Source organism: Notechis scutatus, chromosome 14 (assembly GCF_049901735.1).
Source record: "Notechis scutatus isolate UNSWTSFEM ecotype Mainland chromosome 14, rNotScu1.2, whole genome shotgun sequence".
In the NCBI taxonomy this organism is placed as follows: Eukaryota; Metazoa; Chordata; class Lepidosauria; order Squamata; family Elapidae; genus Notechis; species Notechis scutatus.
In genome coordinates this window covers 9,066,412-9,204,564 of record NC_142022.1, presented here as the reverse complement: position 1 = coordinate 9,204,564, position 138,153 = coordinate 9,066,412, and the positions used below count along the sequence as shown (strand labels likewise).

Here is a 138,153-nt window from a genome sequence, read left to right as displayed (position 1 = left end):
AGAACTGCTTGCTAACATTTTTTTGGAAGCCCAACCCTGCCGCGTCTTCTACCTTGAAGAGTGGCTGGGCCGCTTGTGGAGATGAAAACCCGGAATTCGGAGGCGTTGGCAGCGTTGGTGAGGAAGTTTTTGGGCCCAAGTTGAAGGCGGAGTCTCGGCGGGCCATGAACGACAACCTGGGGAAGGACAGAGGAGAGAAGAAGACGGGGAAGAAATGTTTTTTTTAAAGAAAATAATACAATGAACTGGTCTCCAGAAGCTTGTTTCCGAACTCAGAAATACTATTAAAATGAGAAAAAACAAAATTTAAGGAGGAAATTTTCAGACGGTGAGAGCAATTATCTCAGTTGCCTTCAGAAGTTTTGTGAGCTTCATCCCTGGAAGCTTTCCAGAGGAAGACGGGACTGCCGCCCGTCAGAAATGAGGTAAAGGTCCCCTGCTTGGGCTGGGGTTGGACTAGATGATCTCCAAGGCCCCTTCCAACTCTGTTAAATCGGCATCTATAAAATGAGGTCTTAATTCATATTACGTTGCAAACACACACACGACGCTTCTACCTCTCGGTACGTTTTCACTTCCCTGGGATTTCGTGGAAGACGGTGGCTTTTCCCGGGTGTTTTGCGAAGGTCGCTCCGCTCACGACGTCCATCTCCAGCACGTCGCCAGGGCTGACCTGCCAAGTGCCAGGTTCTCCTAAAAAGAAAAAGTCCTTTTCTTTTTTTATAAATTTTATCAATTTTCTATTCATTTACATTTCTTAGCGCTTAATAAACACGGCCCCATAAATCCCTTGGGTGGTGGAATCAGGGGCTGAGTGTTTTACTGGCCGGAGGCCTTTCCTTGTTGCCAGTGCGGAGTTACATTTCAAGCAGATAATGTTCTCGTTGTGCCCGGAGAGAGAAAGATCTGCCTCTGTCTAGAACCGAACTCACAGCTCCTGATTGTGAGGCGAGAACTCCACCTTTAGGCCCCCGCACCACTCAAGGACTGCCTCTGTAACGCAACTGGGAGTAAGGAGGCAGGGGTTCTTCTTGGAGAGTGAGGATTGTCTCATCCTTGCTGACGTCCTCTTCTTTCTCCTCTAAGAGGGGATTCAGTCAGGATCACGGCAGTTACTCCGATTAAATCATGAGCCTCGAGCCGCGCTCCCAAAACTAAAGAGGATTTATCTGAAGCTACCATTCTACGTCCGGCACTAACCTGGGCATAGCCAACTCTGAGATAAGTAATTCACTGTCACTCTTGATCCTGCTTTTTCCCCACCCCCACCCCTCTGGGTGTATCGTCCAATGAAAAACGTCCATAGCCAAGAGTCATCAATCATGCTCTCCAATTATGGCAGAAGCTTCAGTCATCTAATCGGTCTTTGAAGAAAATATGAATGGAATGTACTTTCGATTCCACACTGCCGCCTGCTCTTTGAAACTTCCCTTCCCCACTTCTTTCTGTTGTCAACTATAAAACGTGTATACAAAATGTTTTATGAGTTGACAGACACACACACACACCCAGGGGAGACCCCACGGCTGTTCCACTGACCTTCCTGGTTAACTAAGGGTGTGCTGAAGCAGACCACGTCTCCCACGGCCAGCGGGGCGGAGAGATCGGGCCCGATGGCGTGTTCCACGGGGACAGAAATGTAGTCGGCCATGCCCGGGTGTCTCTCATCCCAAACACCCACCAGGGTCACGCCTTGGTTCACAGCTTGGGCGGTGTAGGTGTAATTCTGGTTGCTGGGCCGGATCAGCAAGAGGTCGTCCCTACACACGAAGCAGGGGGGAGAGAAATGAACCACGGGTCAGCTTTGGTGAAGAGCCAGTCTTCCACGCTGCCACATAGCCTGGGAGAGCGGAAGGCGGGATGATTTCAACGAAGCAGCTCTAAGTAGACAAAATAAAATTCTTTTTTTAAACATTGTTTTACCCTAACTGGTTTGGGTAAAGATAATAAAATGATGAATCACGGTTTGTCAGATAAAGTGTATGTGACTTTAAGCTAAAGGAATGTAATTAAGGGTGCAGCTGTAAAAGTACTATATAAGCAGCAAGGCACTCTCTGGCTCTTACTGGCTGGCTTATTGAAGACTGCGTTCTTGCTGGATCGGGAGGAGAAGAAGTGTTGGATTACTTTGAAGATATTTCTCAACGGAGAGAAGATAAGTTTTGGACAGATTTATTATATGTGTACTGACACTGGCTATTCGACACGGACTTTGCAAATAGAGTATCCCGACAAGATTGGACTGATATGATATATGACTACTGGACTGTTTATTATGACTATGCTATAATTCTTAAATGGAATAAACTATATTTTTGATAGCACAAGCGTATCTGTATTTTTACTGCGTGTTAACTAGAAAACTTATCTCACACATTTACCTGTCTTCCTATCTGACTTCGCTGCACGTTCTGTTTAGTTTGTTTTCCTTAACACCCGTTGGGGAATCCAGGCTTAACAAGTTCGAGGTCATTGAGCGTGGCGCAGGGATGAAATAAGGATCTTGCTTTTTGGATGGAATGGGATTGGGTCATGTGATGTGATGGCGGCCAAGCGGGGGATGGATTTGTAGTTTGAGAGGTTGTGGAAAGCCGGAAAAAAACTTTTAAATTTGGGTTTTCACAGAGGTGCCGGTTTACTATCCTAATCAAGGTAACTTTCGAGATACATTGGAGTTACTGATGGGAATGGAGGTTTGCTGCAGCCCAACGTTCCCAGGGGGAGTTTTATACCTGTTCAAGGCCAGGTGCAGCTGGTTGTTCTGGGCGTGGAACCGGACCCCGGCGCTGTCGAAGAACCGGACGGTCAGCGTCAAAGCCATGCCCAAGGGAAACGCCGGCAGAGGTGCCCGGGTGGCAGTGTAGAGTTTTGGGGTGCTGCTGAACTCCAGGTAAGAGACTGGGGCCACCTGGGTAGAAAACGGGGGGGCAGGAGGGGGTCCTCTCAGCTCCCTGTGGGACGAGGCAGGGCTCTTCCGTAGACCTCCCACCCCAACCCCCTTACCCGCACGCCCGTGATGACCGTCTGGTTGGCGCCAAAGAGCTCCAGGGAGGTCACCTCCAGGACCGCTGTCCCCGTGACGGCCCCGGCCTTCAAGAGGCCATGCCCGTCCTCTTCGATGACCGAGGAATTCGGGAAGCACTGCAGGATCTGGGTGCTGACAAAGGCGGCCCCGTCCCTAAAGAGAGGAAGGGGGAAGAGGACGAAGCGCCCCTTTGGGTAAGGAAAGGTGTCCGTGTAGAATATTGCTAGGGTCTTTTATAGGGGTTGCCAACAGAAAGGGACGGGGGGGAGGGAAAGGGGTTTGAAAGAGCAGTGATGAAAGAGCTGAAGAAGCTTCTTGGATGAAGAAGCGAAACGTCTTCAGAAGAAAAAAAACAGAAAAGTCCAGTGGCCTCTTTGGGGGAAAAAAACAACCAAAATCACCTTTGGGAGACAACCAGGACCTGAGAATCTCCACAGACATATCTTTTTGAAGGCCAGAGTTTTTGTCCGCAGGGCACCTGGTTTCCCATCACCTCTGCGGAGAAATATGACCCCTCCCTGAGGACCATCGCTGGGCACCTGTTTGTAAGTAACTTGAGCTGCGAATTCATGGACATCAGGATCTGCTCCACGGGGCACTCCGGAGAGAAGAGCTGAAGTTTGTCGAACACCTGTAAGAAAGGAAGCAGTGGTGGGATTCAATTTTTTTTTTTTTTGCTACCGGTTCTGTGGGCTTGGTGGGGCGTGGCGTGGCTTGGTGGGCATGGTGTGACTTGGTGGGCGTGGGCTTGGTGGGCATAGCAGGGGAAGGATACTGAACAATCCCCCTTCCCTCCCCATCCCACTAACCTGCTTTCCAGCTCCGTTCTCCTCGCAGGGCAACCAAAGGAGACCCAGGCGATCTGCTGTGGGCGTGGCTCGGTGGGCGTGGTGTGGTGAGTGAGGCTCGATGGCTTGGTGGGGCGTGGCAGGGCGGGAAGAGTATACTGCTAAATCCCCCTTCCCTCCCCAGCCCACTAAACCTGCTTTCCAGCTCCGTTCTCCTGGGCTGGGCAACCAAAGGAGAGTCCCAGCCAATCAGCTGGGACTCCATGGGAGGCACAGAAGAGATGGGGGTTGGCGGGGCCAGTCAGAGGCGGGATTGGCCGGCTCTCCGAACTAGATGGCATCAGGATTCTTGCCAAGGGAAGAGGGTTGGACTAGATGACTTCCAGGGTCCCTTCTAGGATTCCTTGGGAACAGCCACAGACGGAGGAAGGAAGACCAAGCGGAAGCGCCCGTCGGTTGTTCTCATGATTCCTTACCAGGATCTGCACCTCGTCCGAGAGTTCGGTGACGTTGCCTTCGAACTGTCCGGCTTCGGCGTCCGAAGTCCTCACCGCCACCCTGAGGCTGGTCCTGCCCGCGGCACGGGTCTGGACCGCCATGGCGAAGTTGCTCTCCGGAGGAAGGGCCAGCGAAATCTGGTGGGGGAAAAGTCCCTTGGTGGTGAGGTGAGGTGGGCGGTATATTGAAGGTGGTCCTCGACTTACGAACGCCATTCCGGTCGCTAAGCGAGGCATTTCTCAAGCGCGTACAGGCCCCACTTTAAAAACAGCAGCTAAAGGAATCACCGCAGTGGGTTAGTCACGCGGTCGTTAAGTGAATCTGGCCTCCCCATTTATTTGCAAAGCCAGAAAGTCGCCAAAGGGGACACTATTATTTTCAATTTATATCTTATCTTAATTCCTTTTTCTCTAAATGTTCTCAAATCTTATTCTACAGTCTAACATTCTTATTTTTTTTAATTCTAAATTCATTATACCTTTATACTTTGATCTGTCACATTTGCAATTTTTGCCACATAGCTTTATTTCCTTATTCAACAAATTCCATCTTAAATCTAATAATTCCCCCAAAATTCCCCCTTTAAGTATCAAATTGGAGCGTACCACCCTTTTATCTTATACACCCCTCAATTTATTCCCCTCAATTTAACCATAATCAAAACATCATAATAGAATCACTAGATAAATATCAGATTCTAGTTTAATAATAATAATTTCCTAACCACCATATCATGAGTGATAATGTTAAGTCAGGGACGGAGTAGTGTCCCTGCACGTGGGATAAATCTATTTAAATATAAATAAATATGTTTATATTGATATTCTGAGTCTCAGAATCCCTCAGCTAGTTGAAGTTCACCGCCCAGGTTGAGAAACGCTGCAGGAGAGCCCTTTTTTGGGGGGGGGGCAGGGGGGGCTAAAATGGGGCCAGAGGGTTTGCAAGCAGGGAGGGAGGGTCCTTCACACCTCCGAGTGCCTGGGGAGAAGGTCCAAGATGTCTCGCTTGCTCACTGCCCAGTGGAAGGTGAGGGGTGGGCGAGAGTTCCCAAAGGAGAAGGGAGTCAGGCTGCTGGTCAGGCCCACGACGTAGACGGGCATCTGGAAAGAAGAGAGAACAGGGCAACCGAGTTGGGAGGGACCCTAGGAGGTCTTCTAGTCCAACCCCCATCCCCTACTGAAGCAGGAGACACTATGCCGTTCCAAACAGGTGGCTGGAAGGAAGGAAGGAAGGAAGGAAGGAAGGAAGGAAGGAAGGAAGGAAGGAAGGAAGGAAGGAAGGAAGGAAGGAAAGGAAGGAAGGAAGGAAGGAAGGAAGGAAGGAAGGAAGGAAGGAAAGTGGGAGGAAGGAAGGACATCATGGAACTGGAAAGGATGGAAAAGGAGATAATGGAAGGAAGGAAGGTGATAATGGAAGGAAGGAAGGAAGGAAGGAAGGAAGGAAGGAAGGAAGGAAGGAAGGAAGGAAGGAAGGAAGGAAGGAAGGAAGGAAAAAGAATAGCAGAATAACAAAGTTGGAAGGGACCTTGGAGGTCTTCTAGTCCAACTCTGCTAAGTATATAGTATCAACCTTGTTAATTCTAAAGACTGTTTTTTTCTGTTTTTTATTCTAAATGGTCTCTGATTTATATACGTATATCTATATGTATGTATATGCATGTATATGTATGTATGTATAGGTAGGTAAGTAGGTAGATAGGTAGGTAAGTGGGTGGGTGGGTAGGTAGGTAGGCAGGTAGACAGGTAGATCGATAGATCAAGGGTCCCCAAACTTGGCAAACTTTAAGACTTCTGGGAGTTGAAGTCCACAAGTTGCCACGTTTGGAGACCTCTGGATTAGATAGATATAGAGATAGAGATATCTATGTATAGGGGGCACCCACAGATTTTCAGGGACGGGGCGTGAGACACAACGGGGTGGGCTCGGGGGACCCACCTGGGTGCCGGTGACGAGTCGGGTGGCCGGGGCATGGATTCGAATCATCCGCAGCTGAACCACTTCCAGCTCAACTTGATCCTGGTGGAGGGAGGAAGGGGGGGTATGAACTAAGCATAAACTTGTTTGGGACCCATCAGGGGCCGTGAACGCATATACTTCACGGCCACTGAAATAAAAACAAAAATCACAACAGTGTGTGATTGTTACTGTCTCGGGAGGCCCGGAAGGGGTAAAATAAGAGGGGGTCCCAGGTGAGGGGAGCATCTGCCAGCCCGCCCTGGAAACGTGTACCTGGGAGAAGACAATGACTTTTCCCGTGTCTTCGTTGACGGCCCGGATGGTGCCCAGGATAAAGGCTGTGCCCACGGCCTTGGCGCTGACCTGCCCCAGCCCGTTCACCTCGGCCACGCTTCGGTTGCTGATGGAAAAGTGGATCAGGGACTGAGGCTGGGGTCCCCCTTCCGACATCACCTGCGGTGGGAGGCAAAGCATTCTGGGGGTCAGGAAGACCGTTGCATGGAGGGGGGAGGGGGTTTCTGCTTTAGACGCCCCCAAAAGTCAGCCCCTATTCTCCGCTCGGGTGAGCTGACTTCATCTGGGGCGGGGGGTGACCACGCAATCTTCGAAGAGAAGCCGCGACCCCATAAAGTGGCGTTGTCTGCTTGGGGATCCTGGTCTCACCTGCAACATGTTGCGTGGGATGAGGGTCATTTTTTCAGGGAACAGCCTGAAAGGGGGGAACACCTGGCAAAACACACAACAGTGTCACGTTAGTCCTGTGAGAAAGAAAGAAAGAAATCTATACATACATAAAAGTGAAATTATCCCTCAAGCATCATCGCAAAATCTCCAGAACCGTCAAGTCTACAAACTTGAAATTGGACCTGTAGGTTCCTCTGGGCTTCTAGGGGCTCACTAAGAAAGGATTTTCCAAATGCCCTCATTTAGAGCATTTCCTATATTGTTGTTTGTTGTTCCTATATTAATTATTATTATATTATTATTATTATTATTATTATTATTATTATTATTATTATTATTATTATTATTAAACACGCTCTGATGCTCAGGAGTTCTACTCATACTCCCCACCTGAAAAGAAATCTCTTCCAAATGCAAAACACAAGCAGAGGAGGTTCAGTTTCAGAGCACCAAGCAGCTTCAGTACAGAACAGTTGAGCTAAGCCACGCCCAGGCTCCTTGCTGTCTCCTTCTTGCTCACACAGCAAATACTCTTTCAGTTTCCAAACAGCTCTCAACTCTCTCCTACACTGACAGGACGCTTGCCAGGTGAATACTGATGGATGCTGGTAGGCAGAGGCAGAATCCACCCCACCCCCCCATTTTCCTCCCCCAAAACTAAACCCCACCACACAGTTTCATAGCAAAGCACAGGTATCCACTAGTAAAAAGGTAAGAATGCAGCAACATCTGATTTTACCCAACAGACCGAAGAACAAAGACCTTGCTATGATAATTCATGGATCCTTCTTTAAAAAATAAAAAAATAAAAATCACAAATCTTTTAATTTTGCAAATCTCTTAACTGACAATTTTAAATCTGCGACCCTTTTTCAATTTGCAAATCTTCAGATGTATAAAGGTTCTCATTTGCAAATCTTTTTTTGATTCGCAAATCTTTAAACTGATAAAAGACTGGCAAACTTTTTAAATTTATAAAGATTTTCGTTCGCTTCCATTTGCAAATCTGTAAATTTACAGAGACTTTTCGTTGGCTTTCGTTGGCCAATCTTTCCATTGATAAGGATTTCCATTTGGAAATCTTCTAATTTACAGATCTTTTCGTTGACGAAGCTTTTAATGTATCAATCTCCGGGGAAGACAAACTGTTCAAAACTGTGAAAAAATCGATCGATAGAAAAGTAAAGTTTGACACTGGTTTTGTAGATGCTGGCAAAGCCTCTTCCAAGCAGTTTCTAGCAGGGTTTGACGTTGAGGGCTTGGCTTGCGTGGCCTTACCTCCACTTTCCGTGGCGGGGACGTGAATTTGACTCCCATTTTGTCCCAAGCTGTGGCCACTAACGTCGTCTGGCCAACTGCTACAGCTCGGAGCATGTAGACTTCGGAATAATCGCCGAGTTCCTCCATCGGCCTTCGAGAACCAGAGGGGAAAGACTTATACAACAAAGAGAAATTGGGAGGGACCCTTGGAGATCTTCTAGTCCAACCCCATGCCCGAGCAGAAGGCCCTGTGCCATTTCAGGCAAATGGTGGTCCCGCGTCTTCCTAAATACCTCCAGCGATGGAGCACCCACCACTTCTATCCCACTCTGGAGGGATAGCTGAAAACCTCCAGTAATCGACATCATCATCTTTTAAAGAAACCCCATAATCCCTTTGCGGGGTGAAGACTGGGCAACTGAATGGAGGTGAGTGTTTTTACTGGCCGGATGCCTTTTCCTGTTGCCAGGGCGGAGTTTTGTTCCGCAGATGATATTTCTCATTGTGCCCAGAGAGAAGAGAAATATCAGCGTCTACCGAGGATCGAACTCACAGCCGCCTGATTGTGAGGTGAGAACTCCACCTCTATCATCCCGTTCTCAGCCATAAGGGATACCCCAGACTGGGGGGATTCTCCCCCCTTTGCCCCTCGGGGCCGGCTGGAGCCGAAGGTGACCAGGCCAAAGTTTCCGCAAGAAGACTTACGTCAGGCTCACGATCGGAGAGGCAGCTTTGAGCTGGAGGTGCATGTAGGTGAAATATTTACTGCGGAAAGCCGAGCGGTGAGACCCCAACACTCGCACCGAGACCAGCACGGACTTGCCAATCTCAACCTGGGGGAAGAAACCAAAAAAAAAAAAAGCTGCAGGGGATCATTGGCAAGACAAGCCTGGATTGGCTGTTTCTTTTAAGGGAGGAAAGCGCTTTAGAGAGAATGAATGGTGGTTAAACGATGGTCAGACCCGGTTCTCCAACAGGGTCCTTTCTCACCTTGTCAATCAAATCCACTTCCAGTTCGTACATGTTTGATACTCGCACGTAAGCCGTAGCCGGTCCCAGGAAGGCGAGGCAGAGGTCGTAGATCTCCAGGGCCAAAGAACCAGGCAGAACTGGAACTACCTGGAAAAAGCCACCATGAGCCCAAACTGGGAGGGTAAAGTCGGAGCTGGGTGGTGTGTTCGTAGCTGTGCTTTAACCCAGTTATAGTCCCCTGGCAAATCTAATAGCAATGGTTCATGTTAGGGAACGGTGTGGTTTCTAGGGTCGGCATGAATACGCAGTTAACAACGAAAGATAAATAAATCTTGATTTCATGGATCAGAAGATGTTTTGCAGAACATCTGAACTTCTAACATGTCCTACAAAACATCTGAACTTTCAATGTGTCGTACAGAATATCTGAATTTCCAATGTGTCCTACAGAACATCTGAACTTCTAACATGTCCTACAGAACATCTGAACTTTCAACGTGTCCCACAGAACATTTGAACTTCTAATGTGTCCGAAGAACATCTGAACTTCCAATGTGTCCTACAGAGCACCTTTTGAACTTGTGACAATCAACTCAAAGTGACAACCAACGAAGCTTCCTGAGCTTCAAGATGCTTGTGAGGATCGTATGAAATGAAGGGGACCGGACCGGAAATGCTGCTCTCTCTCCTCTTCCCTGCAGAAGGATCTCCAAGACCAGGTGCCACCAGGGCACTCACCTGGATGGCGCTCTCCGTTTCCAGGTAGGTGATGTTGGCCATGTCCTGGGTGCTGCTGTTGACGAGGAAGTACCCGGAGCCTTCCACCAGAGCAAAGACCTCCTAGGGGGGACGCAAAAGTACCCAGAGATGTCGTAAAGGCTTCCGAAACTCCGATAAAAGCATCCCTTGGACGCCCCAGAGCTGACTGAAGCCAACCCTTGGTCCTACCTTGACATCGGGATGGTTGTACATGGTGACGTTATCGGGGACCACCGTCACATCGTCAACCAACAAGAGCTCCACAGCTGCAGAAGCGGGAGAGTTAGAGACCTCCTAAAATGCACAACAAAATCAACAACAAGTGTCTAGGCAGGAGGTTCTGCCCATATGGAAGCCATTGTTCCTTCTACACCAGAGGGTCTCCAAACTTGGCCACTTTAAGACTTGTGGACTTCAACACCCAGAATTCCTCCTCCTCCAGTCATGTTAGCTCAGGAATTCTGGGAGTTGAAGTCCACACGTCTTAAAGCTGCCAAGTTTGTGGACCCCTGTTCTGTATGTATCAACAAGGTTGGTTCTTTTGATTTTCACTCTCTGGGAGCCCATTAGTTCCCTCAACATCTCCGGTCTGTCAACTCATAAAATCTAAGTATAGTACAGTATATAAAATCATACATTGCAATGTCCTAAATACTTCAGCTTCCACCATAACAACACAAGAGCAAACAATAGATGCAAACTCAAGGTAAACCGCATCAAACTTGATTGCAGGAAGTACGACTTCAGCAATAACAGAGCGGTCAATGTCTGGAATACTCTACCCGACTCTGTAGTTTCTTCCCCAAACCCCAAAAACTTTAACCTCAGACTGTCTACTATTGACCTCACCCCTTTCCTAGGAGGTCTATAGGGGGCCTGCATAAGCGCACCACCGTGCCTACTGTCCCTGTCCTATGGTTTATTTTTCTTATATGTATCCATGTATTCATAACTATGTTTTTACTTATACCTATTATCTTGTAAGCAATTGACAAACCAAATAAAATAAATAAAAATAAATAAATATTTCTCTGGTCTTTTTAGAGTTGCCAACAGAAAGGGAGAGGGGAGCAGCGTGGCAGCTTGGAAATGAAAGTGCATTCCATCAATGTTTTCAAAAATAGTAACTAGGTGACTGAAGTTTCTAACTGGAAAACATGATGGATGACTCTGGGCTATGGATGTGTCCCATTGGAGAATATGAATTATGATACACCCAGGGGGTGGGAAGGGAAACCAGGGTCAAGGACGACAATGAATGCTGTGTCTCAGAGTCGGCTACACCCAGGCAGTGCCAGACATGGTAACTACCAATAAATTCTTTTAAAGTCTTGGAAGTTTGGCTCGAGACTCAGGATTTAATTGGGGGCAACTGCAGGAATCCTGACATTGTCCTTCAAAAGGAATATATGTCCTCAGGAGGTTCTGTTTTGGATGGCGACCATCCACCGAGAAGTTATGGAAGCTAGGGTTGAAATGGACCCTTCGTTTGTGGAAAGGATTCGAACTGAGGAGCTCATTCAGACATGGAGAACCCACCCACCTTCTGGCGTCGCCCAACTGCCCGTTATTTCCCATCTTGCCTTCTGAGATAACACACACAACAGGCTCTTGGTCTCCTGTGTGATGCTCTTCAGGTGTTTCGCACCCCTTGCCTTCTCAAAACTTAAAACCTTCCCCACCCACCACCTTCTACCCAGCCTTCCCCTCGCACTCACTTTTGGGCTACCTCTCTCCAAATATTTCACAAAGTTGACCGCAATCAGAACTGTCCCTTTGATCTGGTGGACCTCCAACAGCTGGTGTCCTGGGGGGAGCCCAATGGACGAGGGAGGAGGAGGAGGAGGAGGAGGAGGAGGAGGAGGAGGAGGAGGAGGAGGAGGAGGAGGAGGAGGAGGAGGAGGAGGAGGAGGAGGAGGAAGAAAAAAAAAGAGACGTTAGAAGGAAACTTCTTGAATGCTATCTGGAGAAGACACAGAAAATGGCTGAGGGACCTCTATTTTACTGGAAGAGGATAATGCTGAGGCACACCGTGGAGCCTCGTCTGTCCGGTCCCATCATCCTTGTCCACCATCTGCATGGATCTCGGGTGAGTGAAGCGAGCCAGGCTTTCGTTGGCCGAGGTCCACTCCAGGATGAGAGAAGAAAAGTTGTCGAACTTTCTCCGGTGCTGGTCAAACAACGCTAGCTCCAGAACGGTGTTCCTCAGGCTGGACACGGGGACCTGAAAGCATTCACATTCCCCTTTCATTGGAGAGGCACATGGAGAATGGTATGAGTTGTGGGGTCCTGGGTGTTCTCTGATTACCAAACCAGGACTGATGATGTTACTTAGTTGGGCCATGAAAGGTCTGCAAGAAAACCACCCAGCTCAGAGAGCACCAAGGACCCCACAGTCATCCTCTTTCTCCTTTTCTTCTTCCTCCTCCTCTTCCTCCTCTTTCTTCCTCCCCCCCACCCCTTCTAGCACTGATGTCATTCCCTAGTTGGGTCATGAGACGTCTGCAAGAAAACCACCCAGCTCAGAGAGCACCAAGGACCCACCCTTTCAACCCTACAAAGCTACAGATATTCTCTTTTAAAGCTATGCATCCCACGTTACTGTGAAACCAAGAGGACTGTTAATTTGGCAAAGGAAAGGTATCTTGAAATGTCTTAACCAGAGGATTACAAGGAAAAGTTTCAGAACTGATTCGTCGGGATGGAGAACCGATATATATATATATATATATATTTTAAAACTCCAGTTCCATCAATCGAAAACTTGCTTATGAATGAACGCAAACTTTCATCGGCGCTATTTAGCCAGGCCAAGGGTCCACATTCCGGAATGATGGATCTTGCCAACCTACAGGGCACATTTGATTTTTTTTTTTTGTTGGGTCTAAAGAATTCAGCCACGCGTTCCACTCGGCCTCTTCAACTGGCCGTTTGCACCAAGACAAATTCCTTGTGTGTCCAATCACATTTGGCCCATAAAAAGAATTCTAATTCTAATTCTTCTAGCCAAATCGCTAATGTTTCACTACGTGAAGTTGATCTCCAGGGTTATAACCTTTCTCGGTCATTAAAACAAACTTGAAAATAAAATGACAAAAAGGTTTAGCGGCTATGCCTTCAAAGGCCCACATTTCCTCCCCGCCCCCTCCCAGACGAGAGGACGCCTCCATTGGCAAAGGCGCCTTGCCACCCGCACGTACCAGCTGCTTGTGGTGTTGAGGCAAGGGACACGCCGGCGCGCCGGCGGCCAACTTGTACACGGGCGTAACGGCCATGCTGGCTGGGTGGGCACAAATGAAGCTGACTTGCACCATCTCCACGGCGGGGCTGGGATTGAGCACTCCGGGGTGGTTGCCCACTTCGAAGGTGAAGACCTTTGGGGGGATGAGCGGGGAAAAAAGGAGGGGGGAATGGATGGATGGCCTGAGCTGTGCCACTAGTTGAGGGGACAGCCAGGCTGAGGATGGCAGCTGGATGGCAGGGCAGAGAGTTACACGTCAAGGGAAAGGAGAAGCAGCTCTCACCGCGTTCTAGCACGAATACACGGTTTCGGTGATCCTCAACCCAGGAAACATGAAGGTGGAATAAGAGAGTTGGAAGGGACCTTGGAGGTCTTCTAGTCCAACCCGCCCCCCCACTCAAGCAGGAGACCCTGGCTGTCCATGCTTTTCCTAAAACCTCCAGTGATGGAGCACCCACAACTTCCGGTGACAAGCAGTTCCACTGGTTAATTGTTCTCACTGTTGTGAAGTTTCTCCTTAATTCCAGGTGTCTGAGAAACTTCCACTATTGCCTTTCCTTCCTTCCTTCCTTCCTTCCTTCCTTCCTTCCTTCCTTCCTTCCTTCCTTCCTTCCTTCCTTCCTTCCTTCCTTCCTCCCTCCCTTCCTTCCTTCCCTTCCTACCTTCCTTCCTTCCCTCCCCCTCTTCGGGTAGAAAGAATTCACACACACACCCTCCTCTTTCACCTGCTCCCCCAATTCCAGGCAGGTGACTCGATAAATGTACTGGTTCTGCTTCCTCCGAGCCGGCAGCCGAATTTCTGCCACGTGGAATTTCTTATCGTCCGTTTTCAGCTCCAGGAAGAAACGGGACGGCTCTAACACCCAGGGGCCGGGACCCCCCTCAAAGACCATCTCCTTCGTGGAATGCCAGGTCACCAGGGCCAACTGCACAGGGTTCACGGCCTGGAGGAAAACGGGGAAAGAGATTGCCGGAAGACGTGTCGGGTTTCCTGCCTAGGCAGGGGGCTGGACTAGAAGACCTCCAAGGTCCCTTCCAACTATTCTATTCTATTCTATTCTATTCTATTCTATTCTATTCTATTCTATTCTATTCTACTACTCTACTCTACTCTACTCTATTCTATTCTATTCCTTGTTCTATTCTATTCTATTCTATTCTATTCTATTCTATTCTATTCTATTCTCTATTCTATTCTATTCTATTCTATTCTATTCCTTGTTCTATTCTATTCTATTCTATTCTATTCTACTCTACTCTACTCTACTCTACTCTACTCTACTCTATTCTATTCTATTCCTTGTTCTATTCTATTCTATTCTATTCTATTCTATTCTCTATTCTATTCTATTCTATTCTATTCTATTCTATTCTATTCTATTCCTTGTTCTATTCTATTCTATTCTATTCCTTGTTCTATTCTATTCTATTCTATTCTATTCTATTCTATTCTATTCTATTCTATTTTCTATTCTATTCTATTCTATTCTATTCTATTCTATTCTATTCTATTCTATTCTATATTCTATTCTGTTCTGTTCTGTTCCTATCCTCTATATTCTCTTCTCTTCTGAATCCTGTCCTGTCCTATCCTATCCTATCCTATCCTATTCTCTTATCCTATCCTGTCCTATCCTATCCTATGTTCGTAGGGGGGTGGGCTTTCCAGTTTAGAGCAGAGAAAAAATGTGGAGGAAACCTGGCAGAACAAAGTTTCCAGAATTACAGACAGATTTTCAAATGCGGGGGGAGAAAGGGGGGCTCGGTTTTCTGCAGACACGACCAACATCCTTGATGGCTCACCACCTTGATTAAGGACTACAAAAATGAGGAAATGTGGGAGGGAAACTCTCTCTCTCTCTCTCTCTCTCACACACACACACACACACACACACACACAGAGCTTCCCCTCTTGAACCGAGGCCAGGCCGAGACCCCCTCCTCACCTTGAGGGGTTCGTAAGCCACGAAAGTGGCGCTGGCTTCGAAATACTCCTCGAAGACGGTGACGCTGGCCGTGACTAGGGTGTGCCCCAGGGACTTGGCGGTCAGCTGGAGGGTGGAGCAGAAGGTGGCGCCGACTTTCGGCTTCCCTGCGGAACCAGATCGTGGCTGGTTTGGGGGAGGCAGAGGATGACGAGGACCATAATCCAAACCCTTCCCAACCTCCTGGACTGGCCCCTTAGCTATCGGTCCCCCAGACTCCAGGGTAGAAAGTGGGGGAGAGCCTGAATCCTAGCCCCGTTTCAGGCAGGAAAGCCGGCCGGGTGACTTTGGGCCAATCACCAGGCGACTGGGAGTTCTAGTCCTGCCTTAAGACACTGGATCTTAAGACCTTAAGACACGAAAGCCAGCTGGATGACTTTGAGCCATTTCCTCCCTCTCAACCCAACCACCCCTCACAGGGTTGTTGTTCTAATGGGAAGAAGAAGAAAAAAACAGGAGGGAGGGAGGAGTTATTAGATAGGTTTGCCAGCTTGTGTTATAATAATAATAAAAGGCAGGAACAAAGTAAACAAATAAACATCTCTGTTGTTATGGTGTTGTTTTTTTTCTCAGCAAATTTTTGCACGAAATCCTGCACAATATTTCACGGAAGAGATGGATTGGGAGGGTGGGGTGGGGGGAGCAATGAAGAGAGAGAGACAGGTGCCTCCTCCAAAGACCCACCTGCAGGCCAAACAGCCTGCCCTCAGAGGCGCTCTCACGAACCAGGAAAGCTGGTCTAATGAGGGTTTTACCTTCTTCGTTCAACACAAAGACCCCTTGCTTGTCCATGCTGACGTCCAAGGCCAGGAGCGAGCAGTCGGTGAAAGCGGTGGCCACCTCCGTCTTCTTCTCAACGTGGTACATCGCCAGTTGCACCTCCAAGTCCTGGCCGATCTCGGCGTCGGCGTGGAAGGGAAGGAGCTCCATCTTGGACAGCTTCAGCACATACACCTGGGGTGGGATTCAAACATTTTTACTACCTGTTCTGTGGGCATGGCTTGGCGGGCGTGGCAGGGGAAGGTTAGGTCAAGTAAAAAATACTCCTTTGGTCCTTTTAGTTGCCAGCAGAATGGGAGTGGGGGAAAGCAGTGCATTCCTTAAATGCTTCAGATAATTGCTAGGCAGCCAAAGCTGTTGGCACGCAAGATTATTACTGGAGAGCATGATTGATGACTCTTGGCTATGGATGTGTCCCAGTGGAGAATATACATCCAGGGGTGGGTCAAGGGGGAATGAAGGATGTGTCAGAGCCAGCTCTTCAGGGCACTTGCCTGGATTTCTCCAAAATGGAAGGGGTTCTGCACGTCCCTGGCCTGCACTGCGCTTTGGCCCTTGGTGAGCCCCGCGGCGACGATGCCTTTGACAGTGACGGTGGCCACCGACTGGTTGGAGGAGGTCCAGGTGAAGTTGCCGCTGCCCCCCTCCACCTGCAGAGAGGCACGGGCAGGGCTTCAGAGGAAATAAGGGACACCCCCACCAGGACCCCCCTCCCCGCAAAACGGAGTCCAATGGCACAGCTGACCTGGACTTTGTAGCGGTACAAGAGATCCAGGGAATGGTAGGGGAAGGCTAAGAAGGAGGGGGTCAGCGTGATGGGAAGGTAGATTTTTATTTCTTGCTCGTGGCTGATGGGGGAGACAAAATAATCTTCCAAGCCGCTCTGCAGGCAGAATTTAAAAAAAAAAATGGGGTGGTTTTTTTTGACAGCTCTCTCTCTCTCTCCCTCCCTCCCTCCTTCCTTCCTTACCTCCCTCCTTCTAATCCTCCCATCTTCCTTCCTTCCCTCCTTCCTTCCTTCCTTCCTTTCCTTATCCCTCCTTCTCATTTGCATCTCCTTCCTTCCTTCCTCCTTCCTCCTTCCTTCATTCCTTCCTTCTTTCTTTTCTTTTCCTTCCTTTCCTTCCTTCCTTCCTTCCTTCCTTCCTTCCTTCCTTCCTTCCTCCCTCCCTCCCCTCCCTCCCTCCCTCCCTTCTCCTTCCTACTTTTTTTTCCTTTTTTCTCCTCCCCTTCTCCTGCACAAACCCCGTTCCCTTCCAGCACTGATGATGTTACCTATTTAGGTCATGAAATATCTGCAAGAAAACCACCAAGTTCACACCGGCACCTCACAGAATAATCTACGAATTGGGCAAAATCATTTAAACGGCTCCAAGTTCTTTTCTTGGTTTTACTTGGTTGAATATTTTAATGAGATGTGCTAAATACATCAGGGTTGACCCCTTCCAAACCCACCACACCCTGTTGTTGTTGTTGTTGTTTTAGAAAAACATCCCAGGCCCAGTTGGGAGATCAAACGTGCAGAGTTGCCCCTCTTTAAAGTTATTTGAATGATGACTTCAAACTAAAGACAGCAGGCCAGGGGAAAAAAATCCCTCGGCTGGGGAAGAGCCTTTGGGTCCCTACCTGGAGAAGCACGGAGAGCAACATGGCTTTCATCACCGTCACTCCTTCCTTCAGCACCCGAACGGTGTGATAGGAGCCATTCGCGGAAGACGTGAACTCCTCGAAATATTCCTGGGGAAACTGGTGTGTTATTCGGAGGTTCTGGAAAGGCAAAATGATAATAATTGAAAAGGATCTGAGCAGGAAAAGGGAAAAACTTAGCAGCGAGGCCAGGTGGAGGAGATGTAAATTATAGGCAGTCCTTGATGTCAACAACAACAACAACAAAAATACTCCTTTGGTCTTTTTAATTGCCAGCAGAAGGAGAGTGGGGGAAAGCAGTGCATTCCTTAAATGCTTCAGATAATCGCCTCGGCAGCCGAAGCTGTTGGCACGCAAGATTATTACTGGAGAGCATGATTGGTGACTCTTGGCTATGGATGTGTCCCATTGGAGAATATACATCCAGTGGGTGGGGGGAAGACCAGGGTCAAGGGGGAAATGAATGATGTGTCTTAGAGTCGGCTGCACCCAGGTAACGCCGACATGGTCACTCCTAATCAATCAGTTTTTTTAAAACTCTGAGAGATGCGGCTAGAGACTTATGATTTGAATGGGGGTGGATTGTCGGAGCTCTGCCAACCGGCTGACACTAGTTACTTAGCAACCATGAGACCTTCCGGAGGGCCTACCTAGGGAGCTGGATTCGACATTCTGACAGTGGCGACATGACCTTTGGCCTTTGGGTTCAGCCTGGGTTCACTTAAGGACCGCAGCCTTTGTCTAATGACAATGCTGTACAAAGGTCATAAAATCGGGTGGGTCACGAGCGACGGCCACGGTGGGCAACTTCCCTTAGGGTTGTCATTTGAGGTCTACCTGTACGCAGGTTTTCTCCCGATGCCTACTCACGTCGGAGGGGTAGACCCTGGTGCTGGATTTGTCGAAAACTTCGACCGTGACGGTGTATGTCCTCCTCGCTTCTAAGACCCACCGGTTCCCCGGCTGGACCGTGAAGCCTATAAAAGGATGGAACGAGGGGAAGCTGGAGACGACGCCGTTCTATCTGCCCGTCTTCATTCGGGGCAGAGAATCGATCAGGGTTCCTCGTTTTAAAATGGGTGGGGGACTTCAGTTCCCAGAACTAGAGCAGGCTGGCTGGGGGGATTCTGGGAGTTGAAGTCCAGCCATCCGAAAATCCCCAAAGCTGAGAAACACTGTTCTAGATTGGAGCCACTGGAGCAGCAGCCTGACCCAGAGGTGGTATTCAGAGCCAGTTCGGATCAGTTCTGGAGAACCGCAGAGGGAATTTTGAGCAGTTCGGAGCACCAGCAAATACTCCCTCTGACTGGAGATTTTGCAGTCTCCTTCCCACCAAGCTACGCCCACAGAATCAGCAGTAAACAAGTTTTTGAACCCCTCTGCTTCTTACCTAGAAATCCCGGTTCTACCACATATATGGTGCAGTTCGGAAGGCCTAGCGATCCCCGCATGTGGATGTCTGAATGCGCCCGTAAGGAATTCAACTTTTTTTTCCTCTTTTTTTAACTGAAAGGGGGGGGGTGAAACAGGAGGGCGGAGGAGTTTCTGCTGGCTAAGCCAAGCAGATCCCACTGGAAGGGTAGGCTCAATGCAAAGGAAAGGGGATTTGGATGAAGGGGCTTACTCGTGAGGAGGGTGGCATTTGCCCTTCAGCACAGCAGGGAAGGAAGGAAGGCAAAGAAGGGAGGGAGGGAGGGAGGGAGGAGGAAGGCAAAGAAGGAAGGAAGAAGGAAAGAAAGAAGGAAGGAAGGCAAGGAAGGAAGAAGGAAGGGAAGGAAGGAAGGAAGGAAGGAAGGAAGGAAGGAAGGAAGGAAGGAAGGAAGGAAAGAAGGAAAGAAAGAAGGAAAGAAAGAAAGAAGGAAGGAAGGAAGGAAGGGAGGAAGGAAGGAAGGAAGGAAGGAAGAAAGAAAGAGAAAAGAAAGAAAGAAAGAGAAAAAGAAGGAAAGAAAGGAAGAAAGAGGGAAGGAAGGAAGGAAGGAAGGAAGGAAGAAGGAAGAAAGAAAGAAAGAAGGAAAGAAAGAAGGAAGAAGGAAAGAAAGAAGGAAGGAAGGAAAGGAAGGAAGGAAGGAAGAAGGAAGAAAGAAGGAAGAAGGAAGGAAGGCAAGGAAGGAAGGAAAGAAAGAAGGAAGGAAGGAAGAAAAAAAGAAGGAAGAAGGAAGGAAGAAGGAAGGAAAGTTGGGTCAGAGGTCATGAGAATTACCTCCAGTGACCACTAACAAATGATACTCTTATGGACAAAGGCCAGATTCACCTGGCCCAGCTGGAGGGCGGTGACGGTGGCTGTACTGGTGTCCAGTTGGGCCACCGGGAGAAAAAGAAACCCGTTGGGTGCCTTCACTTCATCCTGCAGCTCCAGCTCGTAGTGCTCCAGAGGCAGCTCAACCTCTGCAGGAAAAAAAAGGGGGGTTGGAGAACCTTCTAGCAACGTTGACAGGTGAACTGCTCCCTCCCCAACAAGCCACTTCTGTTAGCCATCTTGCCTCTTCCGGCCCAGCCTCAAAACCAGCCTCGCTCAGCTGGGGATCTGCAAGAGACGTGGCTCCAGGGCAATTGTTCCTCGCTCCAGCTGCTTTCGGAGCTGCGGACTTCAAGTCCCAGAATCCCCCTCCAGCTCAGCCACTTCTGGGAGCTGAAGCCCGCAGCAATTTTCCACGGCAAATTTCGATTTGGTTTATGGCAGTCAGAGACCAGGACAAATAAAAACGCAGCTCTTTTAAAGCCTCTGAATTTGGGAAAAGGCCGCTCCGTCAAACGCTCCTGCTCAGTGTTATTTCCCTCAAAACAGCAACCGGGGTTCTCAGGAGGGACGTAACCATGGCTTAACAAACAAACCACACCTGGCTAAGAAGCTGCCGGAAGCTAGCGGGGTGAAGACCACCAGCTTTTGAGCTTGAGATCGCCAGGAAAACGGTCCGCGGATTCCAGGTGTTCCTCACTCGCCCTGAACAAGCCTTCGTGGTTCACCGAACGCACCCGGGGGCTCTTAGCGACAGACAGGGAGGGGGGCTGCCAAAACGCCCTGAGCAACGTTGGCGGGGAACAGGGGCAGTCGCAACGGCCTACCTGTGATCTTTCCCTGAACTATTTGGCCAACTCTGTATTTGATATAAGCTCCCACGAGCAGGAAGACATCGTAGGAAGGCATAAGGAAAATATTCTCCAAAACCAAGAGGCGCACCAAAGCCGCGGCGACTTTCTGGGCGAAGGGAGGGAGGAACAAAGCAGAGGCTTGAGAGGGGCCTTCTCCCCCTTCGGTTTGGGGGGAGCGAGGCGGGGTGGCTGGGGGAAGTGGGCAGAGCTGTGGAGGGCACCCTCGGTTGAACCGAGGGGGCCGATCCCTGGCTGACCCTGCCTTGCCACCGACCCTTCCCACGGGGCCCTTATCCGTCTGACCCACCTTGTAAACAGGGTCCTGGATTCGGACCTTGATGACGGCGGCCCCGGTTTTGATTCCCGAGACCAAAATCCTGTCGCCCTGTTTCTCCTCCTTTTCCATCTGGACGATGTAGTCGGGTGGGGAGTATTCCGCCTCGGAGTACTTCAAAATCCTGGAGAAGCAGCAGCCCAGGTTTCAGAGGAGACAAAAGGAACAGCTCCTGCAATCGTTTGAACATCCATCCCTACCTACCTACCTACCTACCTAATCTATCTATCTATCTATCTATCTATCATCTCATCATCTGTCTATCTATCTATCATCTATCTATCTATCTATCTAGTCTGTCTATCTAATCCATCTATCTATCCATCCATCCTTACATCCACCTCCCCACACCCTATCCATCTACCTACGTATCTATCTACCTATCTATCCATCTACCTACCTACCATCCATCCACCTATCACCCACCTACCTATCCATCTACGTATCCATCTACCTACCTACCATCCACCTACCTATCCATCTACCTACAACCATCCACCCACCCACCTATCCACCCACCCACTTACCTATCCACCCACCTACCTATCCATCTATCTACGTATCCATCTACCTTCCTATCCATCCATCCATCCATCCATTTGCTCATTTACCTCCAACAAGTTTGCTCACAAAGGCGACCGCAACTTAACCTGGTTTAATAGACATTTTGTTTCCAGGATCGTAGGCATCTCGTAAGCGAAAGGTGTGTCGGGTTTTTTTTTTAAATTAATTTTTTACTATCTATTGCAAAAGGCTGTTCCCAAGACTTTTTAAACTCGACTCTGCTTCTGGGGATCACAGAGCCGATTTGCCCTGAAGCTCAGGATCCCGCCTCACCTTATTTTCTTGGAGAGCTCCACGTTTTCCATTTCGTCGTCCTTGGCGACGCTCCACTCAAATTCCAGCCCTTCCAGGCTGCTGAAGGTGTTCCCTGCAGAGAGAAAGCCGAGCGTAAGGGCTTGTGGCCATAATAGATGGGAGGACCATCCAGTATTCCAATTTTTAAGAAACATCTCTACAAACCCTCCCCAAAGGGTAGATTTTTGTTTTTCCCCTGATACCCAAAGCACCACCATGAAGGTAGCAGGCAGGTATAAAACGGCCTTAGCCAATGCTGGGAAAAAGGCACCGCTGGAAAGGCGCATTATTTCTCTTGCTCTGCCCGCTTCAGGCGGCTGGGAAGGTGGATTACGGAAAGGGTTGGGCGGGATCTGGATCGGGCACCTTCGGCGTCGAGAGCTCGGACGCTCAGCTCCAAGGGAGAGTCTTCCACGTAGATCTCCCGCGTCCGCGAGACGATTTCCACCTGCTCGATCAGATCCACGATGATGTCACAACGGAGCAAGTGGCCCGTCACTGGAAAAACCAACCACAGTGTTGCATCCCCTGCTCTCTGGCTGCCAGCCAGCAGAAACAGGGTCCGGTCAACCGGACAAACCAGGTCTTAAACCGTCTCGAATCTCACCTTAGCTTAGAACCTTTAATCCTTGATTTGGAGGATCTAAGAAAGCAGCCTGGTCCCAACGCTCGTGACAAGAGCTGGGCAGCCCCTTGTCTGAAATGGTATAGGATCTCCTGATCGAGCAGGGGTTGGACTAGAAGACCTCCAAGGTCCCTTGCAACTCTGTTATTCTGCTATCCTTCCTTCCCTTCCCTTCCTTCTTCCCTTCCCCTTCCTTCCTTCTTTCCTTCCTTCCTTCCTTCCTTCCTTCCTTCCTTCCTTCCTTCCTTCCTTCCTTCCTTCCTTTCTTTCCTTCCTTCCTTCCTTCATCACAGGAGGTTTTTAAGAAGAGACTGGACAGTCCCTTGTAAGAAATGATACAGGGGCTGGACTAGAAGACCTCCAGGGCCCCCTTCCAGCTCTATTCTGATTCAATGTTTATTTATTTTTTATTTATTGACTTGATTTGTCCATCGCTTACAAAATAATAGGTATAAGTATAAACATGAGTAAGAATACAGGAAAGAGGTACGATTAAATGGGGACAATAGGACAGGGACGGGAGGCACAACGGTGCACTTATGCACCCCCCTTAATGTCCGTTTTTCCTGTCTCTGAATTGCTAAAGATCCCAACCAGCCTGCCGGGAAAGGTATTATTTTGTAAGAAAAGGCCACTTCCCTCCCCTCTCTGTTCTTGCCAAAAAAAAACCAGAGCTGAAACTAAACATCGCGGATGAGTTTCTGTCAATTGCTTTGAATGCTCAGCAGAGGCCGCTGGACACAATGGGAAACCTATCCCATCAACTACGGTCCGGCTGCTGGCCAAAGAGCTGGCCATTGGCTGCCCCTCTGAGATAAGGCGGGTCCAGCAGCAAACCCTGCAGCGATTCCAGGTGGGATACTGTTTAATGTTGAAGAGTCTGCAGGAGAATGTTCCAAAGAATGAAAGAATGAATACTTTATTGGCCAAGTGTGATTGGACGCACAAGGAATTTGTCTTTGGTGCAAATGCTGTCAGTGTCCATCAAAGAAAAGAGTCAAGAATCAAGAATCATCAGGTCCAGCACTTAATGATAGTCATAGGGTACAAGAAGCAATCAAATCATACTAGGAAACAATCAATAAAAATCGTAAGGATACAAGCGACAAAGTTACAGTCATACAGTCACAAGTGGGAGGGGATGGGTGATAGGAACAATGAGAAAATTAATAGTAATAGTAATGCAGACTTTGTAAATAGTTGGACAGTGTTGAGGGAATTATTTGTTTAGCAGAGTGATGGCGTTGGGGGAAAAACCGTCCTTGTGTCTAGTTGTTCTGGTGTGCAGGGCTCTATAGCGCCGTTTTGAGGGTGGGAGTTGAAACAAGTCTACGTCCGGGATGTGAGGGGTCCGTAGACATTTTCACAGCCGGGGAGGGACAGGGGCAATCCCACCAATCGGAATTCTTGAACTGGCAGCGTCCCCCTTCAGCTTCCTGTCTCCACCTACCTATCTCCTCTGCTATGATCACACTGGCTAGCTTGGTGGCCTGCAGAGAACGGGCGGTGAGCAGCGCCTTCTGCGAGCAGACTGTCCCGTTCTCGTATATTGGATCGATGGTGACTGTGTCGTGGCGGGTGGAGTACCTACAGGGCAAAACTTATTCATAATAACTTATTCATAATAATGTTTCTTGAATCCTCCATCCTTCAATCAATGAATTCCCCCCCCCCCCACCTCAATTCTGGATGAATAATTAATAATAATATTTTTTCCAATTCTGGATGAATTAATCCTTTTTCAATGTTGTATTAATAGTTCCCCCCCCAAATTTTGAATGAATTATTTATAGATTATTTTTCAATACTAGATGAATTAGCCCTAGCAATATTTTTCTCTCTCCAAATTCTGGATGAATTATTAATACTTTTTCAATAGTTTCTCCCCCACCCCAATTCTGAATTAATTAACAATAGTGTTGTTTTTTTCCAATTCTGGATTAATTTTTAAAACTTTTTCAATCTTGGATATTTTTCCAATTCTGAATACATTGATAATAGCAGATCTTTTTTTAATTGTTCTTTTTTGTTGCAAATTTTGGATTAATTAGCAATCGATTACCCCCCCTCCAAAAAAATTCTGCCTGTATTAGCATAGCTTTTCCTAATAGGACTTCCGGGTGTTCGCCCCGCCCCACTCCGTGACGTCACTCCCCCGCCCGTTCTCCCCTCCTTCCCGTGAGGCCCCGCCCCCTCACCAGGAATAACAACCGCCCTCAGCGCCCAGCACGAAGGGCACCCGCTTATCCCGGCTGAAGGGCAGCAACACTTTCGGCACGTTCAGCTTGTAGGCTCCCGCGGGCCCCGTCAGAAGCGCCACGGCGAGGAGGAAAAGCGGCGGCGGCGGAGCCCGACCCGGCCGGGAAACCGCCCTCATCTTCGAAAGGAGCCCGGCCGCCGCTCCAAAAATGGCGGCCTAAAACGTTGCTCCTCGCGCGCGCGTGCTGTCCTTGCGCGCATGCGCCGCCCTGGCCGCATGCCAACTTCGCGCTGTGTCCTCGGCCTGCGCGTGCGCCCTCGCCCTCTTCTCGCCTCGTGCTTGTGTGTGGGGGAGAGAGGGAAGCTTCCTCGCGTTTGCGCCTGCGCGGACTCTTGATTCCACGGATTTATTTATTTTTTTACATGGAATTTGAATTATTCCATGTTATTGTATTTATCGGATTTCTCAAGAATCAGCGACGAGAAACACTTTGCAAAAGGAGATTGGCCATCTCTGAGCTGCAATACTGTAGAACGACCAAGAGAGGGCAGCTGGGGACACTCTGGCCTAAACTCTGGCCTTTGCTGCCATCTAGTGGTGGTGCCAAGACTTGCAATGCAAAAAAAGAAAAAGTTCAATGCAACTGGCCGTTCTAGAAATTGGGCTCTTCTTCATGGTGAACCCCAAATGTTGGGGGTTAGTTAATTTCTACCCTTATGGCCTAATGGCAGTCTTGCCATTACGCCAGAAACTGTGAACACATTGGGCTTGAACCATCAACTAACCTGGACTTTCTGTGGTTGTGTAAATTTAACAAGACCGTCTGGTTGTTGACTTACTACTAGATTGTGGTCAATAAAAACAATTTCCTTACCTATTTTGTCCCAATAATTTGGAGACCTTCCCTTCTCCTGATTTCTCACAGATGGGGGCTCTCATAGGCTGCCTTCACCCTAAACATGGATTGGATGAGCAAGCCACAACTAAACCAAGCTTACCCCATACATTTCCGTCATCGGAACCCATAACTCAAATGTATGAATGCTACACAAAAGTCAGGGCAGGTGTGGGACCACCTCAGGCCAACCCCACCACCCAGCCAGTCCATTCTTAATTCAACAACTGCCACGGCTCCCTTGGTTTCCTGTGCTAGAAGAGGCAGCTAAACACAAATCAAAGTTCAGCTTACAACAGCTCATTTAGTGACTTTGATTTTATGATGTCACTTTTTTAAAAAAGGACCATTTTAGGCACAATCGTTGCTGCTCATATGATGGAGTCGTGTGGTGGCCTAGAGGTGGAGCTGTCGCCTCACGATCAGGAGGCTATGAGTTTGGTCCTAGGCAGAGGCAGATATTTCTCTCTCTCGGCACGAGAATATATCTGATTGAAAAAAACCAAAACACTCCGTACTGGTGACAAGGAAGGGCATCCGGCCAGTAAAACACTTTGCTAGCTCCGTTCAGTTGCCCAGACTCCACCCCGCAAGGGATTATGGGGTCGTTAAGAGGATGATTGCAGCTCACGTGATGGGGGAAAAAAAATCCAGACGCTTGGCAACTGACTCGTATTCATGACCTGAGGTCACGTGATCCCCTTTTCCGACCTGATAAGCAAAGCCAATGTGGAAGGCCGCCTTCGCTTCACAGCTGTCTTCCTCTTTCAACAACTGCGGCGATTGACTTAACAACTAGGTCTCAAAACAGGGAAAGACTCACTTAACAAAATATGTCTCTAGACATTTTGGGATCAGCTGTGGTCATAAGTCAAGGACTAACAATTCTGAACACTCCCCACCCCTCCAGTGAAAGTCCTAGAAAAAGAAATCACAAAGGAGCAGAGGGAATATTTCTGTTTATTATTCAAAAAAAAAAAGAGACAATAAAAGACCGAAGCTATTTTTTTTTTAGTATCAAAACACTTGATATAATTTCCTCATTCCTCCCTTTTCCCCCCCACCCCCCCCCCAACCCCAAATACACACAGTGGCTCTTCAAAGCCATGGCAGCGTATACAGTATTCTTCCTATGACACCCCAAAGGCCTATACAGAGATTGAAAAGGAAAGAAAAAATAACACAACCTTTAGGGGATCAAATTTCGAGAGTAGAGAGGTGTCCCCCATAAACTATCAGCTCCTGGCTAGAAACAGGACAGGAGGGGGGGGAGAAACCCGTCATATTCAAAAAGTTACAAGCCCCCCTCCTCACCCAACACCAAGCACCCAGAAACTTAAACCTATGTGGGAAGAAAACGTGGATTATTCGGATATAATGTTTTCCCCAAAGTGTCAGAATTAAGTGCAGAAAAGAGCAAAGGAGCTGAAGAACAATTTACATGGGTTTAAAGAAAAGGAAACTTTTTTAAAAAAGAACCAACCCACACACGGACCCCGATTATGATTTTTTTTTCTTTTTCTTTTAAACACAGTTCTTTTTTCCCCTAGCTGGGAAAAAAAAAAGGTTATAAAAACACGGGATTAAAACAGCAGCAGAGAAAGCACGCCTCAGCCCAACTTTTTCCTTAAAAAAAGAAAAGAAAAAAAAAGCCGAATTTAAATATTCCCCCCAAAAATGGGAAAAGGGGAGAGACAAAGAGGAAAAAAAAAAAGGGCTGTTTTTTCCTGGCGGATGCAAATCTTTCTCCATTAAGCGGATGCCGCAAAAGCTTTGCTGGTGGTTTTGGCAAAACGATGGGATTTCGGATTCTTCGATCGAGCCGTCGCATCGGGCCCCGTCCGATGGAGAGGCGAAACCAAACAGCACATCGATTTAAAAGCTGCATGCTTTCGACGTTTGTGCACTTGGGGGGGGCGGAGAAGCCTTTGCGACACGTGCTCGGCAAGGGAGGGCTGTTAACCCGAAACACACGTCGGCCACATATAATAATTTCATGCCTTAAAAGGGTGCATTTCGTCGGTCGCTCCCTTCAAATTCTTTTTTTTTTTTTTGGGGGGGGCTATCTAATTTTCCTTCCTTCCTTCCTTCCTTCGCTGAAAATTTGGGAATGTCTGGTGGGCAAGGAAGAAAAGAATAAATAAAAACACGGCAGAGGTGTTTTTGTTTTTAAACTAAGTCGGCCCCAAACTTCAGGAATGTAATTTATAATAATTTTTTTTTCTCTTTCCCCCTCAGAGGGTTTAGAGATCAATTTTCTGGTAATTTTCTTCCCCTCTCCTGAAAGAAAAAAAGGGGGGAAAAAAGAACAGAGATAAACTCAGCAGAGAGTTTGCTGCTGCTCAGGAGGGGCCGTGTGGTAGAGAGAAAGGGGTGGGAGGGGCTGCGGTTGGCCGCCGAGGGTCTTTTACATGTCGTTCAGATCCAGCAAGGTCTGGTCCAACATCCGTTGCGTGCAGAGATGCTCCTCTTTGGTGCACTTCAGCTTATCTGGAAGGAAGGGCAGAACATGTTAATGGTGCTCCGAGATTGGTTGTGTGTCCCCCCCCAAAAAAATAGCGGCGTCCCCGGCATTGCCGTGCTGTCACGCAAAGCTTCGATTTGGCATGGGTTGTGCTTCTGCATCCCCTCCCCCTACCCAGCTCTCACCGGGACGGTTCTCTCGTTCATTTATAACCCCGTGAGGTTGTCGGTTGCAGCTGTGCCCGCAGGCCAAAGATAAAGCAGTTTTGTGCGGTATGGCGCCGGACAAAAGAAAAAACAAACACAAAATGCCACTCGTGTAACCTTCCTCCGCCAATTTCTGCAGCGGGCTGAACCAAGGCTTAAGAAAACGGTTCGTCCAAAACTTGGAACACTTCCATCTTTACCCATAAAGGAGAATATTTTATAGCCTGGGGTAGAAGTGAAGAGTCTTGGATGCTCTCTGATCTCGGTTGTTTTCTTGCAGGCGTTTCGTAACCCAAACTAGGTAACATCCACACTACCAGCATTGACGATGTTACCTAATTGGGTTGTGAAACGTCTGCAAGAAAAGCATTGAGCTTGGAGAGTGTCAAGGACCCCCTCGTTTTAATTTTTCTTGCCGATGTTAAAGTTTCCGTTATTGGCTTCAAGATTTACTCCAGAATCCCAAATCTGGAACCACAACTGAACAATTTCTGGGCTGGGAGGCCACACAAGCACACACACGTGGCTTCGGTGACAAAAATCACAACGTTTTAGCTTGTGATGCTTTGGGCTTGCACGTTTTCTTGTCTTGCATGGAAGAGATGCACAGGATTTATTTTGGAAGGCCTGAGCAAAAGGGAGTGGTGAGCCTTGCAAAATAATATTTTTTTTTTAAAAAAAAAAATGCAGTAGAGAATCCGGAGTTCAGGATATCATGCAGGGGCGAAGGATCCATTTGAAAAGCTGCTCCTCCTCGTAAATCATAAACCAAAACCGTCAGTGCAAAACCCATCACTGGGGAAACAAACCGAGGTTCGTACACCCCCACAAGAACGCCCAACATCAGGCAGATCGTGGGCTTGTTCATTTCAAATTCTTATTTTGAGCAGGGACGCCGGATCCTGCAAAGCAGCTCAGCTGAGAAAGCGTGAACAGCCTGGAATATTCTAACCCAAAAAGTTTCGGCCGACGAGGATTAGAACTCAGATCTTCCATTTCTGGGTCAAAGTCTCCCCCCCACACACACACACATCCCGTGACCAAAGCCAAAAGCTTGCCGCCGTGTGCAAAGCAGAAATTGCTAGGATTTTTTTTGTGGGGAGGGGGATAAATATTCCCTGGGATTTCAAACTCCGTAGCAGCAAAGGAAGAGGAAAAACACCATTCAAACTCCGTTCCAGGCCAAACAACGAACAGCCAGAATTGGAAAACAGCCTTTTTATTAAAGCAAATAAAATATAAATATAAATTATATATATATATATATACATATATATATCTTTCCAGTGCCAAAACAAAAATAAATAAAAATAAAGCATGCTTCCTACACAAACGCGATGCTTCTGGCTGTTTCCAACTTCCGCAACACCAGCCGGATGGAACTCTCGTAGCCACGGATCATCCTTGCCCGCCAGCTGAACCGATGCCAGGGGAATTGAGATACCTACCAAAGGGTGTGTTTTGTGTGTGTGTGTTTTTCCTGTCTGTCGGACATCGGGTTTAAAAATGACTTTGCGGTCGAAGAAATAAGGAGACCTCAGGCGTGTGTCACAAGCGGGCCAGTGATTTTTTCTTTTTCTTTATTGAAACACAGGAAGCATTTAGGAAAAGTGCAGACGATTCGATCCATCCACGGACAAAACGAAACACGCCGCAGAGATTATTATTATTTTTTTTATCAAGTGGGGAACAGGAAGGCAGCCATATAAGGGGACGGGGACGAAAAGGCCTGAATTAGCATCGCTCTTTGCGCCCCGGGGGGAAAATAAAATAAAATACAAACATTTCTCAAACACACGAGCTCTTAAGTTTCCTGGCATTCGGTCTACGACAGGCAACGGACTGGGTGATTAGCGTACTTGTGAAGCTTAGAAAACGGGGACGATTAAGAGTGGAAACGTCCGAGGGTTGTCGGCTGAAAAGCATTTTAATGGCCTTCACTTGGGAGAAAACGGGTTGCTTTGCCTTCACAAAACCCTTTTAGCCTGCAGCCACCCCAGGAACTGGGCTCCCCAAAATAAAATTAAAATTAAAAGGGTGGACCAATTGGTTGTGGGGGTTTTTTTGGGGGGGCGGGGGGTGTCAATCGCACAGATCATGCAGAGTTAACTTCAGTTCGTTAGCCAGCAGACGGTTTTTCTCAAGCTGGCTGGAGAGACGCTCTGGGGGAGGCAGGGGGGGTAGGAAGAAGGCGAGATTAGGGGGGGGGGGAGAGGAAGGGAAGAGAATGAGAAGAGAAGAGGAGGGGGGAAAAAACACAAAGAAAAGGGAAAGTTAGTAGCCCCAGAGAGAAGCCCCTCCCGACCAAGGCATGCTAATATTGCAAAGAATTCGTTCAGTGACCATGGGAAGTTATGGCGGTGCTGGAAGAAGGGTGGCATGACCCGGTCCTTGAAGTTTGGTACGAGTTTCTGATAAGAGGCAGTTTTCTCTACTGGTTATATAGCACCAGGATAGAAAGTGGGACATGGTGAGTTCTAGTCCCGCCTTAGCTATGAAAGCCAGCTGGGTGACTTTGGGCCAATCACCAGGAGACGGGGAGTTCTAGTCCGCCTTAGCCATGAAAGCCAACTGTGACTTTAAGCCAATCACCCAGGGGCGAGTTCTTTTAGCCATGAAAGTCCAACTGGAAGCTTTGGGCCAATCACCCCACCCGCCTTGTACCATGAAAGCCAACTGGGTTCTTTGGGCCAATCACCGGGAAGCGGGGAGTTCTGGTCCCACCTTAGACAAGAAGCCAGCTGGATGACTTACGGGCTGGTCCCTCCCTCTCACCCCAACCCACCTCCACAGGGTTGTTGTTGTGGGTAGAAGGAGGTTTGGTTTGTTCGCTGCCTTGAGTTATTTGTAAAAATAGTAAGCGGGTTGCAAATAAATAGAATGAAAAAGAGGTTTTAACCGGGGGAAAGTTTGGGAAGTTGCTGTATATCCTGGGCAGTGGTGGGATAAAAAACAGCTACCAGTTGGGATGAACCAGTATTTCTTTTTTTTTCCTCCCAACGATCAGCTGTTCTGACAATCAGCTGTGCCTGGATCCCTCTCACTGTCTTACTGAAGCCCAAGAGGCCAAAAAACAGAGTGGGGTGTTTGTGTGTGTGTGTGTAGCACACACACACAAAGCCACGCCCACCCAGTCACATGGCCATGCCCCCCGCCACACCCACCTAGCCACGCTCACCGAACCGGTAGTAAAAATATTTGCACCCCACCCCTAATCCTGGGGCTACGCGATCCTCGTTTGCGATCTTCTGACAACGGGGAAGCCAGAGCCACTCAACAACCGTGAACGACGAGAGTGATTTGCTTAGCAACGGTGGCCAGAGAAAGGTCTTAAAACGGAGCAAAATTCATTTAGCAAGCGTCTGGCTTAGCAACGGATATTTTGGGCCTCCCTTGCGGGGTTGTCCCTTGCGAGAACTACCTGTATCACTGAATGGGACCCCAAAATTGGGCCTTTTATGTTGGGGTCCCCATCTTACAGGTCCCCCCAATCCCCCAAAGGTGGATGGCCCTGATGTTGAGATACTTCTCTACGTATTAAAAAAAAATCCAATTTTTCAGACCAAACTTTGCTTTTTTGAGTGTTAGCGGAGCCTCCTCCCCAAACACGGTGAAATGTTTATTAGCGTTAACGCCGGCGTGTGAAGGTTTCCCTTTTGGGGTTTTTAAACACCAATGGTGGTTTTTATTCTTGGGTTAGCATCCGTAGCAAATATACAACCGTCAAGCAAACTGTGGCAGCTTTTGGAGCGGCGAGAGGGAATTGAGACTCTCCGTTGGGTCAAAAACATTTGAATCGATTCCCTCCCCCTCTTTTAAAAATTTGGGCATAAAATGGATTTGTTTTGGGGGGAATTTTGGAGAGGTTGGGGAAGGGGGGGCGGAATGTCACCAAACTCAAACGGTACAGATAGTCCTTCAATGACAATGGGAATTGAGCCCGTAGTTATGGCTGTGAGCAAATGAAGGCATTGTGTCCGTGGATTCAAAGTTACGACTGTCGTTGTTTCAGTCGTGAAGCAAAAGCATTTTTTCCTAAGGGACGTTGGGATACCAAAAGCCAGAAATAAAATGCCGGAAACAAGTAGGGGGGGAAACACTCCCAAATTACGGTCATGGGAGACCGGGTGTGCAGCCATTGTAACTCCAACAACGGGTTGTACATGGCTGTATCGTTAACTTTGAACAGTCGTAAATCGAAGACTCCCTGTCAATCCAGAGCAGCTGTCCCCATCCAACCAGGAAATTAAGGGGTCCCAAGAAACAAACTATACACAAGCCAACTTGAGTGCATTTTGCTTATTTTCCAGTGACAAGTGATACAACGGGGGGAAACCATGTTGTGTCCCAGGCACTACACAGCCACAATGCTTCCGAGCCGTGCCCCAATCCGGTGTCGCTCGCCTCTTCCAGCTAAAAGCTAGTGAGCGGAGGGAGGGGGGAGGGGGCTCCCTGCAGAAGAGAAACAGCCCCCCCCCACCCACCCAAGAAAAGTCCACAGATCACAAAGGTGTGGTTGTGTTTCGGACAGGTGTGCAAGACCGGACAGCCGTCCCCTGCTGGACGGAGGGTGCTTGTGCAATAGATGAGCCTCCTCACCCTCCAGAATGAGGGGGCAGGTGAGATTTGGGGAGGGGGGGGAGAGGCAGGACGAGGGAGGGAGGGGGGAAGACAGGTGGCTAGATAGATAAAATAGGTGGAAAGAAGGGAGGGAGGGAGGAAGATGGCTAAATGGAAGGAAAATGGCTAGATAAATAGGAAGGAAGGAAGGAAGGAAGGAAGGAAGGAAGGAAGGAAGGAAGGAAGGAAGGAAGGGAGGGAGGGAGGGAGGGAGGGAGGGAGGGAGGAGGGAGGAGGGAGGAGGAGGAGGAAGGAAGGAAGGAAGGAAGGAAGGGAGGGAGGGAGGGAGGAGGAAGATGAGAGGGAGGGAGGAATATAGATAGATGGATAGACAGATAAATAGGTAGACAGAAGGGAAGGAAGATAGATGAGTAGACAAATAGGTGGATGGGAAAGAAAGAAAAGGAAAGGAAAGGAAAGGAAAGGAAAGGAAAGGAAAGGAAAGGAAGGAAAGAAAAAGGGAAGGAAAGGAAAGGAAAGAAAAAGGGAAGGGAAAGGAAAGGGATCCGGGTGAACATTTTTTTTATAAAAGGCAGGCTTCGAAAGCTGCAGGCCGAGCGATTAAGTGGAGCTTTGGAATCACCAGTTTTATCTGTTTGCAAGAGAGAGAAAGAGAGAGAGAACGAAGGTTTAGCTTTGGGGGAAAGGTGTGTGTGTGTGTGTATTGGGGCAGCAAGCAAGGGACAAGGCGAGCAGAGAGAAAAGGGACACAACCCTTGTGCTGCAACAACGGACGGGTGCAGTTAAAACAGAAGCAAAGGGTCCAAGGAGCCGAACTCAACACAACCATGCCGACAACATTCAGTGGGAACCACAAAGATTCTCGCACCGTTTCCAGCCTGACGCCATGGGTGGGTTAGACTCGAGCGAGCCACAACCGAACACAGCATCGCAACTTCAACACGGCGACCGCGCCCCACCGGATCAAGGGGACTCCCCTCGACTTACGACCGCCGTTCACCCCCGTAGCTGCTGGGGGTTGCCAAAAGTGTTGCCCCGCACACACAAACGTTGCAGATCACCTTTGACATGCACGTCGTAAGACGGGTCGTAGAACGACGTCCTAATTGGATCGGACGGTGGGTGGGAGTCCCAATTCTCTCGGCACGCCCTCCGTGGTGGCCGGTGGGCAGCAACCCAAGCTTCAAACAGTGTTGGCGAGAGACCCACAGGTGCGTGGGCTTTTATCGTTAAGAGGTTAATCTCTCTCCCCCCAAAAGCTGAGATTTTGGGGGGTTCAAGGACAGCCATGCGCCCCCAAATAGAAGGGGTGACCCTTTCGACGGGCCCGGGAATCATGCACGGGGCAGCAAGTTAGAAAGCAGAGGTCACTCCGAGCATCGCTTGACCCCCAAAACCCTGGGGCCCCTTCTCCACTTCCCACACCCCAACACACACACACACACAGCATGCCCAACACAAGGCCAACGCACAAAGCCCTCCAGCGCAGGGCAAAAGTCGATATTTACATGGAAGTCATATCATTGAGAGCATGGTCCAGCTCCTCGCTTATGGCTTTGTATTTCAATTTCTGAGCATAGAGTTCATCTAAAAACAAATTGGAGGAAGATCATCAGGAGAGAGAACAGCTGGGAAAGGGAAGCACCAGGAGGGTCGGAATCAAACCAGGTTGGTTTTTCTCGAGACGACGCTAGAAAGGTAACCGTGATCCAACGGTTCAAGAAACGGCAAGGAAAACCTACCGCCGCTTTCGAGGATTTGGAGAAGAGAAGAAAAAAACTTTGTGGATTTGTTCAAAAAGCTAAGGCTGTGATGAAAAGTTTGGGTTGTTGTTTTTTTTTTAAAATCTACTTTATCTCCATGAAAATTAAAGAGGAATCCAGGTCTCACTTATGTCCAGAAAGAAAACAAACAAACAAAAAAGAATTTAAAACCAAAGCTGTTGCCCTCGCTCAGTTATTTTGTGCTGGAAAACACACAGCAGATAGGTTGTTTTTTTTTTCCCTTTTGCTTTTCCCCCCCCCAAGGTTTCTCTCTTCCCCACTTCGTTTTGAATTTCGAAGGGGGAAAACAATGCTGATCTCTGTTGTGGGCCCAGAATGGCTGGAGAAAACCATTTTCGGGCTCAAGAGACGAGCTGTTTACAACTTCTAACATATAAAAACGGACGTGTGGAATGAGGAGCCCCGAACCCAACCGTTTCACCCGGAGTCTTGCAATTTGCAAAATATGACCGGGAGCAGTGGGGGTGGGTGGTAGATTTGCATATTCTTCCTTCATGAGAAAAAAAAATGACCGGATTCCCCCCAAAAATAAGACCCAGGTCTTATATTCATTTTTGCTCCAAAAGATGCATTAGCGCTTATTTTCCGGTTAGGTCATATTTTTTAGGGGGCGGGGAATACAAATCAATCCAACGTTTGTTGTCCATGCACAACATGTGTACAATAAAATTGAAAAGTACTAAATGTGCCTGTCTGATCTTAACTGGGTCTTATTTTAGGGGGTAGAGCTTATATTACAAAATTATATTTTCGGGGAAACACATTGTAGTTATCTCCCTAATGCAACGGGGTCGACACGAAATTCCTGAGAGAAAGAAAGAGATCAAATGTGTAATTAAATTAAAAAATATCCAGAGGCTGCAGGAAGCTAAGCCTATGTCCTTTTGCAATAAATCTGGTGAAAGAAGACAATGGGAATCTTGCTTAGCTGTAAACAGCTGGCTGAAGGTTTGAGTGTCCTCCATATTATAACATCTGCATCCAACCAGAGAGCTCTCACATATCCTTTGGCCTGTGGTGTCGTGCATTGTCTGGATCAGACATGGGAAGGCTGCTGTTCTCCAGATGTTGCGATATTAACCGTTTCCGGCAGCTTAAAGGCACCCCGGCGATAGATATTAAGAGTTGAGGCTTGAAAATATCTGGGGAACCATCCGCTCCTCACCTTGGTTCTAAATTCTGGTGGTAACATTTGGTTTTCACGAAATCCCCTTGTCCCAAAGGTGGTTTTTTCCCCCCCCCAAAAAAGGATTGTTTTGTTTTTCTTTGAAGAGGTTTCGCTTCTCATCCAAGAAGCTTCTTCGGTTCTGACTGAACGGTGGAAGGATGGCTATTCCTTGCAGTGATTTGGTCCTTAGCACTCTTGCTGAGAGCAATTGAGGCCACTTGGGAGGTTTGATTGGTGGTCTCCAAATAACCTCAATGGCTCTCAGCGGGAGTCCTAACGACCAGATGACTGCAAAGAAGCACAAATCCTTCCCTCCTCCACCCTTCATCCAGAACAGAAGGAAGCTTCTTGGGACGAGAAGCGAAACCTCTTCAAGGAAAAACGAAGTCCAGTTGCCTCTTGAAAAAGCACCTTGGGGGAAACCATGACCTGGATGAAGGAGAGTCTCCACAGATAGCATGTCAGAATTGCTTCTTGTGTGAAACCTTACCTTCCAAGTCATCGATGGTTTTCTCCAGTTTGGCTACTGATCTCTCGGCAAACTCGGCCCGGGTTTCTGCCTGTGGAAGGCAGGAGAATAGGAATCAGACAATGTCCCTGAAAAGAGGTTTTAAGGGATCCAAACAGTTCAACCTCCCCAAAATACCCAGCTGGGAAATGGGAGGCTGAAGAAAAAAAATGGAATTATGTATAACCAACACGCTAAACTTAACATGGGCTTTTTAGTTCCAAATTTAGCTGATTATAGCAGGCGGGTTGTGTCTGGGCTTCACCTCCAAACTCACCTCTGTGCTTTTCACATTCAATACTAAGATTCTGTCTCCGACACAGAGTTGGAAGGGACCCTGGGGGGTCTTCTAGTCCAACCCCCTGTTCGAGGAGGAGATTTTAATCTGGACATAAATGGCTGTTCAGTCTTTTCTTAAACGTCTCCACTGATGGAGCAGCCACAACTTCTAGTGGCAAGCCGTTCCACTGGTTAATGGTCCGCACTGTCAGAAAGTTTCTCCTTATTTCTAGGTGGGTTCTCAGCCAGCCTCGTTCCTCACTTACCTCTTTGAGTTTGTCAGTCAAAATCTTGATCTCCTCTTCATATTTGTCCTCTTTTTGAGAATACTGGAGGAGAAAAAAAAGACTCGTTCAAGACTGCAACAGGCTGCAATATTATCTCTCAAAATGTGGTCCCTGGTCGTCGTACCGCAGAGAGACTGACCTAGCTAATGTGGGGGTTTTTAAGTCTATGCCTTTCAGATAGAAACATGGAAATTTCAGCTGCTCTCTCAGCCCCCAATGAGGGAAGCCAGTCAGATCCCTTTAATGACCAAGTGTTTCATTTAACAACCGCAGCAAAAGAAAAAAGGCTGTGAAAATTGGGTGCAACTTTAGCCACATCAATTGGGCTCGTAACTACAGGACTCCCTGTGACTCCTATAAACACTGTCCTTAAAGTACTTCAAAAGGAGCAAAAAAAAGACAAGATGCTTATGAATTTTATTTATATAGTTTTATCTTCTTAATACTATAAGCCGTCCAGAGTTACCCCGTGGTAAGAAATAGACAGATAGACAGACGATAAAGATAGATAGATATGAAGGGATACGGATGCAAGGAAGGGAGAAAGGAAGGAAGGAAGGAAGGAAAAGATAGTTAAGAGAGGAGGGAGGGATAGAGATAGGTGGGTGGATGGAAATAGATACGAGGAAGGGAGGGAAGGAGAGAGGAAGGAAGAAAAAGATAGTTAAGAGTGAGATGGATGAATAGATAGATAGATAGATAGATTGATTGATAGATAGATAAATAGATAGATAGATAGATAGATAGATAGATAGATAGATAGATAGATAGATAGATAGATAGATGAATGATAGATAGATAGATAGATAGATGATAGATAGATAGATAGATAGATAGATGATAGATATGGATGGATATAGATACGAGGGAGAGAGGAAAGAAGATAGTTGAGAGGAGTGAGGGATAGAGATGGATGAATAGATACAGATAAGAGGGAGGGAGAGAGAAAGGAAGGAAGAAAAAGATAGTTAAGAGTGAGAGGAGGGAGGGAGGGATAGATGGTTAGATAGATGATAGCTATAGATGAATAGATGACGGATAATAAATAAATAAACTATAAAATAGCTATGGAGAGTTAGTATTATGACAGCCAAAATAGAGGTGACACAATCAACCAACCGACCTCATGGTTGTTTTCTCGGTAGACCCAAAAAAACCAACCCCTCAAAAGGCCACAGAGGGATTTTGTGATTTTATTTCTAATCATCATCATCATCAAGATGTTGTTTTTTTTTTAATTTTGAGTGGGGGAGGACCGCCCTACCTTCTCCGCCTGGGCCTCAAGCGATTTGAGGTTGTTGGTAACGTTCTTCAGCTCTTCTTCCAATTCTGAACATTTACTGCGTGTGTTGGGGAAGGCGAAAAAGACAGAGAGGAGAGAGGTGGAAGGAGAAAAAAAGAAAGAAAGGGACAGGGAGGGAAGGATGGACAGGAGACAGAAAGAGAAGTGAATCTTTTGAGCTGGGGATGTGGCCTAGGGATTTTGAAGGCATCCTCTCTGGGACTTGGGCACCTGGTGGTAATTTCGCCCAGCCTATCAAATGTGAAAACCTTCTGCTATTTTTATTCGAGTCTATTCCCTATTCTATTCTATTCTATATTCTCTTCTCTTCTATTCCATTCCATTCTTCCTACTTCTATTCTATTTTCTGTTCTATTCTATTTTCTATTATCTTCCATTCCATTCCTCATTTTATTCTATTCTATTCCCTATTCTATTTTATTCTCTATTCTCTTCTCTTCTCTTCTCTTCTCTTCCATTCCATTCCATTCTTCCTACTTCTATTCTATTTTCTGTTCTATTCTATTTTCTATTCTCTTCCATTCCATTCCTCATTTTATTCTATTCTATTCCCTATTCTATTTTATTCTCTATTCTATTCTATATTCTCTTCTCTTCTATTCCATTCTTCCTACTTCTATTCTATTCTATTTTCTGTTCTATTCTATTTTCTATTCTCTTCCATTCCATTCCTCATTTTATTCTATTCTATTCCCTATTCTATTTTATTCCCTATTCTCTTCTCTTCTCTCTTCTCTTCCATTCCATTCCTCCTTATTCCACTCTACTCCCTCCCCTATTCCATTCCATTCCCCGTACTCTTCTCTTCCCTATTCTCTTCTCTTCCATTCCATTCTTCCTCATTCCACTCCATTCCATTCCCTATTCTATTTCTATTTCTATTCTAAATGGGGGCCACTGGTACCAGAAAGACCAAGGTGCACAGCTTTACAAGCTGCAAGGGTGGCCACCAAGCTGCCCCAAGTCATGTCAGAATCTGGGTGGGAGCTTTCCTGGTTAAAACCAGCAGCCACAGCGGCTGTCTGTTTGCAAGAAAGCAAAAATGTTTTGTTTCTTTCTTTTTTTTTTAGAAAAAGGAAGGAAGGAGGGGGAAAAAGGGGGGGGATTGGAGACGGCAAGGTCGTCAAGCATCGAAAGGCACTCAGGAGAGAAGGAGAGTCATGCACAGAGGAGAAAAAGGAGAAGAATTTAGGAGCTTCGGCGCACGAGGAAGGCGAGCGAGCGAGCAAGATTAGTACCTTTTCTTCAGCCTGAGAAAGGAATTTGAAGTTTTGGTCCATCAGGCGGTTCTGCTCATTCATTTCTCGCAAACGGCTGGTTTAGGGATGGCCACACGGGTTCGAGGGGGCAAGAAGGGGCCGGAAAGGAACGGCGGCAACGGCAACACAACGGAAAAAAGAGGCAAAGCGGCCATAAAAGGGACCGACGGACGAGGAAGAAACGGGGGAGGGGGGAAAAGGAAAAATAAAAATTGGTCACAACACATGCATGGCGGGAGGGAGAGGGTTTTCACTGGGGTGGGGTGGGGAGTGGAGGGTGGGGGTGCATGCCACGGGGTGGGGGGGGTGTAAGGGGTGGGGAAGGGACGCATTACACGAGGCCAGGAAGCTCAACGGGGTGAATACGAAAGCCGCAACTCCAGGGTTGCTTGTGTGGAAGGTGATTCAACGCAGCCCGTGTTGGTGCACCCATCGTCCCCGCCGATTCAGACATGCAACCGGAGGTCCTGGGCAGGAAGGGGGTCTCCAAACCTCCTTCCTTCTTATCCATCTCTTTCTCCTGCCCCTTCCTTCCTTCCTTCCTTCCCTTCCTCTTGTCCCTTTCCTTCCTTCCTTCCTTCCTTCCATCTCTTCATCCTCCCTTCCTGCCTTCCTTCTATCCATCCATCCATCCATCCATCTCTTCCTCTTGCCCCTTCTTTCTTTCCTTCCTTCTTTCCTTCCATCTCCTTCATCCTCCCTTCCTGCCTTCCTTCTATCCATCCATCCATCCATCTTTTCTTCTGTCCCTTCCTTCCATCTCTCTCCTTCCATCTCTTCCATCCATCCATCCATCTCTTCCTTCCTGCCCCTGCCTTCTTTCCTTCCTTCCTCCCTCCTCCCTCCCTCCTTCTTCCTTCCTTCCTTCCTTCCTTCCTTCCTTCCTTCCTTCTTCCTTCCTTCCTTCCTTCCTTCCTTCCATCCATCTCCTCCTCCTGCCTTCCTTCTATCCATCCATCCATCCATCCATCTCTTTTTCTTCTGTCCATTCCTTCCATCTCTTCCTCCTGCCCCTTCCTTCTTTCCTTTCCTTCCTCGTCCCTTCTTTCCTTCCTTCCTTCCATCTCTTCCTCCTCCCTTCCTGCCTTCCTTCTATCCATCCATCCATCCATCCATCCATCTCTTTCTTCTGTCCCTTCCTTCCTTCCCTCCTTCCCTCCCATCTCTTCCTCTTGCCCCTTCCTATCCACCCACTGCTGGTGGACCCATCATCCCTGCTTTCCTGGCTGAGGAAGTTGAAGTCCACAAGTCTTAAACGTTGCCAAGGTAGGAGACCCCCTGCTTGAAGAGTGCGTGGGGTGTGGGGTGTGGGATGAGAGGCCCGCCCTGTCGGGATGACCAAGGCACCGGGGGTGGTAGGCTTATGAAGAGGCTGCGTCCGGCGGGTCAGTCCCCCTCTCGGCCTTCCGAGAAAAGGCCGAGAGGGGCCAGGAAAGAGCGACGTCCAATTCGCTCCCCTTCCACCACCGGCTCACGGCTTCCAGCCTCGTCTAACCAGGGATTTTGGGGGTGGATGGGGGCAGAGTCAAGCAACTGGTGTTAGCGACATATGCGGGGCAGGGGAAAGGAGCGGCGGCCCAGAGGACGGACACTCACGATTCGGCCAGCTCAGCTCTTTCCTCGGTCCGTTCCAGGTCTCCTTCGATGATGACCAGTTTACGAGCAACCTGGGAGGAGGAAGAGGAAGGCGGGGCAGAGAGGGGGGGGGGGTTAAGGAGGGGAAAGAAGGGGGGGTGGGGTTTGGTTTGGGGGAGGGGGTGTTGAGGAGGCGGGCTAGAAACCGGGAAGACGGCGAGTTCTAGTCCCGCCTTAAGCACGAAAGCCGGCTGGGGGACTTTGGGCCAGCCTCTACCGCCCAACGCCAAAGAGGGCCTTAAAACCTAAAGACTCTAGTCCTCGTGAGGCTGAAAGGAAGGCGGCACGGAAGAAGAAGATCTCCGTATCCACTGAGAAACGGGGGCCAAAATTCTCTCGACCTGAATATTTCAATGTACGCCCAACCCCCCTTCTCAAACATCCCAGGTGATCTGGGGGAGGGCTGGGGGGGCTGCCACCCACCTCCTCATACTTCCGGTCGGCCTCCTCGGCGATGTGCTTGGCCTCCTTCAGCTGGATCTCCTGCAGCTCCATCTTCTCCTCGTCCTTCAGGGCTCGGTTCTCAATGACTTTCATGCCCCTGTCGGGATGGATGGATGGGATGAATGAAGGAGGGCGGGAGGGAGGATGGAACAGACAGGAGAATAAGGAAGGAAGGAAGGAAGGAAGGAAGGAAGGAAGGAAGGAAGGAAGGAAGGAGGGAGGGAGGAGAAAAGAAGGGAGGGAGGGACAGGGAAGGAAGAAAGGAGGGAAGGAGGAATAGACGGGGAGAAAGGAAGGAGGAAGGGACAGAAGGAAGAAAGGAGGAAAGGAAAGAAGAGACGGGTGAAGGGAGAGAAAGGAGGGAAGGAAAAGAGGGAGGGACAGGAGAAGGAAGAAAGGAAGGAATGAATGAAGGAATAGACGGGGGGAGAAAAGAAGGAGGAAGGGACAGAAGGAAGAAAGGAGGAAAGGAAAGAATAGACGGGTGAAGGGAGAGAAAGGAGGGAAGGAAAGAGGGAAGGAAGGAAGGAGTGAAGGAATAGACGGGGGAGAAAGGAAAGAGGATGGGACAGAAGGAAGAAAGGAAGGAAGGAAGGAACAGACGGGTGAAAGGAGAAAGGAGGAAAGGAAGGAAGAAAGGAATAGACAGGCGAAGGGAGAAAGGAAGGGAAGGAAAGAAGGAATAGACAGGGGAAGAAAGGAAGGAGGGAGGGAAAGGAGGAAGGGACAGAAGGAAGAAAAGAAGAAAAGAGGAAAGGAAGGAAGGACAGGTAAAGGGAGAAAGGAAGGAACGAAGGAAAAAGGGAGGGGCAGGAGGAGGAGGAAAGGAAGGAATGAAGGAATAGACAGGCGAAGGGAGGAAGGGAAGGAAAGGGAGGGAGGGATGGGGCAGTCAGGTGATAACTTGACCCTCCCGACTTACGACCCAGCTCTATGACGGTCTTGAAGTCAAGGACGAAGCCGCTCAGAAGCCTCCCCCCCCCTTACCAAGCAAGGCCCACCTGCCCACCTTCACCCACCTCTCGCTCTCATCGGCGGCCTTCTCGGCTTCCTCCAGCTTCTGCAAGGCCGTGGCCAGGCGCTCCTGAGCCCGGTCCAGCTCCTCTTCCACCAGCTGGATGCGGCGGTTCAAGGACGCGACCTCAGCTTCGGCCTGGGGGCGGGAAGAGAGCGGATCATGCGTTAACAGCCCCCCTCCCCATTCCCTCTTCCGGGGGCCCTTAGAGCGGCCCTGGGGCCACCTCTGGGCCTCGGGCTGTTCCTCTCCCTCCGGCCTTATGCGCAGGGCTTCTTCAGGGAGTCCTCCACTTACGTCCACCCCGAGCCCCAAAAAGTTCTGTTGCTAAGTGAGATAGTTGTTCGGTGAGTTTTGCCCCAGTTTTCCTGGCCTCCTTCCTTCCATCTCCTGTTTGTGCTCCCTTCCCTTCCACTCCCCCTTCCTCCTTCCATCCATCCATCTCCTCCTTTCCTTTTCTGGTCCTTCCTTCCCTCTTCCATCCATCCATCTGCTCCCCCTCCCTTCTTCTCTTATCTTCCTTCCTCCTCCAATCTACCTTCCTTCTCTTCTTCCTCCCCTTTCCTTCCTTCCATCTCCTGTTTGTGCTCCCTTCCCTTCCACTCCCCTTCCTTCCTTCCATCCGTTCATCTCCTTCTCCCTTTCTCTTATCCATCCTTCTCTTCTCCCCTTCCTTCCTTCCTTCCTCCCTTCCTTCCTTCCCTTCCTTCCTCCCTCCTCCTTCCTTCCTTCCTTCCTTCCTCCCTTCCTTCCTCCTCCCTCCTTCCTTCCTTCCTTCCTCCCTTTCCTTCCCTCCCCAGAGCTGAGGGCATTGTCGGGGCCACCATCTGCTGCCCAGCTTAATCCCGAGCAATCTTCGCATGGTTTTAGCACATCCGTCCTGGGCTGAGCTTGGAGAGGTCTCAGCCTCTGATCTGCTTCACCCTTGACCCCCCCCCCGGGGGGGGCAGATTGGAAGGAAGCGCCACCTTGGCCAGCTGGAAGGAAGGAAGGAAGGAAGGAAGGAAGGGTCAGAGGTCTGCCCAATCTCTTCTTCAAAACCTCCAGTGATGGAAGGAAAAGGAAGGAAAGGAAGGAAAGGAAAGGAAGGAAAGGAAAGGAAGGAAAGGAAGAAGGAAAGAAAGTCTGCCCAATCTCTTCTTCAAAACCTCCAGGAAAGGAGAAAAAGGAAAGAAAGGAAAGGAAAGGAAAGGAAAGGAAAGGAAAGGAAAGGAAAGGAAAAAGGAAAGGAAAAAGGAAAGGAAAGGAAAGGAAAAAGGAAAAAAGGAAGAGGTTCAAAAAAGGAAAGGAAAGGAAAGGAAAGGAAAGGAATAAGGAAAGGAAAGGAAAGGAAAGAAAAAGAGGAAAGGAAAAAAGGAAAAAGGAAAAAGGAAAAAGGAAAGGAAAGGAAAGGAAGGAAAGGAAAGGAAAAAGGAAAAAAGGAAAGAAAAGGAAAAGGAAAGGAAAAGAGGAAAAAGGAAAAAGGAAAAAGGAAAAGGAAAGGAAGGGAAGGGAAGGGGAAGGGAAGGGAAGGGAAGGGAAGGGAAGGGAAGGGAAGGGAAGGGAAGGGAAGAAAGAAAGAAAGAAGAAAGAAAGAAAGAAAGAAAGAAAGAAAGAAAGAAAGAAAGAAAGAAAGAAAGAAAGAAAGAAAGAAAGAAAGAAAGAAAGAAAGGCAGCTCCTGGCATCCAGAGCTCTGGGAATCCAGCAAGAAGCCTTGGGAAACTCCACTCCCACCCACCCACCCAGTTTGCAAAATTGCTTCGGGCAACAGAGGCTTGGAAGAAGACTGCCCGTCTCTCCCCCTCCATCCCAGTGCCGCCATCCCCGAGGAGACTCCTTGGAAGCAGACAAAGAAAACCAGCCACCAGGACTGCAGGAGGGGGCAGAGGAATGTGAGAGCGTGTGTGTGTGTGTGTGTGTGAGAGAGAGAGAGAGAGAGAGAGAGAGAGAGAGAGAGAGAGAGAGAGACAGCCGGGAAGAAGGCGTGGGAACAGGGCCAGCTCTGCCCCAGAGCCAAGTCCGCAGGAAGGGGCAGCCGGCACGTTTAACAGACTGGAGGGGGATCCAAACATGCCAAGGACGGGTTTTGCAAGAATTGGGGGTGCCTAGTTTAATGGAAAGGTCCGGGGGGAAACGTGACAGCAGGGTTCCAAATATTTGGGGGGCTGGCCCAAAGAAGAAGCGGGAGGGGTCAGCCGTCCTCCAAAACACCAGAAAGGAGGAAGAGAAGCGACGGAGGACAAACTAACCAAGGAGAGAGAGGCAACCTGGGAGTAAGGAGAGGACAATTAACCAGTGGAACGAGAATTGGGGGTCCATCGCCCAGGGGAGGTTATGCAGAAGAGTCCTTGGTCTGAAATGGTCTCCTGCCTGAGCAAGGGGTGGGGGCTGGACTAGAAGACCTCCCGAGGTCCCTCCCAACTCTGTGAGGCATGCCCGAGTCCCGCAAAGAAGCCGAGCCACCGTCCATGTCCCTTAAATTTGAAAAAAAATAATAATAAAAAAAATTATTAATAAATTAATTTATAAAAATTTAATAAAAATGAAACAAAAAAACAACAACCCTGCACAGCCTGACATTGCTGGGGTGGACAAGCAGCTTCGTCGGGAGATCGGGAGATGTCCGAAGCTCTGACCAGGTCCCCGCCAGGCTTCCGTGCCAGGCTGCTAGCGGGCGATGCGCGCAGCTGGGCCAACATCATGCGCCACCCGGCAGCTTTCGGGGGCGAGAGCCTCCACTTGCACTCCGGGGCCAGTTTCGTCGTATTTATGATCCCGATCGAATCGAATCATCCACTTGCCTGAAACCGTCGGGGGAGAACGGGGGGGCTGGACTAGAGGACCTTTGGGGGTCCCTTCCAACTCTGTGACTGTAATCTTAATGTTGACAGTTCTTCGTATGTTTTAGTCTCCAGGCCTTTATAATCCTCCCACTTGCTCTTCTTTGACCTTCCCCCCCAAAAGTCTCAACCTCCTTTTTGGAATGGGGTCACCCCAAAAACGGGACACCGTATTCCAGCTGCGTTCTTAACCTTAGCCCTCCTTTCAAGGAATCTAGACTACAACTCCCAGGATTCCCCCAAGGCAGCCAACTCGAATGCCCCCATGAGGACTAGAAACCTGCTCATGGAGAAGCCCAAACTCAGCAGGACAGAATCCCCCACCCCCAGTTGTTTGTCCTCTAACTACAGACTCTCGCACAGCAAAGTTTCCTCCCAAAAGACACGGCCCCAAATTCCAAAACGGGATCTGTTTTTTTTTTTTTTTTTTGCCTTTCGGCCTCTTTTAAGCAGAGTTTTTATCAGCGAGGAGGTTTTTATCTCGAGATCCCACGGCTGGTTTTGCAGCACTGACGCTACCGCAAGTCCACACAAGCCCAGGAGCTGCAAAAGGGCAGCTGGAGGTCTCTTTCCAACAACCCCCCCAAATGAACGTGCAACCCAGCCGGTGTCCACATCCAAAGCTGCCTCCTGGGGGAGGCAGCCAGATGTTATGCAAAGGTCCAGGCCCAGCTGCAGGCTGTCCGATGGGGGCTACGTGGGGGGGAATATAATCTGCAAGCCGGGAGACAGGCTACGAGGCGGGGGGGTCTCCTCAGTCCGGCCATGTCTCTGCTCTCCCACCCACCCAGGCAGATTGCGGTGGGCAGCCAGCATGGGAAACTAGGTCACTTAAAAAAAAAAAAAACTTTGCCCAAACCCGCAAGCCAGGCGGGATGTCCAAAAATTCACAAGTTTTAAGACTGGTGGACTTCCACTCCCAGAATCCCCCAGGCAGCAAGCTTTAAGAGGGGTGGGGGCGAGACTTCAACTCCCAGAATCCTCTAACCAGCATGCTTTAAGGCATTTGGACTTTTAACTCCCAAATTCCCCAGCCAGCATAGTTTAAAAAGTTTCGACTCCCAGAATTCCCTAGCCAGCATGGTTTAAGAATGTGGACTTCTAACTCCCAGAATCCCCAGCCAGCAAGCTTTAAGGAGGGGGCGGGAGGGGACTTCAACTCCCAGAATCCTTTAACCAGCATGCTTTAAGGCAGGGTGTCAACCTTGGCAACTTTAAGACTTGTGGACTTCAACTCCCAGAATTCCTCAGCCAGCTTTGCTGGCTGAGGAATTCTGGGAGTTGAAGTCCACAAGTCTTAAAGTTGCCAAGGTTGGACACCCCTGCTTTAAGGCATTTGGACTTCAACTCCCAGAATCCTCTAACCAACATGCTTTAAGGCATTTGGACTTTTACCTCCCAAATTCCCCAGCCAGCATAGTTTAAAAAGTTTCGACTCCCAGGATTCCCCCCACCCGCTAGCGTGCTTTAAGACATTTGGTCTTCCGCTTCCCAGAATTTGAACCCAGAGCAAAAGGGACCCCTTGCTCAGCGTTGCCCAGTGGCCTGGCTGGATTTTTTTTTTACCCCAACAAACCAGAACCCCCCACACTCCCCCCCTTTAAGCACCTCCTGGGGACCAGGCTTGGCTTGTTTACCTCTGGCCTGCTCCCATCTAGTCTGAAAGGACAAGTTGAGAAGTGGGGGCGCCAGAACCGGGGGTGGGGGGAGGGAGGAGGAGGAGGGTGGAAAGAGATTGACCGATGGCTTCTAAGGCCAGACTCCCTGTCTCCCCTCTTTTTTTTTTTTTAAAGAGAAAGGCCAGCCTGGTTAATAAATCTTCCTCTTCCCCACTCCCCTCCCCAACCAGAAACTGCTTCCCAACAGCCCCATCACAATGAAAAGGGGAGGGGGAGGGGGATTTAGGAGAGATGGAGGAAGAAGAGGAGGCGAAAGGAAAGAAGAAGGAAGGAAGAAGAGGAAGGAGGAGGGGAGGAGGAAAAGGAGGAGGAGGAGAAGAAGACGAAGAAGAAGAGGAGGAGGAAGTAGAAGAGGAATAAGAAGAGGAGGAGGAAGAGGAAGAAGAGGAAGAAGAGGAAGGAGGAGGGAGGAGGGGAGGAGGAAAAGGAGGAGAAGGAGGAGGAGAAGAGGAAGAAGAGGAAGAAGAAGAAGAGGAGGAAGAAGAGGGAGAAGGAGCAGAAGGAAGAGGAAGAAGAGGAAGAAGAAGAGGAGGAGGAAGAAGAAGAGGAAGAAGAAGAGGAAGAAGAAGGAGGAGGAGGGAGGAGGGGAGGAGGAAAAGGAGGAGAAGGAGGAGGAGAAGAGGAAGAAGAGGAAGAAGAAGAAGAGGAGGAAGAAGAGGGAGAAGGAGCAGAAGGAAGAGGAAGAAGAGGAAGAAGAAGAGGAGGAGGAAGAAGAAGAGGAAGAAGAAGAGGAAGAAGAAGGAGGAGGAGGAGGAGGGAGGAGGAAAAGGAGGAGGAGAAGGAGAAGAGGAAGAAGAGGAAGAGGAGGAGGAAGAAGAGGGAGAAGAGGAAGAGGGAGAAGAAGAGGAAGAAGAGGAGGAGGAAGAAGAAACTGTCTGTCGGTTTGGAAAGCGGCTCCTGCACAGAACCACCGCAAGGCCTTTTTTTTTTGAGGGGGCCTTAAAAGGACCGGCACAAGGGAGAACAGAAGGGCCTCTGTGCCAGCAAGGGGAGGACAAAAGGAGAAGTCACAGAGCCTTTTTTCTGGAGGGGGCGTGTTGGGGATGGAGAGAGAGAGAGAGAAAAGGCAGAGAGGATTTTATTCATCCTGAAGGCAGCTTGTTTAGCTTGCATTTAAAGGCGTGAACTCAGCCCCGTGTGGCTTGCAAGCCAGAGTGGCTTGCAAACCACGGTTTTAAAAACAAGCCATCATTTCTGGCTAGGTCATTTCAGAGGCAAGGTTATGAACGACACAAATTCAGCAGGGAAGGACAACAGCTGTCTTCCACCTCCCAACCGCCCCAAATCCTGCCTTTCCCCCCCAAACTCCCCAAACCCCCCAAGATTATAGATATTGCTCGACATACGACCAGAATTGAGCCCAAACACATTGGCGGCTCAGTGAGACCTTTAAGCCAGAGCTTTGCCTCGTTTTACGACCTTTCTGGCCGTCGTGGACGTGGCTTGTCCAAAAAGGCCGCCAAAGCGCAAGCTTCCGGGACGCAGCAACCGTCATTAAATCCGAGTCACCTGAATTTTGATCACGTGACGACCACGGGATGCCACAGTGGTCGTTAAGTGTGAAAAAGCAATCCCCAAGTCACTTTTTCCAGTGACGTGGTAATTTCAGTCCCTAAATGAGCAGAGGTCAGTATCCGAGGCTTATGCTGGGTCCTCACTTAACCATCATCGAGGAATCTAACCTGGTTCAGTTTTTTATTTTTGGGTTTCATAACAAAGGAGGAAGTCCCCGTTTCCCAACATGACTTTCCCCCAACGGCCATTATCAGCCAAAACCTGAACTCAAGCCAAGTATTTATAATATTTGCCTTTATATATATATATATAAGTGCCGATAAGGAAGCGGGCAAGGGACAAACTCGGGACGGAGGGCATAAATAATGTGATAAAAACTGACAGACAAGGAAGTCGAAGGTCTAGAAAAACAAGAACTCTTCCACACCCCCAAGCAAACAAAACACGCTCGGTTTTTCTCAGAGAACGATCCCAGGTAGTCCTCCACTTATGACCACTGCCAGAATTTCCATGGCTGGCCGAGGTTATTAAGCAAATCAAGGCCCCGATGTCACCACCTTTTTCTTTTTCTTTCTTTCTTCTGCTGGGGCGTTCAGCAAATTGCTGCAGTCCAGCGAATCACATGGCCATTAAGTGAATCACATGGCCATTAAGTGAATCGTGCGGTCGTTAAGCAAAGCTGGCTTCCCCGCCATTGAGTTTACTTTTCAGAAGGTCGTATATTCGGGCTCCCAACTTTTATAAATATGGGGCAGGTGCCAACAAACACTCCGATTTGGATCAGGTTCCCCAGCCGGGATGCTGCAAATGGTCGTAAGCGCGAGGACTGTTCACAAGTCATTTTATTTTTTTCAGGGCCTGTCCTCACTTCGAACAGCCTCTAAATGAAGAGTCGTATATCAAGGACTACCTATAGATTATCAACCGCACCCAAAGCCCCCTTCTGCTCCAGCGAATCCACTTTTTAGGAAAGTTAAAACAAAAAACAAAAAACACAAGTTTTTTAAGTTTACAATTTCTTAATCCTCCCAAACACCCTGGGAAAGGACACATACACACACACAAAAAGACAAAATGGGTTGAATCTGCCATTCTACACACACACAAAAAGGAAAAAAAAGCACACCCTTCACCTAATTAAAAAGAGAGAAAAAATAAAGAATTGAGGTGCATCCTAAGGTTTTATCTGCGGCCCCAGACAGACAGTTTAGTTTTGAGTTGGCAGTTAATAATACAGAAAGCGTGGTTGTTTTTTTTCCCCCCTCCAGGAGGGCACAGTAGCTGCTGCAAGGATGGAAAAAAAAAAGGGCAAATAACACAAAAACACACACACATACACACACACACAGAGAGAGGCCCCTCTTAAAAACCAGGCAGGAAACTGAGCGGCATCTCCAAACCGCTCCCCCCTTTCTCTGGGCAAGGCCTGGACGGCTGCCCCATTTCCTAAATAGGGAAAAAAAGGGCCGTTTGCCCTGACCCACTTCCCATCCGGAAAGCCAACGCCTCTCTAAATTTATTCTGATTTTTTTTTCCTCTTTTTTTTAAAAAAAAGGATGGTGCTTTTTACAGCAGGGAAGCGCGCACACATATCCCGGGCTTTGCACGCCCAAGGGGGGAGGAGGAGGAGGAGGAGGGGGCATCGATTTTGCACAAACAAGTCATCCTCCGTTCCTTCTCATGCCAAGATATCATGAAATATATATTTTTTTAATTTCAGTTTCCTTTCCCGCACGAAGGATAAAAGATTCCCCCTCTTTTTTTTCCCCTCCTTCTTCTTCTTCTTTAATCCGATTCCATTTTACTGCCAGGGTTAAGGATAGCTTAGTGGGACACCTTCCTCTTTTTAATCTCTCCGTCTCGCCCTTCCACAGCCCAGCCTCGCTGTCTACCTGATCCCTTTGCATAAGCCAGATCACCCATCCATCCATCCACCCTTCCTTCCAAGTTTCTCCACCTGATCCTTTGGATCTCTCTCTTCCTTCTCTCTCACTCTCTCTCTTTTTCCTGCAAGGGATCTTATCTTCCCCTGCTATCCAGGGCCCCGGATCCGGTAAAAAAAAACCAAGTTATTTGTACGCACAGCCTGATTTTCAGGTTTAAAAGAAGGGATATACTAAATCCCTGGGGTTTGACAGGCAGGTGAGGGATAGGAAAGTTACTGGGGGGGGAAAAATAATATGATTAAACTCAGGTTAAATATATTTTGGAGGCCTGAGGACAGACTGGGGTGGGGCAATGGAGAAAGACGGCTCCTTCCCACCATAGGAACCAGGTGAAGAAAGATGACTGTCTCATCGGTTTATTAAATTTATATTAATTTTTTTTTATTCCGATCGGGGTGGATCCATCCGCGCACAACTTCAGAAGGGGGGTGCCCCAAATCCTTCCCTCTCCCAGCAATGCAACCCGTTGTACAGCCACACGTAGGGAGGGGTCAATTATTCCAGACAAACCAGCAATTGAGTCATAGGTGGGTTGGGGAGGTAGATCAAGCCTCCAGGGGCAGCAGCAGTATACCAGGTGCCAGGAAGAAGACAAGGTGTAATTGAAGGGGAGCAGCTACCTGGGGCTTCTGGTGAAAATGCAACGCCAGGTTAAATTTTGACCCAGATTAGATCCTGCTAATGGTTAAAGAAGGATGGGAAGAGAACCTCCAGGGACAGGAAGAGTCTACCTCCAACAGAAAAGAGCCCTAGAGGCAGGAAGGGTTCCACCTGGCCAGGTGAACTTTTCCACCTGGCTCCAACTGCACCCATGATCTCACAGGAGCTAGGCACTCTTCCCATGCTCAGAGGCAACCTTGCTCGGGAGAATGACAGCATTTCATCAGCAGAGGCCCGGAGCGCTGAAGGGAAGCCACAAAAGGAGAAGAAGTCACCAAGATTGAAAAGAAAAACCCTTCAGGGATGGTGCCTTTCAGAGGGGGGGGACTTCAACTCCCAGAAGCCCCTGCCCCTCACAGCCAGCCACGCCCCGTTCTAAACAGAAGGCCGGCCGTGGAGGATTCTGGGTAGCAAAACAAAAAACAAAAAAAACAGGTTCCCTTCATTCACAGCTTGCACCATCTGGGCCCCGCATCAATCTGAGATGTCACCAATTGCATCAGCAGGAGAACAGCCACAGGCAGGGGATTATGGGCCCCCTTCTGCAGGGCCAGCCGCAAAGCATTCTGGGAAACACCCCTTCCTTCCAAACCCCATCCGCCGGCAGGGGATTCTGGGCAGCGGCCTCAGCCACCTTTCCACAGCCGCCTTTATCAACTTGGCCAACCCCCCAAAGCATTCTGGGAAACCCTTTTGCCCCCTCCCACCTTTTAAAGGGCACCTTCATCAACCTGGCCAGCCCCAAAGCCTTCTGGATTCTGGAAAGAATCCTTGTGAGACTCCCCTCCGCCAGGGGCTTCTGGGTAAAAGACCCACCCACCCACCCACACACTCTACACACACTCTTCCAGTACCCCACCCCATCAATTTGGCCAGCCCCAAAGCCTTCTGGGAAACCCCCTCCCCCTCCCCTCCACCAGCCCAAGCCTTCTGGAAGATCCTCCAAGCCCCCACCAGCAAAGCCTTCTGGGAAGCCTCCAAAGCCCCCACCAGCCCCAAAGACCCCCCCTCTAAAGCCCCCACCAGCCCCAAAGCCTGGGCCCCCCCCCAAAGCCCCAAAGCCTTCTGGGAAGTCCTCCTCGCCCTTTAAAGCCCCCACCAGCCCCAAAGCCTTCTGGGAAGCCCCCCCCTCTAAAGCCCCCCACCAGCCCCAAAGCATTCTGGGAAATCCCTCTCGCCCTTTTTAAAGCCCCCCACCAGCCCCAAAGCCCCCCACCAGCCCAGCTTCTGGGAGCCCCCTCGCCCCTCTAGCCCCCTTCCCTCTCTAAAGCCCCCTCCCACCCTGAAGGCGCGGGGATTCTGGGAAAAGAAGTCTCCCCAGGGATGCTTGTGCGGGGAGGGGCAGCCGAGCCTCTCCTCGCGCCTCCCCCCCACGGGTCCCGCGCGGGGATTGTGGGTGCTCCCCCACCCACCCACCTGCTCTCGGGCGCGGCGCTCGGCCTCGGCCTCCTCTGCAGCCTCTCGGCGCGCTCGTCGGCCTCGTCGGCGTGCTGCTGCAGCACCTGGATCTTGCGCTTCACCGCCTCGATGGTGGTCGCGCCCGCCATGCCGCCGCCGCCGCTGCTGCTGCTGCTGCCGCCGCCCCCGCCCCGCCCTCAAATACCGGGCCGCGCCCCGCCCCGTGACGTCACGCGCCCCCCTCACGCGGAACCCGGATGACGGCCGCACGACGGCGACGCCCCGGCTTTTGCCCGCCCGCCCCGGCGTTGCCCCGGAGACGGGGCGCCGCCCCGTGACGTCACGCGCCCCCGAGGACGACGCGGCGGCGTTGCCATGGAGACGGGCGCCATTCCTTTTTTTCCCCCTAAGCATCCTGGGAGTTGTGGTCCAGGCACCTTTTCTGGGGTGGTGGGGGCGCCTGTAGGAAAGGCTGTGAAGGATGGGAGGGGGAGTCCTTGGAGCCCCCCCTCTGAAAAAAAAGCCAGCCTGGCTCCCCCCTTTGCCTTTGGAAGGAGTGCCATTCGTGCCCTGCCCAGATGGAACAACAAGAGTTGGAAGGGTCCTTAGAGGTCATCTAGTCCAACACACACACACCCTTCCCCACCCAAGCAGGAGACCCTACGGCACCATTTCTGACAGATGTCAGTCCGGTCTCTTCATTCAAAGCTTTAACCCAGAATTGAAGAGATTTTAACAGAGTTGGAAGGGGCCTTTGAGGTCATCTCGTCCAACCCCCACTGCCCAAGCAGGAGACTACACCATTTCCGACAGATGTCAGTTGGGTCTCCTCATTCAAAGCTTTAGTCCAGATTGAACAGATGAAACAGAGCGCTGCAAGAAAACTGCTGAAGTGGAGAAACGTTGCATTTAAAGACCTGGGACAGGATAAAGATTCATTCTCCTCCTACGATGCCACCCACCCCCCCATCTTCCCCCAACTGCTCTACCCCTTTGCCCACACAGCCCATGAAGCCTGAATTGACCCCCCTCTCCCTGCGGAGAGGGTAGAAAAGGGGGCAGAAAAATCAGAATTTGCTAAGCGAGGTTTGAAGACTGCAAGGCAGGCAGATGATTAGGCATATATGGGCATACATGGAATTAACCTCTCCTGCAGCATCTGAGGTTTGTTTGTTTTCTGTCGGGAAGGGTTGGGACTTGGGAGACATTCCTTCCTGGTGAGATCCTGGCTTCTTTGCCGTAGGGAGACACGCAGACCGAACCACATAAATTCTTTCCCCTTACAAAGACCGGTGGAAGATCAGCCTCAAAATCTTATTTCCTACTGGTTTTATTTTTCGCTGCATTATTTATACGTGGGGTGATGGGAGGTTTAAAAAAAAGCAGCCAGGTTTGAGGTCCATTTAAGCTTAGCTGTAATAATGATTATTTTTTTTAAGTGTCAGGGATGTTTTCGTGTATACGTTGCGCCCTGTGGAAACATTCGCTGATGTGTTGGAAGGGATGACACATCAGGGTTTGTAAAGGAAAGCTGCAAGGTTTTTTGTTTTTTTCCTTTCGGTGAGAAATATGACAAATCCAATTGTTGGATGGACAGCAGTGAAGCTTTTAGTGAATGAGGCTGGGATTAGCGTGAGTTCTGTGGTTGTGCTTGGACGACACCCTAAACGGCAAAAGTAGAATTTGGGAAGGGTGGCCATAATCCATTATAACACCTCACTCTGTAAATGAGAGAGAGAGAGACAGAGACAGAGAGAGACAGAAAGAGACAGACAGACAGACAGACAGACAGACAGACACAGAAAGAGATGAAGAGAGAGACAGAGAGAAGAGAGAGAGAGGAAGGGAGAGAGAGACAGAGATAGAGACAGAGACAGGGAGAGAGAGAAGAGAGAGAGAGAGAAGAGAGAGGGAGAGGGAGAAAGACAGACAGACAGACACAGAGAGAGATGAAGAGAGAGACAGGAGAGACAGACAGGGAGACAGAGAGAAGAGAGAGAGGGGGAGGGAGGGAGAGAGAGGGAGGGAGAGAGAGAAGAGAGAGACAGAGAGAAGAGAGAGAGGGAGAGAGAGAAGAGAGAGACAGAGAGAAGAGAGAGACAGAGAGAAGAGAGAGAGGGAGAGAGAGACAGAGAGGGGGAGAGAGAGAAGAGAGAGACAGAGAGAAGAGAGAGACAGAGACAGAGAGAGCGGGAGAGAGAGACAGAGACAAAGAGAGACAGGGAGAGATGGAGAGATAGACAGAGACAGAGAGAGAGAGAAAGAGAGAGAGTAGTAGAGGAGAGAGCAGAGAAAGAGGGATAAATAGATGATAGACAGACAGACAGATAGAAGGAAGGAACAGAGGAAGGAAAGGAAGGAAAAATAATGAGAGGAAGGGAGGGAGGGACTGAGGAAGGAAGGAAGGATAGATTGGTAAGAGAGAGAAAGGAAGGAGGAAGGAAGAGATAGGAGGAAGGAAGGATAAAGACAGACAGAGATGCTATTCTTTTTTTTTAAAGCTACTGTATTTTCTCCTTCTTATTCAGAGTTTCTAATTCCGCCCTCCGCAAAATGGACCCGATGGGTCAGCTGCGAGGGGTTTCACGGGAAGCGACTTCCCCGTGTCTTCCTTTGCAGGACCTGCCAACCCCGGCCGTCACTCTTCCTGACAGCCCTCCTTAGCCTGGCTTTACACTTCGTGTCCCGAGAAGCGCCAAATATTTCTCGCACTCCCAGGTCGATATCTTGAGACGCTTCACACTCTCTCTTCAGGGTCTCCTCTTCACATGGCTGGGATGCCAAAGGAAACACGCCAAGCCCTCTTTCCTCCCTCTTTCCTTGCCAGGCTGACGTTTCGGTTTCAGTCTTTCTCAACCCCGGGGCAACGTCTAGACGGGGTGGACTTCAACTCCCAGGATTCCCCAGCCCTAGGAATTCTGGGAGTTGGAGTCCCCATAGCCTTGACTTGCATCGCATTGAATCCGAGAGCAGCCAAAAGTTGAGAAACAACAGCATTGGGAAAAGCGAATTGGAGGTTCCGCTATTCACCTTTAACGACCTGCGCAGTCACGGGATCCAAATTCGGCTGCTCGGTGACTGACTCATAGGGGATGACGGTGGAAGCGTCCGGAGGTTGCGACTGTCTGACAAAGTGAAGCCTGGGGTGGGGAGCCAGATCCGCTTAACGATGGCGTGACTCACTTAACAACTAGAGCGATTCACTTAACAACAGGTCGGGGCACAAGTCACTCGTGAGAACAACCAACCCCTGGAGTTGCCCTCGGAAGTTGTGGGAGCGCCATCCTTGGAGGCTTTCAAGAAGAGATTGGACTTCCATCGGTCAGAAATGATGTCCTGCTTGGGCGGAGGGGGTTGGACTAGATGACCTACAAGGTCCCTTCCAATTCTGGTATTCTTATATTCAATGGAACAGAAGTTGCCTTCGGAAGTTGTGGGAGCTTCATCCTTGGAGGCTTTCAAGAAGAGACTGGGCTGCCCTTGGTCAGAAATGGGGTAGGGACTCCGGCTTGGGTGGGGGGTTGGACTAGATGACCTCGAAGGTCCCTTCCAATTCTGATTATCTGTTATCACTCAACCGACGTCCTGCCTAGCCGCACAAACACCCCCAAAATTCAACTTCAGGGTCTTCGCGCACTCCCCCCCTCCCCAAATGGGAGAGGACGATCAACTGGCGCCCCCTCCAGGAGGGGGAACCTGGAAGGGGGAAGGAGTTCCCCCTCGGAGGCGATGACAACCCATGGATCCGTCCAAATACTTTGGGGTGATAAATCTGTACACACAACTGATCCCCTCTGAATGTCACACAACAGCTGCACCAGGGTGCTGACAGGGTGACAGATGGAGGAAACCGAGACTGGCATTTGCCAAAGAAAATGCCCGCTTAACTTTACGACGAGGAGCTCGGCCCCAAAGGGGACACAGCGGCATAGCGTATCTTCCCTTGAGTGACATTCTCTGTCTGGAGTCTATTTATAGTTGACGCAGAATTGAAGAAAGAAGGCACAGTTGAGCTTTTAGAGAAGAGACCGGGCAGCCACTGGTCTGAAATGGTCTGGGATCTCTCGTTTGAGCAGTGGGGTTGGACTAGATGACCCCCCAAGGTCCCTTCCCAGTCTGCTATTGCATTGCACAGCATAGCATAGCATTACATTGCATTGCATAGCATTCTATTCTATTCTTTCTTTATTCTATTCTATTCTATTCTTACTTTCTGTTCTATATTGTAGTCTATTTTTCTATTCTAGTCTATTTTCTATTCTAGTCTGTTTTTCTATTCTCTTAGTTTCGATATTCTATTCTATTTGCTATTATTTTCTATAGTCTTCTATTCTCTATTCTATTATTTTCTATATTCTATTCTGATTTTCTATTCTATTTTCTATTATTCTATTATTTTCTATAGTCTTCTATTCTATTTTATTCTATTCTATTCTATTCTCTATTCTATTATTTTCTATATTCTATTCTGATTTTCTATTCTATTCTGATTTTCTATTCTATTTTCTATTATTCTATTATTTTCTATAGTCTTCTATTCTATTCTATTTTCTATTATTTTCTACATTCTTCCCTTCCCTTCCCTGCTCCTCTTCTCTTCTCTTCTCTTCTCTTCTCTTCTACATTCTACATTCTATTTTCTATATCCTACACCCCACCTCCTACATCCTATTTGTGTTAAGGGCCAGTGGTTTGCCGGTTTTACCACCTAGTGTCCAATGTTAAGGACGCATCTTCCAAGCAGGGGACTGAGAGGGAAGCTGGGGGGTGGGGGGGCTGGCGGTCAGCTGGCTATGGTTCAAGCAAGGAGTTGTAGGTGCCAGTGGGGTCCCCACAGATGGCACCGCGGGCACATGCCAGCATTCCTGGGCAGGCCTTCCTCAACCCCGTGTAGGTTTAACTTTAACCGCAACATGTGTTTGGGCAGATAAGCTTATTTTCAGACATTTCTTGACGGCTAATTTCCTTACCGTTTCTTCTGCTTTTCCGCAGATATATATATATATATTTTGCAAGCCAAATTAGCCATTTGCAAGTTTGCAAAATCCCAAATTAGCCATTTGCAACTTTCTTCCCCATCAAAAACTTATATTTTTGGGGAAAGACCTCTAACTGTAAGAAAGTATAGTAAAGAAACAAGAAACTATTTTTTGGGAAGACCTCCATAAGAAATTAAAATAAAGAAATAAGAAACTATCTTTTGGAAAGACCTCTAACTAAAAGAAATTATAGTAAAGAAATAAGAAACTATTTTTTGGAAAGACCTCTAACTATAAGAAATTAAAATAAAGAAATAAGAAACTATCTTTTGGAAAGACCTCTAACTATAAGAAATTATAGCAAAGAAATAAGAAACTATCTTTTGGAAAGACCTCTAACTAAAAGAAATTATAGTAAAGAAATAAGAAACTATTTTTTGGAAAGACCTCTAACTATAAGAAATTATAGTAAAGAAATAAGAAACTATTTTTTGGAAAGACCTCTAACTATAAGAAATTATAGCAAAGAAATAAAAAAAACTTATCTTTTTGGAAGAATATTTGTTTTCGCTCTGCATGTGTTGGAGAACACCGTTATTTTGCCCTCCTCCTCGCTGGGACCTTCAAGATTCTTGAGGAACACAGCCGCTCCTCGACTTATGACCGCAAGGGCCCCCGGAATTGACGTCGCTAAGTGAGATATTGGTTCAGGGACTCCTTCCCCCATTTTACGACGGGGTAGCCGGCCTGCATTTACGCTGGGCGCAGCGTCACATCCCAGGCTCACATAATCTCCCTTTTGCAACCTTCTCAGCTGGGTTCCCTTAAGGATCGCGTCATTCGCTTAACGACCACGGGATTCGCTTAACAACCGCAGCACACACACACACACACACAAAGAAGGAATGGATTTGGGGTACGGTCATTAGGACGAGGCGCTTCAACAACTGCCTTTTAAGAGAGGGAAAGTTGCACCCCAATTGTTGGGCTACCTGTAAAAAGAGGACCGTGCCCTCTCCAGACCTGGCTGGGGCATTTGGGTGTTGTAGTCCAGCCCCGTCTTGCAGGGATGGTCCTTAGGCTTCTCCCAGCCAGCGCTCACACCCCTCCCGTCCCCCGTTTGGGGTACGTACGTCGGCCGCCTTCTTCTCGGCCACTTCCAGCTTCTCCTGGGCGTCTTTCAAAGCCTCCGAGTATTTATCCAGCTCATCTTCCGTCCCCTTCAGCTTCTTCTGCATGGCCACCAGCTCATCCTCCAGCTGCGAGAGGAGAGAAGGAGTAGGAGAGGGAAAAAAGGGGTTATAGATGAGGGTTCCTTCCTTCCTTCCTTCCTTCCTTCCTTCCTTCCTTCCTTCCTTCCTTCCTTCCTTCCTTCCTTCCTTCCTTCCTTCCTTCCTTTCTCCCTGCCTCCTCCATCTCACCTTCCTTCTTTCTTTCTTTCCTTACTTCCCTCCCTCCTTCCTCCCTCTCATCTTCCTTCTCTCCTTCCTTCCTTCCTTCCTTCCTTCCTTCCTTCCTTCCTTCCTTCCTTCCTTCCTTCCTTTCTCCCTGCCTCCCTCCATCTCATCTTTCTTTTTCTTTCTTTTCTTACTTCCCTCCCTCCTTCCTCCCTCTCATCTTCCTCCCTCCCTCCCTCCCTCCCATTTTCCTTCCTTCCTTCCTTCCTTCCTTCCTTCCTTCCTTTTCCTTCCTTCCTTCTCCTGCCTCCTCCATCTCATCTTTCCTTCCTTTCCTTACTCCTCCTTCCTCCCTCTCATCTTCCTCCCTCCCTCCATCCCATTTTCCTTCTCTCATTCCTTCCTTCTTTCCTTCCTCCCTTCCTCTCATGTTCCTCCCTCCTTCCCTCTTCCTCCCTCCCTCCCATTTTCCTTCCTTCCTTCCTTCCTTCCTTCCTTCCTTCCTTCCTTTCTCCTTGCCTCCCTCCATCTCATCTTCCTTCTTTCTTTCTTTCCTTACTTCCCTCCTGTTTCCTCCCTCTCATCTTCCTTCCTCCCTCCCTCCCATTTTCCTTCTCTCTCCTTCCTTCCTTCTTTCCTCCTCCTTCCTCTCATCTTCCTCCCTCCTTCCCTGTTTCCTCCCTCCCTCCCATTTTCCTTCCTTCCTTCCTTCCTTCCTTCCTTCCTTCCTTCCTTCCTTCCTTCCTTCTCCCTGCCTCCCTCCATCTCATCTTCCTTTCTTTCTTTCTTTCCTTACTTCCCTCCCTCCTTCCTCCTCTCATTTTCCTTCCTCCCTCCCCCTCCCATTTTCCTTCTCTCCCTTCCTTCCTTCTTTCCTTCCTCCCTTCCTCTCATCTTCCTCCCTCCTTCCCTGTTTCCTCCCTCCCTCTCATCTTCCTTCCTTCTTTCCTTCCTTCCTTCCTCCCTCCCTCCCTCCCTCCATCTTCTTCCCAATCCAATCCGTGCCAGCTAATTGCCTTCCTCTGTATTTTCTGTGTGTGTGTGTGTGTTTGTGTCATTGTGTAACCTGAGCTTTGCCTGGAAATAAAAAAAACGGGCAGGGATGGGATAGTCCTCCACAACCCGCCAGCCTATTGTCAGCCGCATGGTCACCCCAAAACCTCGCAGAGTATGAGCCCTCCCCTCCCTCCCCTCCCCTCCCTCTCTTCCCTGCCAAAACTTTGCTCGGCCGGATCGAATGAGCACCGGGATGCCAGCTTTGCATAGTCTTCCTCGCTGCCCACGGGGTGCCGTGCCATGCTTCTCCGGCTGCCCACCACGTTATGCCAACCTGGGCATTTCCCCGCCCCCCCCACACACCCCCATGCACCCATCCACGGCGAGAGGAAGGTGATCGAATCCCAGAGTGTGCTAGGAAAGATCAGAGGGTGGGTTTCTGAGCATACGCTGAGTGCCACACTGGTGCCCGGCACATGAGAGCTGAGGGTTTTAAAATGCTTCTTGATTCTGTGTTTCTAAAAATGCAAAGTAGAGGTGAAAACTGCTTGCGTTTGCCAAGAACCAACAGCAGGGATAGCCTCTGAACATGTGCAGAAGGCGCCAAGGAGGAGAGATAACTCTTAGGTGAAAGGAGTGGATTTGCAAAGCATTCATGCCCTCTGCAGTAGCTCAGAAACTCTTTCTTTCTCTCTCTTTTTCTTTCACTTTTCCTTCCTTCCTTCTTTCCTTCCTTCCTTCCACACTCTCTCCCTACCTTCCTTCTTTCTTTCCCTTTTTTCTTCCTTCCTTTTTTCTTCCTTCCTTCCTTCCTTCTTTCCTTCCTTCCATTCTCTCTCTCTCCCTCCCTCCTTTCTTTCTTTCTTTCTTTCCTTCCTTCCTTCCTTCCTTCCTCCCTTCCTTCTTCTCTTCCTTTCTTTTTCTTTCTTTCTTTCTTTCTTTCTTTCTTTCTTTCTTTCTTTCTTTCTTTCTTTCTTTCTTTCTTTCTTTTCTTTCTTTCTTTCTTTTCTTCTTTCTCTCTCTCTCCCTCCCTCCCTCCCTCTCAGCCTCTTCCTCTCTTCTTCCATCCCTTCAGAAACATCTTCTGGCTAAGTCCAATCAATTGATTTAGCATCCCACAGTTGGCCAGGTGACCTGAGGTCACCTAGACTAACCCACTGCTCGGGGTGGTCTTCAAATTCCAGCATCTATGCCAAGTGACTGTCCAGCTCCACATTCAAAGACATTTCTGCCACTCTCCAGCCACTCTTTAATCTTAGGGAAAAAAAATTCTAACATAAAAATTTCCTTAATTACTTTACTAATTAACTTACTTTTACTTTACTAACTTAACTTAATTCAACTCAACTCAACTTAAATTTTACTTTGCTAACTTAAGTCAACTTTAGTCGATTTAAATTTTAGTTTAGCTTAGTTTACTAATTTAATTTTACTTTGCTAACTTAATTCAGCTCAACTGGATTTTGCTAACTCAAGTCAGCTTAAATTTTATTTTACTTTATTAACTCAACTCAGCTTCAATTTTAGTTTAGTTTAGATTACTAATTTAACTTAATTTTACTTTACTAAATTAATTCAGCTCACCTTAATTTTATTTTACTTTATCTAACTCACCTTAACTTCAGTTTTAGTTCAGTTCAGTTTACTAATTTAGCTTAACTTATTTTGACTTTCCTAACTTAACTCAACTTCAATTTTTAGTTTAGTTTACTAACTTAACTCAACTCCCTCATTTTCTCTCCTGCCCTCTGCAATGAATGAGGAGAAATCTTTGCCCTGATCTTCCTTCTGCTATTTTTTTAATTTATTTATTTTGCAAAGATCTTGGTAGGGTGATAGGCAGCAAGGAAATATTTCTTTAATAAAGATATCAAAATTAAAAACTGGGGGAGAAAATGCCATCGCATCTACCCTCCATTGTCTTTGCTGAAGCTAAAAGATGCCAGCGCTTTCCATCCTTCGGTGCAGGGCTTAATTCTTAATCTCCTCCTTCCTTTTCTCTGACTGCATGCCAATTTTTTTCTGATTTTTTTTTTTTAAACGGCCTGGAAGTCAGGACCGTAAAAAGTAAAAGAAAAGAGATCCGTTCCCTCCCTTGGTTACCCTTTTGTTGATGTGGCTCCAAGAGAAAATAGATTTATTACCGCCTCTATTTATACGTAGCTTAATGCAATTTAAAATTGCCCCCCCCTTTTTTTTGGTCCCTGAAGCCACTTCGACATCTGACCAAAGTTATTCCCAAGCCAAGCCCCTCATCCAAGAATTCAGCTTTTCATTTCTGTTTCCTTAAAAATGAGGTTTTCGGTGAAATTCATTTGCCGGCTTTTGAACTTATTTTGCATGAGTTTTTTAGTTTTTTTTTAAATTCACCTGGCTAAATTGAAGGGAGACTTCAAATCCAGCATTCTCACCTCCCTCTCTTTCTTTCTTTTTCCCTCCAACATAGGAATAAGAAAGTTTTTGGAAAATTAAAAAAATTGATCTTTTCAAGTTTACCCTTCTGCCCAGTTTGACCAGTAACTCAGTAGTGGGTTGTTGTTTTTTTTGCTGGGCAATTCATCTATCCATCTGGTTTATATTTAACCATGTTGTCAATCAGCTTAGCAAGGACAGATGAAAAAAAAACAACACATTTCTTTGCCCCCTTTTCAATATTTTCTCCAGCCCTCTGAAGCCAAAAAGTCCAATGCTGAGAACTTTCCTTTCCGATGAAGCTTAATGCAGCCAGAGGGATTTTAATCAAGGCAGGGATATTCCGGCTAGCATTATTTATTTATTTTTTGACTTATATAAGGCTTCTTTTTAATGATCTGAAAATGGGGCATTCCTGGGATGGGGAACCACGGCAGGGGGTTGGACTAGAAGACCTCAAAGGTCCCTTCCAACTCTGTTCTTCTGTGTCGGAGACAGAATCTTAGTATTGAATGTGAGAATTCATCTTATTCTAAAACTCAGATTCCTTTATAGGACAAAGTTAAGCCAATTTGGGAGCTTTTTTAAAAAGAAATTTGGGGGGAAGTTGGATTTTAGCCAGGCTTGATAGGCTGAAACCCCAAAGCCAGAAAAAAAAACCCTGACTCTCAAAATTGCCGCAGGGCGCCTTCCTCCTTGCCTGTCCACACCTGCACAACAGCCCTGCGAAGTAGGACAGAGCCAAGCCCAACGGGAATGGTTTGAATGCCAGGCGAGCTGAGGGAGGGTGTTTAGATTTGGGGAAGCCAGCATCCGTTAGAAACCTCAACCCGTCTTTTCGCCTTCCACCCCCCCCTCCTCCCAATCCCGGTCTCCCCTAAACCGGGTTTAATCCTGGCCGCACCTGTTTGCTCCTTTCCTCGGTGTGTTTTTGCTCCGTCTCGGCTTGCTCCGCCCGGTCTAAAGCGTTCTCTTTGTCCAGTTTGAGCATCTGCATTTTTTTCTTGATGGCTTCCATGGTGCCGGTGGGCAGAGGGCAATGAAGCCGGGATCGATAGGGGCAAACTGGACAACGGGGTGTGGGGGGGGGGCACGATAGCAATCCGGCTACTGCCCCTCTGCTCTTTTTATAGCGGGCCCCTCCTGCCAGCTGGCTTGCCAGCCTTCCCTTTCTGGGATCTGACCATCCCGGGGGAGGGGCGAGATCTTTCTCCAGTGACATGGGCCCCCTCCCCTCCATCCACCCCCACCCCACCCCCAAATCTCCCTCCTGCCCTCCTCCATTGTCCTCCGAGGCCCAGGGAGATGGTTGGAGGGTGAGGACAATGGCCATATTTGGCCCCGATGGGGGGACAGCTGGCCGCTAATAATAGACGTCCCTAAGTGGGAGAAAAAAAAAATAGGCGAAGGGGAGGGATGTGGGGTGAAAGCTTTGTTCCCACAGAGGAGGAAAGGCAGGGCAGGGACAGATCATCAGAGTTGGAAGGGACCTTGGAGGTCATCTAGTCCAACCCTCCCCCCGGCCCAAGCCGGAGACCCCTACACCATTTCTGACAGATGGCAGTCCAGTCTCCTTCTTGAAAGCCTCCAGGATGGTAAATTAACTAACAGATTGAAAAGTGGAAGGGACCTTGGAGGTCATCTAGTCCAACCCCCTACACCATTTCTGACAGATGGCAGTCCAGTCTCCTTCTTGAAAGCCTCCAGGGATGGTAAATGAACTAACAGATTGAAAGAGTTGGAAAGGACCTTGGAGGTCATCTAGTCCAACCCCCCTACCCATTTCTGACAGATGGCCGTTCCTTCTTGAAAGCCCAGAGATCCCTACACCATTTCTGACCGATGGCGGTCCAGTCTCTTCTTGAAAGCCTCCAGCGATGAAGCTCCCACAACCTCTGAAGGCAGCTTTTGTTCTACTGGTTGATTGTCCTCCCTGTCAGAAAATTCCTCCTTATTTCCAGGTTGAACCTCTCCTGGTTCAGTTTCCATCCATTATTCCTTATCTGGCCTTCGGGTGCATTGGAAAATAGCTTGACCTCCTTCCTCCTCTCTGGGGCAGCCCCTCAAGTATTGGAAGGCTGCTCTCCTGTCTCCCCTGGTCCTTCTCTTCCCTAGACTAGCCAGGCCCAGTTCCTGCAACCGTCCGTCGTATGTTTCAGCCTCCAGTCCCCTCATCATCCTGGTTGCTCTTCTCTGCACTTTTTCTAGAGTCTCAACCTCTTTTTCTATAGTGTGGTGACCAAAACTGGATGCAGGATTCTAGGTGTTGCCTTACAAAGGCTTGAGGTGATCTCCCTCAAGCCAAGGCCCGTGGGTGCTGGAGCTGGTTTTCCCGCAGGGTGGACTAGATGACCTTTGGGGGGTGGCATCATTCCCATCCCTGCCATTCTGCGGCTTCACGGATGCCTCCGGCTACCACAGAGAGGGATCTCGACTTACAACCATTTGTGGGAGGACTATTCGGAGTTACAACGGCAGGTGACATTTAGCCCATGATTCCAACCCAACCCATTGGGGTTTATTTCCTAAACTACGATCAAACAAACCACGGCTTATTTACAGCACCTTAGAGATCGGTCCAGTTCTGTAGGATCTAAGGAAAAAAAAAGGAGGGGCGGACAGTTCTTTTTTCTTTTCTTTTTCTTTTGTAACTTTATTTAAGTTTCCACACACGAAAAAATAAAAGTTAAACCTAAGAATAGAGAGGAAGAAAGAGATGGGAAAAGGAAGAATGGGAAAGACCAAGATTAGGAGGAGAAAAGGAAGGAAAAGAAGGGAGAGAAGAGATTGAAAAGGGATGACTTCTAGTTCTCTCTTTGGAACAGATTCAAAGATAAGGCGCCTCTAAAATTAGCAAATATTAATAGAATAGAATAGAATTCTTTATTGGCCAAGTGTGATTGGACACACAAGGAATTTGACTTGGTAATATTGTAATAAACACAGGATTTCATCATCGCGCATTCCCATCGTCAATTTCCTTCAGGAAAAACTATCCCACGGAGGTTTAAAGAAAGCGAGATATTTCTTCCGTCGAAGAATCAAAAAGCTGTTTTCATTTTCTCCCAAGAAAGCCGGATTAGGTCACCCCTCCCCAACTTCCATCCTCAGCTCTGAAGCTTGCAAGCAAAAATCGAGCTCTTCAAGAAAGGCATCATTGCAACATATATAGAGGATAATAGCCTGCCCTCTGGTGTCCCCTTTGTGGATGGAGTTTAGGAACGAAATAAACAAAATAAAAACGTTTGTAAGCTGCCCAGGCTCGCTTTGAAACAAGAGGGGTGTAAAAAAGAAAACAAAAATATTAAATAAATAATAAAATAAAAATAAAATAAAATAAAATAAATAAAATAATAAAATAAAATAAAATAAAATAATAAAATAAAATAAAATAAAATAAATAAAATAAATAATAAAATAAAATAAAATAAAATAATAAAATAAAATAAAATAAAATAAAAAATAATAAAATAAAATAAAATAAAATAAAATAAAATAAAATAAAATAAAATAAAATAAAATAAAATAATAAAATAAAAAATAAAATAAAATAAAAAAATAAAATAATAAAATAAAATAAAAAATAAAATAAAATAAAATAAAATAAAAAATAATAAAATAAAATAAAATAAAATAAAATAAAATAAAATAAAATAAAATAATAAAATAAAATAAAATAAAATAAAATAAATTAAAATAATAAAATAAAATAAAATAAAATAACAAAACAAAACTGTTAAAATCCCTCCCAAACCATCACGGTCCCTTTAACAGAATAACAGAATCGGGAGGGACCTTGGAGGTCATCTAGTCCAACCCCCTGCTTCTAATTCAACCCTACCCTACTCCAGACCAATGGCTGACCCATCTCGTCTTAAAAACTCCCAGTGTTGGAGCATCCACAATCTCTGGAAGTTTTGACTCTTTTTCTTACGTTTTTCTCCTTTTTTCCCACCCCCCCCACCACTGAGCAAACATTTCCCTCCTCCCCGCCTCCCTCTCCTGGTGGGGGTTCAATTCCCCAAACCCCAGATCTGCAAAATTCAGACTCAGAAAGAGGGTTTGAAAGACTCGGAAGCGACCCAGCTCTCTGCAGCGGATGCTGTCTGGAAAACCGTGGGACGATCCCGGCCGCTATCAGAATATGTTTGATATTTAGTTGGATTTTTGCAGTAGGACAACCTAATATCAAACATATCAGACAGAGGCTGGGGAGCGAGAAGTCGGGCACGCAAAACTGCAGACACCCTTTCCGGGCCAAGATGGACCTGCAAAAAAGAGAGAGAAAGAGAGAAAGATGAGGGCAATTTGGGGTAGATGCACCCACTAACGTTGTTTGTGTGGTTTAAATTCCTCTAATTTATGACTCCTCCCGTCTTTTTTACTTTTCTACTTTTTTAAAAAGTAGAACCCAACATTTCTGTGTCTAAGCAAGAACAGTTGTTAAGGGAAGTTTGCCATATTTTATGATCTTGTTGGTTTAGGGAATTGCTGATCAGTTGCTCAGTTAGTAACACAGGTTGTGAGGTTATCCTGGAAGTGTCACTGCCCAAAAAGTTGCTGCTTTGCTCTTGGAAAGTTGGCGCCTCCCTGCCGAAACCTCACACGGTACTTAACCGGGGATTTAGGTAGCCTGTTGCACCACAACTTTTATGGGAAACCAGATAAGTGGAGTTGGTTTCATGCAAGGAAGGAAAGAAGAGTTAGGAAGAGGAAGGAAGGAAGGAAGGAAGGAAGGAAGGAAGGAAGGAAGGAAGGAAGGAAGGAAGGAAGGAAGGAAGGAAGGAAGGAAGGAAGGAGAGATGGGAAGGAGGGAGATGGATGGATAGATAGGGAAAGAAGGAAGGAAGGGTTAGGAAAGGGAAGGAAGGAAGGAAGGGAAGGAAGGAAGGAAGGAAGGAAGGAAAGGGAAGGAAGGAAGGGTTAGGAAAGGGAAGGAAGGAAGGAAGGAAGGAAGGAAGGAAGGAAGGAAGGAAGGAAGGAAGGAAGGAAGGAAGGAAGGAAGGAGATGGGAAGGAGGGAGATGGATGGATAGATAGGGAAAGAAGGAAGGAAGGGTTAGGAAAGGAAGGAAGGAAGGAAGGTTAGGAAAAGGAAGGAAGGAAGGAAGGAAGAAGATAGGAAAGGGAGATGGTTGGATAGATTGGGAAGAAAGGAAGGGAAGAGGAAGGAGGGGAAGGAAAGAAGGGTTAGGAAAGAGGGAGAGGATTAGATAGATCAGGAAGAAAGAAAGAGGAAAAAAGGAGACAGAAGGTAGGGAGAGAAGGAGATGGATGGATAGATAGGGAAGGAAGATGAAGGAAGGAAGGGAGAAAGGGAAAGAAAGAAGCATCTGGACTGGATTTATATGTTAGTTTAGACGGCCTTAAGAAAGTGACTGCTACACTCAAGGGAGAAAAATTAATAATTGCAGCAGAAAACAGAACTTCTGCATGCCAGCGCAGTCTACCTTTAAAAATGAACCGTGGGAAGGAAGGCACGCTCTCCACCTGCAGATTTACAAGCCTCTCCCAGCCTCTGCTCTCTCCTATATTAATTTTTGGACCAAGCCAAGAAAACAGGGGGGAAAAATCCCCTGACATAGTCCAAGAAAAACTGAAATGCCCTTTTTGATCGCCCCGCAAATTAAGCCAGCCAAAGACGTTGTCATTCAGCCCAAAACTGCTGCTGGGACAGACCAAACTCATCCCCAGTTTAAATTCAGCGCCAGGAGGTGCCCAAAATTTGAAAAAACTGGATTTCCTCCATCCATTTATCCCCCCCATCTCTCTGCCCGCTTTTCCACCTGCATAAGTCGGTCCTTTGTCCCTACCTGTGCTCAATTTTCCGTCTTACCTGCATCGCAGCCCTTCCTGGCACCCCTCTGCCACTTTGCCAGGTTCTCCCTTTATAACCATATCTGGCTGCCCTCAGGCGCCCGAGAGGCGCAAATGGCTGTGCCCCTTTTACGCTGCCCACCCCTTAACGCTCCGGAGATCAATCATCCATATTGATTTTTATTTTATTTTTTTTGGTCCCATCCCCGGGTTTCATCAATAGCCCATCAACCTCTCTCCGTACCCTGGACTGTCTACCATACTTTTTACTCAAAAAACACAAGAGATAAGATGGAGGTTTAAATTGCCCAGCCATCTTATTTTCTCCCTTTTTGGAGTGGGGGGCACCAGTGGCTCCTTCTGGTTGAAGCAAACACGTGGGAAAAGTTTCTCTCATGGAGCCATCATAGATTCATCGAGTTTATTGTCCCCTATGACTCTTATTAAGTGTTGGACCTGATGATTCTTGACTCTGGACGGATGTCTCTTTTCTTTTATGCACACTGAGAGCATTTGCACCAAGACAAATTCCTTCTGTGTCCAATCACCCTTGGCCACTAAAATATTCTGTTCGATTCTATTCTATTCTATTCTATTATTCCCTATTCTATGTATTTCTATTCTATTCTTATTCTTACTCTAATTCTAATTCCTATTCTATTCTATTCCCTATTCTATTCTATTCCATATATTTCTATTCAATTCTTCTTTCTATTCTATTCTTTCTTTATTCTATTCTATTCCATATATTTCTATTCTTATTCTAATTCCTATTCTATTCTATTCTATTCCATATATTTCTATTCTATTCTTATTCTAATTCCTATTCTATTCCATAAATTTCTATTCTATTCTATTCTATTATTTCTATTCTATTCTTATTTCTATTCTATTCTATTCTATTCCATCTCTATTCTATTTTATTCTTATTCCATTCCATTCCATTCTTTCTATTCCATTTCTTATTCTATTCTATTCCATTCCATTCCTCTTCTTCATTCTATTCTATTCTATTCTATTCTATTCTATTCTGTTCTGTTCTGTTCTGTTCTGTTCTAATCCTATTCTCCTCCTATTAGCTTCTCTAGATGCTTCGGCCTTCTTTAGCCCAAACGAAGATTTGTGGCTTGCGGAAAACCACGTTCAACGGGAACGTTGAGAAGTATTTGTGAGGGGGGAAAAAAAAATCAGCTTTGGAGGTGGGAATGTGGAAACAGTGGCAGAGAGGGAGAAATAAATTGGTTTATTTCGACTAAACCAGGATGGAAAAATGGCCACCCAACCCGCTCAAATGAAGCCCTGTGCAATTTGACGGGGGTATTTCCATGCAGCCTTTCGATTCATCCCAGCTAATTATTGTCACATGTCCTCGGACATTACTGCAACCCTAATTCTTCTCAATCCACCCCACCCCACCCCAAGCCCACCAGCCTCGTTCCATCCCTGGTGTAGCTCCAATGCTAGCTTATCGATCTCTCCCTTCATGCAAATGGCCATTGTCGCCCCGGGACTGTTGGAGGCACACGGTTGGGTGGGCATATCTCCATCGACCTTGAGAAAGGGACAGCTGGCCAAGAAGAACCACATCGAGTCGTCCCACCCCCACCAAACCAACCTTGGTTGGGGAGGGTCAACTTTCCAAATTCAGGAAGGAACCGGGAACAACCCGAGTTGAGATGTTGGAAAGAGTGAAGAGAAGAGCAACAAAGATGATTCGAGGACTGGAGGATAATTGGGGGTGTCTAGTTTAATGACAAGGACTAAGGGTGGGGGACGACAGGTTAGCGGTCTTCTAGTATTTAAGGATCTGCCCCCAAGAAGAGGGGGGTCAACTTTTGTCCAAAGCATCGAAAGGCAGGACAAGAAGCAACGGATGGAAACTAACCAAGGAGCGAGAAGCAACTTAGAAGCAAGGAGAAATTTCCGAATTAGGGAGGACAATTAACTAAGTTGTGGGACCTCCATCACTGGAGCCTTTTTAAGAAGCCATTTGTCTGAATATGGAACAGGGTCTCCTGCTTGAGCAGGGGGTTGGACTAGATGACCTCCAAGGTCCCTTCCAACTCTTTTTATGTTATTCTGAGCGATGGAACAAAGTTCTGGCTTTTTTTTTCTTTTCTTCAAGTTCGTCGTTTGGGCGGTGGGGAGTCAACCCATTTCGAGGGGAGACACCGAGAGGACTGACACCCCCTCTTGGTTGGTTGGTTGATCTCAAGAGGCTCCCAACTTTCCAGCGAAGCTATTAGCCGTCCTCCCGGCTTGGCCATTGACCTTCGATGCTTGGATGCCCGTGGACTCATCACACGGAGGGCTGATTCCGCTTACTGACAAGATGGCCTCAAAATGGAACAGCACCACCTGCCTCACGCCCCTTCCCCCGTTCTTGTTTGATGAGCCCTCAAGCTGGGTGTCAGCTGGCTTTCATGCAACCAGCTAAGAGACACGAGGTCCAATTGAAAAACTGATTAGTTTTGAGATAACGATTTGGGTGGTTTTTTTTTTTAACGGGGGAGCCGAGATTTCTATGTAAAAAGAATTTAAAAACGGGCAATTTGAAGGACGGGGAAAAAAAAAATCGGCCCATCCAGCTTCTAAAGCAGGGGTCGCCACAACCTTTTGGACCTCAGGGACCACCAAACTCACCATTTTAAATCCCGCGGACCAGAGACCCTGGGAAAATCCCTCAAAAAGTCTGCAGGAAAATCCCCCCCGCCCCATTTTTCTACCGATTGATCGTTCTTTATTTGGGATCGCGGGATACCGTCTCCAGCTCCGTTCTCAGGGGCAGAGAGAGAGAGACTTTTGGCTGCGTGCAAGGAAAGCAGCAGAAGTCTTCCTTTCTCTCCCCCAAACTCCACCAGAAATGAGTCTTTGTGAGACTTGTAGCGCTGGCGCAGCCTCTCGGAGCAGGAGGCCTTGCAGGGTCTCATTTCTGATGGAGTTTGGGGGAGAGAAAGAAAGACTTTGGCTGCTTTCCTTGCGCGCAGCCAAAACCAGAAGCGGAAAGCAGCAGCCCAGTGGCCAGGCCAGGCACATGGGGCAAGCGACACATGCTTTTGTGTTCCCGTGCGGCCTGGATTAATTGCTTTGGGGCTTGCTTTGAGGGTGACATTTCTCTGCAGACCACCAAAATTTTCTCGTGGACCACCAGTGGTCCCCGGCCCGCTGCTTGGCGACCACTGTTCTAAAGAGTCCAACTTCCCTTCCAAATTCTGCCTTCAACACCCTGGCTTAAACGAAGGCCAGATGGGCGCGCTACTTAAATTTACCGAATTTAAATGAAGGAAATGAACAGAGGAACTGGCGAAGGAAGGAAAGAATAAATAGTAAATTCGGAGTCAAGTCTGGTCTGGTGGTTAGATTTGCTAAAAATTGTGGCTGGGTTTACGTTTTGGTTTTACATTACATACATTACCTTCCAGTCTGAAAATTAACTTTTGGACATAGTGCAACTCAAGGAAACGTGGACCCAGGAAACCACGGTTTGTGATCCGCCAAGTTGGCTTTCGGCAGCCCATCACAACCATTCAACAATCCTAGCGGTTTTGCAGTTTGTAAAGTGAGCCGATATAAAACAAGTGTTTTATGTGGCACGGCTTTAGTTATACCAGTGAGGGGGAAAATAAATAAATAAATAAATAAAGTATTTGTGGTCAAAAGTGTTGAATTTCCCAGGGTGAAAAACTCAACTTTTTTTTAGCAACGAGGGTTAATTTTAAAATGGGGAGGTGGATTGTGACCTTTGGTTTTTAAGCATTTGTAGTCAAATCAAGGGCTGAATTTTGGGATGAAACATTCATTTTGGGATGTTTGGTTGCTCTCGACTTTTTAAGGATTAAAAAGACAAATTCCTTGTGTGCCCAATCACGCTTGGCCAATAAAAGAATTCTATGTTCTATTAATTTTCAAACAGAAGGACTGCAATTTTGCCTCATCTGCAAGAAACCATCTTTTTAAAAACAAAAGCCGCCATCCCTCTGCCTCAAATCATGTTTCATGAAATCCAAGCATTCCCCTCTTAAATCGAGAGCAAAATTCACCATCGCTTCGGCTCCCAACAGGCACCAAAAATAAAGCCACGTTTGTCCATTGTTACAGGATGGAAAACAACAACAACCCTGCGAATTGTTGGCAAACCAGGTTATTTCCACCACCGCCCCTTCCTACCCACCCAAAACCTGGTTTCCTTTATTCTGGAGGGGACTTTCCTAACCATCTTTGGACACAAAAACCCGCAAAGGAAGTGTGTGTGTGTGTGTGTTTGTGAGGCAAACTGCCCGTTTTTATTTCAAACTGCCCAACTCGAGAGAGGAAGCTGAGCAAGGCCGTCCCAAGGAACGAGATCTGGAGAAAGGGCCACGTCCCCGAAGGACATGGGACATGGTGCCACGTGGCCTCGGCGAGTGGCTCTTAAGGGCTTCCTGCCCTGAAGTGTAAAAAGAGGACACAAATATTTTTTTTTTCTTTCTCTTGGGACGATCCTTCCCTGCTCTGGAAACGTGGAAAATGCTCCCACTGGACACGTCCCACGCCACGTGGAACCTTCTCTTGCATCCATGGACGCGGCAATGTCCCACCGCCACGCCACTTTCCGGCCAATGTCGTCCAAAGTGGAAAAGTCCGATATAAAGTTTCTCGCGGCGGGCAAAAAAGTCTTGTAAAACTTGGCCCGATCTTGGGTTTGTTCGGCATGCTGGGAGGACGAGTCTTTTGTCAATAAATAAGAGATGGACGGGGGGAAAAAATAAGAAAAAAAATAAGAATAAGGGGAAAAAAAAACCTATCCAGGGTTCGCTTTGGAGATGGGAAGGAAGGGAGCTATTCTCCAACCTCTCTCCATCTTTTCACAGCAAGGCTTCCAAACGCAGCCACGAGGGGTAGTAGAGGCACGGCCAGCTCTTTTGGTCCACATTTGGGGAGGGAATAGGTGCCCCCTCCTGGGCAGGGGGAGGTCGAGGTGGGGGAGGTGGAGTGAGGGGCGTCACAGGGTGCTTTCCAGCGTGTTGTAGTTGTCTTTGAAACTCTTGAGTTCCAGGAAGTGCTTGGCTCGTTTGCTCTTCTGGCTGGAAGGGAGGTAGGTGACCTGGATGGTGGGGCTGGAAAGGTCGGAGGAGTGGGTCAGGTCCTTGGCGGCCGACTGATGCTGCCGCTGGCTGCTCTCGCCCCGGGCTTTGATGCTGCGGGAAGAAGGGGCTACGTTTAAAGGCAAGGGAAAACCAGCCAACCAACCGACCCACCTGCCCAGGTGTGAAACCCAGATTCGGTTTCCAGGGAGAAACCCCCTGAAAAACCGCCGGGACCTTCTAACACTGCGCTGTAGAGCAGGGGGTCTCTGACCTTGGCTGGCTGGGGAATTCTGGGAGTTGGAAGTCCTTCAGGGCTTCAAGTTGCCAAGGTTGGAGACCCCTGCCCTAGAGGGGATCTTAACTTACCTGCACCTGTGTGTGGTTTGCCAATTGCACCAGGGGCAGATAGGAAAGGACTCCAGAGGGTGAACCTCATTGCCCAGAGGATCCTGGGTTGCCCTCTCCCCTCTTTGGAAGAGCTTTAGAGCTCCCATCCATTTATCTATCTATCTAGCCCTCTTCCTCCCTTCCCTTCCCTTCCTCCCTCATCACTGGAAGTTTTTAAGAAGAGACTGGACAGCCACCTGTCTGAAATGCGATATAGAATTTCCTGCTTAAGCAGGGGGTTGGACTAGAAGACCTCCAAGGTCCTCCCTTCCAGCTCTGTTATTCTATTCTATTCTTTTTTCTTCCTTCCTTCCTTCCTTCCCATCCATCCATCCATCCATCCATCTACCCACCTCCCTATCTTCCTTCCTTCTTTCCTTCCTTCCTTCCCATCCATCCATCCATCCATCTAGCCATCTTCCTATCTTCCTCCCTTCCTTCCCCATCACTGGAAGTTTTTAAGAAGAGACTGGACAATCATTAGTCTGGAATGGTGTAAGGTCTCCTGCTTCAGCAGGGGTTGGGCTAGAAGACCTCCCAGGGCCCTTCCAACTCTGTTATTCTGCTATTCTTTTTCCTTCCTTCCTTCCCATCCATCCATCTAGCCACCTTCCTATCTTCCTTCTTTCCTTCCCATCCATCCATCCATCCATCCATCCATCCATCTATCTAACCACCTTCCTATCTTCATTCCTTCCTTCCTTCCCATCCATCCATCCATCTAGCCACCTTCCTATCTTCCTTCTTCCTTCCTTCCTTCCTTCCATCCATCCCATCCATCATCCATCCATCTAGCCACCTTCCTATCTTCCTTCTTTCCTTCCTTCCCCATCGCTGGAAGCTTTGAAGAGACATCTGCGTGGAGTGGCCCTAGGGCTGGACTAGAAGACCTCTGAGGTCCCCTTCCCACTCTTTGGTTATCCAGCCCCCCTTTCCCTCGCCTGCAGCCCCTCTGCCAAACTCACATGGTTGCCAGCTCGTTCAAGGCCTCCTGGAAGCGGAGGAATTCCACTTTGCCGAATGCCTGTGGCAGAAAGAGAAGGGGGGAAAAACAAACAAACCCACCCGTGTCTTTTAAAGCTGCCTGAACTGGGAGGCTCGATGGACAGGCACCCCCTTCCCGCTAGCCACCATCCAGCCCCGGGAGCCAAAGGGGAGGGGGGGGAAGGACGACACACTCACCCCCGTCCCGTAGCGGGCGTTCTCGTATCCGTCCAGGAGGGCATCGATCAGAGTCTTGCGGAGCCCCTTCAAAGAGCTGCTGGAGTTGCAGAGATCCAATAGGTAGGTCTGGAAGTTTTTCTCCATCAGCAACTTGGGGTAGCGGCCTTCCATGGAGTAGGGGATCTCTGCGGAGGGAAGCGCGGGGGGGACACACGGTTCACGCCCACAAACGTGGCAGGGTTGGATTTATTTTTTTGAGGAGGGGGGGGGGCAACAATTGCTACAAGCCGATTTTTATTTTATTTTTATTTTTGCAACGAGCCCAGATTTGGCCTGGGGCGTTGTGGAATCCTGCGACGGTTCAAAGACGTCCTTCCGGGGAAATAGGTATTTTTATCAATAACTTAGTTTTTTTTTTCCCTTCTGTTCAATGGTGTCTGATTTTTCAGAAGTTGTCTGGATAAAGAACTTATGTATATTATGATAAAGAAGAGGGGTTTTTTTTTTTTTTTTGGCAAGAGGGGCCATTTCTTCCTCCCTAGGACCGAGAGGGACAGGCCCAAAGTCACCCAGCTGGCTTTCATGTCTAAGATGGGACTAGAACTCACAACCTCCTGGTGACTGGCTTAAAGTCACCCAATCAGTTTTCATGCCTTAAGGCGGGACTAGAACTCACTGTCTCCTGGTGATTTTGCCCAAAGTCACCCAATTGGCTCTCATGTCTAAGGCGGGACTAGAACTCCCTGTCTCCTGGTGATTGGCCCAAAGTCACCCAATCGGCTTCCCTGTCTAGGGCAAGACTAGAACTCCCTGTCTCCTGGTTTCCAACTGGATGCTCTTTAACTGCCTAAGACACAACATCTACTCCCAGTCACCTGTGATCAAATCCACACCAAACTGGCTCCCAGCTACCTTCCGTCTAGCAACTTGATCTTTAACTACACCAAACTGGCTCTGACACAACATCTAACAAAGTCACCTTGAAAATCAAGTTTCCCGAAACAGGGCGCGTCAAGGCCCTTTCCAAAGTCAAACCCCCTCCCCACCCCCGCGATTATCTTCTCTGATCCACATTGCCCCCGGGCTGGGGGCTGAAACTGCAACCAAACCAAAGGCAAAATCCGGACCTCTCGTTGCTCTGCTGGACACCTTCTCGTTTTTTTTTACCTGTGTCTCGGACAGCGTCCAAAGCCTTCATCCGATACACGTAGTTGTAAGGGACTGAAACGGGAAACAGGGGAGAAGCTTAGTTGGGGCCAGGTCTCCCCGGGCGTCTGCCCTCGTCCCACCCACCCGCCGATTCTGGAGTCCAGTACATGGGTTCCTAGGCGACTCGAGTTGTAGCATTCGAGGGTCGCTGTACAGCAGCAGCCGGGGCTCATATCGGATGTCCTGAACCCGGGATAGCCGGATGTCGATCTCTTCCTTGAGTCCCTGAATGGAGAGAGGGATTGAAAGGAGAGAAGGATTAGCTCCACACGCCGGACATCTCCTAATCAAACTCTTGCTACTTTGTGCCTATAAACAAATAATTCCCTCCACACTGTCCGACTATTTACAAAGTCTGCACTACTATTACTATTAATCTTCTCATCACTCCTTATCACTCATCCCCTCCCACTTGTGACTGTATGACTGTAACTTTGTCGCTTGTAACCTTACGATGTATATGGACTGTTTCCTAGTATTTGATTGCTTATTGTACCCTAAGACTATCATTAAATGTTGTACCTGATGATTCTTGACATTTGATGAATGTATCTTTTCTTTTATGGACACTGAGAGCATTTGCACCAAGGGAAATTCCTTGTGTGTCCAATCACACTTGGCCAATAAAGAATCCTACCCTATTCCATTAATTTCTGTTCTATTCTATTCTAATTCTATTCTACACTATTATATTCTGTCCTATTCTGTCCTGTCCTGTCTTGTCCTGTCCTGTCCTGTCCTATCCCCATTCTATTCTACTCTATTCTAGATAGATTACTCCTGACTGGAGGAGCGATTTCTCATGGATTTGGCTCTCTTTTTGCAAACCGCGAACATTATCGGCCTCTGTTACGGAGCAGTCAAGATTTGCAAAAATTATGATGATGAAGAGGCTCCTGAGGTTGCAGGCCGATGAGATTATAACATGCACCGACTCTAGAACCGCTGATAAAGGAGAAGATTTGGTGCTCAGGGATGAAACGAAGGGTGCTTGGAGCCCCCTGAGCTCAGTGGGTTTCTGGCAGACGTTTCATGACCCAACTGGGTAACATCATCAGGATTAGAAGGGAGTGAGGTTTGTGGAGAGGAGGAGGACTGGTGTCCTGGGCGGTCTCTGCAGATGGTTCCTGACCCGACTAGGTAACATCGCCAGGGCTAGAAAGGAAGGTTTTTTTGTTTTTTTTTGCTATAACTAAATAGAGAGCAAACTGCCCTCCCTTCCAGTACTGATGATGTTACCTAGCTGGGTCATGAAATGTCTGCAAGAAAACCACCAAGCACAGAGAGCACCAAGGACCACAATCCCCCTCCTTCATTTTTTTTAAGGCTGAAATCAGAGGGGTCTAGGTGAATTCAAGAAGTCCCCCCAGGAAAAGAGGGTAAAAGACCTCGGCTTTTTCACCAACCTTGGGGGCGTGTTGGCCCACCGGCACGTGGGGGCCCCGGCGAGACTTCATGGCGAAGCGCATGATCTGTCTCTTGACGAAGATGAAGAGCAGGACGAAGACCTGGAGAGGAGGCAAAGGAAGGGTCAGTGAGTGGTCAGGGAGGAGGCTGGAGAAGTGGAGGGGACCCACCCCAGCTATGAGGGACAGCTTAGCCTACCTCGCAGAGGTGTAGTGGGGGAGGGGGGATGACCCTGGAAGGTTTGAATCCCAAAGTTTGAACCCCGTCAAAATCCAGCAAACAATAGCAATGAAACAATAAACAACAATGCAATCTGCAAACTGAAATTCAGCACTTGTGGAAAAGGAAGAAACCAAATTGGTTGTACCAATAGTAATAGGAGCTCTCGGAGTTAATACCCAAAGGGTTGCTTAGATACCTGGACATTTTCAACTTATTAGACCTGAATATCCTGACTTTGCAAACAAACAAACAAAAAACCCACCTTAATTGGAACTGCCTATATATACTCAGATGTTACTTTAACAATTCTTAGGTCCTTGGTTAGGACTTGAACTGTTAAGTTATTCCTTGTCCCAGACTGTGAATGGACTTGAAGACTAAATATATAATATAATAATAACATAATAATTTAAAAACTTGGTTGATACCTAGGATGCTGGCAGCAACCCATATCAACCATCAGGGCCAATCAATAGTATTTGTGATACATTTTTAAATCTGCAGTTGACTGTTTCATGTTTAAATAATAAAATAAAATATAAAATAAAATAATGATAATAATGATAATAACGATAATGATAACAATAATACTAATAATAATAATAATAGTGGTAGTAATAATAGTAATATTAACAAGAAGGGCTCCAAAAAGCCAAATTGAATCTAAACAACCCGCTGATTGTTTGACAAACTATAAAAGTAATGTAACAATATTAATGTACATCATTGACACATGCAATTAACCCAATGTAGTCCTACTATAGTAGTAATAAAGAGTAATAACAAAGACTACAAAGAGCAATGAATACTAATAATGCTAATAATAATAGGAAGGACTCCAATTGCCAAATCCAGTCTAAACATCCCAGCATTGCATATACAGACAACAGTAGCAATATTAGCATATATCAACATATATGATTAATCAAGTATTGTATTTGTAATTAATTCATCCGCAATAAACAGCAATAAGAAAGATTAAGAAGAGTAAATGAATAGTAATCATCATAGGAAGGGCTGCAAAAGGCCAGGCCCCGTCTGAACATCTGGCTAGCCAACAAATCATAAAAGCAGCATTCTTTTTTCCGTTTATTTATTTTTTTGTTATTACCTTTTTAAGGCCTCCCATCTCCCCCTGCAAGGCGATTCTTACAAAGTATATTATAATTTATATTTTACATATTAATATTATGTGCAGTAGTATTCGTAATAGCAAATCAAAGGGAGGCTCTCGCGTCTCTCCGCTTTCCAAAGGTGCGGACTCCAACTCCCATCGCCCAAACCAATCCCTCCCTCCCCATGGACTGAAGCCTGAAGACTACAAAGCCCATCGTCCAAGGCAACTCTCCCTTTCCCCGCCTAGTTTCTTCCCCGCCCCTCGCTCTGCTGGGTTTCCAGCCCTGAAGCAGCAGTGGCTGCGGGCGATGGGCTCTGTAGTCCCAGCACTCCTCCCGTCATAAGGGAAAAAGGCGAAAGGCGTCCGAGGGTCGCGGATTGGCCTCACCAGGCTCCCGTAGGCCATCACCAGCACCACGTTCACCCCGGAAAGCCAGTTGCTGGACGGGGCCGGTGAAGCGGTAGAGGGAGAAGAGGAGGAAGGGGAGGAGGAAGAAGAGGAGGAGGAAGAAGAGGAGGACGAGACGGCGGAAGCAGAGGAAGCGGAGCCCGCCATGGCCGGGCGAGGCTCCTGGCCCGGCCGCCCTCAGGGCCGCACAACATGGCCGCCGCCGGAGCCGCCCGCGCGCCGGTCACGTGGCTATGACCACGCCTCCAGGCCCAACCAGACGGGCAAAATGTTAAGAAGAGGAAGTTGGGGGGTGTCAGCTGACCGGAAGCAGTGGAGGAAAACCACGAAGAGAAAGGCGGCTCGCCATATTGGAAAGCCCAAGAGAAAGGCGTTCTCCACGCCCGACACGTCCGGTTCTCAAGGGAAGGGGGGGGGTTAGAATTGCGGCGTTAGCCAACGCTCCAAATTAAATTTAAAAAGTAAGCCCCAAAAGTTCCAAAATTAACCCGGGCGTAGACGAGCGAGCAAATCATCAAAGCCTCGGTTAGAGATTTCCCTCCGTTTGCCCATGCTTGTTTTTGCGTGGCCCAACCCCGCATGGTGGGAGGCCCTGTCGCACAGGAGCCGGAACTATCTATAATCTCTTTCACAAAGGCTTAACATTAAAAGAGAAAGGTTGAGTAGGATGCCGGAGACCAGAGATTTTTTTAAAAAAGAAAATAAAAGAAAAAGAGGAAGCCAAACAGAGTCACGTGCTCAGAGGCGGGGCTAAAGGGGAGAACCGAGGAAAACAAACACAGGGAGGGAGGGGGAGCACATCTCCTCCTCCTCCTCCTCCTCCTCCCCGCACGCAGGCGCACTGGCGCTGTCCCGCGGGCGAAGGGGGCGTGCCGCGGCCACCTGACGCCGGGCGTCCCCCATCCCACCCCGCGCGGCCCCGCCCCCCACTCATCACGTGGCCGAAGGGGCGGCGCCTCGCCCGCGCTGGCTTCAGTTGTCAGTGTGCGTGTGTGGCGGCGGCGGCAGCGGCTGAGGTAAAAAGAGAGAGGAAAAAATGGCGCGCGGCCCCTTTAAGAGCCGGCCCCGCCTCCTCCTCCTCCCTCCCCCGCGCGATAATCCCCGCTTTACTTTTATGAGGCGATTCCCGGGAACCGGCGGCGGCGACGGCGCGGCGGAGGCGGGTATCTGGCGCAGCGGCGGCTCGGCCGGGGGCCTCCGGAGGGTTTTTTCCCTGCCGGCCTGAAGGGGAGGAAGGGGGCGTGAGGAGGCGGGCGAGTTCCGGTCGAGAGCGCCTCCGTCGAGGCCTAGTCGGCCGGGGTGAAGCCGGGGACTCGCGTAGCACGCCAAGCCGGGCCGGGCGCGCCCAAAGTCGGCCTCGACCTCCGGAAAGACCCCGGAAGGGGGGTGGGAAAGGTGTTTTTTTTTTCCCCTTCGACCGTATCGGATTCCATCGTCTCTCTTTGAGCCTTCCGATGACCCAGCCCGAGGCCCGGGAAACTCCCCGCAGGCCCCTCCCTCCCTCCCTCTCCCTCCCCCTCCCGCCGCGATGAGCGGCGGCCCTTCCTGCCCGGGCGAGGCCGCTTCCCCCTCGAGGAAGCGCCGCTTCATTGTTTCCTCCCGGGCCCGCCGGCCTCGCCTCGGCCCTCGGGGGCCAAAGGAACCGCGGGGCGGGAAGCAGGGGAGGGTCCTTCTCTCCCCCCACGTGGAGGGGCGACCCCGGACCCCCCATGTCCCGGGGCGGAGCCTTGCGACCCCCCAGCCGGGCCCAGGGCTCAATCGGGCCTGGACGGAGCTTTCCTCCCCCCCGGCCTGGCGGAGTTTCCTGGCCCCCAAACGGGGCGCCCCCATCTCTTTTGGGGAAGGGGCATCGCCAACAGGGCGGGGGGAGCTTGAATAAATTGGGTTCTTGCCTCGTCAAACCACCTTTCCTGGCTTGGACAGGAGGCGTGTTTTTTTAAACCCCCCTTTCCTGGAAAAGTGGCAGGGATCTCCTAGGATCCACTGGGATCTCTTCTGCCTCCTCCCTCTGGCATGGGGTGGGGGGAAGAGATCCTCGGCATAAGGTCAGCGTCTCTGGCAGGGATCTCCCCAAATCTGATCCCCAGTGATCCCTTCCTCCTCTTCCACGCGTGGGGGGGAATCCTTTGGGTAAAATTTCAGGTCTCTTGTTTGCCCCCTCAAAAGTGGCAGAAACCTCCCCAGATCCGATCTCAAGTGATCTCCTCTTCCACGCAGGGGGATCCTTTGTATAAGGATCCGCTATTTTGGCCCCTCCAAAAGTAGCAGAAACCTCTCCCAAATCTGATCCCCTTCCCTCTTCCATGTGGGGGGATCCTTTGCATACGATTGCAAGTCTTCTTTATTTGCCCCCTCAAAAGTGGCAGAAAACTCCCCAAATTCTAATCTGGAGTGATCCCTTCTTCTCCCTCCTTCCCTACCTGGGATCTGTTGCACAAAACAGGAGTCTCAATTTGCCTCAAAAAGTGGCAAAAAAACCTCCTCCTAAAACCGAAAACGGTCCTTTCTCTCTCCCTCTCTTTCCACCCAGGGGGATCTTTTGCATAAGATGGGTGGTCTCAATTTACTTCCTTTAAAAAGTCAGATTTCCTAAAATCTGCTCTCTTCTGTGATCCCTCTTCTGTGCCAGGGGGTCTTTTGCATAAGATCAGGGTCTCGATTTCCCTCTCACTTCCTCCCCCTTCTATCATATCCATCTCTTTAATTTTGCTTTTTAATCCTCTTTAAAGAAAAGAAAATCGAAGGCTTCTTAAATTTTGAGAGCGAGTGGTTCTTCTTCCTCCTAAGCCTGCCAGCTCCTTTTTCAGCAGGCAGTAGGGTGTTCCTTTGTTATCCTCCCACCGTTTAAAAGGGAAAAAAAAAAAAAAAGAGGTGAGGGCTTGGTGCCCAGCAATCTTGTTTGCAGCTGAGCGGGGGTTCAATCCAGCTTGACTCCAGGCCAACCTGGCTGCTGAGTGAATGGATGTGCTTGCTGGTTATCTCTTGGACCCCATGCTCTGTGGCTCTGCTGGGCCTGAAGTTTTGCTGGAAGACTTTCCCAGGAGCCTTGGAAAGTTTTTTAAATATCCCCCTTTGCAGAGGAAAAAAAGTGATCCACAAGCATTTGAAGGCTGAAGTTTGAGATCATTTTATTTCTTTTCTTACAAAGTTAGCAACGGCAGGTCTCAGGATTCTCTCACTTTCCTAAATGCTTCTCAGCTCACTATAATTCCTGAGGCTCTGGGAATTTACCCCATACGCTTTTCTTCCTTCTTCTTTCCGGGGTCTTCTGGACCTCTTCCCCTTGCAGTTTCCCTTAAATGAACAAAATCATTTTTGTGTTGTGTCACCTTGGGAGTGACTTCACCTGGGACTTTGTAACCATAAGAAACTTACCGGCCTGCTGTTTCCTTCTCTTAAGTCCTACTATTTGTGATATTCTTAAATAGCTTCTTCTCCAAATAAACAGCTTGGGTCGCTTCCCAGCCAGGAAGGCCACAATTGTGGGAGTTCACAACGGCTGTAAGTCAGCACAATTTCTCAGTGGATGGACAAAAAAGCCACAAAAGATGCATCTTTTCATCCTTCTGAAATGTTTACTGCTCCTCCTGTTCCTACTCATCCCACGAGCTCTTATGTTCTCCCTCCCCCGCTTTTTCTTTTTCTTTTTTTTTTTTTTAAGGCCTAAAAGCAATGTTGACATTCTGGCTTCTTAACTTTTCCTGGCATCGTTCTTTTCTCAAGGACATCCTTTCAAGCAAAACCGACCATAATATTTTTCTCAGGAATGATGCTCCAATCTTCTCAGTCAGCCAAGCATTTCATTGTCCTCCAAAACATTAGGTGCTTCCTTATGTCCCAAAAGAAATGAAAAGAATTGGAGGGTTGTTGTTGTTTTTTTTGTGGTAAGCAGTATACTTTCCCTAACAAAATGTAATCGTGAATCCTCCTTGCCTATTTCAGCAATCTGCATTTTGTGTTCTTAGTTCTTCAGTTGGACTGCTCTTCTTTTGTGTTTATTCTGAGGTAAGTCAGTCTTACTTCGGGAGGAACTACAATCTTGTTGAAAACAGTGCTGTCTCTTATTTTTTTCTTTTAAAGAAAAGGCCCTGTTATCCCAGCCTCTCTTTGTAAGCTCAGGATGCCATGTTTTTTTTCCTCCCTTCTGAACTTGTTAACAGAGAAAGTTCCTGCTTTCATGCTGCTGTTTGAAGATAGTAGTTAGCAATTTGGAAAGCAGAAAGGCCTCAGTTCAGAAATCAGCAAGCAACGAATTATCTCTGGACAGAAAAAAAAAATGGCCTATGAATGATTTAGAAGCTTGCTCTCCCTGGATGGAAGCTGTAATCCAAGAATTACCCTCTTTCAGGAATAACATGGGAAAGAATAACATTGCCGTTGCATAGGTTGGAACACGGAGCAAACTCTTCTAGAGATTAGTCTAGCTACCTTGATCTTATACCCTTTTGGCCTTTGTTCACCTGACAGCAAGGTGAGAGAACTGCTGTTCTTTAAAGGAGACACGTTTACTCAACTATCTTTTCTCCAAATTCCTGATTGATTTATTTTTTAAACCACTTCCGTCTTTATTGCCGGTCTTGAAACATTTGCTATCTGGTAGTGAATTTATTGCCATTTGTTTGGGTTTATAAGGGGATGGAGGATAAGCAGTGGCCTATTGGTCTTCAGCAGGATGGCTTCAAGGAGCAGAAGGCCACTTTGGAGAGAGAGGAAGAGAGCCAAAAGTTACTTTAATCCCGCTATCTGGCCCGTTTAGCGAATCGTATTGAAGTCGATCGTGGGATATAGGCAAAACTGGTGTCCCCTTAGACGCCGCCTTCTGCAAACTAACTCATCTTGACAAAAGGGTTTGCTTTCTCGTGCTCTACTTGTGGATTTTCACTCTTGCAAAGAAGCACCATTTGTTAGAATCTCCCCTAATCAAAAGTCTCCAGCCAGGGACCTTGTTTTCTTAGTCCTTGAGAATAAAATTAAAGATTTAACAACCCCCTCTCCAGAACATTGAATCTTCCCTTGTCTTAATTTTTTTTCTCTTTCCTTTCTTTCTCTTTTTCTTTCAAAGAAAACTGAAGTTTTATTTTTTTTAAAAAAGAAAGAAATCTGGAGGTTTAAAAAAAAAAAGCTTGTCTTTTCCCATCTCTTCCCCAAACATTTGCTTCCAGCTGTTCTTGACCAGGCATCTTTGGAGCCAGGTTTCACTTCGCCCGAAGCTGTGGCAAGGCCGTTTGACCCACGGGGAGGTGTCCCCGGCTCCTGAGAAGCGGCCAGTAACTTTTCAGGATGAAGTTGTGAGACGTGGACAAATCCCCACCCGGGCAAATCTTGCTCCTCTGGATGCTAAGTCAGGTGGATTTTCCTTCTCCCCAACTGTACCTGGCTCGGCTGGCAGCCGCTCTCTCTAAAGTCTCTCCCATCACCTGCCATCTCTTCCTTTTTTAGCGGAGGCTGCCGAGTAAGCCAGGGAGGGGTGTACATCCATTGCAGCTGGGAGCACCCCATTTTTCACGTGTTTCTCTTGTGAGGAAGGGGTGGAAAAGAGGGAGAGAGAGAAAAAAAATCAAGCATCCAGGAACACCAACTCCTGTTTGGCTGGCTGGCTGGCTGTAGCCAGAAATGGCTCCTTTTGGGAATATCCAGAGGACATTAATACAATAATGTTCTTCTGTTATCGTGGCCTGAGAAGATTTTGTTTACTTCTTCCCAGTTTTGTGCCTCGGCCTTAACACCTTTCGGGTCTCTTTGGATGCTCCTGTTGCGTACACCCTGCACTGTCACTGGTCTGGAGAGCTCAAAAGCAGCTCTTTTGGAAATCCCTGCTGTATATTACGATGATAAGAATGCCAGGTGTGCCATAAATAGACACCGGAGAGAGATTTTCCTTCCCAAGCATACATTTCACGTCTTGGTTCCCTAAAAAATGTGCCTTTAGCTTAACAAGACCCTGTTCTCTTTTCTTCCCCCTGTCTCCAGAGATGAGGGCTCAATTTCTGAGCCAGGAGACAAAACACAAACCTTGTTGCATCACTTTCTTTCTCCCACCTCTGTCTGTGTGTGTGTGTGTGTTTGCTGCCCGGGCTAAAAATTGGTTTGGCAAACAGGCCTGGTCCTGTGGATTGAAAATGTTTCCTTCCACGAGCCATTTGCTGCCTGGGATTTTTTGATGAGCTGATTCAGCCAGGGGGTTCTTTTAAAAAGAGCAGATTGGATTCCTGGAAAACCAAGGTTGGGTTGAATCACTTTGCCGTAAGTGGCTTACGTGTGGTGTGATTTCTCAGAAGGAAGGAAGGAAAAGGAGATAATTGTCCTGCTCCATATAAAAACCCTGAACACCTCAAATTTTGGTTTCTGATTTCCTTCTTGTGAGTGATCTGTTTTGGGGCGGCCTTTCTGCCTTGGCTAGTCTGGATTTCAGAATTACCTGGTTTTTTTGTTTTTTTTAAGGCAGCTGCTGTATCTTGGCCCACTCTCTCTGCTCTTGGTTAAATACATCTGCAAAGCTAGGAAAATTTGAACAATTCTGTGAACTTCCCCATCCTGACTCGGAATTCATACATCCCGTTGAGTTTCCAGCTACCTTTTGGAGTTTTCAAAGTACTTAGCCCTTTCCTGGTTTGTGATTTGATAAAGCTTTCTTCGGTTCTCTGAAGCCAGGATGGATATTGATGCAGAAAAAGAAAATCCTGATGCTCCAAAGAGATGCTAAAAATGTGAAATTAAGTCCTGCTATGGTGGAGAACAGTTGTTCCTTTTCTAACAGAAAGTGATCCTTCTTCTTTTCGGGTGGTGTGTTGCAACACACCTCTATAACTTTCCACTGGTCATGGAAACTTCTCTTAGGAAAAGGTTTATCGGGTTTTTTTAACAACTGGAGTTGTGACGGCTAGGAATTGAAGTCCATCATGTAGAGCTGGGGTGAAGCCAGAAAAGAGAAAAATTAAAGGAGGGCTCCCCGATCGTCCTCAAATCTTTTCGAAATGGTAGCCAGTAAGCAGGATGTGTGTGTAGGGCAAGGGACTTCAAACTTGGCAAGTTTAAGACTAGTGGACTTCAACTCCCAGAATTCCTGAGCTAACATGACTGGAGGAGGAGGAATTCTGGGAGCTGAAGCGCACAAGCCTTTAAAGCTGTCAAGTTTGAAGACCCCTGGAATAGATAAAGAGAGAGAATAGATAGATAGATTAGATGAAGGATCTTCAAACTTGGCAAGTTTAAGACTAGTGGACTTCAACTCCCAGAATTCCTGAGCTAACATGACTGGAGGAGGAGGAATTCTGGGAGTTGAAGCCCACAAGCCTTAAAGCTGTCAAGTTTGAAGACCCCTGGAATAGATAAAGAGAGAGAATAGATAGATAGATTAGATGAAGGATCTTCAAACTTGGCAAGTTTAAGACTAGTGGACTTCAACTCCCAGAATTCCTGAGCTAACATGACTGGAGGAGGAGGGATTCTGGGAGCTGAAGCCCACAAGCCTTAAAGCTGTCAAGTTTGAAGACCCCTGGCGTAGGTTACTGCAGTGAAAAAAACGTGTGGTTCTTTAACAGACACGCTGGCAGCTCTTCTGAAGCAAGTGCTGGAAATTAGCCCAAAATAAAAATGGAATGAAGATAGTCCTTGACTTACAACCATTTCTTTAGCAACTGTTCGGACTTAACAACGGCACTGAAAAGGTGACTTATGACCACTTTTCATCCCCGGGGTCCCGTGATCCAAATTCAGACCAGATTCACTTAACAACCGGGTTCCTAACTTAACCACTGCAGTGGTTCATTCAACAACTGCAGCTGGAAAGGTCGTAAAATGGGCAGAATCCCCCCCCCCCCCCCCCGAACGGCTGTCTTGCCTCCTGTTGAGCTAAATTGAAGTCGAAGGATTACCTGTACGCACCTGGTGGATAACGTGAAAAAGACATTACGGCTGGCAAAGAGAAAAACTTCTTAAACACTTAACGCCTTTTCTTTCTTCGATTTCATTTACAGGTTTCTGCCTTGTAAATACTGTTATTTGTATATACTGTAAATGATGACATCGGTAGGCACCAACCGAACCCGGGGAAGCTGGGAGCAGACACAAACACAGACCCAGGCACAGCACAAGCAGAGGCCACAGGTGAGGGCGGAGCTAGCGGCATCCTTGGAAACCGGGAGGTGTGCGCCCGGCCTCTCCTTGCTCTTTCGGTTGTGACTTGGTGGCACCTGGCCCTAACGTCTTCCTGGGAGACAAAAGGTGCAGCTTCTCCACCTTTGTTTGTTCTCAGCCAGGAAGTCTGAACTGGGAGGGAAGGCGGAGTTTGGCTTTTCTGGAGGATAGCTGCCAGGGTGTGTGTGTGTGTGTGTGTGTGTGCTGGGAGGAATCACACTTCTCTCCCCCCTCTTTCCTTAGCCAGTTGGACCCAAGCATTTGGTTACCTGGGCAATCAGGTTGCAGCCTGGTGGGCAAAACTCTTGATATTTGACTACTTGCAAGGATTTGCCATGCCCATGAATTGTGAGGTGTTTTGTCTTCCGCCTCCCAACTGTTCTTAAAGGGCTTCTCGGGGTTCACTCGAGGGAATTACTACTATTCTATGTTTTTATTCCGCCTTTGTTATTGTTAGAAATAAGGCGGTGAATCTACCTAATGCTCCTTCCTCTTCTTTTCCCCACAATGCCAACCCTGTAAGATGCGTTGGGCTGAGAGAGAGAGGAGGAATAGGGATTGGCCCAAAGTCACCCAGCTGGCTTTTGTGCCTAAGGTGGGACTAGAACTCCCAGTCTCCTGGTGATTGGGCCAAAGTCACCCAATCAGCTTTCATGCCTTAAGGCAGGACTAGAACTCCCAGTCTCCTGGTGATTGGCCCAAAGTCACCTATCTGGCTTTCATGCCTAAGGTGGGACTTGAACTCAGGGTCCTCCGCTTCCTAGCCCCGGTGCCTTAATCACTACACCAAAATGGGAAGACAAGAACTCGTTCCGCTAAGCTGGGATTTGATTCGGTCTTTTTTTTTTTAAAACACGGCTTCGGAGCCGCCACCGCTTGCTTCGCCCGTTGGATTAAGCGTCACGGATTTGCTTCACAGCCACGTGATTCACTTAACGGCAGCGTGACTCGGTTAAGGAACGTGGCGATCCACTTAACCCCTGTAAAAATTGTTCGTGAAATCCTGTGACAAGCTTGCGGTGGAGATTCCCCTCTCCAACGATGGTCATAAGTCAAGGACTTCCATCCTGGGAGGATGCGACTGGTGAACAATTTTTTCAGATTTTGAGTTTCCCCCTTCAGGCCATTTCCCCGAGTTGGGAACTGGCTTTAATTGGAGCTCAAATCCTCTCTCCTGTCCCAGTCGTTTTAGGGCACCTCACCTGAAGGGTTACAACCCACTTACCTGTCTCTCCATCCTCCCACCCACCCACCCCCTCTCCTTTTGGACGCGGCCCCTCTGAAAATGCAAGCGTCTCATTTTTCTCTTTCTGGGCCTTTTCCTTCCCAGGCCACTGCGGAGCAAATTCGACTGGCGCAGATGATCTCAGACCACAACGATGCTGACTTCGAGGAGAAAGTGAAACAAGTAAGTCCTTTGGCATCGGAAGAATAGAACAAGAGTTGGAAGGGACCTTGGAGGTCTTCTAGTCCTACCCCCCAGCTTAGGCAGGAAACCCTACACCACTTCAGACAGACGCTTATCCAATCTCTTCTTTAAAAACTTCACGTTCTGGAGCATTCACGGCTTCTGGAGGCAGGCAGTTCCACTGGTTAATGATTGTCACTGTCAGGAAGTTTCTCCTTAATTCGAGGTTGCTTCTCTCTCTGATTGGTTTCCATCCTTTGCTTCTTGTCCTGCCTTCAGGTGCTTTGGGGGAAGAGACGGGGAGGCCCAGCCATGGCCTCAACGAATAGTTTTCTTTCTACAAGTGGGTTCCTCAGCTTATAACCATTCGTTTAGCGACCGAAGTTGAAACGACACTTAAAAAACCCCAAATGACCGTTTTCCATACTTTTCCAACCGTTTGCAAAATCCCTGCGGTTGTGCCATCAAGCTGCTTGGCAACTGGCACGTATTTATGACTGTTGCAGTGTCCTCGGGTTGCGTGAACCCCCTTCGGCCACCTTCTGACAAGCCAAATCAACGGGGAAGACAGATTTCACTGAACAGTCGTGGCCCTAACTTGACTGCGTTGCTTCGGTTAACAAACAGAGGCAAGAAAGGGCGTGAAATGAGGCCAAACTCACTTAAAAACCTTTGGGCTCAACTGTGGTCATAAGTCCAGGACTCCCTGTGCATATTCAAGCTAAGCTTCCTGTTTTATTCAGGTCTTAAGTCATGTCTTTTATTATTGTGGAGTCGGAGCAGTGGTGGGATTCAAAATTGGTCACTACCGGTTCTGTGGGCGTGGCTTGGTGGGCGTGGCAGGGGAAAAGAAGGCCGCTGCAAAATCCCCCTTCCCTCCCCAACCCCACTAACCTGCTCTCCAGCTCCGTTCTCCTGTGCAGGGCAACCAACGGAGACCCAGCCGATCAGCTGGGACTCAATGGGAGGCGGAGAAGAGATGGGGTTGGCGGGGCCAGTCAGAGGTGGGATTGGCCGAGCCTCCGGACTACTCAAAATTTCCACCACTGGTTTTCCAGAACTGGTCAGAACCGGCAGAGTTGGAGCATCCAAGTAATATAACCCAAATGGCTCCCTTTTTAGTAATTTTATCACTTCCAAACAAATTGTGTGACTGCCCTGACTTTTAGATCTGCAGAAAATCAATTCCAGAACAGGAACAGCTTTGAAATGGTTCCTTGCCCTCATTCCAGCTAATAGAGTCACACTGGTGAATTTTTGGCTGGGTCACCCTGCCTCACTCTTCTGCCTGCCAGTAAATAGTTTTTTTGTTTTTTGGCCTTGCTTGTTTCCTGGGGAAACGAATGTACAGGTAGCTGGTTTAAATTTAGGCCTTTTTTTTTTTTTTTTGGCTGTTGCAAGTTTTATTACTTAAGGGAAGGAGGAGGTTAGCAAAAGTAAGGACCTTTTCACATTTTGCAAAGCGCAGGGAAAAAGAGAAGGGCTGCCTCGTTAAAATAATGTATGGAGCTTTGGCTCGAAAAGCCAAAGTTGTTTTCTTTGACAGCAGCAAGGCTATTGTACGCACAAAAACGGAAGGACACCTCGATTCCTACCATGGATGAATGGTTGCATAAGTGGATGGGGTTGGCTGAAATGGCAAACTTGACTATTTTGATTAAAGAAAAGACTAGAAGTACTTCGATTTCTACTTCTGAACTTTGTACTTGGAGTGGAAAAAGAATGAAACTTTGATTTTGGGTTGTACCGATTAGATACTGATAAAGTCTTTATAGAAATGGTTTGTTCATTATTATGAAAAAAACCAATTTGTGATTTGATGTTAATGCCTTATTTTACTGCAACGGACACAGTCAGAAGTCAATGTTTCTTTTTCTTTTCCTCATCCTCCCTCACTTCTCTTCCCCCTTCCCCCCCCCCACTGTTTTCCTTTTTACTTTCGTATTTTGTATCTTTTTTATTGTACAACCCAATAAAAACGTTAAACCGGAAAAGCAAGTGTCGTTTTCTGAAAAAGATGAAGGATATTTGAGATAAATATGGACTAACAAGCTTGGAACAGCAGTGCTTCAGAAAAATAACTTTTTGTGCCTTCTAAGGGCGTTCAGAAAAGGAATATATGTGGTTTGTGGATTGAGAGCGAAGCTACTTGGGTTCAAGGTGGATAAAAATGGATGGTTTTTTTTAAATTAAAAAAAAATATGATTTATATCGGATTTTTATTTTTATTTTTATCAAATTTATTTTAATAAAAATGCTTTTGGAATAAAATATATCTAAACATAGTTTTCTATTTAAGATACCTTAAATTTATTTTATTTAGTTTATTATTATTTAATTATTTTTTATTATTTATTATTATTATTTAGTTATTATTTAATTATTTAATATTATTTATTATTATTTAGTTTATTAGTTTATTCAGCATGAAATGGAGCTTAGTTATGTAGCATGAGGCCGTATATGCTGCAATATTTACGTTTTTGGTAAACTCATTCCATGAATCCAAGCTCGGCAATATAACATGCACTGCATTGATGCATTCACACAATTTCACAGCAAGACACGATGGTTGCTCTTTAAAAACGATGATGAAAATCGAGAGGATTTAAATCAAGCCTTCTTTACTAGTGTTTTAAATCGTGGTTTAAATCGACTTGATTTAAATCAAATCCACCCTGCTTTGGTTCAGCCCTGAGCTGCCAATAATTCTCTTTTATCCCATACCTATTTGTGGATTGCCGTAAACCCGTTCTCACCATTTATTCTTTCCCTCTGCAGCTGATCGACATCACAGGCAAGAATCAGGATGAGTGTGTGATCGCCCTGCACGACTGCAACGGAGATGTCAACAGAGCCATCAATGTGCTGCTGGAGGGAAACCCAGACACGGTAGGTGTGGCGCTTAGCTGGGCTGAGGCTGATTGGTTGGGTGGTCCGACGTGGGCGGGCGCTCCAGCTCCGCGCGACTTGCAAACCCCACCGAAGCGGAGCGGTGGGTTTTCAATATACTCTCCACGGACAAAAGTTCATTTAACGACCGTTTGGAGTTACCACAGCACTGCCCAAAAAATGACCTTTGTTAAAATTCGGGGGCCTGGCAGCTTTTGCCCCCCTTTTACGCCCTTCCTTGCCGCGGTCGTTCAGTGAATCCCTGCCATTCTTTGGTTAGCCACATGGGTCATTAAGTGAGTCGGGCTTCCCTGTTGACTTTGCTTGCCTCGTGGCCCTGCGACCGCCATCAATACGAGCTGGTTGCTGAGCGTCCGGATTTTGACCACGCCGTGGCTTTAAGCGTGAAAAAACGCTGCTACGTTCTTTTTTTTTCAAATATATTTTTTATCGTTTACATATAAATATATTGAATGCAGTGTAATTTGGCCATGGCATTCCAATTGCCGTAAAACAGAAGTAAAACCAAAATAACATACATGCAAATGTATATATACAAATTTTTGTACCAAAATTTCCTGACGGTCATATAATACGTCGACTCCTCTTATCCTTCTAATACTTACATCCCTCTATCAATGATACAAACAGTGTCTCTTTCCAAGTCCCCTCAAATGATTCTTTTTCCTTCCAACTTCTACCTCGTGTTTGTATCCCAGGGGGTCCCCAAACTTGGCAACTTTTAAGACTTATAGACTTCAACTTCAGCATAGATGTCTGGAGAATTCTGGGAATTGAAGTCCACAAGTCTTAAAAGTTGCCAGGTTTGGTGGCCTCTGTTCTAGCCATTGATAAAACCTATTCCACTTTAAATGGTATCTCCAGAATAGAATTAGATAGGAGTAGAGTAGAATAGAGTAGAGTAGAATAGAATAGAATAGAATAGAATAGAATAGAATAGAATAGAATAGAATAGAATAATAGAATAGAATAGAATAGAAATAGAAATAATAGAAATAGAATAGAATAGAATAGAAATAGAAATAATAGAAATAGAATAGAATAGAATAGAATAGAATAGAATAGAATAGAATAATAGAATAGAATAATAGAATAGAATAGAATAATAGAATAGAATAGAATAGAAATAGAAATAATAGAAATAGAAATAATAGGAATAGAATAGAATAGAATAGAATAGAATAGAATTCTTTATTGGCCAAGTGTGATTGGACACACAAGGAAATTGTCTTGGTGCAAATGCTCTCAGTGTGCATAAAAGAAAAGAGACATTCATCAAGAACCATCAGGTACAACACTTAAATGATACTCATAGTGTACAATAAGCAATCCAATCATACCAGGAAACAGTCAGTATAAATCCTAAAGATACAAGCGACAAAGTTACAGTCATACAGTCACAAGTGGGAGGGGATGGGTGATATTGATGAGAAAGTTAATAGTAATAGTAGTGCAGACTTTGTAAATAGTGTTGAGGGAATTATTTGTTTAGCAGAGGGATGGTGTTGGGGGGGGAGAGAAACTGTCCTTGTGTCTAGTTCTGGGGTGCAGTGCTCTATCGTGTCGTTTGGAGGCTATAGAGCCCTGCATCTTTTACTTAGTCTTCTACTTTTATCGTTTACTTAGTCCCTTTTTCTTCCGACACCGTTGTAACGTTGAAAAACGGGTCCTTAAACACGAACGGCTGCAAAGCGAGGGGCTGCCCGCCTCGTCCCGTACGCCAGAAATAACATGGATTTTTTTTTTTCCTTTTCTTTTCTCCCCATCTTTTAGCACTCCTGGGAAATGGTGGGGAAGAAGAAAGGCGTCTCAGGTCAGAAAGAGAGCGGACAGACGGAACCCAGCGAAGAAGGCAAAGAGAACCGGGAAAAAGAGCGGGACTTCAGCCGGCGACGGGGGAGCGGCTTGCCCCGAAGAGGCCGCGGAGCCAGCCGTGGGAGAGAATGTAGGCCCCTGATTCTGCATAGAAAGCTATAGGCCCTCCCCAGGAGAGGTGCAAAAGGTTCCTTTGCAGCATTTGTGACTCCCAAACCAGGGCCCGTCCTCCGCCCCCTTTCATCACCCCCACCCACCCACCCACCCCTCCGCGTCCCCAGGAGGTTGCTACGACCTTCAGGCAGGCTGCTTCCGCCCTGGCAGGAAGTCTTGGTCCCATTCCCCACCCCAAAAGGCTCTCCTCCTCTCTCTCTCTCTCTCTCTCTCTCTCTCTCTCTCTCTCTCTCTCTCTCTCTCTCTCTCTCTCTCTTTCTCTCTCTTTCTTTCTTTCTTTCTTTCTTTCTTTCTTTCTCCCGGTTCCTTTTTTCCCTCCCTTCTTCTCTTGTGGAATTATATCCAGGCGCTCCTGGCTGAGAAAGTCATGGGGGGGGGGGAGAAGAAATGCCTTGATGTAATTAACCCTTACAATCACAACCGAGCCCCAACTTCATATCGCTAAGCCACAGTTGTGACGTGAGTTGGGTGCCCCCCATCCCCGTCTTACGACGCTGTCTTGGCCCCGTTGTTTAGCGAAACGCCGCCGTCGGTAAGGGAGGAACACAGTGGTCGGCCTCCCCCGTGGATTTCGCTTGTCACCAAAAAAGGGACCACGTGACCCTGGGACATCTCATCCGTCGTAAATACGAGTCTGTTGCTTAAGTGCCTGGGTTTTTATCTCGTGACCGTGCGGATGCTGCAACAGTCATAAGTTAACCTTCACTTTTAGAATAGAATAGAATAGAATATAGAATATAGAATATAGAATAGAATATAGAATAGAATAGAATAGGAGCTAGAATAGAACAGAATAGAATATAGAATAGAATAGAATAGAATTCTTTATTGGCCAATTCTATCTTATTCTAAAACCTTCACTTTTTTTCATCGCCGTTGTAGCTTTGACTGGTCCCTAAACGAGCTCTTGTCAATCAGGGGCTGCCTATTAAATTTATTCTCTTGGAGGTTGTTTAACTTGGTTGCGGCTGAGGTTCAGCTTTCAGAATGGGATGCAGCGAACGGATACAACCGCACGCAAGACTGTGGCTTCTCTCCAGTTTGGGGGATACCACCAGCCGTGTGTGGCTGTTTTCTTTTCCTGGCCGTTGCCACGTTTCAGGCCACGGCCGAGTCGGTTTTCCAGAGGCACCGCTATCGCTCACACATGCTCGGGCTTGGTTTTTTTCCTTCCATATTTCCCTCTCTCTCTCTCTCTCTGCCCTGGGTTCCTCGCTTGCAAATCTCCCAGCGCCTTGTTGTGTTTTGCAGTTCGGGGTCAGGAGAACGGACTGGATGGCAGCAAGACGAGTGGCTTTTCCGGCAGAGGCACGGAGAGAGGGCGACGGGGACGTGGGCGAGGCAGAGGTGAGCCAGGAAGCCCAGGTGGCCGTTGGTAGCCCTGCAACACCCAATCCTGGTTTGTGGAGAAATCGAAGCATGAGAAGAAGCCCCGTAAATAAGCTCCTTCAGCGTTGCCAGGAAGTTGTTAACAGGAGCTTTTTCTATCTCTTTTCATTCGCACTGACTTTGCTACTGAGACCACCGGGGTGGGGGTGGGGGAATCATCTTTTGTTGCACAACCTGGTTAAAAGCAGACCCTGGGTAATCATGAACCTTGAAGGCAGCTAACAGACCGTTTTCTTTTTTATCTTCAGGCGGTTCTGGACGACGGGGAGGAAGGTTTTCTGCCCAAGGCATGGGGTAAGCTTCCCTCCGGGTTCGTGAGTTGGTTCCGTGTCCGGTTGTGGTCACTGTAAAACACCAGCCGCATTCCAGGTTGCAATAAAGGATATTTTGTAGCTCGGGGTTGAAAGGAGCAGTCCGTGGTGCCCTCTGCGCTGGGCGGTTTTCTTGCAGACGGTTTCATGACCCAAACTAGGTAACAGCATCAGTGCTGGAAGGAAGGAAGGAAGGAAGGAAGGAAGGAAAGGAAGGAGAAGGAAGGAAGGAAGGAAGGAAGGAAGGAAGGAAGGAAGGAAGGAAGGAAGGAAGGAAGGAGAGAAAACTGTGGGGTTCTGGGTGTTCTCTGAGCTGGGTGGTCTTCTTGCAGACGTTTCAGGACCCAACTAGGTCACTTCATCAGTGCTAGAGGGAGGTGGGTTTGCAGAGATGAGGAAGACTGAGCTTGGTTTTCTTGCAGACGTTTCATGACCCAAACTAGGTAACAGAATCAGTGCTAGAAGGAAGGGAGGAGGAGGAAAACTCTGGGGTTCTAGGCTTGGTGGTCTTCTTGCAGACGTTTCAGGACCCAACTAGGTAACAGCATCAGTGCTAGTGGCTAGCAACCAATTTCGGCAAACACCAAGGAACGGTTGGTTGGTTGGTTGGTTGAGAAAGATACGTGTTGGGGCTTCTGAGGACGAGAGAATTAACAAGGAGGCGCAGACTTGATGAAGAGAGTAGCGTAAAGCAGCGACGGACGCCCGTCCAAGCCGTTTGTGCTGGACTCCTAGCTCTGCGGAACGCTGAGTTTATATCGATTTCAGCAAATTTACATGGCCGCCCGACTCAAGTGACTCTGGGCTACAAAAGCAAGACAAAAGTTAACCGTTCTTCGCCCTCCTCCAACAATCAACACCAACCACTTCTATTACCTCTGTATTACCTCAAGGGGTCCCCAGGGCAAAACCAGGTCTTACGGGCTTTGTGAAAGAGCAGGGGGTGATGGGCCTCCTTACGAGAGGATCCCATCATGCACCCCCTGCCCTCTGGGTGGATCGGATACATGTCCTTGGGAGAAAGGCTGTCCTTCCAATAACCAGGAGGGGGAGCCACCATGGAGAAGGCCCTAGCGGGTGGCGAGACCAGCCGCGCACTCAAGCTGGGCTACTGGTCCCTGGTGAGGAGCCTTCGGATGGAGACTCGTGAAGGGTCTGATTCGCAAATCCATCTGAAGCAGCCTCACCAGGGACCAGTAGCCCAGCTTGGCTCAACCGCTTGTATCGGAGAATGGCCTCCCGCTGACGTTTCCTTGCTTCCACAACCCCCTTCCCCCCAGGACTTTCAACCCTGCGGACTACGCAGAACCCACCAGCATGGACGAAAGTTATGGCAATAACAGCAACACGTGGAACAGCACGGGAAGTTTTGAGCCGGACGATGGGACGAGTGAGTAACCGGGGTTCGGTTCCTGCCGTGGTTGGTTTGTGGGGGGCTTGGGGGGGGGGCTACATCTCCTTCCAAACTGAACGGGGGGGTGGGTGTGTGAATCTCTTTGGTGTAAGAATGTATGGGGTCTTCAACAATCTTACCCTGAAATCCCTGGGTTGGGGAGGTCGGGTGTAATCAGAAAATATTGGGGACTTAGAAGCAATTTAACTAATCTCCAAGGTACCCCTGGAAATCAATGTGTGTGTGTGTGTGTGTGTATATATATATATATATGTATGTATGTATGTATGTATGTATGTATGTGTATGTGTATGTGTATGTGTGTATATATATACATATATATATATATATATATATATGGCCTTCAGCTTTGTTCGGGTATTTTCCCACGTCATTATAGTTGTGCTTTTAAAGTTGTAGCAACGTTTCAGCAGAATCTCATCTGCCATCATCAGGCTTCTGTATTGTGTCTGTCTGTGAGTGTATATATACATATATATATATATATATGTACGTATGTATGTATGTGTGTATTTGTTTTCTTTCTCCCGAATAAAGCTGAATACCATACATATGTGTGTGTGTGTGTGTGTGTGTATGTGGGTATAACCATCAGAGTAGAGCAAAATGAAAAAGAAAACTTAAGGGAAAGGGTCATACACCCCTCTGTCTATCCCCCTCCCTTGTCGAGAACCCCCACATCCCTCCTCCACTCTTCCTCCGTAAGATTTACACCCCGTTGTCCCCCCCCTCCTGATTAGTTAGCCCCATTTAAGCTTGTATCCCCCCTTCCCCCTTTAATTTGATCAATATCCACAGGTACGGGCTGGGGGTGGCAGCGGGGGCTGTGGGGGGGGGGGGAAGCGGGGGCGCCTCGTCTCACCTTTCGAAGTATTTTGACCGTACTGTTTTTTTTACTGGTTTTTTTTGTTCTTTTTCTTTCCTTGTTCTGTTTTGTTTCAGGAGTTGATTACATTAGGGGCGAGGGGTCAAATTATCCCCGAAAATTTGACACTGCTCCTGGTACGAGAAATCCAGGGGCACTTAAAATGCCCTCGGATCTTTCTTTTTTTTAATCTTGTTTTATATTTTTTTTATAAAAAAATCTTTTAAAATAAGCTGGAATTTATCTGTGGATATGTTAACTGTCTTGTCTTTTTTCCCTCCCCACTCTCTTCCTCCTCCTCCATCTCTTTCCCTCTCTGTTTTGTTCACTTTAATATTTTTAACAGACTTGCCTGTTGCTTTTTATTTTTACCACTAATGCTTTTACTCCTGGCATCTCCAAGGTTTTTTTTTTGGGGGGGGGGGGGTGGGAGGAATTTACCATTTTTTTTAAAGTGAAAATTGGCTTTGATTTCCCCAGCTTGATGGTTTATGATGGAATAATAATGTGGTTTAAAATATAAACTAATTGTAACTAATTTAAGATAAGTGTTCCTCAACCCCACCAACTTTAAAATGTCATTTGCTTCTCGTTTGGGGCTGGAAAAACAGTCGTAAAAATGGGTTTTGCTTACACAGGGTGCAGTCAGAACTCTTGTTGTATCTACTGGGGGTGATCCAACTGGATTCACGTTGTGCTAAGTCCCTCAGCTGTCTAACAAGCTGTAGGAACTTGGCTGTTGGGGTTTTCCACTGTGATGGTTTGGGGATTCTTTTTACCAGCAATGCAAAAGGAGTACTGTTATTTTCTGGTGTTTCCCCCCCTGGTCTACCTGACTTAAAATACGATGCATCAATAAAATAAATAGGTCGTTCCCATGAAGCCTTCCGAATTACTTAAAGCAAGTCTTTCACGTTGCCTACAATTTATGACCAATCTACAACCAGAAAACTTAGCTGGAGTCTGAGCTTCACAGAGCTCCTGGCCTGCCAGATAGCTTTCCTGCAAGTACATCAGTGCTAAATTTAAAAATTAAAAAATAACTGGAGTTTTTAGTAAAGGGTCAGGATAATAAGGGACCTTCTGGGCAAACAATTGCTCAGTGATCTGCCTCTCTGTAGACATTCTTCACTGCCTTTCTTCTTCTGCCTGATTCTGTTGATTGACCCACGATGGGGCTGGGTGGGGGGTGGGAAGGAAGCTGGCAGAAACTACAACAGATAGATAAATAGGTAGATAGGTAGGTAGGTAGATAGATTAGGTAGGTAGGTAGGTAGATAGATAGGTAGATAAGTAGGTAGGTAGGTAGGTAGGTAGGTAGGTAGGTAGGTAGGTAGGTAGGTAGGTAGATACATAGAAAATAATGGCTCAGAGTCTTGTGTGATTTCCCTTCCTGCTGCCTTTTCCTGGACCTTGAAATGAACTTCTGAAAGTTTATCTACTGGAAAAAGGGGGTTAGTCGGTCAGCCGTATCCAGGGGGATGTTTCAGTGACTTGAATCCGGATGTGGGCAGCCCCCGTGCTGTTTTCAGTCCAAAGTACTTCAAGTTTAATACCCGACCATCACTAACTGGAGGTGTTTGTGTGTTTTGGCCACCTTCCTATTTAGGGGGAGAAGGCCAAACCAGTTTCATTTTGTGCACCAGTCTTAACACGTATTCCTTCGCAGGAAGAGAAGGATGACTATAATTTATCCATATCTATCTATATCTAGATATCTATATCTATCTATCTATCTATCTATCTATCTATCTATCTATCCATTATCTATCTATCTATCTATCTATCTATCTATCTATCTATCTATCTATCTATCCATCATCTATCTATCTATCTATCTATCTATCTATCTATCTATCTATCTATCTATCTATCTATCCATCTATCTATCTATCTATCTATCTATCTATCTATCTATCTATCTATCCATCTATCCATCATCTATCTATCTATCTATCTATCTATCTATCCATCATCTATCTATCTATCTATCTATCTATCTATCCATCATCTATCTATCTATCTATCCATCCCTAACTATCTATCTATCTATCTATCTATCTATCTATCTATCTATCTATCTATCCATATCTATCTATCTATCTATCTATCTATCTATCTATCTATCTATCTATACATACATACATACATACACACACACACACACACACACACACACACACATTGTCCTTGAGAGCTTAGAATCTTTTGTCCAAAGACAGAGGTCCTTGGCCCACTGCCCCTCATTTTCCTATCACGGGTGAAGTTAGAAAGAAAGATAACTCTTTCTTGATGGGAAGCCATCAGAATTGGAAGCTAGCTTAGACTTTGGGGGATGGTTAGATCGTTGATGATTAAGATCTAGGTGGTTAGATCTAGCTTAGAATTGGGGGATGGTTAGATCTTAGATCTAGATGATTAGTTCTAGCATAGACTTTGGGAGTGGTTAGATCTTGACTAGATCTAACGTGGACTTGGGAATGGTTAGATTTTAGTGACTAAACCCTAGCTTAGATTGGGGGATGTTTAGATCTTGATTAGATTCTAGATGATTAGGTCTAGCATAATTTGGAGAGCCTGATGACTAGATGTAACTTAGATTTGGGGATGATTAGATCTTGATTAGATCCAGCTTAGACTTGGCAGGTAATTAGATCTGGCTTAGACCTGGCTTAAACTTGATCCTGGGGGTTAGATCTTGATGATTAGATCTAGCTTAGGTTTGGGGGATGGTTCAGCCTTTCCAGAGGAGCGTGAGTTACAGGTCAGGGCAAAAACCACAGAAGTTCCCCTCTCTCCCGAGGGGGTTCCAGGGTCCAGTGGTGGCCGGGGTGGGGTGAGGGGGGTTGTATGTTGAGCTGCTGTGCCCCTGCCTCTCTCTGCCCCCCCCAGCTTCTGTCTGTCTGGGCAAGGATTGCCAGCCTGCTTAGCTCTTTTGCATTGCTCTTTGAAAACTCCCTCCTCCTCCTGCTCCTCCTTTGTTTTGTAACAAAGTGCTTAAAACTGGCTCTCTCCCCTCACGTTTGATCTCTGGCTCTTCCCCTGCAGGTGCCTGGAGGACAGCAACGGAGGAGTGGGGGACTGAGGACTGGAATGAAGATGTAGGTAAACCCCCCCCCCCCCCAATTCCTTTTCCTAGCTTTCTACTTAAAAGAACTTGGGCGGGTTTCATTGCATTCTTTTCTCTTTCTGCTCCAGCTTTCCGAAACGAAGATCTTCACTGCCTCCAATGTCTCCTCGGTGCCGCTGCCTGTGGAAAATGTGACCATCACAGCTGGACAGAGGTGATCCTTTTCTCCCTCCTTCCCTCCCTCCTTCCCCCCTATCTCTCTGTCTCTCTCTCTGTCTCTCTCTCTCTCTGTCTCTGTCTCTGTCTCTCTCTCTCTCTCTCTCCATATATATATTATACATATCTGCGCTCCTTGGTGCTCTCTGAGCTTGGTTTGCTTCCTTGGAGACCTTTCATGACCCAACTAGGTAATACCATCTGTGCTGGAAGGGTTTGTGCAGAGAAGGAGGATTGCGGGGGTCCTTCGGGCTGTCTGAGCTGAGTAGTTTGCTTACAGACGTTTCATGACCCAACTAGGTGACATCATCAGTGTTAGAGTGAAGTCAGGCTTGTGGAGGAGACTTTGGTATCCTTAGTGCTCTCTGGTTTTCCTGCAGACGTTCCATGACCCAGCTAGGTAACATAATCCATGCTGGAAGGGAGTGGGGTGTTCAAGAGTGGAGAAGGATGCCTGTGGGCTCCTTGGTAACTCTCTGAGCTTGGTGGTTTTCCTGCAGACGTTCCATGACCCAGCTAGGTAACATCACCAGTGCCAGAAGAGGATGCGGTTTAACTCTCCTTTTAAATTTTGCTCTGTTCAGAGAGCAAGCCCCACTCCCTTCTAAGCACTGATGCTGTTCCCTAGTTTGGTCATGAAACGTCTGCAAGAAATTATCCCAGCTCAGAGACCCCACAAGTTCAACCCTGAGCTACAAATAGTCTCTTCTGTCCTTAACATTTATTGATTTGATCGGCCCATTTTGATTCCAAAAGAAAAAGAAAAAAAGGCCATATCAAGGAGTGACTCCTGGTGTTCTCCCTTCCAGAATCGACCTTGCAGTGCTCTTAGGAAAGACACCTTCCTCGCTAGAGAACGAATCGGCCAACTTGGATTCCTCCAAAGCGCCGGCTCTCAACCAGCCCCTGGTCTTCAGCAATTCGAAGCAAGCCACCATCTCTCAGTCGGGTTCGGCGAACACCTTCTCCCACCACGGCATGGTAAGGAAATGGCCTGTGTCCCCCTTTTTTTAGCTCCCTGAACCAGCCTTCCCAACAAAATAAAATCTAAAGAGGACAATCGGAACTCCTCCAGAACTTCAAACTCTTTCTCCATGGTTTAGGGAGCATTCCCGACCCCTGAAGCTGGAGGAGGATCTTGGTGGGGTGTTTTTTGATTTGATTTCTTGGAAAGAACGGTGTCTTTTGAGTTGAGAAATTTTATTCTCCGTGCCCGTTTTTTGCATTAAGTCAGTTAAAAGCTGGCTCCGACGATGCAGTTTTAATTGCATTGGTATAAATGGCTAGTCTGAATGTGTGTTGTCACCGGGGGGGTTATTTATCATTTTTCTTTCTATTATTTTTATTTCTTTTACATGCTTTTTTAAATATCCTTGTGAGCCGCCTTGAGTCACCATGTGCGAGTAGGCAGCAGTGTAATTTTTTGAAATAGATAAATATATATTTAAAGATACAACTAGGCTGGAAAGCCCAGGTTTGAGACCCATATGACAGGGTGAGCTCCCAATCTGTTGTGGTTCGCCGGCGGCAGGTACAGACAGCTGAGGTCTCGGAGAGCGAGGAGTCAGACGAGGGGCCTGCGTGTGATGCAGGGATGGGGTCAGGACCATCAGGGAGTGGAGTGCTGCCTTCGGAGGTTGTGGAGGCTGGCAGCAGCAAGGAAGAGGCCCCCAAGGAGCCTGTGCCCAATGTGTGTGCGTGCAGGTCTGCTCGAAGGAAAGAGCAGCTGCAGCAGCACGGGTGACTTGGGAGTAAGGCCGCAAGGTAATGGCCTCTCCCTTAAGGGATAAAAGCCAGCTGAGAAACTGGAGTTCTTTGCAGGAAGCAAAGAAGTGTTTGCACTCAAGCCTGGTTGGACATTCGGAATATCTTGGTTGGTGTTTGGAGACTCTTTGTGTTTGAACTATTTCTTGGCAACTTCATCTAGTGTTCTTGGCAGCCTTGCACCACCTTGGCAAGGCTCCTTCTTATCAGAGACGATGAGTTTGAAACAGCCTTTTAGCCGTGAATTAACGGGATTTGCAGAGAAGCATGAAACGGTTTTGCTTTTTTTATCTCCGTTTTGCGTTTGTTTCCTTGGAACAAGGTTTGGGTCAGAAACACAATCTCCCCTCAGCTCCTGCCAACCTAGGAGATTGAAAGCATGCAGATAACAAGTAGATAAATAGGTACCATTTCAGCGAGAAGCGAACAGCACTCCCTGGTGTCATGCTGGCCACCTGACTGTGGAAATAAACATCAGACAGTGGTGGCTCGAGGCTGTTTAAATGGAGATGAGCCCCCGCCCCACCTCTAGAATCTGCAAAAACCTTTATTATTATTATTATTATTATTTAAAGTCTCCTCTGATGGGGGCTGTTTTGAGAATCCGCCCTGATTGTGGCTGTGCCGTCCTTTTTCCCCTCCGCTTCAGGTCGGCGTGCTTGGAAAGGGCTTCAGCGAAGTGGGGGAGGGGAAGAGCAGCAGCAGTACCACCACCACCACCACCACGACCGGCTCTCAATTCCTGGAGCAGTTCAAGACCGCCCAGGCCCTGGCCCAGCTGGCGGCCCAACACCCCCAGCCATCCGGAAGCAGCAACGCGGCCTCCTCGTGGGATATCGGCAGCACGAGCCAACCCTCCTCCCTTGTGCAGTATGGTAAGATGTTCCGGCTGCGGGGGGGGGGGCCATAAGAGAAGAGATGTAATGGGGGATGCGGGAAGAGCCTCGGGAGACAAGGAGGGACCGATCAGAGAAGAGACTTGCCGAGCCCTCCGCTAAAACAACGGGGTGGAGAAACTGGATCCGAAGGAACCCTCCCTAGTTTCTCAAGTTGTCAAGGAGGCGGTGGGAATTTTGCGCTTTCAGACTTGCACAGTTCTGTCGGTGTAGCTTTAGGGTTTGGAGAACGATCCGATAAGGGAGGGCGTAGCCCAGAGCTACATATAATGGGAGGAAAAAGAGGATCCGAAGGAACCCTCCCTAGTTTCTCAAGTTGTATAGGAGACGGTGGGGATTTTGTACTTTCAGACTTGTGAGCTTCTGGGAGTGTTAACCTTTCCGCGAAGTAGAATTAACCCCTCGGTGCAGTGAGTGGCCTTGGGAAATGGCATGAAAAAAAATGCCGCCTAGGGAGCCGTTGGATAAAGGGCAGCTGAGCCCCCAAAAAAAAAAAAATCTGTATAACCTGCAGAGCAAAACCAAAACAGAAACCCTCCCCTCCTAGTTTCTCAGGCTGTAAAAGAGACAGTGGGAGAGCTGTCCTTTCCGCCTTGCAGGCTTGTGGCCAAGTTAAACCTTGTACGAAAGTAGAATTAATTCATCTGTGGGGATGAATGGGCTAGTAGGGAGATGGGCTGCCTAGGGAACAGTCAGGTAAGAGACTGCGGAGCCCTCGGCCACCTAACAGGTAGAGAAAGAAGCACGGAAAGAAGGAACCCTCCCTAGTTTTCTCAGACTCTAAAAAAAGACTGCAGGAGATTGACGTTTTCAAGCCTCTGGCCAGGTAGCCTAACAAGCAAGTAGAATTAATTCGTCTGTGTGGGTCTACCTTGCAAGGCTGACAGAAGGCGGCAAAGGGGGGGAAGGGTTTTGTAACAAGTTGCTCGGGGCTGGCTTGGGTCCTACCTATCCAAGGTCGGCACACAAGAACCTGCTCTACAGCACACACACACACACACACACACACACACACACACACACACACACACCATCCAGAGAACCTGTTTTCTTCACCTTCCCTGCAAAGAGGGACACCGTGCCAACTTACTGTCTCTCTCTCTCTCTGTGTGTGTGTGTCTCTTTCTCTCTGTCTTTCTCTCTTTCTCTGTGCCTCTGTCTTTCTCTGCCTCTCTCTCTCTCTCTGTATGTCTCTTGGTGGCCCGCAGATCTAAAGAACCCCTCGGAACCGGCGGTGCACACCCCCTTCACCAAACGGCAGGCCTTCGCCCCCACCTCCACCATGATGGAAGTGTTCCTCCAGGAAAAGCAGCCGGTGGCGACGGCCTCCTCCGTTTCGGCTCCGCCGCCTCCGTCCTCCCCGCTCGCCACCAAAACCAACCCGGTCTCCCAGATGTCCCCGGATTCCTCCAGCCCTCAGCCAGCCCAGCAAAAATTAAAACAACAGAAAAAGAAGGCCTCCTTGACATCAAAGGTGAGAGAGCAAGAAAGAAGGAAAGGGGGGCGGGGGTCTCTTTGAAATTGGACCTGTGGTGTGTCCCCCTTTGGGGGTGTATGGAGATGGCATGAGCCCCGAAATCCTGGTCTCAAGCTGGCTAACTAGGAGACCACGTCGGCTTCCCCTAAAAGACAGCAACGTCTAACGCATCTTCAAAAGTTGTTGAGAGAGGCTGCTCTAGGCTAAGGGGCCCCGACCTGAAATCCAAGGGCCACAGCCATGCTTGCCCCCGCCCCCCTGCAGACCTTTAACAACCGATAACTTTTACGCACCTGAAAGGGGGGAAGGAACAGGGAAAACGGTGCAGTGAATCCAATCCAAGCGGAGTTCTTGTTTTTTTGCCAAAGCGAACAAAGCTTGGTTTTGGAGCGTTTCCCAGCGTGCCTGATTTGGATCGATCCGGCCTGAGCTCGCCCGCATGCCAGTAGACCCTTTGGGGCTCGCCCGTAGCCTTAAAGGGGGGACAGTGCATGCCACAGCAAACGCCAGGATTACGGGTGACTTCGCTGCTGCAGCCGTACAGCTGCCCAGCTTCCCCGGATGCCTGAACAAGCCTGTCCTTGTTGGTGCCAAATTCTGTTGGAGGCCCCTGTCCTAGCCAGTTCTAGAACCACAAACTGAACCTCATCAGCCAAAACGCCCCAAAAAACACCCCAGCCTTCCCGTCTCAACTCCACTCATCTCGTCCTCAGATTCCAGCTCTGGCGGTGGAGATGCCCGGTTCGGCGGACATTTCGGGACTCAACTTGCAATTCGGGGCCTTGCAGTTTGGTTCGGAGCCCGTCCTCTCCGAGTACGAAGCCCCCCCTGCTACGAGCACCGCGGCCAGCCAGCCTCCCAACAGCCTCTACACGAGCACGGCCAGGTGAAACCCCCCAAACCGTTCACAGCGAAAGGGCTCGGCGGCGCTGTAGGTATCGGTTAGGTAGGATCGAGGTCCAGGCGCAGATGAGGCTTCTAATGTTTTTTTCCTCCTTCTTCTTCTTTAAATAGATATTTATTTTATTCGAAATGAGATTAAAGTACAAAGTGCAGAACCCCCCAAAAAAAAAGAGAGAGAAAAATAAAAATAAAACTCAAAACAATAAAAAAAATAAAACCAACGTAGAAACATTTGCTTCGGCAGATGTGAAATTCACCCGCAGCCCAATAGCATTGATTGCTCCTAGGATTCCCAGGTCCTCTTATCTTTCTGGGTTAGTGATCTAGCCAGGTCTGGTTCTCTTCCCTTCTGGGATCCTCCCTCCGATTCTCATCCACTCACGTTGTGTTTCTTCTCTCGTTCTCCCTTCCCAGCGAGTCTCTGTCCACGATTTCCTCCAACAAGAGCCAGGATTCGGCGTTCCCGAGTGGCACCATGCCTACAGCAACGTATACCTCCCAGAACAGTGCTCAGGGACCACTGTACGAGCAGAGATCCACCCAGACCCGGCGGTACCCCAACTCCATTTCATCCTCGCCCCAAAAAGACTTAAGCCAGGCCAAGGTAGGCTGGAGCTGTTCTTGGGCAGCGCCAGGCTCACACTAGCTTGTCCTTAGGAGGGAGAAATCCAGAGCAAGGCGGCTGGTTTGGTCAGTGGTTAATAGGTTGGTCTAGAAACCAGGAGACGGGGAGTTCTAGTCCCGCCTTAGGTATCAAAGCAGGCAAGGTGACTTTAGGCCAATCACCAGGAGACTGGGAGTTCTAGTTCCACTTTAAGCAGGAAAGCCAACTGGGTGACTTTTAGGCCCATCACCAGGAGACGGGGAGTTCTAGTTCCACTTTAAGCAGGAAAGCCAACTGGGTGACTTTTAGGCCCATCACCAGGAGACGGGGAGTTCTAGTCCCGCCTTAGGCATGAAAGCCAGATGTGAGCCTTCCAGCCTGTTCCTTTCTCTCAGCCTAACCCACCTTGCAAGATTTTTGTGGGGGAAAATAGGAGGAAAGAGTATTCGATAACGTTCACCCCCTTAGGTTACCTGTAAAATTTTAAAGGCGGGATAAAAATGTGTCTATATATATATATTTATATATCCTTGTCCTTTTCTCTAGAATGGCTTCAGCTCAGTGCCACCTACGCAGTTGCAAACCACCCAGGCAACTGAAGGTAAACTCCCTTTCTTGGGCATGTGAGGGGTGGGCAGGCATCAGGGTATTCTTTCCCCACTCACCCCCCCCACTTCCCAACCTGCCCTGAATTTGTCACTTCGGCGCACCAGAAGTGCCGTCGCTGAGTCCAGCATCACATGCGGACTGGGAAAGTGTGAGGTGCCAGTTAGCATCTCTGTGGCTCAGGGCAAGATCCCCTCCCTCTTATTTCCTTGCCATCCCCCACCCCCACCCCCGAAATTTTTGGGAGTCCACTCAACTGATGACAGTTGGGCAGCGAATCTGGGAATCCTTGAACTGCCCCTTTTGGATCACTTGTGGGGGGCTGTGTGTTTGCCACCCCGTAACACCCCTAGAAGGGGATTGGCGTGAGGGCAGCACGCGTGGTGTCTGTGAAAAGCATCCCCTTCGGTGGTTTTCTCAACCTCGGCCGTTTTAAGATGCGTGGACTTCAACTCCCAGAATTCCACAGGAGTTCTCACCTCTTTCAAGCAGAGGAACGTGGGTCCCTTTTAAAGAGCCCCCTCGCCAGCAAAACGTCCTCAGCACACGGGGGACCAAAAGAAAAATCCCCCCTCCTGCCGTTAGCAAACCCACCAAATAGTCCTGGTTGCTCTTGACTGCCCTTGTTCCAGTTTGCTGCTCTGCCTCTTCCACCTCCCTCCCCTCCTGATTCTCTCTGACTCTACCTCCCCTTGTCGTCGTCGTCCCCCCACCAGGTTCCACTGGGTCTGCAGTAAAATCCGACTCCCCTTCAGCCCCCAGCATCCCAGCCCCTCTGACCGACGCCGTGCCGGCAGCCTCCCTGCTGACCACGGCTACCCAGCATTCCTCGGTGCTCAGCAGCCTGAACCACGCCGAGGAGCTCTCCAGCACAGCCGCCACGCAACACAGCAGGTACCAGCGAGATTGTGGGGGGGGGCACCCCAGCGAGGGCTCCACCTTCCATTCCTTTTTACCCATTGAGCCCCCCCGCTCTCTTACTTTGGGTCTTCGCTGCTACTGCCCCCACAAATCCTCCAGCTGCTGAAGACCAAAACGGAGGCCCAAAAAACCCACAAACTATCAAGCCTGCTTGGAAAGAGTAAACTTTAGAGCAGACCCCCGTGGTCACATGGGATCAAAATCCAGCCTGACTCGTATTTACAACGGTGGGCGCATCCCGGGGTTCGGCGATTTCTCTTTCCCGACCTTCTGTCCAGCCAAGTCAAATGGGGGAAGCCGCGATTCGCTTCGCGAAGGCGAGGAAAGTCATAAAACGGGCACGGAGCTCCCTTAAATGTCTCCCCTTTTAAGCAACGAAAAAGTTTGGGCTCCTTTGTCGACGTAAGCCGAAGACTTAACCCCCTGTGTTTCCCAAGGATGGACCAGTCCAAATTGTAGCATATCCACAGCACACAGCAACGACAAGAAGAAGAAGAAGACAAAAAGAAGAGAAGGGTCTTAGTTTGATTTCACCAAGGAACCCGTGTCAGAGTAAAACCGAGTTGACTTATGATTTGTGAACCTGGAAGAAGGAAAGAAGAAAGAAAAAAAAGAATTCTTAAATGTTGGTTTACCAGCCTTGCTGTTTTATTTCCACAGTACCTTACCTGCCCAACAGAACAGCCTCTCTTCCTCAACTTCCTCTGGTCGCACGTCAACTTCAACTCTCTTGGTGAGTGGGGATCCAGACGTGGGACGAGGGAGAAATACCTGAGGAATAATAAATACCTGAGAAACGGGGGGGCCTTCTCTCTCAGCTTTGAACCATCTCCACCCTCCCTTCCTGCCTTGCTCAGCCTGTAACTAGTCAGGAGTGGCAAGCCACCACATCCAATCCCAAGAGTCAGAAATGGTGTAGGGCAGGGGGCTGGACTAGATGACCTACAAGGTCCCTTCCAACTCTGGTTATCTTCTCTGAAGCCCCATAGAATCTCCAGAATTGGCCAAGGTGGATTGAATTAATAGAACATTTGTAGCTCGGGATGGAACTGTTTGGGGTTTCTGGGTGTTCTGTGAGCTGGATTGGTTTTCTTGCAGGCATTTTCACGACCCAGCTTGGTAACGTCATCAGTGTACTAGAAGGGAGAGGGGGGTTTTGTGGAATGGAAGGGAATGAGAATAAGGAAGAGAAAGGAGGACGATGGCGCTGGGGTTCTCGATGCTCTCTGAGCTTGGCCGGTTCTCTTGCAGACGTTTCAGGGCCCAACTAGGCAACGCCATCCGTGCTGGACGAGGGTGCAGTTTGGTCTCTCGTTTATATACAATAGCTTGCCCTGCCGGTGTTGAGGCTGGGTGGGTTCCTCCTTGGGGGTCCCTTGACTGGAGTCTGGGGTTCGTCCCTGCTTATCTGGGCGCTGACGAGAGAGGTCTGATGACGTTACCTAGCTGGGTCGTGCAACGTCTGCCAGGGAAAAAACAAGCGCGGACGGCACCCAGGACCTCACAGCGGACTGTCCTCCTTTGGCGTGCGCATTTCTGAAGGTCCTCCTGACCTCCTCATGCCCCCTGTTTGCTTTCTCTCCCACCGCCTCCCCTCTCCCCTCCTCCTGTAGCACACCAGCATAGAGAGCGAAGCCGTGCTCCACTCTTCCACAAGCACTTTCTCCACGGCCTCCAGTACCGTCTCGGCTGCACCGCCGGTGGTCAGCGCCCCCTCAAGCCTGAGCAGCGTCAGCAGCCTGGGCCTGAGCCTCAGTAATAACTCCACCGTGACGGCCACCACGCGCAACTCCATAGCCACGACGTCAGGTGCCTCCTCGAGGGACCCGGGTTGGGTTGGGTGGTTTGGACACGGTCCATCTGTTGGGTTGGGAGAGGACTTCAAGGTGGATAGGAGCCCCTGGAAGGAAGGAAGGAAGGAAGGAAGGAAGGAAGGTCAAAAAGGAAAGAGAGGCCGTACGGGTTCTAGGAGTGGAGCGTATGGTAGCAGAACCAGTAAAGCCTGAGAGAAATTTCTCTCTACTCTGTCTTATAACCGAACTGAATGAAGTCGGGTCCGTCTTCAGTCTCTTTCTCATCCTTTCCACTTCCCCAGGATTGAATTAACTCTCTTTTCTCTTCCTCCTTTTCCTTTTCCTTCTCACCTTCATCATTTCTTTCTCTTCCTCATTTCTCTCCTCCTTTTTCTTCTCCATCTTCATAATTTCCATCTCCTCTTTATCCTCCTCCTCCTCCTTCTTCTTCTTCCTCTTCTTCCTCTTCCTCTTCCTGTTATTCTTCTCCTCCTCCTCCCTTCTTCCTTCTTTCCTTTCTCCTCTTCTTCTTCTTCTTCTTCTTCTTCTTCTTCTTCTTCTTCTTCTTCTTCTTCTTCTTCTTCTTCTTCTTCTTCTTCTTCTTCTTCTTCTTCTTCTTCTTCTTCTTCTTCTTCTTCTTCTTCTTCTTCTTCTTCTTCTTCTTCTTCATCATCATCATCATCTCATCTTCTTCTTCTTCCTCTTCCTCTTCCTCTTCCTGTTATTCTTCTCCTCCTCCCTTCTTCCTTCTTTCCTTTCTCCTCCACTTCTTCTTCTTCTTCTTCATCTCTTCTTCTTTTTCTTCATCATCATCTCTTCTTCTTCTTCTTCTTCTTCTTCTTCTTCTTCTTCCTCTTCCTCTTCCTCTTCCTCTTCCTCTTCCTGTTATTCTCCTCCTCCTCCTCCTTTCTTCTTCCCCCACCTCCTCCTCTTCTCCCTTCTTCTCTGTTATAGGAAAGGCTCCCCCCAACCTGCCTCCCGGCGTGCCCCCGTTGTTGCCGAACCCGTACATCATGGCGCCAGGACTGCTGCACGCCTACCCAGTGAGTTCGGGCCCGCCGGGCCATTCCCCCACCTCACCGAACCCACGCCAGTAGATCCTGCTCCCCTCTTCCCCAGTAGAGGAGCAGGAGGGACAGCGCGTGGGAGAACAACCCCGAGCAGCACCGGATGTGGTTGACGCAGCCCCTCAAACACTGCCTGAACTCACAACAACTGTCTCGGACACCCGTTGGCAAGAAAAAGAATATAGATTTAGATAGAGATAGAGATGGGTGGATGGATGCAAATGACGAGGCCGGGATCCTCTCCCTCACTGGGCAGAGAAAATCGAGATTATTCTTCCACCCACCTGTAAATCAGACAGTCTTGTTGCTGTTAACACACAGGGCACCAGTTAAAATAAAATTGTCCTTCCCTGGGATTTTAGGAAGGAGTGCATGTCCAGGGTAAACATTTAGTTCGCTCCGTTCCTGCTCCGATTACAGAATCCCGCTACTTAACCTGTAAACAACCTGACACCAAGGATGGTATTTTATTTAGAATTAAAAACAACATGAAAACATTTTAAAAGCATTTTAAAAAAACCCATAAAAACAACATAAAGCACCAAGAATGTTATTTTATTTAGAGTTAAGCCGTGTTAAAACTCTGCAGTTAAATAAAAATTTAACATTCCATGTGTGGTCAGAAATAATCTGCCTCCCTAAAATTTGACACGTATCCACATCTTTGAGGCTTCGATAGTCAACAATGTGAGGGGGGGAAAGGATGTAGAGCGAAAGGTGGTTTTTTTTTTTTTGTTTCCCACTTGTGCCTTTGTGGAATTTACAGTTTTTGAAAATGCCTTTTCCTCGATAACGTTTACGCCTTACGATGCCAGTCTAAGCAGAACACATTCGGCTTGTAGTTTTATTTTTAAGGCAGGCATTTCTCACAGCATATGGGCAACTATATAAATATCTCGGTGTAAATTAAAGCCACCCAGATCCCTAAATCTGTCTCTTTGAAATCCTACTTGGGGCATCCCAAAATAATAACAATAATCTCATTTGAAACATTTTGGAGAATTCCTAACTTCTGCCTCTCTCTCTCTCTCTCAACTTCTTTGTAACTCGCTCGGTTTCTATTTGCAGCCACAAGTTTACGGCTACGATGACTTGCAGATGCTCCAGACAAGGTTCCCCTTGGTGAGTTCAAGCCAGCCTTCCCCAACAGGGCAGCCCTTGACCGACGGCCACAGTTGAGCGTTTCCGTTGCTAAGGGAGACGTGATGAACCTTTGCCCCATTTGACGAACTTCTTTTGCCACCGTTGTTAAGTGAATCAAACTGCGCTTGTGAATTAGGCTTTCCAACGGACCGCTGGTCAGAAGGTCGCCAAAGGGGATCACGGGAATACTGCGACCGTCATAAATACGAGTCGCCAAGGGACTGAATCTTGATCGCGTGAACTCGGGGGTTGCCTCACAAGTCACAACTGTGAAAAACGGCCCAAAGTCCCTTTTTTTAAGGGCTGTTGTAAGGTCACTAAATGAAGCATTGTAAATGGAGGACCACCTGCAGCTGCGAGGATTCTCTTTAAAGGGGGAAAATATCTAAATTTGGTGTCTTTTTTTCCTACTTTTATTGTAAAATCTGCAAATGTCATGAGGCGTCCCCTTCCCCTTCCCAGCTCTCAAATCCTCCCCGGGCCCGAGTACGTGGGGCCCCGCCCAGGCGCGGCGGGGGGCCGGTTTCCCCCCCCCCCCCCCCCCCCCCCCCCCGCCCCCCCCCCCCCCCCGTACCACCACCCCAACCGAACCAGGGGCCCGGGGCGCCTGGGGGGGGAGCGACGCCGCCCCAGGGAAAGGGCGGGCGCCCGGGGGGCTTCGCCAATTCGAGGGAACCCTTCCTCACCTCTCCTCCCTCCCTCCCTTCCAGGATTACTACAGTATCCCCTTCCCCACACCAACCACCCAGCTGACCGGAAGAGACGCCAGCTTGAACAGCAATCCTTACTCTGGTAAGAGGAGAGGAGACCACAAGGGAGGGAGATTCCTTCCGGGGCAAACAGACGACCGATCAAATCTTTCGCCTGGTTCAGCTCTTGCCATCCTGCACACACACACACACACACACACACGGCACGGATTTGCGACGCCCGGGACAGGCCCCCCCCTCCCCCCGCCTTAACCCCACGGTCCCCCTCTTTCCTTCCAGGTGATCTCACGAAATTTGGCCGAGGCGATGCCTCTTCCCCCGCGCCGGCGACCACGCTGGCCCAGCCTCAACAGAACCAGACCCAAACGCATCATACCACCCAACAGACGTTCCTCAACCCGGCCTTACCGCCCGGCTACAGTTACACCAGCCTGCCCTACTACACCGGGGTTCCTGGGCTGCCCAGCACCTTTCAGTACGGGCCCGCTGTCTTTCCCGTGAGTGTGCTGTGGGATTAAGGGGGATGTGAGCCCCCTTCCTGCCTCTCCCCTTCCCTTCCTTCCTTCTTCCCCAGCTCATATATTCTCTCTCTCTCTGTCTCTGTCTCTGTCTCTGTCTCTGTCTCTTATCTATCTAATCTATCTCTATCTAATCTATCCATTCCTTTCACACATCTCCTCTTCTCTATCCCTATCCATCTCTTTATCTATCTATCTATCTATCTATCATTCTATCTGTCTGTCTGTCTGTCTGTCTGTCTGCCTGCCATCTTCTATCTATCCCTATCTATCTATCTATCTATCTATCTATCTATCTATCTATCTATCTATCTATCATCTATCTAATCTGTCCATCTATTCCCTTTCATCTCCTCTATCTATCCCTATCCATCTCTTCTCTGTCTGTCTGCCTGCTGCCTATCTATCTATCTATCTATCTATCTATCTATCTATCTATCTATCTATCTATCTATCTATCATCTATCTATCTATCATCTATCTATCTATCATCTATCTATCTATCTATCTATCTATCTATCTATCTATCTATCTATCTATCTATCTATCTATCTAATCTATCTATCCACCCATCCATTCCCTTTCACACATCTCCCTCTCTATTCTTTCTCTCTATCCCTATCCATCTCTTCTTTATCTGTCTGTCTGTCTATCTATCTATCCACCATCTATCTGCTTTCCCCCCCAGGTCGCCCCTACTTCTTCCAAACAGCACAGTGTCAACGTCAGCGTGAATGCCTCGGCCGCCCCATTTCAGCAAGCCAGTGGTTATGGGTCCCACGGATATAGCACGGGTAAGGAGGTTTTAAAGCGGGCAGGGGGCTTCGGTTTTCAAGGAACTGAACCCAGTTCGCGCTTTTTGACGCTTTCGTTCAGGTGGCCACTTCCTAAATTCTGTATCGGTAGTTCTTGGCTCAACGACCGTGATTGAGGCCCAAAATTTATCTTCCAAAAAGCGAGGCTGTCAGGATTCCGGCAGTTGCTCCCAATTAAATCCTGAGTTTCAAGCAAAACTTCAAAAGGATTTATTGGGAGTTACCATGTCCGGCACTGCCTGGGTGTAGCTGACTCTGAGGCACCTAATTCATTGTCACCCTTGACCCTGGTTTCCCCCCTTCCCACCCCCTGGGTGTATCCTAATTCATATTCTCCAATGGGACACGTCCATAGCCCAGAGTCATCCATCATATTCTCCAGGTAGAATTTTTTAAAACTTCAGTCACCTGGTTACTATCTCTGAGAAACCATGTGGAATGCACTTTCGATTTCCAAGCTGCCGCACGGCTCTTTCAAACCCCTTTCTCCCTCTCCCTTTCTGTTGGCAACCCCCAAAAAGACCCTAGAAATATTTTAGGAGTTGACAAGAGGCGGTGGTTCAGTGAATTTTGGCCCCGCTTGACGACCTTTCTGGCTGCCACCGCTAAGTGAATCATTGCAGTTCTCAAGTTACTAACGGGGGTATTAAAGCGAATCCAACTTGGGCTCCTCCGAAGGGGATTGCGTGACCCAGGGACACGTCAACCGTCATAAATATGAGACAGTTGCCCCGCGCCTGTATTTCGATCTCGTGACCCACAGGGAGGCTGCAAAGGTCATAACTCTGAAAAAAACAGTCCCGTTTTCCCATCCTGATGTAACTCCGAACGATTGCAAGTCGAGCTTGTGCTTCAGTTTCCATGGAGGTGTCAGGGTCTCCGACTTGAATCCCAAAAAGAGCTTCCAGATTCAGGGGCAGCCTACCCTTTGAAACCAGGGACGAGCTCGCCCAAGACCCGTAGACCTCTCCGTTGCTGCTTTTCTTGAGAGGTCTCCCAGACTGCCTAAAAAATTAAAGCGATTTACAGACGATTCCTATTGGCTGCACAAGATTCTAACCCCCAAAGTGCGTTTTAGATGCTAATTCTGATTAGTTAATTAATTAAGATGGCTAATTTGGCTCCTTTTTCTCCAGGAGTTTCCGTAACATCCAGTAACACAGGAGTGCCTGATATCTCTGGCTCTGTCTATTCTAAAACGCAGGTTGGTAGCCGTGAAGAATTTTGCATGGCCTGGAAGACAATAAAAAGATTATAGGGATAAGAGCCAAGCTGGCCTAGTGGTTAAGGTTTTGGCCTAGAAACCAGGAGGCACTGAGTTCTAGTTCTGCCTTAAGCATGGCATTCGGCTGCATGACTTTGGGCCAATCACCAGGAGACGGGGAGTTCTAGTCCCGCCTCAGCCATGAAAGCCGGCTGGGCGACTTTGGGCCAATCACCAGGAGGCTGGGAGTTCTAGTCCCGCCTTTGGTCTGAAAGCCAGCTGGGTGACTTTGTGCCAATCACAAGGAGACTGGGAGTTCTAGTTCCACTTTAAGCAGGAAGCGAACTGGGTGACTTTGGACCAATCACCAGAGACGGGGAGTTCTAGTCCGCCTTAGGCATGAAAGCCAGCTGGGTGACTTTGGACCAATCACCAGGAGACGGGGAGTTCTAGTCCCGCCTTAGGCATGAAAGCCAGCTGGGTGACTTTGGACCAATCACCAGGAGACGGGGAGTTCTAGTCCCGCCTTAGGCATGAAAGCGAACTGGGTGACTTTGGGCCAATCACCAGGAGACGGGGAGTTCTAGTCCCGCCTTAGGCATGAAAGACAGCTGGGTGACTTTGGGCCAATCACCGGGAGGCTGGGAGTTCCAGTTCCTCCTTAGGCATAGAAAAGCCATCTCGGTGACTGGGCTGGGGAATTCTGGGAGTTGAAGTCCACGAGTTGTCCAGTTTGGGACCAGAGAGCGTGTGAGCCGACCTGTACCCCAAATCAACCCACCCCCCCAACCCCGTTTTCCTTTCTTCTGCAGCAGTCCTTTGAGAAGCAGGGATTCCACACTGGGACGCCCGCCGCCTCCTTCAACTTGCCGTCGGCGCTGGGCAGCGGGGGCCCCATCAACCCTGCCACAGCTGCGGCCTACCCTCCGGCTCCCTTCATGCACATCCTGACCCCCCACCAACAACCTCATTCCCAAATCTTGCATCACCATTTGCAGCAAGACGGGCAGGTAAGGAGGGAATCTGCACCTGAGATGGACTCGTCACCGGCTCCCACCCGTGAACCCAGAACTGCCCATAGGCTGGCACTGTGGCTGCCTGCCTACGTACCTATCCTCTAGGTATCTGATCTATCATCCATCAATCGGCTTGTCTGTCTGTCTGTGTAATCTGTCTGTCTCTCTCTTTCTGTCCGTGTGGGTGTGCGTATGTATTGTGTACCTACCTACCTATTTATCATCCCTGTCTGTCTATCATCTATCTCTATTATCCTTCTAACCTAACCTATCTATATCGTCTGTCTATCTATCTATCTATCTATCTATCTATCTATCTATCCATCTCTCTATCAATCTATCTATCTATCGATCCATCCATCCATCCATTCATCCATCCATCCATCCATCCATCTATCTATCTAATCTCTCCATCTCTCCATCCATCCATCCATCCATCCATCCATCCATCCATCCATCCATCTATCTCTATACCTCTATCATCTATCTATCTATCTATCTAATCTATCCATCTCTCCATCTCTCCATCCATCCATCCATCCATCCATCCATCCATCTATCTCTATACCTCTATCATCTATCTATCTATCTATCTAATCTATCCATCTCTCCATCCATCCATCCATCCATCCATCCATCCATCTATCTCTATACCTCTATCATCTATCTATCTATCTATCTATCTATCTATCTATCTATCTATCTATCTATCTATCTATCTATCTATCTATCTTATCTATCTTATCTATCTTATCTATCTTATCTATGTATATTTATATCATCTGTATCTCAGATTATCTATCTCAGATATCTATTTCTAACTATATATCATCTTATCTATCTTATCTATATCATCTATCTCAGATATCTCTATTTCTAACTATATCTATAAATCTCTCTATTTATATCTATATAACTATCTCTCTCTCTCTCTCTGTCTCTCTCTCTCTCTCTGTCTTTCCTACCTACCTGCCCACCTATCATTCTAAATCTACCTGTCTTTTATCATCTATCTGTCTGTCAAAACCTATTGGTCCACCCATTTCACCCTAGGTTAACTCTGGGAACCTTACAATATTTTTTTTTTTTAAAAACTATATATAAATACTACAAAAACTAGAAAAAAACGCCTGTCTTAACGTTCCCGTCCTTATAATGTCTTCTTTTCGTATGGGGGTTGTGTAAGACTTCCCAGAGTCGCTGGATGCAAGAAATTAACCAATATGTTTTCCCAAGTTTTTCCTCCCCCTTCGATTCTGGAATTCGCGGCTTGACTCACTCCGGAGTGTGGAGGGTGGAAGGGTCGGAGGCGCTATTGGCCTGACCCTCAACCCCTTTTCCTCCGTTTCCCCTCCCCCCCCTTTTTTTCTTCCTCCCCCCCCCCCTGCAGAGTAGCACCGGCCAGCGCAGCCAAGGCAGTTCCATCCCGCAGAAATCGCAGGCTAACAAGTCGGCCTACAACAGCTACAACTGGGGGGCCAACTGAGGGCGCCCCCCACCCCCTTCCTCATTCTCCCCACGGCAGAAGCAGCAAAGCAGCAAAGCAGCAGCGACACTTCAACCAAGAGACCGGCAGAAGAAGAACGACAGAGACCCATCCAAAAAGAAGAAGAAGAAGAAGAAGAAGAAGAAGAACAGCCCCCTGCCCCTCCCTCCACCACCACCCCGGGAGAGTGCCTCCCTCCCCCGCCCCCTCCCGGGCACGGCCCAACGAAGCCTTGGGAGACGGCCTTGCACCAGGCCGGAACACGTTCCTCCCTCTTTCCTCCCCTCTTCCTTTTCATCATCCCCTTTATCGTATGTAATATAGAATTTGTATCTTTTCTTTTTCTCCTCTCTCTCTCTCTCTTTCTCTCTCCTCTCCCTTCCACGGTTCCGGCCGTTTTAGGGCCTTTTTTTTTTGGTTTGTTTTATTTTTATCCTTTTTTTTTCCCTTTCTGTTTTGTTTTCTACTCCTCGACTCGCCCCTCCCACCGCCTTGCCCACCAACACCCCCAAAATAAATAAATGAATTACTGCCCAGCTAATCCAAAGGAGGCAAACACCTGGAATCCCCTCCCTGCCCTCCCTGCCCTCCCTCCCCTCCTTTATTATTAGGAATAAGAGCAGTAATTGATCTGAACCGCGTTGTAAGATTAATTAGTTGAAGTGGTTTTTTTTGTACTGTGTTCTAAATTTAATGGATAAATGTGTCTTGTATATAAAAATGAAAACCCCATTCTGTTTTTCTGGACGCGCAGTGGATTTTTTTTGGGGGGGGTGGGGGTTGTTTCCCACCCACACACCCCTTTCCTTCTCGACCCATTCCAACTTCTGGGTCTTGAAACCAGAGGACAGTTCATTCCTTGATTGGCCATAGCACGTCTTGCTCGAATTAGCGACCATTTGAATTTACCACATACTTTTGGAGGTTTGGGCGGGGGGATTTAAATCCTGGATTTTTAAAAGTTCTCTAACGGTTGTGTCCCACCCCACCAATTTGCACGCAAGAAACGCGAAAGCGAGTTAACATAAGACATAAGAATTTATTTGTCATTACACTCGCAAGCGGGTGCAACGAAATGAGGTGCTCTTCCACAAGTAAAACTAGACAAACACCACTAAAAAAGAAAAAAAATTAAACTAAACACAACCAACCATACAATAATCTCTATACAATTTAAAAATGTAAATACCCCACTACTCTCAGCCATTAAACTCCACAAAAATCTTATGACCCCGCATTCAAACTCAAAACTGCACTTGGATAAAAACTGTTCTTAAATCTGGTCATCCTTGTTAGTCACATGATTTTACAAACCGTCACGACATAACAAGGGTAAACGGCTGGTGTCCCAATTGTCCAGGATGGACCCGTCCCGGATCGGGCAGGGTTGGTGGGAAATTGTGTTTGTCCACAAAAAAAGAGACCAAGATGAGAATTGGGGCCATAATATTGACCCTAGGAGGGGAGAAAATTGGAAACACCAAACAGACCTTTGACATTAAATTAAATTTTATGCATAATTTGGGCAGAAGTTTATGGCAATTTTGTGATGGGGCCCATACTATAAAGAAAACAATATTTGCTGACCGGCTTTAACAATACAAGACCTTTAAAAGGGGAAAGCAAAAGAAAATTGGCCCTTTATAACGGGGATTTAACTGGACCGAGAACAAATCATCTATCTCTCTTTTAATCGGTTTTTGGAGAAGTTCTTGAAAATATTTTTTTAAAAAAGGGGTTCCAATAGCAAATAATACGATTGCAATCGACACAAATTATCTGTAATTCACCAGATTGGAACTAAAAATACAGAACACATACATTTTTTTAGAGGTCCGAATAAAAATTATTTTTTTAAGAAGTTCCTTTAGCAAATGGGAATGGAGGCTGTGCTGAAGCTTCTTTCCAATATTTTATTTTGGCAATAACTCAAAAAGGACAAAATACTCTGATAGATCTTAAAATAATGGATCTTCAGCCAAATTCAGAATATTATATTGACTGACAACTGAAATCAAGGCTTAACGGAGGCCCTCCCTTGGAGACTCGCCAGGAAATGGGGGGGAAATGGGTTTGTTTTTTAAAAGGTCTATTTTTAAGTTTGCTTTTTTTTTCTGACACAACAGTGTATAAAAGACAAATCTAGAGCAATGGGTTTAGCGGCTTCTATTGGCGCGGACTTCAACTCCCAGAGTTCCTCAGCCCGCTTTGCTTCGCCGGCTTTGCTTGAACTTCGCCGGCTTTGCTTGAACTTCGCCGGCTGAAGGATCCTGGGAGTTGAAGTCGCCCCAGAGGGAGAAACGTCGCTTCGAGAGTGACGTTTGGCTCGAGCGGGACGATGTAAAAAAGGGAGGCCTGCTTTACGGCGGAAGGGGCCTTTCGCGACGGGGTGGCGGAAGTGAAAGCTGTGCTGGGAGAGAGGGCGTCGCTTTACGGCCGCTCGGCGGAATGAGCGTTTTCGACCTTTTCCGAGGCTTTTTCGGCTTCCGGAGGTGAGACACGGGGGTCCCCTGGATGGGTCGGCCGCTCTGGGGGTCTGGGGCGCGGGGTGCTCCCCCTTTCCCGCCCCAGAAGCCTTCCAAGCGCCTGCGATGGGTTGAGCCCATTCCTGGCCTGTCGCTTTCCAGGATGGGTTGGACCACCGACCCCATCATCCCCTGCCCCAGGAGGGGAGGGGGAGCTGTGGCCCAATCCATAGACGAGCCCCCCCCCCCCCTTGTCTGGGAGGGATATATGTGTCGTGTGTGTATATATATTTGTGTATGTATGTATATGTGTTTGTGTGTGTGTGTGTATGTATGTATTTATTTATATATATATAAAGTTGTAGCAACTTTAAAAGCACAACTACAATGACGTGGGAAAATACTCGAACAAAGCTGAATGCCATACATACACACACACACACACACACATATCACAAACATATATATACATACACAAATACATACACTTGTGTGTTTGTGTAATGCGTGTGTAATGTGTATTTATGTGTGTGTGTATATGTGTTTGCATGTGTAATGTGTATGTGTATGTGTGTATATATATATATATGTGTGTGTGTGTGTGTGTGTGTGTGTATGTGTAATGTGTGTGTATTTGTGTAATTGTGTGTATATATATATATATATGTGTGTGTGTGTGTGTTTGTAGTGTGTCTAAACGTGTGTGGTTGTATGTAATGTGTATATGTGTATGTAATTTGTGTGTATATAGGTGTTTGTAATGTGTGTATTTGTGTAATTTGTATGTATATATGTGTTTGTAATGTGTGTATTTGTGTGTGTATATATATTTGTGTAGTGTGTGTATGTGTAATGTGTGTATATGTGTATAACAAAAATTATGTGTGTGTGTGTATGTGTGTGTCATTCCTCCCTTTAACCTTCACAACAACCTTGTGAGGTAGGCCGGGCCCAGACTAATCCCCAACACACACACACACCCCTGAGCTTCAGGATTTGAACCTGGGTCCTTCCTGGGTTGGCACACACACCCAGACCCCCTTCGGAAATCAAATCCTTGTTTGCATTAGTTTTAGTCCATTTGGCCTCTTTTATTGTTTCTTTCTTTAAAAGTTCTGTGTAAATAATGATACAGTGGGGATTTGGGGTACAATTCAAAGAGTTTGATATAGATACATAGATATAGATGATAGATGGATGTTGGATGGATGGGAGAAAGAAGATAGACAGATGGATAGATAGTTAGATTAGATAGATTAGATAGATAAGATAGATAAAGAGATGATAGATAAGTAGGTAGGTAGACAGACACAGAGATACATGATGATGGATGATAAATTATCAGTTTGATGGAGGGTAGAAAGACAGATACAGATGATAGATGAATAGCAATAGACGATAGATAGACAGACAGACAGACAGACAGACAGACAGACAGATAGATAGATAGATAGATGAAAGAGAGATTATGTATAGAAGAGATAGATGATAAAGAAGGGAGGAAGGAAGATAAAGAGAAAGAAGGCATGTAGACAGGAAGGAAGGAAGGAAAGAAAAGTAGATGGATTAGATAGACAGACACAAAAAGATGGATATCAGATATATGTTAGATGTATAGATAAACGATAGACATTATGTAAAAAGGCAGACAACTTGACATATAGATATAGATAGACATGAATGATAGGTAGATATCAATATCTATCTACCTCTACCATCTCTCTCTCTCTCTCTCCCTCTCTCTCTCTCTCAGGACCCCCGACCCCTTTTGGGGGAATTTCACCCGGGATGAGGAGGACGATGAAGACGATGAGGACGATCTGGATTTTGAGGAAAACCAATTTTTCCCCGACGGCTTCAGTTTCGGCTTCACTTTTGAGCCAGGCGGGATTCACTTCCATGACCAATTCGGTTTCCAGGAGCTCTTCCGGGACTTTAACCACTTCTTCAATGACATCGGAACCCGGAGTCTGCCTCCCCCGTCCTTTGGTGAGTGCCCAGTTGGGTCCAGTTTTTTGAAGCATTTCCTTCCTTCCTTCCTTCTTTCTGTCTATTCCTTCCTGCTTCCATTTCCTTCCTGTCTCTATTCTTCCCTTCCTCCCTGCTTCCTTTCTTTCTCTCTATTCCTTCCTCTCTCTATTCCTGACTTCCTCCCTCCCTGCTTCCTTCCTTTCCTTCCTTCCCTCTTTCTTACTTTCTCTCTTTATTCTTCCCTCTCCTTTCCTTCCCTCCCTGCTCCCCTTTCCTTTTTCCTCTTTTCCTTCCTTCCTTTCTCTATTCCTCCCTCCCTCCTTCCTTCTTTTCTTCATTCCCTCTCTTCCATCCATCCATCCATCCATCCATCCATCCATCCATCCTTTCTTCTCCCTCCCTTCCTTCCATTTCTCCTCTATTTCTTCCTTCTTTCCTTCCATTCCAACCCCCCCATTTCTCCCCCCACATTTGCTTTTGAATATGAACTTCCAATTTTCCTTTTTTCCCCAGAATTCCCTCGTTTGGAATCCTGCCCGCCACCCTCCGCCCCCCCTGCTGACAAGGGACAGACCCTCCGCAATTCGATGCTGAAGTTCCCGGACAACCCAAGGCCCAGACCAGACGAGCATCCGAACCCCCCCATTTCAGGGGGGCGGCCTTGGGCCCCTTTCCAAGGGGTGCGTGGGGCTGTCGTGGGCTGGGGAGGGGAGGGAGAAATGGGCTCCTGCAAACCCCCACTTGGACAGTCCCCATTTCCTATAATTGTCCAAACACTCCAGGAGGTTCATTATTTTATTTTATTTTTCTTAGCCATCTGATGATCTTTTTTTTCCCCCCTCTCTCTCTCTTCTTTTTCTGCAGTTTCAAGAGAGCCAGTCGGATGGCCCCGATTTGAAAAATTCTCGCAAAGAGGACGGAGGTTAGAGGCTGAATTTTAAGGGAAGATATAATGCTAACAACAACACCCCGAGGACAAATATTTGGGGCATTTCAGGCTCTTGTAGGATTCAGAATGGAGAGCTTCTTCCGAATATTTGCAGTTCTTTATATTAAAGCTCTTGATAGCCGATCAATCAAGTCCTTTGTTAAGTCCCATAGATCAGCACAAGAAAGTGGAAGACAAAGATGCAAACTTGTAAAAGCGAAAATCTCCAAAGTGAAAACATTAAAAAAAAACCCTATAGATACAGGCAGGCAGGCAGGTAGGTAGATAGATAAGAGATGTATATAAAATACGTAAAGGTGTAGAAACATTTTAAAACTCTAATATATACATTAATTGAAAACAATCTAAAAACAAAACACATGACAAGGGATATATATATAATACCCGAAAATACCCAAACAAAGCTGAATACCATACATGTAAGTACCCACGAAAATTTAAGAAAACATTATATATATGTTATAAATATATATAAAAGAGAGAAAGAGAAAGAAAGAAAGAAAGAAAAAGAGAAAGAAAAAGAAAGAAAACAAGAGAAAGAGAAAGAAAGAAAGAAAAAGAGAAAGAAAAAGAAAGAAAAAGAGAGAAAAAGAAAAAGAAAGAAAAAGAGAGAAAGAGAAAGAAAGAAAGAAAAAGAGAGAAAGAAAGAAAAAAGAGAAAGAAAGAAAGAAAAGAGAGAGAAAGAGAAAGAAAGAAAAGAGAAAGAAAGAAAGAAAAGAGAAAGAGAAAGAAAGAAAAGAAAAAGAGAGAAAGAAAGAAAAGAAAAAGAGAGAAAAAAAAAAAGAAAAAGAGAGAAAGAAAAAGAAAAGAAAAAGAGAGAAAGAAAAAGAAAAGAAAAAGAGAGAAAGAAAAAGAAAGAAAAGAAAAAAAGAAAAAGCTAATATTGGGTTGCTTACACCTATTGTAATACAAACATTCTTAACCAAAATTGGTAAAATTTTGATGTGTGTATCGTCCCTGTCATTATATTTTTTATTCTTTTATTCTTCTCGTTTTCGGTTTGACAAATTCTAATAAAGAAAACGTTGGCCAGGCCTACCAAGCTGCAGTACATCTTATCTGGTATGAAGGGGACTCTGGAACTCCCCGCCACCAGATACATTGCTGGCCACTTGACTGACGCAGGAGCTCAGAGAAATAAATACCTAGGGAAGGAATCTTCTCTTTGCAGCCAAACCTTTTAAAAATAACCCCATTTATGACTTCGGATTAATCATTAACCGTCCTTTTCTCACCTAATCTTACGCGGAGGGATAGATAAACGCTTTAGAACTAAATTGTCAACTCAAAAGTTGGACCCACTTCCAACCCAACACCCTATTTATGCCTTTTTCCAAAGAGTTTTCGGGCAGCTCCACTCCCAAGTTTCTAGTCCTCATTGTTGCAGAACAAATGCAGAAGCTGCCTTTATTTTACTTTTTTTTGGTCTTCTGGCCGAGCGGCGTCATAACTTAAAAGCATTCAGGTGAGTGCTTGCACTGAAGAGGGAGTCCTTGACTTAACGACCGAGTTCTCTCTTAGTGACCAAAGGTACCTTGAAACCCCTCAGATAGTTAACTGCCTGGTTTCCTGAAAGGTCCAGAGCCTTCCCACCGCGGGGTTTTGTTTAATGCTGGCAAATTCACTTAATGACCACGGTGAGTCACTTAATGACTGCCATAGGGGTGGGGAAAACCAGGCCATAAAATCGGTTTCGTGATGCTGGATGTTGACAAGTCACGACGTGCAACCGTTAAGGGGCAGGGCTTCCTTCCCCTCGTAACTCGAGGACCTCCCCACGTTTGACTTAACGCACCGCTCAGACTCCAAAACCCATAAGGTGCCATAGTTAAAAATTTGATTTTATTTTTTTTGCCTCTCCTTTTTTCCTTCTTCTCTGGATCTCATTTTCTTTTTTTTCTTTTTTCCCCCCTTTCCAGATCTCGATTCTCAAGTGACTTCCAGAGGTTTGCAGGCCATCCTTCCTCCCGCCCAGTCCCGGTCGTATTTCAAAAGCGTCTCGGTCACGAAAGTGATGGCGCCGGATGGGGTGAGCGCCGAAAGGCCCCTTATTCGGCCAGGGAGCTGGGTTGGCGGGGCTCAAAACCACGCCGCTTCCAAAACCAAAACAAAACCAAAAAAAAAAGCAAGTTACTAGTCCTCATGGTTTCCCCGGGGGAAAAACTCTCCCCTTTTTTTCCTTCAAAGCCAAAGCCGTTTCAAAAAAAAACGAAAAACCCAAGTTTCTAGTCCTCATGGTTTCAGGGGAAAACTCCCCCTTTTTCTTCAAAGCAAACAAACAAAAAGAAACCCCAAGTTTCTAGTCCTCATGGTTTCCCTCAGGAAAAACTCCCCCACTTTTTTTTCTTCAAAGCCAAAAGCTGGTTTTTCACAAAACAAAACAAAAACCCCCAAGTTTCTAGTCCTCATGGTTTCCCTCAGGAAAAACTCCCCCTTTTTTCTTCAAAGCCAAAAGCCCGTTTTTCACAAAACAAAACAAAAACCCAAGTTTTAGTCCTCATGGTTTCTGAATTTCTGCCAAAGCTTTTTTGTTTTTGTCTGAATTTCTGGCTTTTTTTTTGGCGCCCGGTTTTAATTCAGACGGTGGAGGAACGCCGGACGGTGCGGGACAGCCAGGGCCACGAAGAGACGGTCGTGACTCGGAGCTTGGCCCCTGACGGCAGCCTGCCGAGAGCCCCAGGTAAAGTTTTCCAAATTGCCACCCTTTATTATTATTTTTATTTTATTTTTGCCCAAAGGCTTGCCAACACATCTTTCTAGTCCTCATGGGGCAACCGGTACATTGGAAAATGTTGGCAAGCCAACGCATCAGGAAGGGGAAAAGCTGTTTAAGGAAAAAAAAAAGGGAATAAAAGATGAGTGAAGAATTTTCCCCCCACACCCCCCTCCGGTATTTTGCAGGTGATCCGGCTCCTTTCAGCTCCGGCCCCGAAGGAGACCTGAGTGACACGAGTTCGATTCTCAACAGCTTTTTCCGCCGCTGGTTCCCGAACCAATAATTCTGCTGGCAGAGAGGCAGGTAAGGCGAAGAAGGGTGGCATTTCCTCCCATCTTAAGCCTTGCCCAGCTTCCGTTCGATGGAGCAGGGAAGGCTAGAGACGGCGAGTTCTAGTCCTGCCTTAGCCATGAAAGCCAACTGGGTGACTTTGGGCCAATCCCCAGGAGATGGGGAGTTCTAGTCCTGCATTAGGCATGGAGGCCAGTTGGGTGACTTGGGTCCAGTCCCTCCCTCTCAGCCCACCTCACAGGGTTGTTGTGGGGAAAATAGGAAGGAGTATGTATGTATGAATAATATATGTATATATATTGTCATTTCCCCCCCACCCCAGGTTTCTGTGCATTTCCTGAGTTCGCTTCTGTCTCCTCCTCCTTGATCATCGTCTTTGTAGCTTGGAAAAAAAAATAGGACAAATTAAAAAAAAAACTTTATTTATGCTTGAGGTTGGTCTGCGTGCTGTTTTTTTTTTCTTTCCCTTTGAAGATTTGGGGAGGGGAGGGGCAAAGAAATGGGGTCTTTCATCAGCCTTTTTTCCCAGCAGAGATTCCTAAAAAAATGTTTTTTAAAAAAAAAAAAATTCTCCCCCTTTTTTAAAATCCTAGATTCAAACCCCAAAACCAGCCAGAATTCCCTTCCGGGACCAACCTCAGCCCCTCCCTCCCCAATGTCTCCCCCGTCCTCCGCCCGACTTCTTGGCCCCCATCCAACCTGTCAGGACTCTCCTTGGGCGTGTCCTGCGTGCGAGAGAGGCCCATGTGTGTGTTTACCGTTCGCATCGCCAAGGGCAAGGCCGACGGAGAATGCCAAGATGCCAAGAAAATCAGCCGATTGCACACCCAGCCCTCCGGGCAACCGGGTGCGGAGTACCCCAACCCCTGTCCGAACGAGCCTCCCCACCTGAGCAAGTCTACCTTCCTCTCCTTCCAGGGAGGAGTCCCAGAGGCCATCTAGACCCACCCGCTGACCCGTGACCCGTTCCTCGGCCTCTTCTGCCCTTTGCCCTTATGTAACCACTTGGCCAGGTCATTAATCAACCCTGAATAACTTAGCTATTATCCTCCTCAGTGCCCCGGCCAAGGCTTGGCAGAGGCATATCTCTATATATTGCCCTGCGCCAGCCTCCTTCGCTCCTTCGCCAGCCTGGCTCTTGCCATGCCTTACGCCCGCTGGCTGGGCACGCTTCGCACCCGTTGCCGGCTTCGCAGCTACCTCCTGCGGCAATGCCTGGCCGAGTTTCTGGGCGTCTTTGTTTTAATCGTGAGTTGTTTTTTTGGGGGGGGGCTTTTTAGGTGGGTGGGAATGCATGGAATTTAACCTTGGGGGGGGAGGCATCTGATCCGGGGTTCAGAGGGGGGAGGGAAGAATCGGCAGGTGGGTTGGGCGGGTTTAGGGAGAGGCAGTGGGGAAAGTGGTTTTTTTTGGGGGCTAATTTTGAAAAAGAAGAAAAAAAAACCACCCCAAAATTGAAGGTTGACGTTTGATGAAGTTCGAACGTGGGAACGAAAGGAGTTTGCTGTCAAATCAAAGGGAGAGAGAGGAGAATAAAGTTATAGCAATGGAGAAATAAAATTTCCTTCCTTCCTTTCCCTTATCTGTCCCTTCTTCCCTCTCTCTCCCTCCCTTCCTTGTTCCTTTCTTCCTTCCCTATCCTTCCTTCTCACCCTCCCTCTTCCCTTCTCTTCCTTTCCCTTGCTTCCCCCTTCCTTCCTTCCCCTTATCCCTCCCTTCTTCCCTCTCTCTGCCTTCCTGCCTCCTCTCTCTTCCTCGTTCCCTTCCTTTCTTCTATCCATCCATCCCTATCCCTCCTCCCCCCTTCCCTTGCCTCTCTTTCCTTCCTTCCTTTTCCTTATCCCTCCTCATCCCTCCATTCTTCCCTCTACTTCATTCCCCCCTCTCCCCTTCCTTCCTTCCCTATCCTTCCCACCCCTCTTTCTTTCTTTTCCTTTCTATCTTCCTTTCCTGTCTTTCTTTTCCTTTCTTTCCTCTATCTTCCTTTCTTTTCCTTTCTTCCTATCTTCCTTTCCTTCCTTCTTCCTTCCTCTACCTTTTTCCTTTCCCTTCCTTTCCTTCTCCCTTTCCTCTATCTTTTCCTTTCCTTCTATCTTCCTTTCTTTCCTTTCCTCTATCTTCCTTTCCTTTTCCTTCCATCTTCCTTTCCTCTATCTTCTTTTCCTTTCCTTCTATCTTCCTTTCCTGTCTTCCTTTCTTTTCCTTTCCTTTCCTTTCCTCCTTCTCTTCCTTTCCTTTTCTTTTCCTTTCCTTCTATCTTCCTTTCCTTCCTTTCCTTTCCTTTCTTTTCCTCTTCTTCCTTTCTTTTCCTTTCCTCCTATCTTCCTTTCTTTCCTTTCCTTTTCCTTTTCCTTTCCTTCTCTTCCTTTCCTATCTTCTTTTCCTTTCCTTCTATCTTCCTTTCTTTCCTTTCCTTCTTTCTTCTTTTCCTTTCCTTCTATCTTCCTTTCCTCTATCTTCTTTCTTTTCCTTTCCTTCTATCTTCCTTTTCCTCCCTCCTTCCCTCCCTTCCTTCCATTTTTGAGTAGCCTCTGCCAGCTTTTATGCTCTTTTTAAAACAAATCTCAGCGCTGTTTGCAGCCTTTTCCTTCCTCCAGCTCTCTCTCCTCTGAAACATAAAACGATCAAACACGCCACTTTCCACCAAAAGACGGTTGAGTCAAATCCAGTGTGCTTTTTGTAGGTGTAAATAAACCTCCTTTTGCACAACTGGGGTGTTTCACACTGGCAGCCTATCCTGACCTGGCAAGTTATTTATTTGCTTGGACGGGATATTTTGCCCTCCCGAGTGCACCTTTAACTCAAAGTGCAAATATTCAGTTGTCGTATAAACAGCTGCAAAGGAGACAGGAATGACAAAGGCGGAGAAATCTCCAGTCCTCACTTAGGGACCGAAGTTACAACGGCACTGAAAAAAAATGGGACTTTTCTTCACACTGACGACCACTGCTGCATCTCCCTGGCCACCTGGTCAAAATTCAGGCGCTTGGCGACTTGTATTTACGACGGCCGCAGTGTCCTGGGGTGTGTGTGTGTGTGTCATGTGATCCCCTTTTGCGACCTTCTGGTGAGCCGAGCCAATGGGAGAGGCCGGATTCCTGATTTAATAACCGCAGGGATTCACTTCGCCAAGGTCGTAAACTGGGGCAAAAACTCACTTAACGGCAGTCTCGCTTAGCGAGGGGAATCGGGAGCTCCCGTCGTGCTCACAAAAGGACCCCCGGCCTAATTGCAGTACCCGTGATTCCTGCCTGCAAAGGGAGCGAGATCAAAGAGCAAGCCAATCTGCGCGGCTAAAGGAAAAGTAGGTTATTATAAGTGTAATAAGCCTTCGTCCCCGCGGCCTAGATTTCTCGCGGCGGGGAGTTGTCGGTATCTATCTAGGTTCTTCCTGAGTCTTGACCCCCTTTGCGGCTGTCAATCACCCCGGGGGGAAAATTCCTTTGGATGCGGAAAGTGTTTCTGCTAATTCTTTGCACCACCCAGCCCTGGAGTTGGAGGAGCGCGTCCCTCGCACTCACAACCGAGAACGGTGAAGCCAGGCGATCCGGTTTGGCCTCTTCTCTGCCAATTGGGTTGATCCGTAGGCTCATTCCTGGCTTTCCCCCCCACTTCGGGTGCCAACGGACGAGGGAGGGAGTGGAAGGGGAAGAAAAAAAGGAAGAGAGAAAAAGAGAGGAAGGAAAGGAGAAAGGGAGGGAGGAGATGGCAATGATGGAGGAAGGAATAGAGAGAGGGAAGGAAGGAAAGGAGGAAGGAGGGAGGGAAAAAGGAAAAGAAGAAAGGGGAGGAGGGAGGTGATGGAAATGACAGGAAGGAAGGAATAGGGAAGGAAGGAAAGGAGGAAGAAGGGAGAGAGGAAGGGAAGGGAAGGAAGGAGGGAGCAAGAAAAAAGGAGAGAGGGAGGGAGGAGATGGCAACGATGGAGGAAGGAATAGAGAGAGGAAGGAAGGAAGGAAAGGAGGAGGGAGGGAGGAAAAAGGAATAGAAAAGAAAGGGGAGGAAGGAGGTGATGGAAATGACAGGAAGGAATAGGGAAGAAAGGAAAGGAGGAAGAAGGGAGAGAGGAAGGAAGAGAAAAGGAGGGGAGGAAGAAAAAAAGAAAGGGAGGGAGGCGATGGCAACAATGGAGGAAGGAATAGAGAGAGGGAAGGAAGGAAAGGAGGAAGGAGGGAGGGAGGGAAAAGGGAAAAGAAAAGAAAAGAAAGGGGACGAGGGAGGTGATGGAAATGACAGGAAGGAATAGGGAAGGAAGGAAAGGAGGAAGAAGGGAGAGAGGAAGGGAAGAGAAGGAAGGAGGGGAGGAAGAAAAAAAAGAGAGGGAGGAGATGGAGATGAGAGAGGAAGGAATAGAAAAAGGGAAGGAAGAAAAGGGTGGGAGGGAGGAAGAAGGGAGAATGGGATGAAAAGGAGAGAGGGAGGAAGAGGAAAAGGAGGGAGGGAGGGAGGTGACGGAAATGACAGAAGAAAGAAATAGGAAGAGGGAAGGAAGAAAAAGAGAGGAAGAAGGGAGAAAGGATAGGGAGGGAGGAAGAGAAAAAGGAAGAAAAAGAGGAAGGGAGGAAGAAATGGAAATGATAGAGGAAGGAAAGAAGAGAGAGAAGAAAGGAAGGAAAGGAGAGAAAGAGGGATAAAGAAGGAAGAAAGGATGAAAGGAAGGAAGGAAGCAAGGGAGAGGGGATAAGAAGGAAAGGAGGGAGGGAGGGTGATTTAACAAGGAATGTATGGGAGTCAAGCCAGTCCTAATTTCAATTTTTCTTCTTTTTCGAGGTCATCACGCTCAGCGCCTCGGCCCAAAACGTCACCAGCGAAGGGACCAAAGGCAACTTTTTAAGTTCCTCCTTAGCCAGCGGGGTTGCTGTCATGGTGGCCGTGCACGTCTCGGGGGGCGTCTCAGGTGGGCCCCCCTGCAAACCCCTCTGAAAGGCGGCTGGTTGGGGAATCCTGGGAGTCGAAGCCCACCCCCCTTAAAGGGACCAAAGTGGGAGAATATTGCAATAGTTGATGATTATGTTGGTGACGATTGACCAAAACCTTTCTCTTTCTCTGTCTCTGTCTGTCTCTTTCTTTCTCTCTCTTTCTCTTCTCTGTCTCTCTCTTTCTCTCTCTCTCTTTCTCTTTCTCTCTCTCTTCTTTGTCTCTCTCTCTTTCTCTCTCTCTTTTCTCCTGTCTCTGTCTGTCTCTCTTCTCTCTCTCTCTCTCTCTCTCTCTCTCTTCTTTCTCTTTCTCTTTCTCTCTCTTTCTCTCTCTTTTCTTTCTCTCTTTCTCTTTCTCTCTCTTTCTGTCTGTCTCTGTCTGTCTGTCTTTCTCTTTCTCTCTCTCTCTCTCTCTCTCTTTCTCCTTTCTCCGTCTTTCTTTTCTTCTCTCTTTCTCTTTCTCTCTTTTCTCTCTTTTCTTTCTCTTTCTTCTCTTTCTCTTTCTCTCTCTTCTCTCTTTCTCTCTCTTTCTCCTGTCTGTCTGTCTTTCTCTTTCTCTTCTCTCTTTCTCTCTCTTTCTCTCTGTCTGTCTTTCTCTTTCTCTCTCTTTCTTTCTCTTTCTCTCTCTCTTTCTCTGTCTCTTTGTCTCTCTTTCTCTCTCTTTCTGTCTCTCTCTCTCTCTCTGTCTCTGCCTCTCTCTGTCTCTGCCTCTCTCCTAGGAGGACACCTGAACCCGGCCTTCTCACTCACCCTGTGCCTCCTGGCTCAGTTTCCCTGGTGGAAGCTGCCCGTTTATTTTCTCATCCAACTACTGGGGGCCTTCCTGGGGGCTGGCACTGTCTACATCCTTTATTACGGTAACCAGATCCCCTCGGGGGCCCTTCGGGGTCACAATGGCCGCCCACCCGGGGTCCTGCAGAGGCCAAAGCCAACCAAGCTTGGGTGATCTTGGGGTCAAAGGAACACACTGAGGACTAGTGGCTTGAGGAAGCTGTTCCGAGGATCGATAACAGCCCTTCCCATTTCATCCGGCTGTGCATCCCTCTCATGTCACACGACCTCAAAGCCCATCTTCCACGGTCGACTGGGAAGGGGACCGAGGATTAATTTGTTTTTTTTTTTCTTCTCTCCCACCAGACGCCATCCACAGCTACAGCAATGGGACCCTGAGGGTGACGGGGCCCCGGGAAACGGCCTCCATCTTTGCCACCTACCCGGCCCCTTACCTGTCGATACCCAACGGGTTTTTTGACCAGGTGAGATGAGCTGAGATCTCCTGCAGGCTGCGGGGATCTCGGTTCTCCTTTGCATGCTCACCCAGATCCTTCCTTCCTCCTTTATCCCACCCTTCTCCTTCCCTCTCTTCCTCCCTTGCTTCCCTATCTTTCCCAACATCCTCCTTTCCTTTCCTCCCCCTTCCTTCCTTCCTTCCTTCCTTCCTTCCTTCCTTCCTTCCTTCCATATCCATCCTTCCTTTTTTCTTCCTATCCTTCCCAACCTCCTTCCTTCCTTCCTTCCTTCCATATCCCTCCTTCCTTCCTTCCTTCCTTCCTTCCTTCCTTCCTTCCTTCCTTCCTTCCTTCCTCCTCCTCCTTCCCATCCTTTCTCCCTCCTTTCCTCTCACCCTCTTCTTCCTTTCCTTTCCTCCCTCTTCCTCCCTTTGTCCCCATTACCTGAGGTCCCCTCTTCCTTCCTCTGTCATTTCCATCTCCCTCCCTCCTCCCTCCCTCCCTCATTTTCTCCTCTTTTTTGTTTCTTTTTCTTCCTCCCTCCCTCCCTCCCTTTTCTTCCCATCTTCCTCCTTTCATCTTTCTATTCCTTCCTTCCTGTCATTTCCATCTCCTTCCTCCCTCTCCTTTCCTTCCTCTTTTCTCTTCTTTTTCCTCCCTCCCTCCCTTTCCCTCCCATCCTCTCACTCTTCTTCCTCCTTCCCTCCTTCCTTCCCTCTATTCCTTCCTTCATCTGTAATTTCCATCTCTTTCCTTCCTCCTTTTCCTCCCTTTTTCCTTTCTCCTCCCTCCTTTCCTTCCCATCCTCTCCCTCCTTCCCTCCTTTCCCCTCTCTATTCCTTCCTTCCCCTGTCATTTCCATCTCCTCCTTCCCTCTCTGCTTTCCTCCCTCTCTTTTTCTCTTTTCTTTCCAACTCCCTTATTTCTCCCTCGCGGCTTCTCCTACCTGTCCATTTTTGGCCTTCCCAGGTGCTGGGCACGGGCATCCTCGTGGTAGGCATCCTGGCCATTATCGACGGACGGAACAAACGCATCCCACCCGGACTGGATCCGTTAGCCGTGGGCCTCTTGGTCTTCGCCCTCAGCGTTGCTTGGGTGCCAACTGCAGCTGCGCCATCAACCCGGCGCGGGATTTGGGGCCACGGCTGTTTACCTACGTTGCTGGATGGGGTCCCCAGGTGTTTAGGTGAGTGTTGTCCAGGAGTGGGAGTCTACCGGTTCAGACCGGTTCTATAGAACTGGTTGTTACGATACTGCACAGTTCGGAGAACCCGACACATCGCGCCCCTGACTGGCCTTCGCCCTCCCTGCCCAGTCGGTCCTTATCGCACATGCCCAACATCGCTGACTGCATTCTCCCCCCGCCCAGTCACTCCTTAAGGTATTTTTCCCCCACTCCCGACAATCAGCTGACTAGATGACCTCCAAGGTCCCTTCCAACTCTGTCAATCTCTTAATTTTAAAATTTCCATCCCTGGAGGCTTTCAAGAAGAGACTGGACCGCCATCTGTTAGAAATGGTGTAGGGTCTCCTGCTTTGGGGGTGGTGGGTTGGACTAGATGATCTCCAAGGTCCCTTCCAACTCTGTTATTCTGTTATTCTTCCTTCTTTCCTCCCTCCCTCCTTCCTTTCTCCTTTCCTTCCCTCTCTATTTCTTCCTCCCTCTATCATTGCCATTTCCTCCCTCCTTTCTCCTTTACTTCCTCTCTTTTTCTCTCTTCCTTTTTTTCTTCCCCTTTCCCTCCCTCCCTCGTTTCCCTCCATTGCTTCTCCTTCCTTCCTTCCTTCCTCCCTCCCTCCCTCCCGCCTTCCTCCTTTCCTTCCCTCTCTATTCCTTCCTCCCTCTATCATTGCCATTCCCTCCCTCCCTTTCTCCTTTACTTCCTCTCTTTTTCTCTCTTCCTTTTTTTCTTCCCCTTTCCTTTCCTCCCTTGTTTCCTTCCGTTGCTTCTCCTTCCTTCCTTCCTTCCTTCCTTCCTTCCTTCCTTCCTTCCTTCCTTCCTTCCTCCCTCCCTCCCTCCCTCCCTCCCTCCCTCCCTCCCCCCTCCTTCCTCCTTTCTCTCCTTCCTCTCTCCCTCTCTCCCTTCTCCATCACTGAACGTTTTCAAGAAAAGATTGAACTGCCATCTGTCAGAAATGGTGTAGGGTCTCCTGCTTTGGGGTAGGGTGGGCGGTTGAACTAGATGACCTCCAAGGTCCCTTCCCACTCTTGTCAATCCGTTAAAGATTGCCTGTATTTGCCGCTCAATCTTCTTGAGCTTCACCCTCCTCTCTCTTTCTTTTTGGCTCTTCCAGCGCCGGACACTGCTGGTGGTGGGTTCCCATTGTCGCCCCCATGTTGGGAGCCACAGTTGGGACAGCGGTCTATCAATTCGGAGTCGAGTTTCATCACCCGGCAGATCCAAAAGAGTCGGAAAACCCGATCCCGGAAAAACTGGGACGGGAGAAAGAGATGGACCTTCCTGTTTTTGTTGTGAACACCTACGCTGAAAAGTGGACAGGTACTGGCCTGGAGTCCCACTTGGCCGGCCACCCCCAAAATGAAAAGCTCTGACCAGGACGCTAAGAGAGGCATCTTCCTCCTTCGTTCCTTTTGGATATATTGTGGGGTGAGCGGGCGGGCACATCTTCCTAAATTTGGGATTTTGTATTCATCAACACCTTGAGGGGGTGGGGTGGGGAGATGCAAGGGCGGCTGAGACGGACGTCGGGTATCTGAGGAAGGCGCCCCCGCATGAAGAACATCCTTCCATTTGAGTGCCCAAGCGGGGCCTTTGCGGTGGTGGCCACTTCACTGCGTATAAACCAGCAAGAATTATTTTGCTGGTCCCGTTTTTTTGGGTGAAAACGGGGCATCTAAACCCACCCCGAGGCCATTCCAAGTTTCCAACAAGCATCTCTGGGTTCCGCCAACCCACGGCTACGTCCGTTCTGACCTCGGCTTCCCCCCAAAAAGCACTAAGCAGGCTCTTTGTCCCGGCAAAACCCCTTTTACTAAATGAAGGTGAATTTCTTGCATTCACCCTTCAGCCAAAGGCCTGGCCAACCGTCTCTCTAGGGTGTAATTATAAGCACTGGCCTTATCTAGCTCGGAGAGCTGCCAAGCAACTATTTCCAAGCGCAGTGCTGACAAGGAAGGCCTCGGCACAGAGTCTCTGAGATGCACAGACAGATCTTCCCATGGATGCAAGGAAGGAATTGTTTCCTGCAAAAGCCCCCCATCTCTTTTGCTCCTCTTTTAATCCCTGTGGGGGGGACCATTCGCCGTCCGCCTGAGCTTTCACTCCTGAAATCAACCCTTGTTCCTTAGCTGTTCCCTTCTTCTGGCAGCTCTGTGCATGAGCACACTAGGAACAGGCTCCAGCTGTTCTTCTACCTCACTGATCTCCGACTCGAAAGGCAGCTGATAATTGTCGGCCCCATCTCTGCCTCCGACGCAGAGCCCTCGTCCGAGCCTTCCTCAGGCTCCAGGACTGGACCAGGTTCCCCCCGCCCTCCGCACGACCTCCTCACTGTCGGAATCTGCTGCCAGCGCCGCCAGCTGCCGGCAGGCCACAACAACGTCGCCAGTGTCTTCCTGGGAAAACCGGCACCAAAATGGGCACGATTTGGGGCAGGCTGTTTTAAAACTCTTCCCCGCGCTCCGATTTCCCGGGATGGTTAAGACGTTGCCTCCTTTTTCGTGTCGTTAAGAGGAACGTCGGAGATCTGAGCTGAGTATCTTTGGGAGGGGGGGGTGAGGTCTCCTAAAGCGCCCGTGTGTCGGAAATAAATTATTTATTTTCACCTCAGCATGGCGACAAGTCGTCCTTGACTTACAACCATTTGTTTAGTAACCATTTTGAAGTTTACAATAGGCACGGGGAAAAAAAGGGACGGAGGATGGCACCCCCCATGGTCGTGTGAGCCAAATACAGGTGCTGGGCAACAACTGACTCGTATTTATGACGGTCGCAGCATTCCCAGGGTTGCGTGATCCCCTTTTGCAACCTTTGGACCCTACAAGTCAAGGGGGGAAAAAGCCCGGATTCACTCAACGACCGAGTTATTGACTTATCGGCGGCGGCGATTCTCTTAACAACGGTGGCAAGGGAGGTGGTAAAACTCACCCCTGTCTCACTTAACCGCAGACATTTTGAGCTCGATTGTGGTCGTAAAGTCGAGGACTCTCCGTAGTCGCCCTTTAAGGGCCCTATTGAGAGGGTCCGGAAACGAGACAACGCTCAGGCTCCCCTGGCTGAACCCAGACATTTCAGGAGCTCCAAGTTGAAAAATTAAACTGCGACTGCGACACAACCATTGTGTAAATGCGCAAGGCCGCAAAAGTTGCATCCGACGGCCTCCGGGAAGGAATAAGGAAGAGAAATAAGGACATAAAATGTAGGGTAGAGCCTGTAACCCAGATTGCCAGCTGCCTGGTTGGTTATTGCTGGCAGACGGATGCAGGGTTAGATCAATCTCCAACCGGTTGGGTAAAGCAATTTTCAGGAGCCAGAAAGCCTAAGTGAAGCCTCCTCAGCCAGGAGCAATCTACCACATAAGTGGAATAAGTCCCTCCAGCTTTTTTAATTTTTTATTGTTATTTATTTTTATTTTATTTTATGCAATTTTATTTTTATATTATTATTATTTCCTGAGCTTTTGGGGTGCTTCTGGTTGGCTCTCTGAGAAGTAAAGATGATTTATTTTTATTTTTATTCATTTTTATTTTATTTTTATATGATGATGATGATGATGATGATTATTATTATTATTAGTATTAGTATTATTAGTATTATTATTATTATGCACAAGAAACAAAAACAACCCCTTTTCCGTGCTGGAAACCGTCAGAGTTGTGAGATTTTATTTTTTGTTTATACAGTAGCTGGCACACACAATTGCCACGTTCCCTAAATGCACCGTGGCATCGTGCCTCCACCCCCCACCCCCCCCGCAAAAAAATATTCATTCTCAAGGCGGGCATATGGGGCCTGCCCCATTCCTGCCACTAGAGGCTCCTAAATTGTGGGGTTTTGTGTGTGTGTGTGTATGTGTGGGCTTGTGAGCACAAGAAAGGCCCTTGGAATGTGGACTAGCGACTCCGGGCAAGGCCCGGCGTGTCTGGGTGCCGAGATCGAGACCTGCTCAGCCTCGAAAGTTTCCCCAAAACAACGGGGCGAAGAAAATAAACCTCTCCGTTGGAAAGCTAATCTTTCTAGTTTTTGTTTCTTTGCAGGGTTGTGGGTCTTCCTGCAAAAAGCATACACAACAGCAGCAAAACTGCAAAAATGTGTCTTTCTCCAAAGCTAACAAGTCCTTTTGCCTCTCTAGAGTCTTTCTTTCTTTTTCTTTCCTTCCCTCCCTCTCTCCCTTCCCTCTATTTTCCTTCCTTCCTTCTTCTCTGCCTGCTTCTTTCTTTCTTTCTTTCTTTCTTTCTTTCTTTCTTTCTTTCTTTCTTTCTTTCTTTTCTTTCTTTCTTTCTTTCTTTTTCTCTCCCTCCCTCCCCTCTATTTTCTTTCCTTCCTTCCTCCCTCCTTTCCTGCCTTCTTTCTTTTCTTTTCTTCCTTCCCTCCCTCTCCTCTATTTTCCTCCCTCCCTCCCTCCCTTCTTTCTTCTTACTTTCTCTTTCTTCTTTTCTTCCTTTCCTCCCCACCTCTGTTTTCTTTCCTCCCTCCCTCCCTTCTTTCCTGCCTTCTTTCTTTTTTCTTCCTTCCTTCCCTCCTTTCCCTCTATTGTCCTTCCTTCCTTCTTCTCTGCCTGCTTCTTTCTCTTCTTTCTTTCTTTCTTTCTTTCTTTCTTTCTTTCTTTCTTTCTTTCTTTCTTTCTTTCTTTCTTTCTTTCTTTCTTTCTTTCTTTCTTTCTTTCTTTCTTT

General features: G+C 47.8%; 6 protein-coding genes across 18 annotated transcripts in view; 3 read left to right on the top strand and 3 right to left on the bottom strand.

Moving 5' to 3' along the window:
- NUP210L (nucleoporin 210 like) overlaps positions 1–24,915 on the bottom strand; it is a 28,630-nt gene extending 3,715 nt beyond the window's left edge. The window contains 35 exon segments of the mRNA XM_087943127.1: positions 53–176; positions 558–577; positions 580–693; positions 1,540–1,760; positions 2,733–2,908; positions 3,004–3,178; positions 3,565–3,656; positions 4,290–4,448; positions 5,280–5,411; positions 6,247–6,327; positions 6,541–6,720; positions 6,931–6,993; positions 8,230–8,362; positions 8,917–9,044; positions 9,202–9,330; positions 9,922–10,023; positions 10,132–10,236; positions 11,661–11,749; positions 11,974–12,166; positions 13,143–13,316; positions 13,909–14,127; positions 15,130–15,275; positions 15,924–16,122; positions 16,443–16,598; positions 16,694–16,831; positions 17,575–17,715; positions 18,466–18,572; positions 18,986–19,054; positions 19,822–19,980; positions 20,659–20,791; positions 20,993–21,143; positions 21,857–21,950; positions 22,244–22,375; positions 23,953–24,089; positions 24,701–24,915. Of these exon segments, the coding sequence (XP_087799253.1) occupies positions 53–176; positions 558–577; positions 580–693; positions 1,540–1,760; positions 2,733–2,908; positions 3,004–3,178; positions 3,565–3,656; positions 4,290–4,448; positions 5,280–5,411; positions 6,247–6,327; positions 6,541–6,720; positions 6,931–6,993; positions 8,230–8,362; positions 8,917–9,044; positions 9,202–9,330; positions 9,922–10,023; positions 10,132–10,236; positions 11,661–11,749; positions 11,974–12,166; positions 13,143–13,316; positions 13,909–14,127; positions 15,130–15,275; positions 15,924–16,122; positions 16,443–16,598; positions 16,694–16,831; positions 17,575–17,715; positions 18,466–18,572; positions 18,986–19,054; positions 19,822–19,980; positions 20,659–20,791; positions 20,993–21,143; positions 21,857–21,950; positions 22,244–22,375; positions 23,953–24,089; positions 24,701–24,879 (4,750 nt within the window). The 5' untranslated portion in view covers positions 24,880–24,915.
- Positions 24,916–26,538: 1,623 nt separating this feature from the next.
- TPM3 (tropomyosin 3) lies at positions 26,539–63,465 on the bottom strand. Of its 12 annotated transcripts, none has more exons than XM_087943116.1 (10): positions 63,237–63,437; positions 58,661–58,786; positions 42,535–42,668; positions 41,495–41,612; positions 41,033–41,103; positions 39,416–39,491; positions 36,854–36,916; positions 36,291–36,360; positions 34,357–34,435; positions 30,339–30,429 (listed from the first exon to the last, which is right to left on the bottom strand). In XM_087943116.1, the coding sequence occupies exons 1-10, from the start codon at positions 63,348–63,350 to the stop codon at positions 30,408–30,410; spliced, it is 873 nt and encodes a 290-aa protein (XP_087799242.1). In that variant the 5' UTR covers positions 63,351–63,437; the 3' UTR covers positions 30,339–30,407. The 12 variants fall into 12 exon arrangements, with proteins under 12 accessions (XP_087799245.1, XP_087799244.1, XP_087799251.1 ...); XM_087943115.1 differs by lacking the exon at positions 39,416–39,491 and adding an exon at positions 38,139–38,214; XM_087943117.1 differs by lacking the exons at positions 30,339–30,429; positions 39,416–39,491 and adding exons at positions 33,350–33,479; positions 38,139–38,214 and having other exon boundaries at positions 63,237–63,465.
- An 8,933-nt stretch (positions 63,466–72,398) lies between these two features.
- On the bottom strand, positions 72,399–79,951 carry LTAP1 (lipid transport auxiliary protein 1). Its single transcript, XM_026689413.2, has 7 exons — positions 79,108–79,951; positions 77,381–77,482; positions 76,082–76,199; positions 75,933–75,986; positions 74,784–74,950; positions 74,567–74,625; positions 72,399–73,325 (listed from the first exon to the last, which is right to left on the bottom strand). The coding sequence occupies exons 1-7, from the start codon at positions 79,273–79,275 to the stop codon at positions 73,130–73,132; spliced, it is 864 nt and encodes a 287-aa protein (XP_026545198.2). The 5' UTR covers positions 79,276–79,951; the 3' UTR covers positions 72,399–73,129.
- A 266-nt stretch (positions 79,952–80,217) lies between these two features.
- On the top strand, positions 80,218–118,501 carry UBAP2L (ubiquitin associated protein 2 like). 2 transcript variants are annotated; one of them, XM_087943110.1, is made up of 28 exons: positions 80,218–80,291; positions 87,105–87,234; positions 88,595–88,672; positions 91,454–91,564; positions 93,359–93,530; positions 94,826–94,921; positions 95,212–95,257; positions 96,555–96,664; positions 97,631–97,690; positions 100,602–100,654; positions 100,752–100,837; positions 101,649–101,820; positions 103,253–103,478; positions 104,708–104,973; positions 105,690–105,862; positions 106,294–106,483; positions 107,030–107,084; positions 107,806–107,983; positions 108,671–108,743; positions 109,624–109,819; positions 110,758–110,846; positions 111,939–111,992; positions 112,724–112,805; positions 113,003–113,220; positions 113,930–114,035; positions 115,193–115,260; positions 116,073–116,270; positions 117,667–118,501. In XM_087943110.1, the coding sequence occupies exons 2-28, from the start codon at positions 87,145–87,147 to the stop codon at positions 117,760–117,762; spliced, it is 3,342 nt and encodes a 1,113-aa protein (XP_087799236.1). In that variant the 5' UTR covers positions 80,218–80,291; positions 87,105–87,144; the 3' UTR covers positions 117,763–118,501. The 2 variants fall into 2 exon arrangements, with proteins under 2 accessions (XP_087799236.1, XP_087799237.1); XM_087943111.1 differs by lacking the exon at positions 97,631–97,690 and having other exon boundaries at positions 80,225–80,291.
- A 1,621-nt stretch (positions 118,502–120,122) lies between these two features.
- On the top strand, positions 120,123–126,585 carry HAX1 (HCLS1 associated protein X-1). Its single transcript, XM_087943114.1, has 8 exons — positions 120,123–120,254; positions 121,981–122,216; positions 122,712–122,878; positions 123,063–123,120; positions 125,067–125,176; positions 125,728–125,827; positions 126,049–126,166; positions 126,477–126,585. Exons 1-7 carry the CDS (start codon positions 120,211–120,213, stop codon positions 126,144–126,146), a joined length of 813 nt encoding a protein of 270 aa, XP_087799240.1. The 5' UTR covers positions 120,123–120,210; the 3' UTR covers positions 126,147–126,166; positions 126,477–126,585.
- A 610-nt stretch (positions 126,586–127,195) lies between these two features.
- Positions 127,196–134,937, top strand: AQP10 (aquaporin 10). The gene is given in 7 exon segments (XM_087943109.1): positions 127,196–127,402; positions 130,925–131,051; positions 131,790–131,927; positions 132,208–132,326; positions 133,269–133,386; positions 133,389–133,485; positions 134,595–134,937. Coding segments are annotated over 7 exon segments (963 nt in total). The 5' UTR covers positions 127,196–127,297; the 3' UTR covers positions 134,854–134,937.
- The last annotated feature ends 3,216 nt before the right edge of the window (positions 134,938–138,153 follow it).

Excerpts from the sequence above, each read along its gene's own strand:
- TPM3 (XM_087943116.1), bottom strand. The coding sequence starts at position 63,350 with ATGGAAGCCATCAAGAAAAAAATGCAGATGCTCAAACTGGACAAAGAG. Across the intron at positions 41,613-42,534 it reads GCCGCCGATGAGAGCGAGAG|GGGCATGAAAGTCATTGAGA; the intron begins GTGGGTGAAGGT and ends CCATCCCGACAG. Across the intron at positions 30,430-34,356 it reads CTCAATGATATGACTTCCAT|AGCGTCTCTCCAGCCAGCTT; the intron begins GTAAATATCGAC and ends TGCCTCCCCCAG.
- LTAP1 (XM_026689413.2), bottom strand. The coding sequence starts at position 79,275 with ATGGCGGGCTCCGCTTCCTCTGCTTCCGCCGTCTCGTCCTCCTCTTCT. Across the intron at positions 77,483-79,107 it reads TGATGGCCTACGGGAGCCTG|GTCTTCGTCCTGCTCTTCAT; the intron begins GTGAGGCCAATC and ends CCTCCTCTCCAG. Across the intron at positions 76,200-77,380 it reads TGGGCCAACACGCCCCCAAG|GGACTCAAGGAAGAGATCGA; the intron begins GTTGGTGAAAAA and ends CTCTCCATTCAG.
- UBAP2L (XM_087943110.1), top strand. The coding sequence starts at position 87,145 with ATGATGACATCGGTAGGCACCAACCGAACCCGGGGAAGCTGGGAGCAG. Across the intron at positions 95,258-96,554 it reads TTTTCTGCCCAAGGCATGGG|GACTTTCAACCCTGCGGACT; the intron begins GTAAGCTTCCCT and ends CCTTCCCCCCAG. Across the intron at positions 100,838-101,648 it reads ACCATCACAGCTGGACAGAG|AATCGACCTTGCAGTGCTCT; the intron begins GTGATCCTTTTC and ends TCTCCCTTCCAG.
- HAX1 (XM_087943114.1), top strand. The coding sequence starts at position 120,211 with ATGAGCGTTTTCGACCTTTTCCGAGGCTTTTTCGGCTTCCGGAG. Across the intron at positions 122,217-122,711 it reads TCTGCCTCCCCCGTCCTTTG|AATTCCCTCGTTTGGAATCC; the intron begins GTGAGTGCCCAG and ends TTTTTTCCCCAG. Across the intron at positions 125,177-125,727 it reads AAGTGATGGCGCCGGATGGG|ACGGTGGAGGAACGCCGGAC; the intron begins GTGAGCGCCGAA and ends GTTTTAATTCAG.